Source organism: Centruroides vittatus, unplaced genomic scaffold, assembly GCF_030686945.1.
Source record: "Centruroides vittatus isolate TY-2023 unplaced genomic scaffold, ASM3068694v2 contig_6, whole genome shotgun sequence".
Lineage (NCBI taxonomy): Eukaryota > Metazoa > Arthropoda > Arachnida > Scorpiones > Buthidae > Centruroides > Centruroides vittatus.
Window position 1 is genome coordinate 128,712 of NW_027122364.1, and position 128,077 is coordinate 256,788.

Here is a 128,077-nt window from a genome sequence, read left to right on the forward strand (position 1 = left end):
TAATTGTAGTTATCTATAAAATTACGAAGCTTTCATTAATAATTAAAAGATTAATATTTATTTTACGATTAAAACATCTATTTTTAGTCGAAAGATAACTTGAAATTTCACTAAATCGATGACACGATAAAACTACATTCTAGATATTATCTGATACGTAATATCTATATATTTATCAATTTTATATATAAAAATTACACGATAAAGTCTGATAAGCTGATGTATAGATTCGTATATACAAAAATATACCAGCATTTGTAACTAAATTATAAGGAAAATGTATAATAATTCAGGATAAATCTTGCATGATATGAGAGAGAAAATCATTTGCTGCACTCATTAAATACATTTTTTTTTTTAAATCTAAACTTTGTATAACATGAAAGAAAATAGCATCGAGAGTCGCATTACAAAATAACATCCTTTCATCTTAAATATGATTAATGAATTATTTCCTGGCAAATGAAAATTAATTCGTACGAATAAAATTTACTATTTTTAGTGAATAATATCGTTAATTTTTATTTCTTTAAATGCTTTATTTTTATATAAAATATCTTTTTAATTTTTTTTAATTACGTTTAACGAGAAAACTGACTTTTAAATTTGCATTTCTTTTTTTAATGCCGCAATGAGATTATTTCGTCATAAGTCGCTTTTTCTTTAATTGTTATTATTGTTTTAAATACAATTGCTGATTATCTGTTAATTGTAATTAAATTTAACAATAGAAGTAAAATTTTTGAGAAAATTATTATATTTTCATTTATAGATTTTTATCTTGATAATTTATATTTGGGATTTTGATTAATTAAAATTAAAATTTGGGACTTGGGGACATAAAAAATTAAAATGTTCACATAATTCTCACAAGAAAATATACAAAAAATAAAATTTTTACTTAAAACTAATCGAAATTTTTGGTTTATATGATAATTTTAATGCCATCATTGACCTAGTTTTGAAATTTTAGTTTATCTCCTGTATTATTCTTTTATTTTTTTAAAAATTTTGCTATATGTTACTATCCGTGTTTAAATAATTTACGCTAATATATAATTATAGTATAAAATTTACTTTATATCATGCAAAAATGGATGCTTAATCTGTACGATATTTATAGATTTTACAATATTTTACTTATCAGAAAGTAGATTTAAAAGATCAGTTTTAAATTTTACATGTGATGTTTTACTATCAAACCGTTATATTGATTTTTCGATGGAAAAAAAATTAAGTTTTTTTTATTATTTAACTTAGAAATTCGGGAAAATTTTATACGTTCTATTATTAATACTTTTATAGTAATTACATATATAAAATTCAAGATTTTAAGTAAATTTTATCACTTTAGTTCTAGAAATGGCAAGAAAAAATATACCGAATTTTTATATTTCAAATTCTAGATAAATATTATATTAAAAAAGAATAAATATATAAATGTAAGTTTACTTATATTGAAAATAAATTGAATTTTACTTACTTTTTAGGTGCTACAACAGCATGTTTAACAAATATTGGAATTGGAATAAAAATACTTTCAACCTCTCTCACATATAAGAAAACTCCTATCGAAACTATGAAAAACACCGATGAAATCTTCATTTTATCTTTGAAGAATTTTCCAAAAAATCTATTTAAAAAATACATTTTTTTTTTGTCTAGATATCAAAACATCAATTATTAATACTCAAATATGAATATACAAAAGTAATACTTGCCTGAAAGTTGTGAAGGGATGTCTAGGAGCAGTTGTTTATGGAGATGGAAAGTCTCCTCTCCCTCTTTATATACCTTTGTCCTAGTTATTGAACAGCAAATTAAAGGTGGCAGAAAAATTCTTTGACCTCATCATTCGTCTCTTACAAGATAAGTAACAATTTCAAGGTGGTTAATGCGACCTCCATGCCTTTTCTAGCATAAGGAAAAGAACACATTAAATTTCTAAATTATTTTTGAACAGGTACAATATAAAATTATACGTAGTTTATATTTCATTTTTTTTTCAGAATATGACAATTAAGGACAAATAATTTCGATACCAGTAGAGAGATATTGATCTTAAAACTGATAAATTGTTTATAAAATGTATCTGTAACAAATAAAATACATATTTTGAATCCATTGATGCTTTAATTCTGATTCATTCTTTAATCGCTTCTATAATATGTAACTACGAGATTAAAATTACATATTTCTTAGTCGATAATAGAAATTATGACTTAAAATTAGTTTTAAAATTAAGATAAAATGATTGAAATTAATATAAAATGCACGATATTTTTGAAATATTGATTTATTTGTTAAATCATGTTTTCATTAGAAGTAGCCTTGACTCTTGATATATAAATCTAATGGGAGAATCAACTGTTTAAAATTGCTTCTGTCATGCAGCCAAGTTTCACCGAAATTATTTCCTTCCACCTTTTTCTTTCTTTTTTTTTACATAAATCAATAGAAATCTTGAAAAATAGTAATAAAATCTATACATTTTAAAGCTGATTTTCAGGAAACATTGCCAAAGAATCTATCAATGCTAAGTACTTGTAAGTTTTTTATTATTCTTTCCGGAAAATATTGTTCTTAACAAAAGGGAAATTTAGGTCACATTTAGAAATTTTCAGCTATTAATTGTTATCTACATCTTTTATAATTATTGTTAATTTTTGTACACGATTTATAGGTTATATAGATTTGCTATTGTGTAGAATGCTTAAAGGAAACGTGGAGATATCTCTTTAAAAAATTCATCAAAATTAATGTTTTATTTACTGATAAACACACACTTTCACTATTTTTCTATAAACAAGGTTCAATGACCGAATTACAAATATCTGAATATTGCGACAGAAAAGAATTAGGACACTTTGGGCAATCCAGTTACTATATTAAATATTCTTTATGCCTTCTTATTTTATTTTGCATGTTTTTTGCATTAATTATAATATATTGTCACTTCATACTTGACACGATAACTTATTTACTTTAGGAATAATTCAAGAATTATTCTCTATGCACGGTAGAAAAATTAAGAAATTAAAGAAAAATATTTTTTATGTATTTATTACATGTAGTAATAATTAAAAACTGTTTTAAATATTTAATTATTTATTTATATTAAATTATACTTTATCATAATTATATACAGAATATCATTCTTTGTTAATGTAAGTTTATTTCTTTACTTGTTTACTGCAAAGCGACACGTGGGAGTTTTGCCGAGAGGGATGCCTCCCGGCAGGACTTTTTAAGGGATACTGACCCCTATTTAGAAAGTAAAGATAGTCCTGTAAACTCCACATGACCAGCCCGTTGACCAGGCACGAACCCGCGACTTAGTTTATATTAACAGAAGACTCACCAGTGGGCCTTTTGTTAATATAAACTAATGTTAAATTATGTATTAATTATAGAAGAATTTTTCTGGGTGGTCTGTCCCGGATATGTAGGGCCCCGTCCCTCGCAATCCTACCAACCAATTGTGAGCTTGACCCACAATAGGCCTGAAAAAGGCCTTCGTAGTGTCCAGATTTAATTTTAAAATGTAAAATTGTATAAAATTTATTCTAAAATAATAATTTTTCTTAACAATTACAATTTATAAATACTATATATATATATATTTTTTCAAATTTTTAAAATTAAATTTTTGTAAATTGTAAATTATTCAACCTTATAATTACTCTTCTTCATCATTGTACTTAAAAGGAGGTTAGTTAATTAGTAAATATTAAAATGAAAATATGGAATAATATTTAATTACAGTAAATTAACAATCAATAAAATTTACAATAATTAAGAATTAAACAGATAAACATTAAAAAGATAATTATTTTGATAATAAACAACCCATAAGACCATATACATGCTGTTTATTTTTAGAATAATTCTCTTACTATTTATTAATTTACTACATTTAAAATTTGCATTTTATATTACAATATAGCCTATATAACAATTTTATACTTTTGATTTTCTTATGATTCTGTGCATAAAATATATTTCAATTTAATAAAAACTGAATGTTATTTAGGCTATAAAATTTAATAATTTAAGTAAAATTTCTTTAATTTTATGTACAAAAAACAAAACTTTCTCCTATTATTATTATAAAAAAAAGTTTATTATTGTTATTATAGAAAAACCTACTCAGCTGATTGATAAAATAATAAAAATTTTCAATAATAAAATTAATAAGAGCTTACTTAGATATAATAGAATATAATATAAAATTCTAAAATCATAACCTATATTATTTTACAAAAGAAATAAAAAAAAAATTTTTTTCTAGAAGATAGATTTAATTTTATAAATATTTGAATTATTCAATTTTTTTATATAAAATAATTTTTTAATCATTTATAATTTAGTGATTTCTTCTATTGTTTATTACTGTGAGTTAGGTCATCCATTTCTAGTCCTACTTTCTATTCAACAAATAAGGAATAATTTTCGGCGCAAAATAATAAAATCTCTTTTATTAATTTCTATATAATAATATATGAAAGTAAACATTTATTATCTAAATTTTCTGTTTTCTTTTTTTTTTTAACAGAACAGCGCGCTCTAAAAATAACAATAAAACTTTTTATGAATAAGGGCTTTCAACTGTTGTTTGTTTTGCAATTTTTATGATGTAATTTATAAGTTGTATACACCCTTAACACTGATTTAGATAAGTACTTTTATCACACAAGTATAGAAACTAAGCTAGATTTTTATAAAGTTTTTATAAAGCTTCAAATTTTATATTTAATGTAATTTTCTTTTAATAATTATATGATATAGTCTTCTGTATATACGTATATATTCGCATGCTTAGTAGATTTCTATAGTTAAAAGGTTAAAAAAGAATATATCTGAAGGTGAATTAGAATGTGCTAAAAATAACGAAGAAATAAATAGACGAATGCTTTTTTAGAATCATAAAAAATTCACTTTGTAGTGAGTCTGTACTTCAACTATTTTATGAACTATTATACCTTCTGTCATTATTGTTAATGTACTAAACAAGGATATGAATGAATAAAATTTTCATGTTGTTAGTTTACAAAAAAAGAAATCTAAGGTTAACTTGTTATCATTTTTACAATATCTAATAATAAATCAAATGCGTTATTACTTTTAGTCATTTAAGATATAAAATACGAGCATTAAATTTCTGTTATTTGATTTATAAATGGTATTAATTTTTATAATTATGTAAGTAAAATCTTATATATTTTAATTTAAAATGTGATTCTAAAGTTAAATATTTTATTTTCTGATATTTTTGTAAAAGGAATATTTAATAAATTTTACCTAAGAGGGTCAACATTCTTGACATAAATACTCATTTGAAGAATGCTACTTTTCGTTTGTATTGTAGATATTTAAAGATAAAAAAAATAAAGACATTATTTTTTAAAGTTTAATATTTTAAAGCTTTATAAATGATAAAAATCATTTTTTTAAAATAAATTTAAATCGTTTAGAAATACAGTAGCCCCTCGTTATATCGCTGATTCGAATATATCGCGCTTCTTTTGGTCCTCAAATTTTGGAGACCAAAAATTTGAGTCAATAATTTTAAAATATCAATTGCCATTGTATTTCTTTTTGCAACGAAATATCGTATTTTATTTCCATCATTCTCCTTGAAACTACCACTGCAGGTGAAACAATAAATTGGTCAAGATCTAAGTAAGTAAAACAGGAGGACAGATCAATTATCATTTATGTTTCCTTTTCATATTAAAAGTCGTTTATTTATTGATAATTAGTACTGTCTCCTCATTTACAAGTTTCTGTGAATTCGAAATTTCACACCTTTATGTGAATTGATGCAATACCGTTAATACAAATAAAGGTGTGTGAAATTTCGATTCGCTGCGTAACGTCTAAGGAAAAGATTTCTTTATCTCTGAACGGCTGTTTTACCGTGGCCAGAATCTATTAGACATAAATTTATTGAAAGTGTTTATGGAACTTGTAACATATTCTCTAAAAATATTTCTTTTTACAAGAAAACTGATTTATATGCAGCGTTCAGATGCAGAAATCAAAATTCAAGCAACATAATGTATTAAACATGCACCAGAAAGAATAAATACAGTAACTAAAACCAAAGAACAACGTACAAACTTTTGTATTTACAAAAAAGTTTATTTTAAGCAATATTTTTTTAAATAAAAGTTTGTTGAAAACAATTTCAATAATTTATTTAATATGAGAAAAAATCATAATGTTAAATGTATTTTTTTTTTTAAATTTAATAAATTTTCTTAAATTGTCTTTTCGTGTTAACGATTCTAATAATTTGTCCACTTAATATATATGTTAGTAGTAGTTTATTGATTTAGTATTAATTGTTTCTTGGCGAAATTACACCAGATTCTTCTCCCGTATCACTTTCTGAACCATTAGATCCTTCTACTTCAGTTCCACCAGAATCATTTCCGCCGTCTTTTTCATCTGGTTCATTAGAATCGTTACTGCCTTCTCCTTTTTCTGAATCTTTGGAACCGTCATCTTTACCTTTTTCAGAGTCTTTGGAACTCTCTTCACCTTTTTCAGAGTCTTTGGAACCCTCTTCACCTTTTTCAGAGTCTTTGGAACCATCATCTTCACCTTTCCCAGACTCCTTGGAACCCTCTTCACCTTTTCCAGGCTCCTTGGAACCCTCTTCACCTTTTCCAGACTCCTTGGAACCGTCATCTCCACCTTTTTCCTCGGGATTTTTGGGATTAGCATCCTTATCACCTCCACCATTTCCTCCTTTTTCAGATTCATTAGAATTCGTATTTTCTCCACCCGATTCTTCATTTTCCCTTGTTCCATTTGGATTTTCCGGTTCCGCTGGAGACTCTGCATCTGGATTACGGTTTGCAGAAGGAAAACACCGAGGATGATACGAAATTATAATCTACGAAAGAAATGCGGATATAAAATTTTAGAAAGTCAGTTTATAGAATATCTCTTTAAAGTAGTCATCAATATCTTACTGTAAATAAGAATGAATAAATATAATTGTCTATTTTGATTGACAACAACTGATCGATTATTGCTTTTTAAAATCTTTGATCAGATTTTCAGAATATTAATTAAATTCATTAATATTTAACTCACCCTGCCGTCCTTATTAATCAAACTGTGTCTGCAATAAAGACCTTCTTTACAAGGACAAGAAAGCATATAGATATCATCATATATCCTCATAGGCAGATAAGGTAAACAATTGCTTTCTAAAATAGGAAAAATTTAAAACATGGATTTAACAATATATTTAAAGTATTGTATTATAAAATTTCTTTTTAAATACTTACTTTCATCTAATCGTTTTTTGCAATAAGCGCTATCAAATGTAAATCTTCTGGTACAACATTCATCTTTCTCGCAATCTTTCTGTGACTTGCATTTCTTGTCTTCTGTCTGCAATAATAATTGAAGAATAAATATTGATAAAACTAGATATTATGCAAACATTAGAATTAGAAATAATATTTAAATTTATCGTACTTTAACCGCACTGAATAATAATAATAGACATATCAGTGTGGATAGCATTGTGACTAATTGTTAATACGTTCGATCGATCATGGCTTTTATAGAGTGTTTACCAATTTCTCCCTTGTAAGTAATATGTTCCAGTGTTTGCACTGACAAGGTCTGATCCGCCTTCTTTATACAGTATAATGACGTGTGGTAATTTCTTTTAAGGGCATTTTTTTTAATTTACACAATACGTTTTATAAATTTAGAATTGATTGACTTTTTCACCAAATCTTTATTTTAAAATTTATATAAAACGAAAACGGTTTTTTACATCATATTTCGACATTCCTTTCTCCTTAATCTATTATAACAAAATAATACATCTATGAAAATGTTGTTAATAGAATAATTAAAATATAATAACGGGCGGCAGGATAACAGACACAACAAGGGCTTCAACTTGTGCTATAGGACCCGAATTCGAGTACGGATCGAATCGTCAGAAATTTTCACCCTGTTCGTTTGGCTATCCTATTGTGACAGTCTTAAGATTACTCCTGGGCGAATTGTATGAATATTATAAAGGCCCTCTTATTAAAATAGGGCAAAAAAAAAAAAAAAAAGGCTAAACCGTCTCTGCTTTATGGCCTTATGGCCGAGGCCGCTTAGCCTATCTCAGTAGCGGATTATATTTCTTTAATGGCTAGGAGCAATTTTGTTATAAGGCCCTTATGTAAAAATGTAGTTTTCTTTTATATTAAAAGATAATAAAATCGTCATTTATGTGCTATGTCACTGTTCTTGCCGAGGTGCGAAATATAATTTTCTAAACGTTCAATAAATTTTTAGACATTATCTTTTTATTATGTAACTTTTGAGTTCCTCTCAAGGCGACCGGGCCCTAGGTGCATAGTGCGCCTATTGGGTAATCCGCCACTGACTTACCTTTTTAAAAAACACTGTTTTTGCCCTGTTGATACTAAGGTCATTTTAACAAACTTATTATAGGTTCGCTAGGCTCAGAGTAGGATGGTGAAGTATGAACCCGATATATCAAGAAGGGCTTTCTCGAAAACTTCCTGGAGTTTTACGACCCGTTCGGATTTGATCCCGGGTTCCCCACAGTAGTCTGCTGCTATCTTAATTAACTGCTCGATTACCCCGCTGTCTATGACTTTAACCTATTGCTGTTGAACCCGGGATCGAATCCGGCCAATCGATAAACTCCAGGAATTTTTCGAGATGGGACACCCTGTATAAATTTGGCCCCCGTCCCTCACTATGCAGTCATCCCTGGTCGGATGCCCGATGGATCCGCCCAGGAGATATGACGAAGGTCATCTTTAATACCCACAGAGAGAAAAGAATTTAAAATATATACATGGTGTCCATAAACTTCGTAAGCAATTTAAAAATTTATAATTTTATTAGTATTTGTGATAGAAAAAATCTGTAAAAAGTATTAGAAAGCTTAATGTGCCTAATTTTAAGTAAAATTATTTAGTAACAAATGTTTGTAGAGATTGGAAGAGGTGACCTCCCATTTTCTTGGCCTCCACGTTCGCCAGACTTGACTCCATTAGATTTGTTTTTCATGGAGACCTATGAAAACAATAGTGTATGCAATTAAACCTCGATCATTTGAAAACTTGAAATCTAAAATAATTAATGTGATCTCAGGCATTACTGTAAATCAGTTGGCAAATGTTTTTAGAGAACTACAAAATCGTATTACCCTTTGTATTACTAATGATGGTGGACATGTGGAAACTTAATAAAATTTAATAAAACATTTAAAAAAAATATAGATTTACTTGTTTCCAATTCATTCTACATAATTTCTCTATCACAAATACTAATAAAGTTATAAATATTTTAAATTACACGCGGACTTTACAGACACCCTGTATATTTTGCTGAAGCTCCTAAAGTCTTAATAATTTGCAAGAAAATATCGTGTTAAGAAATTATTCTTAAGAATATATGCATTATGTTATAACATAATTAAGCCTATACAGATTCTTATGTTAAGAATAATTGTGTAATTCAAATTTAACATATTGATTTATATTTCAAATTACGAGAAAATTATGCGACTTAACACGATATAATCGTGTTATAGGGACTATATTTTATTCATATTATTACCTGCTACATGTTGCTTTTTAAAGTAATTTCTAAGAAAGGTGAATCACCCGAATTTCTCTGAAATGAGTTTATTTTTATTTAAATGAATTTTTGAAGCATACTTAAAACATGAGCAATATTCCGAGAATTGAAGAAATAATCACAAGCAATCGACTTAAATATTGGTATAATCTTAGCATACGAATAATCAGTGTCTATCTTTAATCAATATAACTATAACTTGAAATTTACCTTAGTTATTTACTTTTAAAATGTAATATATCCACTAAAGGAATGTATTACGTTTGCGTTTGGCCAGGCCCCCAACTGAGACGATAGAGGGTTTTGTTTTTTTAATGTAAACAAACGTTTTAACCGTCTCGGCTATCCGCCGTCTCTTATTATAATGATGTTATGGTAAATATTAGACACTTAACGTAAATAACGTATGCCTGAGTCGATTAAAACATCAGACTACCGTCCTGAAAACCCGTCCCTCTAAACCTGACCTCTCCACCATGAGCCTGGTCATATTCATTAAAAGCACGTAAAAAAGTCCTCTTAATGACCACAAAGCGAAAAGAACAATTATGTATTGTGACATCGTCACGATGCCGGGCTACAATTTTTAATCACATTTTTAATAATTTTTCAATTTAAAATATGTGCTCTCCATCTCAAAATTAGTAATGTCTTACCCCTGTACATCATACTTTTCCGGTAGCAATAGAGTCGTGTTGGTCATCTAACACCGTTCTCGAAATTAAGGAAAGGAAAGACAGACAGACTGACAAAAGGACAAATTTGGTATTTTTAAGTCTACACTGTTTTTCAAATTACAGCCCAAAAATAATAATTAATTATGGTTATTAGCCTTTTCACTCATAATTTTTTTCCATTTTTATTTATTATTGTTTAAATATTAGAGTTAATGTTTTTTATACATAATCTTCAAAATATAAACATATAAAAGATAATCTATGTAATGCTTATTCAAAATATTAAAAAAAAACTATTAGATGAATAGTATTACAACAAATTAATAATAATTAACAGGAAAAAAACTGTAAAATTATTACCTAGAAAAACTTCATACGTCAAGCTTGAATTGTTATTGGTGTCTTGTTGTTTTAATGGTATCGTTCACATCTTGATACAAAGGAAGTTTCGGTCACACATTGTTACACTTTAAGGCTGCCGAATATAAGAAAAAACTAGTAAAATTAGACATTAATGATTTAGAAAAGTAAGTTCTCGTTGCAATTTCATGGTATCAATTTGCATAAATGACAAATTATAGTTTTGTGCGAATAGATACACGCGTTATCTTACATTTTTATCTCTGCAATAAATTTCGTATTATTATTTAGCCGATATAGAACACACAATTCACGCAGTGTTTATTTACATTGAAATTTTCTTGTTCTAAATTCCTAAATTTTACAGTAATTTTGTAGATTGATAAATCTGTTGGTGGCTTAGAAAAATTGTAATTTCCGTTTTACGTCGTCAAGAAACGCATAAAAGTAGATGAAACTATAAAAAAAAAAGGTAAAATTTTTTAAAATGTAATTCAGCATGCATATATATATATATAACATTTCAATATTTTATGATTATATCTTAGCGTGCAACATAATTTACTTGTCAGACTAGGATATCGAAAATTGAAGTTTCTTGTATCTTGTATCCCTCACGAGAGAATAATTTATGAGAAGAAAAATCTCTCCGTCTCGATAAATCAATATTTCGTGTCGCTGACAGTTAATATGAATGTCGCGTCAAAGACGTTATTAAAAATGGTAATATTTTCTAGATTTAAAGGCGTACAGGTGTACAGGTGTACGGATTTTTTCCCCTTTAATTTGAAATTATTAATTTTTAAAATGATAAAGTCATCAATTTAATAATTTAAAATTTGAAATATTTCAAGCTTGGTAATTGTAAATAATAATAATTATTATTTAAACTTTTAAATTTTGTGGTGTCGCTAGTAGTATTTCAATACGGATAAACCCATTAGCGCTAATTCGCTAGAGATATATTCAAATAAATAATACAAAACAAAGATTATACTTTACAAGATTAATTTTAAAATTTTTTAATAATATATAAGATTATTACTAATGATAGAAACTGTTGAAAATAAATTGATAGAATTTGGTTATAACTTTGTCACCACTTTTGGCGCTGAGGTTGCAGTCGTCGTAAGCGAGAGAAAGAGGTACTTCGCATCAATTTATCACTCCGTCAGCTGACTTCCATTGTAAGAAGAACGTAGATAAGGAAATCTACGAATATATAATTGAAAAAATGTTACTCGCGATCAGAAATTTAATTCTTTTCGTGTTTTTTAGTATTTGCCTAATAAACGTTACAGGTAAGTTTAAAGTACTAAATATATAAGACTATAATGGAATGAATACTGTAGATTAAAACTGTTGAATTGAGCAATCTTTCGCGGAATTAATTCAGTCGTGACCAAAAGTTTTTTCTTTTTGAATAATTCGAAAGTTTTCAAATGCGACATACTTATTTTTCTACGTATTATTTTTTCAATATTATACGTGCTAAATACAAATTGGAGTTTATCTTTACTATTTTACACATTGTACACAAATTACTGATGACCACACAAAGTATACATCTATACACAGTATTAATGTATGACCTATTAACAAAAATTAATCCCATAATTAATGAGTTGTTGCCATTTAATAATTAAATTATTATTAAGCGGCATTTAAACAATTTTATTCTTTATATAAAAGTAATAAAAACTCAATTGTTATTACTTTTATATAAAATATAGGAAAATGATGCTTAAAATACATAATTTGCATTAAAAATTTAGGTTAAAGTTTACGACCGTTTATTGTTTATAAGCTCGAGATAATTAGAAAGTACCATGATTTGATTTTCCCAAAATCTAAAATTTATCGTCTAATGATAAATACCATCTGTTTGTTTCTCCTGTATCTAATAAGTTGTAATATAGAAGTGATTACGAAATCAAATTAAACTAGAAAAATCTTGGGTTTAAAATCTTTACATAAACTTCGGTATTTCGAATAGATACTAAAATGCTTTCGGTAGATATCGATATCTAAAATGTTTGTTTACAACTAAATTTCCTTTAGTTAAAGATTAGATTCCATACAAGATCAGTTTTCTGGATTAATAAGTTTAATTCATTTTGAAATTCTTTTAAAATTTATTGAAGAAATAACAATCACATTTTTATTAAAATCAAAATTAGTCATCAGGACTTTATTAACAAATTCTATAATACTATGTTCTATAACTCTATGATTTTGAAATTGTAAATGTAATTAAACATTTAAGATTTCAAAAATTACCATTGATAATCCTGAATTTTAGGATTTTATTATAAACTATGCTATTTTATGCTAGTATTTTTTATAATAAATCAATATGATGTTCCATTTGTTAAACTTTACATACTATCTATCAATATTCTAATTGAATAAAATATATATACAACAGAACCCTGATTATCTAAGAATGTGAATTGATGCTGCCTCAGATAACTAAAACTGATAAAATGGGTGACCACAGTCATTTTAGATTAAAAACTTACAAATATGAAACTTATTATTCTCGTATAATAGATTAAATTCACTAATTTTTACATCATTTATTGTGTAGCTAATATGGGTACAATAGTTTTAGGAATAAAAATATGTTTTTTTATAGTTTATTTTAATATGAATGATTTGTCTCATATTGAAGTTAATTGATCAAAGATAAACAAATTTTGTAGTACATATTATTGTTTTAAAGTTTTTTTTTCTGAAGAATTATATAAAAGTAGTGTAGTCACTTAAGTTTGTCTTGGATAATACGGAACCTTAGTTAATTCGAGCTTGGATAGTTGGGGTTTTACTGTATTATAAATTTATATCAGTACAGTGGAACCTCGGTATACATCTGCTTTAGAATACGTCCAATTTGGAATACGTCCTGTTTGGACAAAACAAATTTTGCTCGGTATACGACTTTTGTTTGGTATATGACTTAATTCAATTATATGCGCCATCTATGAACAAGTAGCACTATCGGTGTACTAGACCAGACTAGACGTTCACAGTCTCATGGTTTAGGGGCCGTCCATAAATTACGTAAGGTATTTTGGGGTGGGAGGGAGTCAGGGATTTCTTACGATTTCTTACTCACGGGTAGGGGGTAATAGGTCTCGTCTTGCGTAATATTCTTATTTTTATTTTTTGATCTCGTTGAGTGGTGGAGTTTTCAATTTGGCTCGTTGTACTAACGCCATCAATTATGACATAATAGAATAATAACGCTAGCAGACACATTTTTTATCATGGGAGAAAGGCCATGTAGTTGTCTCTCTTGTTTTTTTTATTTGAATAAGTGCATTACTCTGATGGGTGTATAACACTAAGCCAAAATACATGATACAAAGTAAACATAAATTAGTATTCGGTTTTTAGTTATTTCGGTTTAAAATGTAAAACTAGAAATTATAAATAGTCTTGTCTTCCATATTTTTTGAACATAATTGTAAAAAGCATCAAACAGTGGCTTCTGAACAAGCTTATCGAATGGATATGGCCACCTGAAACCAAGCGTAAAGATTTCTAATTTCAGAATAAGTCTATCTTGATCGTAAATTGGACAATAATAGATCATACGGTCGACGGTGTCTAGGTTTTCTGTAGGGCAAAAGCAAGAGGCAGTTTCTGCCCGGTTATACATGCTCAGTAAGTAATTGAGCAGTAGTAAACGTTAAATCTCTAAGTGGTGATGAGAACCTGCATTCAACACTAGGAAAATAAAGTCTTCTAAAGTTATTCTACCAGTTTTACTGCTCAACTATTGTTGATTCCACTTTTGCATAGTGTTGTAATAAACATAATTTTTAAGGCTGCTGTGTGAGAGAGGGATATGAGTGTAGTCTTTGCAGCTGACTTAGCCTCAAAGTCGGCTTTTTCATTTCCTAGTATGCCAGTATGGCCACAAACAAACATAAAAGTTATCTTATTTACAAGATTTTTAATATGGTGCTGGATATATGCAATTTTATTGCTATTGCAATTGGGATTTAAAAGAGCTTTTAGGACAGACTAAGAATTATTGTAAATGTTGATAGACAGAGTTTTGTTTGGTAGTGAAGTGGCCCACTGAACAGCTTGGTAGACAGCATCTTCTTCAGCTTGATATGTGGAGGTATCTGTACCTTCTAACATATTTTGGGCAAAATCTCTCAGTTTGGAGGAAGATACAGATACTTGAGCCGACATGAAGGCTCATCTGTGTAGATATTAATGTCTGCATGGTTATCTATGGAGGAAGCAGATGACACCAAGTGTACCCTGGGGATAACCTTGTTTACAGGGTGAGATCAGAGATAGGGTAATTGCAATATGGTAGCATTTGAACAGCCGTAGATAGGAGTAGAGACTGTTGTTGAGTCTTGATGTTTGTAGTTCTGATGTAGTAGTTTAGAATCTTTTCTACAATACATAGTGGCAAAGGAAGGAGCTCTGCTAGAATCAGAAAGGCATTAGTAGAAACAGTTCTGCAGCATTTTGAAATTCTGATGGCAAACTGCCCTCAAAGAGAGAGTAATTTACTTGCTACTGAATTTTTACTAGTTACATGACCCCAGCTAGAGGCCGCATAAAGTAGCATTGGTTGTATTGCCCCGTTATATAGAGTTTTACAAGCTTTATGATTTAGTCCCCCGGTACACCTAGCACATTTTACAGCAGGTAGTTTATTTTCTTGGCCTTAGCCAAGATGTAATTAATATGGCAATGGAATGTGGTTTCTATTCTCTCTTGTTTTATTTTGTATGATGTTTCTGTTTACACGTGCTAGTCAATCTGTCAAAGTATTTTGCGTCTTTTTGTGAAAATTAAAATTAATATAAAAAAGAATATTATGATGTTGATTAATGATGATGATAAAAAGATTGTTAATAATTAAAAAATAAAGTTCTTAAAATAAATTGTTCATTCGAATTCATTAAATTTTTATATTTTTAAATTTGTTCACATAGTCTTTTATAAATAATAGTACATATTAATTAACTAATTAATAATAATATATTTTGGACCTAAGGTTTTTAGGGTTTCTTTAAAAAAATTTATTTTTGTTAAAATATTTCTTTAAAATTATGCCTAAATATTATGTAAGATAGGGAAGGGGGAGGGGGGATCAAAGAAAATATTACAGTTTCTTACACGGGTGGGTGGGTGTCTAGAATGACTGAAATCGCCCTTACGTAATTTATGGACAGCCCCTTATAACTTTGTTAAATTTCTTCTGATTTTAATTTGTAAGTAAAATTTTATTATTTTTATTAGTCATGAATTGCAAAAAGGCAAATGAAAAGCAACAGAAAACTAAAAAAAAATGACTAGAATCACAATGGAACTGAAAAAAGAGATTGTTGAGAAATATGAAGGTGGCATGGCTGTTGAAGATTTAACTGTGCATACCGTATTCTGAGAATGATGATATTGACAATCGTGAAAAACAAAGACATTATTAAATCTGCTAATGTTGCGAAAGGGGTTTAATCAATTTCTAAACAGATTATTAGTATTAAGGAGAGTTTGATTTGATTTTGATTTAATGATTTAAATAATATAATACAATATACTGTAATAACTTTAAAAATCTATAATAAAGTTTATTTTTTTTATTAATGTGCTCAGTGTTTAAATTATTTTACAACCCGATTAATATATCATATCAAGAGGGTTTTTTTACATGAGAACAGATTAATCATTTTTACATTACTTCCTATGGGAAAGGTTGGTTTGGTATATGTCCTATTCAGTATAAGTCCAAACATCAGGAACGGATTAAGGTTGTATACTGAGGTTCCACTGTATATTGATTTTATAAAAACTTGCTTCCATTTGTATACTTGTTGCCAAATTTTAGGAGAGAGGAAATAGATAGGTTCTATTAGTGAATTCAACAATTGGTTTTTCCAAAAGCAAAAGTGCATTCATTCATTTTCTTCATCTTAAAACAACAGAAAATTGTGAAATACATATGTTTAAATATTATATTATTATTTTGCAATCATTAGAAAGTATCAAGAATAACATAATAAATATAAAATATCAAGATCCTAATAAAGATTAAAAAAAAACTCTGATTACTTTCATAATTGACGTAGTACATTTACTCGGACTTATGCATGATGATAAAGACATATTGCTTGAATGTTTTCCAAGTATTTATTCTGTAATTTACAGTTTATATTTGCTATTTTCTGAGGAAATTTCATTCTCTTGCCATAATGTTTGTTTGTGATTAACTAAGTTTGAGAATTACCAAATTTGAATTATTATTTAGGAATTACAATTAATAATAAATACTTTTTATAATTTTTAAGTTTTCAAGGAAAAAGAAATAGAAAATGATTGTAATTTCCCAATAGATTGAATAATTTTAAAATATTACAAATTTTAAATATTCAAAAAACTTTTTCTAGATTAACATTTGATTTTATTATTAGTTTTGAACAACTGTTTTAATCAAAAATATATTCATTTTGAGGTAAAATGTTTATTACACTGGTTCTAACTATCATTTCTACTATTTTAACATGTTTGCTTCAGTTGCTTATAATGTTTCATAAATAATGAAAAATTTTTGATGTTCTTATCAAGGAAGTTTTAGAATGATTGCATTTAATTTATATATTTTCAAATTGATGCATGCAAAGATGAAAATTATAGAATTTTATGCAATTTAGAACATTTTAATCACTTTCAATTACATGTACAGACTAAATTCTGTTAATTAAATATGTTTAATATCTGTTTACTGTTTAAAATCAAAAAACATGTTTTCTACTACTTGCTTTAAACTTTTGGTTGCAATTTGCTCAAAATACTGCTGGTGTTATGCTAGCTGTTATATGCAGACAATACTGGATGAATTATTAATTAATGAAGCTTTAATAACAATTAAATTAAATTGATTAATGATTAAAATGTTAACATTTCAAGATCTAAAGTGGTGCACAGTAGACTGTTTATTGTATTCTTAAAAATTTTAATACGCATGCCATTCTAATAACTAATCTTTATTATGAAACATTTGAAACAGCCAATAGATTTTTGGCATTATCTGTAATGATGATGAAAAAATTCACATTTCTTTAGGCATCGTGTAACAAAGAAATTTTGGAAAATTGTACATAAACCAATTAATTAACAAATGTATAAGTTACTTTTTAATTTTTTTTCCAAATTGGCAAAAAGACTTATTACTTTACCCTACATTCATCAACACACTTATCATACACAGCAGAAACATATCCTTTATTAAACAACCTTTTTACTTTTTTCAAATCTCTAAATGAATACAATCAAATTATTTCTAAAAATTTCCAAAAAATTAAATACCTTTTTATACTTTTTAATTTCAATAAGAGTTAATTGAATTTAATTTCATAAATCAATTAACTAGTAAGTTAAGCAATGGCATTTGCTCTTGCATCACTAATGATGTATTGTGAAGTGCCAAAAAAATCTTATTTTATATTGGTTATGTTTATCAAAAACTGAATATGGGTTGTATAAACTTGTTTCTAATTTGTTTTTACTTTTAAGATGTTTAATAATCTGGTATTTATCAAATGTTTAAGTAGTTATTACTTTACAATGATTCTTTAATTGTGTAATATCTAAATTCATCTAAAATTTCTTAGCTATTTAAATTAAAATAATTTTTTAAAAATCTAGTGTTTTAATCTTGCAAAGGCCATGTTGTGGTTTGTGTAATAGTCTTAAGGAATCTTTCAGGCTATTCTTTTATCTGTTTTTAATGTATTTTGATATAAACTGAATGATATAAACTTAATAAATATAGGAATTATGTAAAAGCATTTTACTTCTGATTTGCTTTCAGTTCATGTCAGTAATAATTATCTTTAATATGTCTTGCTCTGCTATGGTTAGATCTAACAAAGAATTTTTGTTTTTAAACTTTACAATGTTCGATTATGCTTCTTTTTTGACAATAAGATTGCAATGGTAGATAATGCCTTTTACAATTCATTTTTATACCAGTAAAATGAAAATAATACTGTGAGCTCAAGTGCAAATATTTTTTTTGGAGGAATTTGCTCCATTTTGTAATATTGTATTGATCAAGAAAAGAAATTGCGAGTTATTGAGTGGTGATGAAATTAAAATTACAAATTATTACCAACTCTTGTCCACTTTCATTACTTTCTTTACTTGCATCAACATATTATAGTGGTGATAATGAAAACATTCTGCATTGGATTCTCCTCCTATAGATAATTTGTGAGCTATTTATAATTTTCCTATGAAGCATCAAAAAAATGTTTCATTTGTCATAACAATCTAATTCATTTTTGTATGAACAAACCTATTATTTGGTTAAAAATTAAAAAAATCACTAGTATTTTTCTTTACATTAAAAGTTGACATTTTAAAATTTAAATAGGCCTAATTCAAGTAATATACTGAAATTACTGGAAGAAAAAATTACATTACAGAATGGTCACATGACCTTTATTAATTTTTCTTAAATGGGAACTGCTATTTTAAAAAAATTTCAGTTTGACTGTTTTTCACTGACTGTGGGACTATCTTGTGATCTCTTTGAAGTTAACATCATTTTTTGGTAATATATATATATTTCCAGTTATTCCAATGAATTGATTAAAATAGAATATGCACCCTATGCACATAACAATGATAATTTTAACACATTTAGATTAAAAAAATATATTTTACCCTGAGTATTACTTTATTAATTCTTGTATATATCTTATGGTTTATATATAAGGACAGAAAGGCAACCTCCACATTTAACTGCTTTTAGTCCATTTAATTATTACTTACAATTATAATTTAATGTAATTGAATAAAATCTCCATACTTTTTTGGGTAGACATAATTCAGTAAAGTGAATACCACAAATATTTTGTTTGTGGATTACTGCAGATAGCAATTGTGTAGAATACTCTAATAGCCAGAATTGCCTGTGCATCTAAAGTAAATGCTGACTTTTTTTATGAAATTCAAAATATATAACAGCAAGTGATCGTTTACTATTAATAAAAAATAAAAAAAAACTCAAGTTAAATATTTTAACCACATTGTCTACACTAGGGTTGGTGAACCTTTTTGAGAATATGTGTCATATAGTAAACATACTCAGCTTTAAAGATGTTTACGCATGTCAAAGTTTAGACTTCAAATAATGATATTTAAAGAAATTAAATGAATATGCTTTTATTAGAATAAATATTAAAAAGATGATTAGGTGATAAACCAATAGGATGATAGAGAACAGATGAGCCATATGTTGTTACATGCTAGATGATTTCTCCTTATGTGCCATTGGTTCACCACCCCTGATGTAGGCAATTATCTGGGACAACTTCAGGTGAAGTGAAACTTTATACAGATTTTCATTGTATACAATACCTGGTAACAAGCAACTTGTGTAAAAAAAGACTATGCTGTACTTGTATATTGTTTTCTTAAATGGCTGATATTGTTAACATAATTTCAGTTTGAAGCTTATGAAGTTATATAATCTGTATTTATAGTATATATAGAATTGAAGATTTAATGAAATCAACATGTTTAATGCTAATTTGCTAATATACATTTAATAAATATTTGACCTTTTTTTTAATGTGAGAAATATGTAGTTATGTAGTAGTTATTTCAAAATTTTGAAGTTTTATTTTGATGTTTGTTCATTAAATTTTGTAATACAAAAATTTTTAAAGTTACTAGTATCTGTTAAATATTCATTTTCATGTTTAATAGTATGTACAGATTATGCACCACTTCATATAATAGTAAACATTTTATATTCACCTAGATTATATCCACACAATGAGATAATGTAAAAAGCACTGTTAAAGCTAGGCTGGTTGCCACTCCAAGGTTTCTAATTCATATTTGGATTTTTTTTTTTTTTTTTGAATTTGGAAATATTTAGTAGTATTAAATAACTCACTACTCACCACACCAGAATTACTTCCAATAAATTACGTACCCAGAACCTTTTATGGTGTGGTAACTCATAAATATCGTCACACAAATGTTTTCGAATCCCTTCTGGGCTCTGCTTCAGGTTCCAAATCGTTTCTAGATGGATATTCAATTGCTGTTCGATTTTTAACGGCAATCGAACATCCATCTAGGATTTATTGGATTTAGTAGTGTAGTAATCGTAACCTCGTTAACTTGATTTTCATATGAGAACTATCTCCATAAAAAGTTTTAAGACCTGTCTGTTCATAAGTATTAATTGAGACAATGCTGAGTTGAAACTTTTTAAAAAAAGTAATAAATAAATAAATTTACAGTATTAGAAAAGTTAGTTTTCTTTTAGACTAAACAATTCTATTTTGTTTGTAAGAAACTTCCATCTGAGGTAAGTCTAAATACTTCAATGAATCGTAAGTTTATTATTATTATTTAAAAACTTATGTATCTGGTATTAGTTTTTCAGATACCCTAAGCATGAAATCTGATTTTGGTCAAATGCATTATTTATATATAAAAATTTAACTGAGTGAATATCACTAATTTTTAATATCGAAAGTGTTTAAAGACTGTCCCCAGGTTGTTAATTGAACATTAAAATAAGTAAAAGAATATAAACAGCATTGTTCTTTTACATACTGTTTTTTTATTCTTGCAGTTGCAACTTGTTTTATTCAGACAAAATACTAAATACTGCTGGTGTAAAAGAATTGTTTTCTCCTGTATGACAGTTAAATCAATACATAGATATACACACTAAACAATAAGATAAGTTTGTTTATATTGCACATAACCAATAGTAGGTTTTGGTTTGTACATTTAACATTTGGAACACGGTTGAAAAAAATCAATCATTCCAAGTATGGTTAAAGTCAACCAACAAAACATGTTTAGAATAGAACAAATTCAAAACATTTAAGTACAGTTTTATCTCTTAGCTATGTGATATGATTGATCATCATTCAGCAATGGTCAAAACATTTGTTAAGTTAAAGTTGCTCGGATATCAAGGTGTATTTTCTATTGAAGTAATTAAGTTCAGGTGTAGCATTACATGTAATCAATTTTGCATTTTTTTAGTTTTTTTTTCTGGTTCCTTGTAGTTCCATATATTACAAATTGTGATACTAACTTCAACACGCTGTTTCTTTGCACATCTATTGAATGTTTTGGTATGTATCAAAGGTAATGCAATTTCCATGGCTGCTATTGTGTGCACATGCACGTGTGTAATTTTCTTGTTTCTATATTGTGGATACAACAATTAATTTGCTTTTTTAAGTTCATTTAAATTATGGTACACTTGCTCTTAAGATAATAGTATAATTTTATAATTCGATCATAAGGCATCCGATATTTGAGACATGACCTTTTGTGATCAAATGTTTTAATGAAGAAAATTATTTGATTTTAAAAAACTTTACTAAAAATAATTTTATTATCTTTTAGTAGTAAGAAGCAATTTTCTGATAAGAAATTTTGTCTACTCAATCCCTTTTTCTTGATTACCAAATAATTTAAAAATAATAAATTTAGACTTACATCAAAACAAATTTAAAAATAAGTTTCAATGCAAATATAATAGTAAATTAGAATAAACAAAAATATAAATCATTAAAAAAAAAAACATTGTATAAATTACTGTTCTGTAATAACTGATGATTTGAAAGTTTTATGATAAACACAGCTGTCATCATTGATATATTACAGTTCTACGATGATTTGAATATAATACTTTGAAGTTGAAAATTCATTAAAAAAATTTTATTTTATAAACTATTTTATAGATTTATTACCTCATGCTAATGCTAAAAATATAGATGTAATAATAAATTCAATACATTCAGAGACTTGTATTGATTTTATAAATTCTAATTATGTCGTAGTGTGACATTTAGTAAATGAAGGCTTATTAAAAGGTTGAGGGATGATGATAGCTTTTAATGATAGGTATTTGTAAGAGAAAGTTTTGAAAAGTAATATACATAAATTATAAAAACTTCCTAAATGTGTTTTAATGAAACTCGTCCTGTAAAAAATGAATTTTTAATACTGTTGATAGTTTATAATGAAAAATGTGGTATGACTATTTTAAATGAACAAATACATTTTCTTTAAATAATTATCCATTATCAATTGGATTATTTTTTGGGGGGGACAAAGAATTGTATAAAAAATAATTTTCAGCTACCCTCAGTTTTGTTGTTGATGTCAAATTTGTCTGTTAATTTTACAATAGACTTGTTTTATCATCACACAGGAATTTAGTCTATACGTTTCAAATTGTACAATATAATTGTACGTTAAATAAAATATCATTATTATTCAGCAGATTTAAACTTTCATTTAAAAAATTGTGTTGAAATTTTAAAATGAAAGGAATAATTCTATTTAAAAGTTTGATAAACGTAGATGAATAGCATAATTATTTGATTTTCAAATTTTAAGGGAAAATGTAGCTGAATTTCATTTTGCTTTAATGAGATTTTGTAAATTGACTGTACTGAGGTGCATGACCCTAACAGGATAAGAAAAATAATCAATATCATTATTATATAGATATGTTTTCAAGAATCTAAATAGAACAATCTGCAGCTGTTTCTTATATGATTTCATTTATTGAAGATATATAATAGTGGATGATATTTATCAAAATGATAACATTTGACATGCAGTAAATAAAATTATAAAATTTAAATGGCTGTGAAAATATATTTATAGAATATATTTACTCGATCTATTACAAAGAAATAATTACACATTTAGTATTATAAATATACAATGAACTTTAAATGTATTAAAATCTTATTTTAATTATTTTCAATACATAGCCCTGAAAATTTAGTTTCTCCCTCAATTCTGTAAATTTCTTTGTAAAGTTTCATTTTTTTTTTTCCCCTAGTTCAACTCTATTTCTCTTGTAGGATGTTTACTATGTTGACATGGTAAACATCCTACAAGAGAAATAGAGTTGAACTAGAAAAAAAGATGAATTGAAATAGAATTGGATTAGATTTTTCCATCCACATCTAAAGACAGTCAAACATTTTTTTTAATGTTTCAAATTTTCATTTGATGTTACAATTCTTGTTGTATATAAAAATCTTAGTGGAAACATGCTGCACTTTTGTAGTACTTGTGGATGTATTAGAGTAATTTGGCATGCATATTATTTTTATACTACATTTACTTGATTTGTATATCTTTAAGTGATTTTATTTATATTCCTTTTGTTGTATTGTCTATCTGAGCAATTTCTTGTGATCAGAGTTCAGTTTTTTTCCAGGATCTCATTTGTTGTGCATTATAAAATTTTGTGTAACTGTAAATGTATTATCTTCCTGCTGGTTAGTCTACTTTTCATCTGAACTTTAAAGAACCTTTATTTTATTTTTAAGAACATGTACTAAATTCAATATTTAGAATACAGACCTCTGTTTTCGAACATAATTCATTCCTAAAAGTTCTAAAACCAAAATAAATTCCCATAAGAAACAATATAAAATAGATTAATCCATTCCTGACCTCCAAAACAAAGCCTTTTGTTCTGCCTTTTTAACTGTATTTCATGCGTAAAATGCCTAAAACTGCAATATAGAATATAATACTGTATTATATATAACACATTTTTGTTCTTTTAATTTGTATTAAGCACCTTTAGATGCAAATTCTTGAATGCCATTTTATATTACGTGAATGTCAATTAACAGTTTTTATTAATTTTGTTTAAATTCAACTTCAGTGTATACCAAAAAATGGGAGTAGTATCTTTTTCACATTTGCATTGAAATCTAAGTTAAATAGCCATGTCATTGGTGATTCATGTTATGATGTATAATGACGTGAGGTGATCTTGTCACCACTAACTTCTGAATCAGTAGTCCTGTTCATTGGTCGGGCCATTGACTTTATTTAACATAGGAAGTATTGGATGAGATATAGATTAGAGAAACCATCTATGTATGTCTAATCTATGGCTGGCTCCTTGCTGAGTAGCTTGTTCAGCAACTGAGTTATTGTATAACAACCTAGACAATTGAGTTTGAAATTCTGTTCATGAATCAATTTTGTTTGAAAAGTGAATTGTTCAAAAACCTAGATTTGACTGTACTTGTTTTTGATTTTACATATATTTAGATAAATGTATTGAATGTACTGTACATTTAATGACTTTTTTGCAATCACAGTAATTAGAATATTGTATCATATTTTCAATAAATTAAAATCTGTTTATCTTATGATATGTCTTACAGAAAAATATTAGACTATATATCAAACATTTAGTCATTAAATAAGTTTTAATATATTTTACTCCTCAACTGCATCAAGTTTCACAAAGTATATTTAGTCAGTTCTTGTTACCATTTTAAGAATGAAGTAATGTTTCATTAGTTCACTGTTAATGGAATGAGATTTCCTATATTTTATAATTCAATGATCTCAGTAATAAAGATTAAATAAAACTTTTTGAAAATTTTTATATTACAAAATTTTATTTAAATTAAAATATTCAAATTAATAGCTTTGGATAACCAATGTTTTCAAATGAAATATTTAATTATATTGATTCAGGACATAAAATTTCAGTGTCATTGGTGGCTAGTAAAAGAACATAGCTGGAAATTTGTTTTTGCTATCAGTTGTTTTGTACAGGAAAAAAAAATGACTATAGTAACAGGACTCTTGCATAACTATTGTACAAAGGGCTGTATTTCTAATTTATATTTAGTCAAACATTTTTAATATACATTTTGTAGAGGAAAAAAAAATGACTATAGTAACAGGACTCTTGCATAACTATTGTACAAAGGGCTGTATTTCTAATTTATATTTAGTCAAACATTTTTAATTAGTGGCTCGTTTTGATCAAACTTTCTTTTTCCAATTTTACATTTCATTCAAAAACTCCTAAAAATATTCATTTAATTTGCTCTGGTTATTAGCTCGACTATAGTAAGATTGTTTGATTGGTTAGTTAACATTCAAAATAACCTTAAATATCTGCATTTCAGGCATGTTTCAGTGAAAAATTATGTTAGGCCTGACCATGCATTGATTTTGTTCATATTTGACCAATTTTTAATTAAAAAAAAAAATTTAATTCTTTTCAATAGTTACATCCATGTTGGCAGGAAAAAATCAAATCTGGAGATCACATCATTCTTTTTGCAAGGAAGAAATAATATCAGTCTGTAAATTAAAATAGCGGTGGTTGATTTTCTTCCAGTAAAATGTTGGATAACTCACTATTTACCAGTAAATTTATAAATAAAATTATAGGAAGGAAAATTTTATAATTGATTTAGTTCCAAGAAAAATTAGTATAGGCCTATACTAGGTATCAAATTACTGCAGATGGACACAAAATGTTTTTATGATTAAATTCTAATTATAATCAAAACAAATGAGCTTTTGAAGTATATTCTTTTTCTATAATTTGCATTTTTTTTAAATAAAATTATTTATGATACAGTGTAGGAATTAATGAAATGCCTTTGAAGTGAATATGATAATCTTGTTAAATTACTTTTGAAAAAGATGCATGATTTTGAACTTATATTTGAATCTTGTACAATGTTGTACTTTGTCATTTAAGGCATTAAATACATTTAATGCCTTAAATGACAATGTATAAATGCCCTTTCGTAATTGCCCTTTAAATGACAGTGCCCTTTTGTATTTGCATATTTATTGTATCTGAAAAGAACTGCTTAAGTTTAAAATAATTGTAAATAGGAAACTCAATAAAATTTTTGGCAACTAAGATACTTAGTGAAATTTTTTTCTGATTTTATAAAATTCAAATATCAACTTTCTCTTCTAATTGCTTAGAAAGGTTTTCCTGTTTGATGTCTGTTATTGATGATTTGGCTGAAGGCATAACCCATAAATTTCCAACATTAAATGCCACAAGTGACTATCACAAATATCACCATCACTTTGTTAAAAATTTACGGTTACTTTATTGATTTTTTCAATTCATTCTTGTATTGAAAATTTTGGCAAGTGTAGGATTGCATTCTTGTTCCAAAACAGCATTGATATTTTTCATTGTCAATAATTTCAATAAGGAACATTTAAGTTATTGACGAATAATAAAAGATGATAGATGAGATAAATAAATTAACGAAGAGATTGGTTTTGTAAAGAATGGAACTCCTCAATAAAAAGTAATATACAATATATATACATAGATCTATCATACAGAACTCAATCCTGGATATGCAAGAGAGAAAACAATATGTTAAGTGCTAGACATAACTTGTAAAAATCTAGAAAAACAACAATAATTTGGATAAGAGAGTAGAAAGAATAACTTTTAAACAAACAAAAATTGATCAAATTCAAAACCTTTTATATACTTTTTTTTTTTTAAACAAAACTGAATTTAAAATAGAAGGAAAATATCAAAAGATAGCCAAGAGATATACTAAAGAAATTGAAAGGAACTAGAAACAGGATTAGTGTGGAATGGAGGAGGATATATACAGTTGACACACAGTTAATCATCCATTTAATATTTCTCATCTTATTTGTTGAGGATTGGAACTTCAAGAATAATATTTTTTATAAACTTTAAAAAAAAATGAATTAAGAATTGTAGAAGTTAAGAAATATTGATATTTTAAAAACAACTCTGGTTTTAATCATTCATAAAGTAGTAAATTACTTTTGTTTATCCGAGACAAAATATTTTTCCTCCGACTGGATCGGTTTTTATTTTGAGTGTTATCTGTTTCAGTAGTCATGCTGCCGAGATTGAACAATTTGCAGTTTAAAAAAATTTTATTCATCATGCAAGTACGTTTTTAATCTGATGATTGCAGTGGTGAATTACCACAGAGCAGTCACTCAATAAAAGTGTGTCACAGAACATGAATCTGTTTTGTCTGATAAGATTTTACTATTAATAAACAAAGTTGATTGAGAAACTGTCAATAATTAATATTAATTATTTTATATTTTTATTTATGATATAAACTGATTAGATAATAAATTTAAACGTTAATTCATATTTTGTGTTCTGTTTATTAATAGTAGCAATTTAGTATATGCTAATTGAGAAATTACAGAGTAATTTGCATGTGTTAAAATTAAATACTTAAAATTTAAAATTTCTTAAGTTTTAATTAACAAAATGCATAATTTGCTTATATTAAAATGAACTTGTTGTTTATTACATTTTTTGTAAATCAAGGACAAAATTAAATCAATAATCAGTTTTTTTTACAATTACTATAGAACAAATTAATTATTTATATTATTTAAATACTGAGACAATTGTATTTATAAACATTAAAGTTAATGATTCAAAAACATTATAAACCATAATCCATCTTCATGTACTCTTGACTTATAAATTAGCAGAGAATAAGACATGGTAAGATATGTTAGTTTTTCAGTTTTGCATAACTGTTTATTCTCAATATAAATGTTGTTGTCATAATGAAAAATCTCTGAAATTTAATGCTTAAATGATTACATATGACAAAAATAGCATCTTTCTTTGTAAATGTCATTGACTGAATTGATAACCTCTGATTCTAACTGAAGAAACTGTTGACAACATATACTGTTAGTAGTAATGGCAAAGTTATAGTTTGACCTAATTTCTGTTGCATAGAATGTTAGTGCAATTCTAAATTAAGCAAAAGACAACTTTTTAATGTTTTTAAATTTATTATAAATATTTATGGATTATTTCCATAGAAATAATTGAATTATAGTAATAAGAGTTATTTTTAGATTGTAATAAATATACAAAGCATTTTTAAAATAACTTGAGTTTGATAAAATTAATCATAAAGATATATTACTAAAAGTATATTTTCCAAATTAATTTGTAATTTGTAATTATTAATTAGTTGCACAATGAAATTAAATCTTTTTTTAAAGATACAAATTAATTAATTCATATGCCTCTGTCCTTTCTTTTACAATTCGTTAAATGTTTGTCTACGAGGACTAAGCTTATTAATAGGACGTATTGCACTTGTGTTTTGGTAGTTGCAAATCGAAGAAATAACTTATTCAAAGAAACAAACAATCTTTATTTTCGCCCTGTATTATGCCTGTACACACATTCTTAGTGTTTTGGACCTTCAGGTCCCTCTTCAGCAGGTTTACAAGAGCATGGCAAATTTCCTTATTGTTAATTATCTCGATATGAAAATAAATACACCGAAGAATTCCTATTACAATATTATAATACAATTTCTCCATTGTTAATTACTTTTATATGTACAAAAAATACACCAAAACACCTTAGCACGATACTACAATACAGAACTATGCTTGCAGCCGCAGATGATTTATATTGAAGTAATTAACGATAAGGAAATCTGCCATGCTCTTGTAAACCTGCTGAGGAGGGACCTGAAGGTTCGAAACACAAATAATGTGTACAGGCATAATACAAGGTGAAAATAAAGATTGTTTGTTTCTTTGAATAAGTTTTTTCTTTGGTTTGCAACAATCAAAACACTAGTGCAATATGTCTTATTAATGAGTTTAGTCCTTGTAGACAAACATTTAACAAATACAAAATAATTTTTTGAAACCTAATGATTGGCAAGCGCCAAATCCGACAGAAGGCACTCAAAATGGCTGCCGAAACAGGTAAGAAGCTGACAGGAAACATTGTCTTGTAGAAGGTAAAACCGTTTTGGATGCTGGACACATCGTATTTTGTGGATTAAACTCTAACAACAACACTGAACATAGTTTTATTTATCAAAATAGTTATGTTTTTATATTAGAACATGGTGTATACTGCTTAAAATATTTAAACACTTCTCACCTGTTACACGTTAACAGGTGAGAAGTGTTTTAATTCTACACACGATAGTCTTTTATTTTATTTTTAAATAATAATTCTTATGTAGTCATGACGTAGCAGTAATATTCCTATTTAAGTTTGAAAATTATTCTCTTGAAAATCTGAAGCCGTCCACATAAAAAGAAAAAAATGTCTAATTTTTTTTTTTTTGTAAATGGACATACCTGTCGAAAAATTGTTTTTGTACGCAGATCGGAAAGAAAATAGGTAAATTTTCTATCTTCATATACGTATGTAGAGATAACTTTTCAGTCAAATTTTAAAAAAATATTCTTAATTGAAAATATAAGTTAATTTACGTTTTTTGTTTTCATTTTAATATTATGTTCGGCTATCACATGTTTACGAAAAACCAGACAGCCCTGCTTTGCACGTGCATTCTCCCCGTAATTGAGATGTATTAAAACGATAATATCTGAGATTGCAACACTAAAGACAAACAACATGAACTTTCAGTGTTGTTGTTACAGGTTAATCCACAAAATACGATGTGTCCAGCATCCAAAACGGCTTCACCTTCTACAAGACAACGTTTCCTGTCGCCGATACAGTCTAGAATTTGACATAAATTCAATGTATTTAATAAATATATAAAAATATAAATACGACTATACAAAGATAAAACTTGCTTCTGAAAGACAGAAGCAAAGTTTTATCTTTGTATAGTCGTATTTATATTTTTATATATTTATTAAATGTAAATAACGCCGGCTATGTACTTTTTATTAATTATTTACTTTATAAATTCAATGATTTGTTCTCCATTTGATCATCGCGGTAGTCGTCACCGATGGAAACTGAATCGGCTCAGGCATTGAGCAAACACATGGTCGGTTCCTTACCTGTTTCATGTATTTTTGTTTTAATTTTATTAATATGAATGCTTCATCTATATTTTAATGTATGGTATTAGTAGTACAATTGGGATCTAATGTCCATTACGATTGAACTTATTTTTTGGTTGCACTTCTATGTGTACATTTAGATTAACATTTTGTTTGAAATAAGAGTTTGTTGAAATCTTTAAATATCTGTTAATATATCATTATATACCATAAATAGTAAAATTAAGGATAAATTACATTAAATAAATTCTTGAAATTTATCTTTGTTTTTATTTCTTAAATTAATACTTTCATTTATTGTCATGTTATAAAATAAAAGGAAATTGAATAACATGAAATCATTTTATATTTTAATTAAATATTTAAATATATAAGTTTTAAATACTTAATGAAATATATAACCTTTAGTGATTTATTTCATTCTTTTGTAAGTTTTATCTACATCTTTTGACAGTTCAGTAGTGTGGTATATTAAAATGACAAGAATTGTTCTTTTATCATGTTTCACAATTTGCATTTATTTTTTACAAATAGCTGTTTAACATTTTGAAGACAGATTTCGTTTGTTAATTATAAAAATTTACACCCAAACTTATACTTTTCTAAAGATTACACACACAAATATTTCCAAAATTAGTTTATACATTTCATAATTCCAAATATTTTTTACTTTTAGTGAATTGATGTACGTGAAATAAATTAAGAAATTTCACATGGCAATCATATAATAGCAATTGATATTCAATAAATAACATCTGTAATTTTTAAAAATTTTTAATGAATCTTGATTGTGAACGAATTTAGACTATTATTAAAATAACCATAATTTAAGTATTGTGATAAATGTGATTCTTACACTTGCACGTGTGTGTGTGTGTAAGTATAAGAAATTTTTTATTTATTCAATAATATAGTTGAAATAATTCTTAATTTCAACATAACAAAAGCGATCAGATAAAGGAGAGGGGATAAATGAAGATAAGTTTTAGTTTGTAGGTTATATTGTAAATAGTTTATTAGATATCCACTTATCAATTAGGTTCTTTTAATTTGTTTATATAATAATAATTCACTAATGTGTAACTAGTATTTCATGCATCTGCTTTTTTTAATTTAAAAATTAATTTTTAATTTTTCAGAAGTTCTTGAAAATGAATTAAGGCTTTGCTTTTAAAAAACTTTTCATTTTTATTAATTACTTTATTTTTGCAATGCGAAAATATTGTCATTTACATGAACTAGGTCATTTTATCTTAATCTTTACTTAATAATAAATAAATCTTCAATTCATAAGAACATTTTTGCAGTATGTATTTGTAAATGTCTTTAATTTTCGATTACATTTTACGTATGATTTATATAGGTTTAATTAATTATAACGATAAATTTCTATGTTACTGTGTTAAACGTTTTTTAGAAATTTAGAACAAAGAATATAAATGTTAAGAGAACAAAATAAGTTATTTTAGTGTTTTGATGCAGTCACTTGGTAAATGACACTGTAATCCTTTTTTTTTTTTTTGTTTTTTTTTATATTTCTAGGCAAATTTATTAGTTTTAAGTGACTTGCCAAAAATAATTGTTTTTAGAACATTCAAATTTATTTGCTTAATTTTTATTACAATTATTTTGCTCGATTTTTTTCATAAAAAGTGACCAAAGTGATCCAAAAACAGCATTTTATATTAAATTGTTTAAAAATTCGCACTTCAAAAAATTTCGTTATTAGTGAAGCAAAATTGGATTCCAAATAAGAAAGCTATAACTATTATTTGATGATTAATTAATTAGCTGAGCACTATAAATAGCTCTTTTTAGGACACTGTCGAGAACTAGTTAGTAATAGGACAAAAAGCATATTTGATTATTACTGTGAAAACCACTTATTAAATCTATGTTTTTTTTAAATACATTTTATTATTCAAAATAACTGGACAATCATTTTTCAATTGATAAGATCATCAAAACTATAGACTAGTGACCAATTCTTAGTCTACTACTGTTAATGTAATAAAACTTTCAATTTGCATTCATCTTAAAAAGTATGTCACAAAATAGCTAAGCTGAGGCTAGACCAATTGAAGCATCTCTTAAACTGAATTCAAGTATTCAAAAAGATTTATTTGTATGAATATCAGATTTTGTATAGTTCATAAATATTTAGGTATGGCTTTTTATAAAAATATTATCTTTAGAAAAGATAATTTTTATCTTTAAACATTTTTATCCTTTAAATATAGTGCTTATAAATATGTAATTTATTTTTAAATTTGTATAACTTGATACTTTACCTGGAAAGATTAGTCAGACAATGTAATACTAAGTAACAGTATAATTTTTAACTAAGAGGAAAATGACCTGGAAAAAATGAATAAATTTTTATTATACATTATCATAAATTATAAATCGTAACTATAAATCATAACCATATTTCAAACCATTGAATTTGTCGTATACTAAGAAAGATCGAGTTTGACTAATCTTTATAATATTGATTTAATAACTAGAAATTTTTTGTAAGACAAATTCCTTAATTTATGCAAACCATTATTATTAATCTTTTTTAAAAATTTCTTTCAGCAACTTTACTTTCTACTGAAGAACAAGGTAAAAGTACCCTATTAGAAATTGGGAAAAAATTTGTTCTAAACTGCAACATTACAAATCCAGCATCAACAGATATTACCTGGTATGAAAAATTTACATCTAAATCATCTAAATATTATAAATTATAATTAAAACATTGTTTTAAGTAATAAAATAATCTGAATTTATCTTTATATATAAAGAATGGTGCAATAAATATTTGGAATTAAATGAGAATTGTATAGGAGTTTGAATAGTTATCTACTTACCATATAAATCCGTCATGATTACTTGTTGTCTTTATAATCTGTTTAATCTCACTTAATGTAGGATCAAATATATGGGAAGTTAAAATAAATATGAATTAATTTTAATATAATTTTCTAAAAACAGTTTTTAAATATTTTTGAAATTAAGTTACAGTAAGTCCTTGACTTAACACACTACAGTAGAGCATTGATTATCCGAAACAATTCGAGACTCGGGTTGTTCGGATAACTGATCATGCACGAAAAAATATATTAACCTATCCCATGTTGAAATTTTTCTCCGTTGTGCGTCACTTTGCGTTGAATTTTTGTCGATGTTAAGCCTAATGAAAATTTTTTAAAATAATAATTGTGGCTATTGTATCATTAAAAATTATGGTCATATTTTTTTATTTTGCACAAACAAAATAAACGTATTGAAAAATGTAAAAAATTATATTTTGGAAGTCAATCTAGTATCAAAAATTCTCCGATTCAGCAGGATACATGTCCTGACACACAGTTCTTAGAAAATCACCACATAAAACAAGCAAAACTCATCACTCACGATGGGGGAAAAAAGCCCCATTCAAATACTGGTGCGTCCTTAAGTACCCTTTCATGGTTGTGCCAGTGCTGCCAGCTAAAACACGCACATCAACAAAAATAATATTGGTGTAGCCCAAGACATAGCCAAATATTGCTTTGGATTTGCCTACTGGAACACTTTTGGTTAACTGGTGTTTTGGTTGATCTGTATTTGGATAATCGATGCTCTACTGTAATTGGGTGTGAACCTCTCTATAAGTCGAACTCCATGTGCCTGCGAGGCTATAATAAGTTTTCAAAGTATTATCTTGGTAATTTTTAAATTGTTGTGGCCACTCTGACCTACTTTAACATGTGCAGAGAAAGAGGCTTAACTGGTCAACACGTGTCTAGCCACTTCCGATTATGATTTGACCAATGAAAATCTCCGGCGGAATAATACGACAAAATCTTTGTTTACGGTAGGTGCCAAGATATGATAAATAGACTATAGTCTGTATTACTGCTGCAGGCCATGGGGCCTACTGGCAGGACCTTTGTTCATTCAAATTATCATTTGCTGAGCTGTATTAATCTGGCAGATCATTTCTCTATTCATTGATAACTATTTGGAAATAGTTATCAATGTTCTTAATTCCTTTTTACTCTTAAATATTTTGTAGATCCATAATGATTCTAAAAGTACTTAACCAAAGCATTTTGATTTTCACCTGGAATACAACTGTGTATAAAAATATAACTGATATAACAATTATAATAAATATAATTTTAAAGAATTTTTATTTTGTTGCAAATGAAATGATTATGAAATAGTTGTTTTCAACTACTACATATTTGAGATATATAATATTTTAAAATTAAATATATTTACCACTAATTTAATATTAAACATTTTGAAATTATTGAAGTTAAATTTCAAAAAGTTTTATATTAAATGTACTTTAAAAGATGGTATTACAGTAATAATGGAATAAACCTGGTTCTATTTATCGGTAAGAATTTTTAAAGTTAGGAATTGCATATTTCTAAAGTATGACTGTTGTAAATAATAAATTTTAATTTTGATTGGTTGGTAAAAATTTGTTTAAAGTTGTTAAAAATATTCTCAAACTTTATTTTGTTTTAAAAATTAAAACAATTTATATTTTTAGGTACAAAGATGGAATATTACTAAATGCTACTGTACATATAAGTATGGAAAATAATTCATTAATAATTAAGGGTGCAAGTCTTAAAGACACTGGAACTTATATGTGTACTGATCAAGTCAACAATCTAACATTTGAAGTAAATTGTATGTGTCATATATTTCTTCTAATGACATGTCTAAGAAATAAGAATTTTATTTTAAAATTTCAGTTTAGTGAATTGTAATGGTATAATTCTTAGGCTATTTTATAGTGTATGTTTATATTTGGTCATGTATCATCATAATTTTTATTTTCCTACTCACTTCCTTTTACTTGTATTCAGTGAAACTTGGGTAGCTTTTCTTAGAAGTCACACTGAACTACTACATAAGTTTCATTTGAATATCTAATTTATTTCATGTGGACCTTATTAAGAAAAATCACTATACACATTAACCTGTTTGTCAATACACATTACGGTTAAGGTAGGGCTACATTAGATGCTTTCTGAACAGAAAAATAACTAACAGAACAGCAAATTATTTATAACCAAGAGAGCTGAAAATAGAATTCAATACTGTTCAATTTCTCAGTTACATGTGACACAAGTCAAAGTGATAATTTTTAAACATTATTGCAATATTACCGAAAACATTGTATTATTCAAACAATATGATAGAAAAGTGGATATAATCTAACACATGCAAGTTATGAAAAGGAAACAGAAAAGTGACAAATGTGTTTTCCTCTTCTGTAAACGTTTCTTACTAGAAATTTTCTGCTCTAATGATTGTCATATTGAATTGGGCTATTTTACCACTACTATTAATAATTATTCTAGATTATTTAAATAATAATCGGGAAGAAAAGAATCTGCACAGAATATGACTCAAATCCACAACTCCAGCTTACCGTGTGGATGTGTTGCCAATTATGATAACCAGACCTTCATTTGATCCTCTCCTTCCAGACATATTTAATTTTGTATATAACCATCCAAGGTTACTTATGATACAAACTGGGATGATTCATCCTCTGCCTATAATCATCCACTATGGCACTCAGCCAATTATTGCTTTACTCTGGCATGGTATACAAATACATATACAAGCTTGATGTTTAATCATAATCATAGCTTGATTCATTATGGCAGTTGTATATGAAAATTTCCAGTGTTCTTGCCTACAGCATACATAATTGAAGACTAGTTATATAATTTCAGGCTTAAAATATTTTGGTACAATTATAAGATACTTTCTATATAATTGTTTGATTTTAATGTAATTGATTTCAATCATAAAATTAAAATGATGATTGTTAATATCTTACCATTTACTTAATGTTTTGTGGGCTATTCAATGATATTTGTGTTCATGTGCTTAGCAAGAATTCATTAAAGAGACAGTTTAATATTATGCTTGGAAGTTCATTCAGAGTATTCATTGATGTTAAATGAGCAAACATTTCACAAGAAGGGTTAAGTTCAGTATTATATATCATCTCTTCTCATTGTTTTCATATTCTGTATCTTCTATACATGAATTAAATGAAAAAAGTTATCAAAAAATTATATTTTCTTTTTCTACCTTCTGTCAGATTTTTTTCCCTTTATTTTTAATATAAATGTTGGAAGTTGCAAACAGAATAAGATTAATGATTTCATTAAACTATTTAGCATCTCTTTGCACATCTTTGTCTTTCTAGAGTTATTCTTATCACTCTCCAATTTGATTTCTCTCAATATAGTAAATACTGTAGATTTTTCTGATTATTACTTATATTTTCTTACTTTTGGCTATCCTTTTTTTCTTCTTTGAATGAATTACAATGTCTGTTAGAATTAGAAATTGCTATTTTTCTGAAGTAACTTGAATTAGGATTAAAAATTATTCAAGTACTGAAATTTATGAAAAACAAATTTGTTTAGTATTAGAGTAATAATGCTGTAAAAATTAATTTTCTAATTAATTCATTACTCAAGTTATAAAGAATATATTTAATTTATTTTTTAGCAAAAATTCATATAACACCATTTGCAAAATCTCTGAATCTTGTACAAGGAGATACTTTAACTCTCCATTGTGAAGCAGTTGCAGCACCTATGCCTAAACTAACATGGTACAAAGGTAAACTTTTTCATTACTATCGAAATAATAATAATTAGAAAATATAATCTTTCAGCAATAATTATAAATTTTATGAAACTTAAAGTAGCAATAAAATTTTTATAACGTTAATCTTTTAAATACTTATGCCAAACTGTTAACAGATGATGAACTTATCAATGGAACTGAAGACAGAGTTGAATTTAGAACTGATGATGCAAATGTGTCTCATGCTAAACTGATTATAAAAGATCTTGATTATGAAGATAGGGCTACCTATATGTGTCTTGCAGAAAATGGAATTGCTGAAGCTGTCAATGCAACTATTTTAGTGAGAGTAAAAGGTAAATCACACTTGTTAGGATAAAATAAACTCTCTTTACTTATCTTTTATTGTATTTTTAGACAAATTAGCTGCTCTCTGGCCCTTCCTTGGAATTTGTGCAGAAGTTGCTATTCTTTGTGCAATTATTTTTATCTATGAAAAGAAGAGAGTCAAGCCAGATTTTGATGAATCCGACACAGATCAAATTCCTGAAAGGTATTTAATGTAAATTAATGACCAATTAGGCATATTTTTTTAATATCAGCGAATTGTTTCAGAAACACTATAATTAAAATCATATTAAATAGTTGATAAAGTTTGTAAATTTGATAATCTTTGAACTGATTATTTTTGTCATTTATTAACCAATTTCTATGTTTATATATTATGTTTTGTTCAATTTGTCAGAAATTAAGAGTTAATTTTTATCATCTGCTAATCACTAGTGACATTAAGCATTATTTTTTGTTAGTAAATCTTGCAGTCAATAAAGCAATAATAGCTCTAATTTTTATTTATTTTGCTTGCAATATCTTTTACTGTGATTTAATTTGAAAAGCCCATTTGAGTATCTTTTTTTTCATTCACTTCTAATATACTATTTTCTCAATGTTTAAATTAGTTTTTTTATGTAATGTTACTTGACAGAAATGAATTTATTGAAATAGAACATGTATACACATACAGTAAGAAAATAAAATCATTTTTCATTGTTGTTTAAATCATTTTTTGATGAATGAAATTGAAGATATGTAATAGGATCAAGTTGAAAATTTGTAAAATACTATATCAGTTTGTTTTTCACAAAAAGCAAGAGCTTGTAAATATCAGATTTTAAAAATATTTTTCAAAAGTAGAAACTAAATTTTTATAAGAATTAAATGGTAAATTAAAAGTATTTTCTTATGCTTAAAGTGAAACTTAAAACTTTAAATACAGAATCTATTTAACAGCATGATATAGTAAAAGAGTGACTATTGAGATCAGCATAAGACTCTAGTTCCCTCCAACCTTTTTCATGTATTGACCCCTTTTAAGGATTTTTTCATTGATCATCTTATGCATAAAAAATGATAGTGAAAATGCCTTAAAGAATATTAAAATACCTGTTGTACATGCTTATATAAAATGTAATCAGCTTTTACTCCTTTTCAAACTTTCATTGATCTGTAAGGTATCAATACTGACTTGTTGGGAAGCTTAAGAGATAATGAAAGATAAAAATTAGGAAATGGAATTAGAGAATTAGCTGATCAAAAATAAAGCATACAAAGAATTTTTGGAATCCACATTTGTGCCATCTCACTTGAGTCCTTATAAGATAGATCTAGCTTATTAAGCCAAAGATACTCTAAAAAAGTGTAGTTGAAATCTTAAGCAAGGGAGCTTCTGCTGACCATACAGATAAACAATAGTTAACCAGGGATTGAAAATTAGAGATCACAAAACTGAATGTGACAAAACTAAGTTAGTGATGCCGCAAGATTCCCTTTCTGATAGCTAATTTTTTTTACTAGTTTATCAATATGGTATGTAAATTTTCATTTTTTATTGAAAAATCACTCTATAAGAATGAACATAATTTGCCGTCCACTATTATAAAAATCATAAATTAATTTGGACTAATATTTAGTAGTGAATAACACACGCATACTTTTTTGGATAGATTAATTTTGAGATTGAGACATGAGGGAGGTGACAAATATTAAACTGCTTGTAAAATTTCTGGATTGAAGTTGATTTTTGATTAACATAACAAGGAATAGAAAGCTCCAGATAAGCAATGAAAACATTACTTAAAAGGGATCACTGAGGAACTCCACTTACAGGCAAAAAATTACAAATTGCAGGAATGTGGTAAAAAACATTATCACACTTTGAAAATTAACTAGTTTTCTTCAAGTTACTGATGTCCATGAATATTTCATATTCTTAGAAAATAGAGAAAATGACAATTTTTTTTTTAATCACTTCAATTTTTAAGTTAAATAGCTAAATGTGAAATAAGTTAGACATTTTAAAAACAACTAGATGGCAGTCTAGATTAAAATCTCACTGAATCTTGAAACATGACACTTTTGCCTCTATCTCAAGGTTTACAAAACTTCTGCCAAGAGTGAAATTATAGAAAAAAAGTAGTCCAAGATTTAGGGTTGAAATAGATGTCTTGTTTTAACCCTAAATCTTGGATTTCATCAAATTGACAATTAACTGTCTCAACATATGTTCCTCTGTAACCTAATGGAACAAAATATACCTGCAGCACAGCATAGTGATTAATTCCAATATATGGTTTTTTCACAATAAGCAGGTGGCTGTTGTCAAGTTTACACTTTGTTCCATATTGGCAAATATGAGTATTCAGATGTGAAATCATCATTGTTTGAAATATTAGTTTTCTGACTATCACACACACTGCTAGGTGTGAAGTTTTTTCCAGCTTGACAATCAACATGTATAATTACTATGCATCATGTCTGTTATGTATTATGAACTGTTAGTATCTTCAAATTTTTGTGTTTAAATTAACTTACATTGCCTAATGAAATAATGTTAATGTCCAAAGAATATGAAACTATTATTGCAAGTAATCATTTTTCTGAATAGCTATTTATTTTATAAGTTCATACTTGTCTCGTGAAGCAGAATATAGTACACAAAAATTCCTCTGTTTCCACTTTTTAGACATTATTACATACTGAAATGTATCAATTAACTCTGCCATCTTCTAGAATATTAAAATTCAATTTTTTTATATTTCTAATACAGTTCAAATATAAATGTTTCTAATACGAAATTTTTTGCTTTTTATTTAATATATAGTGAGAATAAATTTAACTTTGAGGAAACACAAATTGTATTTAATTTTAATCTTTACATTTAAAGATTAAATATTCAAGTGATGTTATGATAAAGAATAATTTAATGATATTTTATTTTCTTAACTTGTAAAATAATAATATACAAAATTTAAATGATTAAATATTTGTGAATGTTATTAGTGATAACAAGATAAGTTATTAATTATAAATATTATTATTAACTAAAAATTTTAAATGATTTATTAATGATACCACTGAACTTTGGACTTAGATACTGATTTGTGTTTATAAAATAGTTTATTCTCAGTGTTAATGACTATTTTATATATATATATACACACATATTTTTAAAATATTAATTTCATTTTATTATCTAATATTGAAAATTTCCTTTTTTTTCTATTTTTAGCAAAGGTGTTGCTGATAAAGATAAAGTGACAGATGTAAGACAACGGAAATAATGCAAAAATTTTTCATTAAAAGTTTCACAAAATTATTAACAAATTTGACCAAAGTTAGAAAATTTTTAGAATTAAAAATATACATATACACACAAAAACCAGCTGGAGTACAAAACCAGTTTTCATGCTAAGTTTGGGCATCAGCAAAAGTTCTTAAAACTAAACAAAAATTACAAGATATATAACAGTATATACACTGAGCATATGATGATCCACACTTGTGCCAAGCAGCTTATGATTCAAAAAAGTATAATCTCCAATATTTAAAGTTTACAAGGGACTGATGCTTTTTGAAAATATTGATACAGTATATATAAGGAGATATATAATTGTTTAATATCGAGAGACCAGAATTCTTTTTTTCTTGTATTTTAGTCTGTTTATTACATTACATTTTTAATACAAACTATTCAAACAAAAATCAAATTAGAATATATCATAACATAGATCTAATATATAAAACATTTTTTAGCGATAAAAATTCACAAAACACTTACGGTTGTTTACTGTTCGACAAATTTAATCACTTTTCTACTCTATCAAATAGAATCTTCGAATTCAATTTTAACGGTCTTAAAGTAATATCTTTCACTTGATTATATAAAAAAAATATATATATATATATATATATTTCAATAGTTTTCCACCACATATTTAAACTGATAAAGTTATAGTTAATGCACTCTTCTTGTCTCCAAAATGAAAAATAGGAGAGTAAAATGATTTAAAAATTTATATATATGTATATTTGCTTAAATTTCAATACATCATATCACATATACATATATATATATATATATGTCAGATTATATACTTAGATGTATTTTTAATATTGGGAAGGATTTGAATCTTTATTTTTTCCTTGTTCTTTTTTAAGTATTTATATGTATGTATATCAGATTTAGATTAATTTTCATATCTTCATGGTTGCTATTCCAACTTTCCAATCTCAATTATAAAACTTGTATATCTAATATTACATGTTATATGTATTTACCCATTCCATATTGTAAACATGATCTCCATTCCTCTATACAGCCACTATTCTTTGATTTGTCTTTCTCTGCAAAAGATTTTTAAAGGAAAAATTAACTTCAGTTATTCTTCTTTAATATTTTCAAAAAGTTGCTATATAGTGCCTAACTTTAAATAAATTGTATTCAAATTTGTATATAAATGTAATTATAAATGTATAAAAATTGCAAAATTTTTTACCATTCTATATTCGTTTTTTGATAAAGAAAATTTTAGTTAAATATTATTTATAAAAGATTAAAATTTATACATATATTTATATAAAAATATATATAATATATATAAATTATATAGAAGTCTCATTTATTAAAATTGTGTGTGCATGAGTGTGTGGGAAAATCTTCTGCTTTGAAAGATTTCATCAAATAATCTGTGGCACAAATAAAGAGGTTAATATATATATATTTTCCTTGTTCAGAACATTGCCAATATCCTTTTGTTTTTTTTTAACTTTATTTAACCCTGTAAAACATTTTGATTGTAATGAATTGGATTAATTATTGTGAGAGGAAAGAATATCATATAACAAATGCCATTTGAACAATAATTTTATATCTTTCTTCAAAGAAAGGCTTTGTAATATTCCATAGTTATCTGATAGTTCTGTTTTAATAGTTTAGAATTTAATAAAATAAAAAAAAATGACTAAAATAGATTTCTTTTAAGATCTTATTATTAATCCAGATCAGGACAAAGGTCATGTCCAAACTGTGAATTTGTGAAGATGTAATTTGTAAACAAAACTTTGAGATATATAATATATCTATATATATACACGCAGTATATTTGTTCTGATATAATTTGTGTAGAAAATTTGATCAATAAAGTTTGGAAGTCATCTGTTTTGCATTTAATAATGTGTATATATTAGTTTTTTTTAAATAAAAAAAGTGGTTGCTATGGTAATAACTATATAGGGGTGAAAAATCGTTACCTTGGTAATTTCGATTTCCGGTGTGACAGATAGTGCTTCGGAATAATTTTTTTTTACTTCTAATCTAATGCTACTAATTCGATTTAGTTTTATACAGGTGGATACGTAAGAGGATTACAAAAATTTATTGATTCTTCAATGTGTAATACAACAAAGGTAAGAGCTATAATTATACTTTGCGAAATATTCTTTGTTTTAAGATTAAGCAGTTTTTTAAAACATGAATCAGCATGTTACTAATTTAAAAAACACGCTCTTAAAAATTCTTTAAGCATTTAAAACTTCAGAAAGTTTCTCTCTCCATATTGCAGTGAAGCAGACAGCTTTTCTGCAATGTAATTAACATCCAGGATCGAATTTAGTCCAGACGCATTGATTATTGGTTGGGATTAGTACAGTGTGCCCCACTTAGAATCGGCTCGACCGAGATGATGAAACATTAATAATATAAATTTTACAGGAAATTTTTATGAAACATTAATGAAGTAAGCTTTATTAGGGTTATTTGAAAGTTAAATTTACAAAACCAATCCTAGAATTATATGAAAACTGAAGGAAAACATTCTCGGAAGCATAGAAGCTATCGACATTAATATTTTATGCGAATTCAGTCTGGAAGTGATTACGCGTACGCAAAAGTGCATAGATGCGCAAGGACCACTTTCAATATCTAAGTTTATGTACTTTAAAATGTTTGTAAGGAGTGTCCTTCGCCTAAATGCATTCAACATCGTATCACTTCAAGTGACTGGAGCAGGTTTTACGTGCAACATTGGTGCATAAATTTGCCATTTACGAATTATCCAGCAGCTAAGTTAGTGCCGACAACATACGCCGAGTTGAAGTGTTTGTTTATACAGTAGTTAATTTTCTAACGAATTAATAAATCCGTTCATTGAATTGCCTTAATCTTAATGCACTATTTGCGTTGCGCGTGTTTATAACTAGTGTGTGGATTTAAAATTAATTTAGAAGGTTAAGTCGAGTTTTTTTCTTTCATCAAAATAAGCGTATTCGAATTTCATTCAGTCTGATTGAATAACCGTATATTGTTACGGCTAAACACAACTTCATATATATATGAAACTTTATCTAAAACCCCTTGACAAAAAATTTTTAAAACCCCATTTATAATGAAGTTTACACGACCCCCTCTTGTATGGTGCAAAACTTCTGAATGGCATAATCTAAAACTTGTCTTCATACAATTTCAACATATCTAACATTAACAAATAATTATTATGTAACATTCCTTTCTTTATATACCGTACTTAATTTATATGCACAAACTAATGATGCCACGAATAGTGATTTTGCCGAATACCGAATATTCGGCTACGCTCTCGGCCGAAGCGCCGAATGTTCGGCAAAATGTGTACATTTCGCGGGTGGCAGGTTACGACCTCTCTCATTGCGGTGGGTGCGATAGCGACGCCGCGGGCGCATTTGTTTTATTTGCGAGTAGATCGTGTCACGACACGCATTATGTTCATTGTTACATCAAATTGTGTTACTAATAATAACAATTTGAGCTTGAAACACGGTTCAACTTTGATGAGAATGATAAATATCTGGTTGCCACTTTTTTTGACCCGCGTTTCAAAACCAGTTTCCTGGAATTAGTTCAAACGCAAAGAGCAAAATAAAAAGTTCTTTTAGAAGCTCTGAAAATTAGTTATGAGTCTACTAGTACCGATGACGATTCTTCTCCACTTCGTAAGAAAAGAAATATCAATGAAAATGATAAAACCATTGAAATACACGACAGTTTCTGGTACTGTTTTGAGGAAGTCGCTACAGAAAACGTTCAAAATGATGAGAATGTGGAGAAGAAAAGTGCTATTGCAAATGAGATTGATTTTTGTATGAAAACTGCTCGCCTAGATCGGGCGGCAGACCTTTACAAGTGGTGGTCAGCAAACGCGAAACAGTATCCAAGCCTGACAGAATTCGCTAAGATTTATCTATCGTCTCCCGGCAGTAGTGTATATACTGAGAGGCTATTTTCAGAAGCGGGTATAGTTTATGAGGAAAAGCGCAATCGTTTGCTATCAACAAATGCTAAAAAAATTGTTTTCATTCATCACGACTTACCACTGATAGATTTTAAGAATTAAATATAATAATTTGTAATTAATTAAAATAAATACATTTTTGAGTAATATGTGCGTTTTATCTCCCATGATTTGGTATTCGACCGAATACCGAATATTAAAAAGTAGCCGAATATTTGTGGCATCACTAGTATAAACCTTAGACGGTGCCAAAAATTTGGAAGAACTAAAATTTTTAGTCTACCCCTGGAGTGCTTGCAAACGCTGCCCTGTTCCAGACAGCTTAGTAAATGGAAACTCTGTTTAAAAATGTAGTACTTATTTTGTAAAAGTACAGGGTGTTTTTTTTAAACTGACAGTACTCAGAGACATGTAGAGCAATCTAACAACCGGACTGTCGCCAAATTTGGGAGAGTGACTAAGGACGACATGGGAAAGAGATTCCGCGAAGAAAAAGTAGTACCCAAATTCGCCGGTAGAGGTGAATTTGGCGCTGTTGCAGCGAAACAGCAGGAAATGTCAGAGCAAATGTCAACCGTGTAGCATGGTCGATTAGTTTTAATTCTTGCAGGCGGCTTATCTTGTATGGATAGAACTTGAGAACTTTTCGCAGAACTTGCCATACCGTTGAAGGCAACCATTTCCAATTGTCGTACCACTCCCCGGGCGCTGCTACTACTAGCAACGGTCCCCTGTGAACCTTCAACGAGTGCAGTCGCAACATCACTGTCTGTGCAGACACCGGTTTCCGCCCTCTACCAGGCCGAACTGCTAACGATCCTGTCTCTTCAAATTTCTTTATCAAGTCTTTCAATGCATTAATTGATAGAGGACCGCTGCGCAAGTTGTTACGGGTTCTAAACTCACGAAGAGCGCACGACGCGCTCGATTGGTTAAGATGATAGTTTCACAAGCAACGCACGTTGAGGTAACGAAAGATGCATGTTGAACTCTGCTGACATCTGGAATGCGCTTTGGACTTTTGTCCTTGTTTTTTAAGTTCAAATTAGGCGGTGCTGCTGTCGATTACGTCATAGTGAATTTGCATTCTGAGGTGTTATCAGCGCGTTATGCAAATTCTTAGCTGTTTCGCTGCAACAGCGCCAAATTCACCCCTACCGGCGAATTTGGGTACTACTATTTTTCTTCGCGGAATCTCTTTCCCATGTCGTCCTTAGTCATTCTCCCAAATTTGGCGACAGTCCGGCTGTTAGATTGCTCTACAGATGTCTCTGAGTACCGTCGGTTTAAAAACAAACACCCTGTATAACGGCATTTCAACAGAACGTTTATTTGTAAGTCAATTTGAGCATGTATCAAAAGTGTGTCTAACCTCTCAAAATCAAAAATTGGCGGCACGCAACTATAACAGCGCCTCGTTGGCAAAGTTATAAGTACTTTCTTCTTTACAAGATACAAACTGTGTGTTTATACTAAAACATCCACAAACAGTTCAACGAATAGTTTAAAAATATCGTATATACATATGTATACGAGGACCTCTGACGTAAAGCGTGTTAAGTGACATTAGTATTGTTTCCATTATTATATCTTGTAAAATCTGTTAACTGTTATTTGAACAGATTTGCCTGTTTCGAATGTCCGTTTTAAATTAAATCTCAAAACGCCGTTGATTTTACAGGTTGCAGAAGACTTGATTCACCATGTACTGTACGTATTATAAAGACGCTTCTACACATTGGCTATTCGACGTATGCCGAGCAAACATTTAACGAATATCGAGCAATGTGAATGGTTTACTCGCGACAAATATTCGGCATACACCAATTTCACAATTCTTTTGCTGTCCGTCCGTCCATTTTTACTTAATCTCGAGAACGATGTTAGATAAATGAAATTCAATACCAGATGTGGAAAGCGTAGGGGCAGGAGGACCCGATTAACTATATACGAACTTCTGACGCAAACTTAAAACTCACGTCAATTCAAATTTTCCCCTGAAAGGTTATAGATAGATGACCGACACGACTCTACTGTTAAAGAGAAAGTATGATGTACAGGGGCAAGCCACTACTAATTTGAGGTGGATAGCATATATTTTAAATTAAATACATTAAAAATATGATTAAAAATTACAGCCCGGCATTGTGACGATGTCACAATAAATAAATGCTCATTTTTTCAAATATTCGCTGAACTTCGTGTGTTTGATTGTGACGATAATGGTCTGATGGCTAAATGATAGATATCAGCCTGCCGATCTGGGAGTCCCGGAAATGAATTCACACAGATTGAAAAACTCCACGAATTTTCGGAGATGGCGGATTTTGTCTCGCGCCATTGTGCTGACCAAACCTAAGATGAGCTTGAATAAAAGAACCTTTTAGTGCCCAGAGGATGAAATGAGTAAAAAGAGTACCAAAAAATCTTTGTGAATTTTTTGTTTTGGGATAGAAATGTTATATAGAAACTTGGGTTTTCGTTAATGTTCGGTTTGATTTTATTAATTGTATCGAAAGTTCAACTTTAAAAGTTCAAGTGATAAGTAATTATATACAATTTATATAACTGATGGGTCGTCTCCTCCTGTTCCGGAGTTTTCGCCCCTCCTTACGCTGCATGATCTGTCAGATAAAACGTCTCTGGTGGTCTTCATATTTTTAACGCACGGACACGTTGTGCAGTCGCTCGGAGGCCTCCAGCATAGGAGCCATACGCTAATTTAGTTAACGAAATTTGAGACTTTCCCTGCATTATAAAGAAAAATAATTTCGGACAACTTGAAATCTGCTTCCCAATTTTGAAATTGCATTGTGTTCGTGTGCATGAAGGTGACCAACTGTGCAGGAGAATGTTCACTTTGAAAACAAATTTATAAAAAATCAGTTTCCCAGCACAGTGAATAACTGACTTTCACTTTTGTATGAAAAATGACACCGAATTCAAACTAGTAGCGGTTAATGTTACCCTGGGTATCGAATATGGCGGCGCTTCCGGTAATCTCATGAGTGTTTAGAAGTGATTGCTAGATGGCGCGCATCGGACTGATGGATTTTTATGCAAATTTTCTTTAAAATTATCCATTCGGAAAATATGAGGAATTATGTGTATTTCGAGTTCGGTTATGGTCTAGACTCTAGACGGATTGTGCATGTTATGTTTTCGAATTGTGTTCGTGATTTTTTAAAGGTTGTACAATATTTTTTTTTTTTTTAAGTTAAAGAGAAGGAAAATTTGGCCAATGTTAATTACTGTTTAATTGTCGTCATTAAAAATGTAAAAGACAAAATTCTTTGATAATTATTGGTGAAAATGTTGATAGAGGGAGATCTCTAACAACACGTTTTACAAAATTGAAGAACCCGACGTGAATTGTGGTTATGCGTAAATATGCAAATTAAGAAACAGCTGATGACTGTTTCTCGTGGATATATGCAAATTAGTAGGTTGTGCGACGTTTGCCGTTGCATGCTGTGTGTACCCTACGTTAGTTTTATGTACGATTTTTAAACAATCAAGATATTTAGGTGAAATTTATCGCCAAATTTTTGTTAATTATTACGATAATTGTTATTAATTTTTAATTTTGGTGGCGTTTGACTGTTCGTGCTCCAGACGGACCTCCCTTAGGTTAGTGATTCATCCTTTAACGTTCATAATCAAGGGTATGTTTCTCGTGTGTTCCGAGGTCACGAGACAACGTGTCCGACGCAGCGACGATGTGGTGTGCGTGCATCGCAGGTTCAATCCCCCGAGGAGACTATGCCTATCGCAGCCGAAGTGGCGAGAGAAGCAGTTCCCCATAGGCGTAAAATTATACTTAAATTCCAGGCAAATCTTGTTCGAACCACTGATGATTCAATCTCGTAATTCACTTAGTCAAGTTATCCAGGATTTTCAAGTATTATGGTGACTTATTTATTATTCGCATCCATTCCAAAAATGGGAAAAGAATCAAAAAGCACGGGAAAAAGTAAGTAGAAAATTTACGTTTTAATTAATGTTTTATTTTGAAAAACTTTTTAAATACAGGCGCGTTTTGGTTATTGTCGACGGTCGCCATATTCGATACCTAGGGTAACATTAACCCCAGTAACAAAGCTGCAAGCGATTGTGTTGATTAATTCATTTAATACTTGACATGTTGTGTCATCAAGTATATGTTGAAATTTTTCTTTTTCGTGTTATATTGTTCAAGTGTTTATGTTGATTAATCTTTGTTGTACAGCATGTTTCTAATGTTTAAACACACATTTATTGTTGCTCCCAAACAATCAATGTTTAATTTTATCGATGTTTACCGGTTGCGACCCACTGCTTTGCCCAAAAGCCTATATAATCCTGTTAATTTAGCCCTGAAGACTGTAATAGCACATTTCAAAATCATACAACTTTATTTTTATTAATTACGCTTCCTCCTCCGACAAGTGACAACCGCTTACCTGATTACATATTAAAAGTGCACGCCTTAAACCAGAAGGATCACAATGCAAAAGTCTTATACACCTCTACACACAAATAACAATGAACGGCAGCAATTGTTTGTAGATATGCTTGCTTTTATCTTAAGTAGTCGCGAGAAGGTAAAATTGACTTAATATAACACTAAATTTATAACCGATTATCTTTGCGATTGATTCCGTTACTCCTGCTTCGTTTATCTTTCGGGAACATTCTTGTCCGCCCTTGAATCTGGTCGTCGCCATTTTGGTTGTTATTGCCCGTGAGTTGTAGCATCTTTTTCTAGTTCGGGATCAAAATTGTCCCCACGTGATTAATTGCGTTACCTAAAAATTCATATTCATTTATTAGTGAGTCATATTATAGATTTGCAAAGTATTGCAGTAAATCATGGCAACAAGTGATCCTTTTATAAAAAAAAACAGAGCGTTACAGACGTGGAGAAAATCCGGAAAACTCCATGTGGCCAGCCCGTCCGAGCGAGGCGCAAACCCACGACCAAACCCCCAGTGTTCATGGTACAAAGACCGCTTGGCCACTGGTGGGCAACTGCCATTCGAACCTGCTTTTTCCCCCGGACCTTTTTTTGGGTGTACTATAGATTACTATCTATGGAATTTCGGGACTTTGAGTATATATTTGAACTCGGGACCGAGACGAGTTCAACGGTACCTTACTTTTGGGCCGGAGGCAAAAAATAAGAAAGTTATCATACTTTTTCGGCGATCGCGCGATGATCGGGAATCGCGTCGCTCTCTCCGCTAAATCTATCGCGTATTTAACAGGCAGTCCGGCAAGTCGGCCATATATACCTTCAACAGAGGCAGATGTTGATCCACGAGCACACTGATCGTCTACAGTTCGAGTTAAGTCCTTTTTGCACACCCTCGCTAGTCGACCTCGCGGGCTACAGCCCCTCAGTCTCGCTATCGCTCGCGGTCGGCTAGTACTACGAGCCGACCGCGCTATCGCGATCGGGAGTTGCGATGCTTGAACAAGGAAAAAAAGGAAGTGGCGTTCGACTGTTCGTGCAATTTCTTGCCTTTCAGAGTGCTTTTTTTAAAATTTGTTTGCAGACTTTACTGCGAGATGGCAGAACCAGCAACTGCGGTGCCGTCTGTATGAAAGCATTAAAAAAAGTATGATAACTTTCTTATTTTTCGTCTCCGGTCCAAAAGTAGGGTATCGTTGAACTCGTCTCGGTCCCCTCAGTTCAGATATATACTCAAAGTCCCGAAATTCCATAGATAGTAATCTATAGTATCCCCATTTTTTTTTATTTAATTGCTGGTGGATTTCTCTGTCAAGCCGACGTAATAAATAAATTGATTTTTGATAATTTATAAAACTCGATTATAGTCTGATTCTATGTAAAAATTTTAATCTTTTGTAGCAAAATTTTAGAAATAACAATCAGGTAAAAGCTGGTATGATTGTGATAAAAAAAAACAAATCGATTCTAGGCACAAATATCGCAATTTAAAAAGGAATCCTTACTAAACATTTGGGAGTGAAGGGGTCAACCGATTGGAAAAGCATTTTTCGGTAGCCCATCCGGTAGGGGCGGATCTAGGTTTTTCGGGGCCTAGGGCTTATTGAAGTCCATGGGGTTCCATTTAGAATAAAACAGATCATACTATAAATTAACATTATTATTACATTATTAGTGTTAACTATTTTTTACTATACGATAAGTACTCATTGTTAATGAAAAAGTATTGAAAATTTATGATGATAATTCAATTTTTGTGGGCCCTTGATACTTGGGGCCCAGGTCTTCGGCCCTATTAGTCTCTATGTAGATCTCCCCTGCATTCCGGAGAGCGTTTTTGAGTTTTGGTACAACACTGAAAGGTCTACATTTACACAACGTTCTACATATTTTTTTTTTTTTTTTTATTCTTTCATTCATTAGAGATCACCACTTCCCCTCTCGGGGAACAGTCTCCCCGCACCGCTAACGCACAACGGGGATAGAAACTAGCATACATGGGAATTCTTTTCCAAAACGTAACATAAGAACAGTACATAACAAATAAAGAAAGTACCAAACTGAGCACCTCGCTCAGAAAGTAGAATTAACATCGGAATAGAGCCACTTTGCTCTTTAAAATGGTTCGAAAAAAGTCCTTTAACTTGTTAAAAGTAGTTTCCTTCCTTATAAGATGATAAAACTCACAGGGCCAAGATAACCCATCATCCAAAGCCGTCCACTTTAGGTAATATCTTTCCTCTTCCCATTGAGTACAATCGTACACAAGATGTTCCAGAGTTTCAATTTCCTCTCCACAGACACACGTAGCATCACGACATAAGTTAAACCTTCTCCTATAATTACCCAGACCATCGTGACCGGACAGGCACACCATCATTGTTCGTTGCAGCCTGAACCATTTCATCTGACTAAGCCTCTCTTCAACATTGGGTAGAAATGTAAAAGTCCTTTGTCCTTTATCGCTATGGATCCAACCTTCTTGCCATTTCCTGATTGTCAAAGTCCTCAGCTCCTTCTTAACCCAACTGATAGGAACATAACGAAAAACTGGAACGTTTCCATTAGCCGCATTCTTAGCCAAGTAATCCGCACGCTCATTTCCAATGATACCGGCATGTGCCCGAACCCATTGGAATTGGATATGATCCACCAGATTACTATCACATAACAGTATGGATCCGAAAGACTTGCGCATGAGTCGAGCTCCTATCCAACATGGCCTCTAAAGCACTCCGACTATCAGTATTTATCCGTATTCCTTCCAACCGATGATTCTTGATACACCAATCTACGGCCTTTTCTATTGCCAGTAGCTCCGCCTGGTAAATGGAGCAATATAATTCCAACGTAAATATTTCATGATAGATTTCCTCCTTGAATTCATAAACAACAAAGCTGGCACCCGTACCCGAATCCAACCGGGAACCATCCGTATAAATATCCGTCTTTATTCGGTAAATAGCCTCAACATTAACAGTACATCTCTTGGCTGGATGTGGCAAACATTTAGCCGGAACACCCCTGTCAAGATTATGCAGATTAAACGAAAGACCAAACAAATTGTCCTCCCTAGTATTCTTAATCCAATACCTCTTGGCCCGTTCCTCAATAATTAACTTCACAGGCGCTTTGCCTGCAAGCACCATAAGGGCCTCTGTCGAAGTGGTCCTAAAACACCTCGTCATCCGTAATAACGCCGTCCTTTGCGCCTGCCGAACATACCTCTGTTGCGTAGTATTTTTCGCCTTTTCCCACCAGGCTGACGCAGCATAAGTCATGATCGGTATAAACATCCCGTCGTAAATTGCCTTCATAGCATCCGCTTTTAACCCCCAGGTGCCGCTAGCAACTTGGGCAAGCTTAGAAAAAATAATATTACTTTTAATCTTCAAGTTCTTGATGTGCTCATTCCAACTTAATCGATTATCCAAAATCACACCTAGGTAACGCAGATGAGGAACTATAGCAATCTTCTCACTTCCCATCTTAATAATTGGAGGTCGCTTCTGAAGAGCAGAAGAAAAATTTCTTGCAAAAACAATCGCTTGAGTCGTCTTAGGATTAAAGAGCAACTTACTCTCCATCCCCCACCGGACAATATCCTCTAATAGACTACTACAACTGACCTCAATATCCATACGGGACTTGCCCGGACAAACCACCATAATATCGTCGGCATACGATGTACAACGAATCCCTTTATCGATAATCTTCCGAAGAATAATATCAAATTGAATAATCCAAAAGCTCGGCCCAGACTTCGAGCCCTGTGGGCAACCCCTTTCGAGGGACTTCTCAACCTCGATGTAGTTTAAAGTGTACCTAGCTTTACGCTCAGTGAAGTAATCCTTCGCTAGATCATATAAGTTCCGTGGACAATGAGTTTTCGGTAGTTGATGTAGAATAATCTGCCACCACGCACAGTCAAACACACCTTTAATGTCCAGGCTAATCGCAACTGCATACTTGGCATCATGTAAAACATCCTTAATATCCTGAATCACCTTATTTATTGCATCATCAGTGGTGCGTTGAGTCCTAAATCCAAACTGGACTTCACTTAACAGGTTGTCATGCTCCCAATACCACATAACCCTTTAAATCATCAAGTCATCGAGAATCTTCCCCATTACAGGCAAAAGACTAATTGGCCGAAAGCTGCTAGGATCCATCATATCCCTTTTACCTGGCTTTGGAACTATAACTACCTTTGCCTTCTTCCACCTGGTAGGGAAAACCCCATGCAGCAGACAAGTGTTAAAAACCTCCTGGAGAACATCCGGACAGACTTCCCAAATTGCATGAACTATCTGAATGACCAAGCCATCTTCACCAGGGGCCCGATTGGCCTTAATTCTCCTCATACACTCCTTGATTTCCTCAGCAGTGAAAGGAGGGTCGTCCCACTCCATGTAGCATTCACCCACCTCCTGCCTGATTTGTCGATGAATATCTTGATCAGACAATATATCATCCAACGGGAAGAAGTGATCAAGAAGAAACCTCATAGTATCACCTATGGAAGTGGTGTATCCAGAAGGAGTTTGAATTGATGTAGGAATATTCCTTGGCTTTAGCTTCCCAGTACTTATCTTGAAAATAAAATTCCACGGGTTAGCCGAATTTTCTTCACAGTAGGTTCTCCAAGAAGCCAGCTTATAATCCTTAATCTTAGCCTTGTAATACCTCTCAAACTGAAGGTAGACATTCTTCCTTCTGTTCCTTTCAATACAATTTCGGCAACTTTGGAATCTTCTCCTCAACCTGTTATTATTTCTTCTCATATTTGTAAGATCACTATTCCACCATGGAACAAGGTGCCTCCCTGGATGCCTTAACGGGATACGATCCACACAAATATCATCAATCTTCTGTAAAACAATATCCAGCTTATCTTTAGCGTCCTCCCTTGTTGGGGAATTCCGTTGAATCAACGGACGGAGATCTCTAGTACACCTGGTTAAGAACCTTGACCAGTTAATCCTGTTAATGTCGAACCTCCTACTCACAATCCTCTCACAAACCGTTGGGAGTTGAAAGTTAAACGAAATAGGGGAATGATCACTAAGGCAGCTATCTGCCCTTACTTCCCAGTCCTTTATCCAAGCAAGTCCTTGATTATTACTGATGGTAAGATCGATCCAGCTTTGTCCACGTGGACCCACAAAAGTTGGTGGAGATAATGGATCATTAATAACATGTAACTCCTGCTCAGCCAAGAAGTCAACGAAATCATCAGCCTCCCGATCCTGTGCAGTACCACCCCAACTGGGGGAATGAACATTAAAATCACCACAAAATATAATAGCATATCCTGGGAACTTCCGCACAATCCGCTTGATGTTTTCCAAAGTACTAGTGATCGAATCACCAAATGGCCGATATAAACTACAAACAATAATCCGTTGACCATAAACTAGCACCTCGCAGCAAACGCAGCAAAAATTGCTTAAGTCCTGATGAAAGAGAACATCCATATCATTGTTAGAAATAACAACTGCAGCTAGTGGTCGCCCACCATTCACTTGAAGTACACGTAACCTCCTTCCTAGGCAGGCCACGGAGCCATGGACCGAATACGGCTCCTGAATTATCGCAATATCTATCTGTTCCATCCATTTATTCAGTTCGGAGTTAGCCGCAACTGCCTTTTGAAGATTAATTTGCATCACCGTAATTCCCTGCATAGTATCAAGTGCTGTCGTATCCATAATCAGTTCTACTAATAGTTATCGCTTTTATCCTCTGAACAATAGGACATTTCTTATCCAGGGCATTATGCCTTGTATCTCCTAGTTTTTCATTTTTACAGTTTATACACAACCTTATAGTATTCCTGTTTGGGCAATCTCTATACCGATGTCCTTGACCACACTGACTGCAAACCGGATCTTCCTGAGTGCAATCCCGAGCAAAATGACCCATCTTGCAGCAGTGAAAACACTGCACACGGGAACAAAATCATCCACAGGGCACTTGACCCAATTAACGTTCAACTTCCCAATCCTGATCAATTTTTTCCTTAAACTGGGCGTCACATCCACGACCCAACTAGTAGTCGGTTTATTCTTGTTTCCGAGAGCAAACTTCACCACAAAATCCTGGGAAAATTTTTTCAACTCTTCATACTCCCTATAGATATCCTCATTCTGTTCAAAAACATACTTAAATAACTCAGCTTTCACTATTTCCTTTGGAACGGCATGAATTATTACTTTAGGCAATTTCTTTTTAGGTTCCTTTGCCGACATACCAGAAATGGCCTCTACAGCCTCTTTCAACTTTGACTTATCTTCCTTACTGTCTAATTCAACCGCAACAGCTCCATTCCGTAATTTCCGCAAACCTTTAATACCAATCCTCAAAACTTCCGGTTTAATGTTCTCCTTTATAATCCTCTTTGTGCGTTCTGCATCACCATCTTCCTCTCCTAGCATTGGTTGCACTATAAGTACCTCCCTGAATTCCACAGGCCTTCTATTAACCAAAGGCGCTCCAGTAATTGCCTGAGCAAAAGTTTTTCCTCGAAATCCTTGTCCTTGACCTTGTATTTCATTCAGTTGTTCCTTTATACTAGTAACCATCTGCAGTAAATCCTCCTTCGCAGACAATAAATCGATTATTTTCTTGAACTTGTCCATAATCTGGGTAATATGATCTCTGGATCCTATCTTCGATGTCTTGTTGGCAATAAGATATTGATGAAGTTCTTCTTGTAGTTGATTAGCTGTGATGACTCTTGCACTCTTCCCTTTACCTTGCTGACTGGCAAGGCTAGGGAAGTTATCATCACGCCCATGCGTGAGATCCTCCTTTTCATTTCGGGGAAGCACAACTTGTGTCCCCGGAAGTGGAGGCTCAAAAGCTATACCACCCCCAGCAAACTTGCCTGAATAGGCAAACGTAAAGTAAACGCAACCTGTCTTTGGTTTCCCTTGCAGTACTTGCGGGCCTCACCACTTGGAGGTAGACAGTCACTTTCCCAAAGAACACGAGTTAAAGCAACGAAAAGCAGAGCAAATAGCTCAAAAATCGCCAGAAAACACACTCGTATAGCTTACAATTGGGACCGAGGCCCACAACGTTCTACATAATAAGAATCGCGTAAATATACGTGGATGGTTTATTACGGGTTACTGATAAATCAATGCACAAAATCATGATTTTTATCCGAACCGCCGTGAGTTGAAATTTTTTAACGCCAAGTCCGAATTCCCCCGACCGATTCGAGTTAACCAGGTTCCACTGTAAGGTACAGTACCTCAGATGTAGAATCAGAACAAAGTAAAGTGAATTAATACAGGGTAAAACCGGGTGAAACGCCTACTGTTTTTGTCAATGCATACAAGTCGTTCAAGGTTTCCAGATAATGCATATACAATTAAATGTTAACTTTTAATAGAAGTGAACGAAGTGAATTAAACTCTGTAATGTATAGCATATTGCACAGGTTTCGTGTCTTTTTTTTTACTTTCCCGGCTGTTATATATAGGTAACAAGGAATAGTATTGGAATTGTATCAGATTTGACCCTCCAAATTTTTTTTTGTTTGTTTGCTTTTTGCAAATATCCACGTTTTGAGACCTCCAGAATCCAAAAAAAGGAATTCTTTTTACCTTTTAACTATGTGTTGGGTCTATTTCGCTTAATATCTAAGGATGAGGTATAGATTTATTAACGAAATTCGGCATTGTGACTTGTATATGAGGGGCATTGACGTTATTAAATTTTGGTGGTTACAGGTCTAGGGGTGGAGAGATGGTATGTGCATCTCCAGTAGGGCCAGACTTAATAACGATCTTATTCCTTATTAACATTTATACCTTTTATTTTTTATAAAACTAATCCCTAACCTCAAAATTAAGATTTTTGCCGTTGTATAGTAATTAAAAATATAAAAAGCTATTTTATAACAAAATCTCATAACAGATGGCGCCACGTACAATTTTGTTTATTTTGCTTAATTAATAATTAGTTCTTTTATTTCGAATAAAAATACATAATAGCCGGGAAGTTACGCAACTCGTTGCTAGATTATTTTGTACATCCTACATCGAAGCCAATCGTCTTTACTTTTCTAGATTTTGTAACTTAATTACTTGATAAACAAATGTTTTTCATTTTGGATACCTGCATTGTTTTTTTTTTTATCCAAGAGCTCCCTGCTAGATTACTATCTTTAAGTCTTCTGTGAAGAGTACGATATGGAATGTTAAATTCTTTTCTTGCCTAATGTCTGATAGTTTTTTAGACTATTAGTACGTACTGTTTCAGCTGGAAGAATTAAACCCTGTTCGATATATTCTTTTTCTATTTGCACCAGTTTATCTTCTTTTGTATTCAGTAAGTATCTAAAATTAATAAATTTAAGTTCATAATAAATATTTCATGAAAGTACGCATCTCTTCCTTAAATCTAGTAGGCATCTTACCCAAACCATACGAATACTCTATATTTTAGAGATTAAAATTATTTGGAGAGCCTCTGACTCCAACTGCAACTCAACCAATTAATCATACTTTCACATGAAACAATAAACAATCCTATAGGCCGCTCTCCCAATGAGGCATCTCACTTGGGTTTACCCTACAGTTAAGGATAAAACTACACATTGGCATGGTGTGCAAAACCCGTTTGAAAACCATATGCGAGGAGTTCTTAAATGACACAATGATGAAAATAAGTGATGAAACTAACACAGACTGTGGTAAGGACTGAAAGAAAATTTCATACAAGAAATTAGTTCATTGATCATCAAATGCTCAGAAATTTTTCTTTTTAAAACAGAAGTCTAAGTTTAATCCTGTGTTTTCAGGATGTTTAAATATTTGATTTTATGCATTCCTATACTAAATATGTCATATACGAAAAGCTTTATACGGTAAAAATTACTCTGCTTAATTAAATTCCAAAAATTAAGCTTCTTATTTATAAATTTTGGTGTCACTAAAGTCCCCAGAATTTAAAGAAGTTGCGAGTGTTTTGAAAGACGATAAAATTGTAGAAAACCTGGCGAATGGATACAATGATTTAATTAACGAATTAAAAAGTATAATTTGTTTCAACCATTTTTCTCATTCTGGTACCACCACCACGTCTTCATTCATGAGTTTATTGCAAATCTTTTTTACAACAGAATAGTTTTTTATTAAAGATAAAGTATGGCATCTAATGGAAAAGTTGAATAATATCACCCTTTCACGTTATGCAATTTACCCAAGCAGATAAAATCCATACAAATTAAAGTGGCCAGTCATCCCGTATTTTGACCTCCTGTCCCTTCCGTTGTTCCGGCAGTTTTTATCAGGACGCTGAAATGTAACGTATTCCAGGATTTCCTGGGGGGAAAAAAATGTCCCGTATTTCGAAGAATCGCCGGAAATTCTTTTTGGAATTCCATCTCTTCTTAATGTTTGATTGTATATTATTAAATTATTATTTAAGGTAATGGGTATCATTGTTACTTATTTACAGATTATATTCATAACGTTGAGTGAAACGTGAAGAGTTAATACACAGTTCTTCGCTTGCACTTCCTTTTTCCAACCAGAACTCACCACGTGGAGATAGTTCTTCAATCTTGGTTTTATTTTATTTTTTCATTGATGTTAAAACAGTCAAGAGAAAGCGACCGGATGGCCGAGCCGTCAAGGTTAGCAGCCTGCCGCCCTGGGGGACCCGGGATCGAATCCGGACGGGTCGAAAAATCCCCAGGAATTTTTCGGGGAGGTGGTGCATCCGGGTATGTCGGTCCCTGTCCCTCACCACCCGGCCGCCCCATTGTGGGTCTGGCCGAACCCCATTATGGGGTTCGGCTAGACCCACAATGCTATAAGAGGCCATCTTAGTGCCCACAGGACGGAAAGAGTTACAAAAAAAAAAAAAAAAAAAAATACAGTCAATAGAAAAACAAATTTTATTACAGAAGCAAAACAAATAGTCATAACTAACTCGCAACCAATAGAAAGGCAGTGATAAAGTTAGTCAAACTACTCAAAAACAATTGATATCCAATGAAAAACATTCGAGATGTAAAAAATATTGCGCCAAGTAAAGATTAAGGCACCCGAAACGAAAGTCAGATTTTTCTTGGGAGTTTCTCTCTGGTAAAGACTTTCCAGAAGCTATTTCCCCAATTTCTAATCGCCCCCGTACCTTTAATGGGGCACCCAGGAGATGGGCCAAGGAGCCCCAAAACTAAAAGGAAAACAAACACTATTAAATTTTTCAATATTCTCATAATTAAAATTCATTTTTTATTCATATTGTATGGTGTATTCTTTTTCTATATTAATTAAATTAATTATGAATTAACGGTCGCATAAAGTGGGAATTTTATTGAAGTCGCATTAAAAATCCGTTTAACTCGGCTCTCCTAAGATTAAATCTTGAGTGCGTCACTGCGTGCCAGTATCGAAAACTAATCAATCAATACACTTACACATTGGAAAAAACGCAGCAACGAGTTGCTTAACTTTCCCGGCAACATTTAAAACTGCGTATGGTGCCATCTGTTATGATATTTTACTAAAAAAGTTTTATATTTTTAATTATTACAAAATGGCCAAAAGCTTAATTTTGAGGATAGTGATGATATATATATAATTGTAAATACTAATAATGAGTAAAATCGTCGTTAATTCCAACTCTACTCCAGATATGACGACACACGAAGTCTCCTCTATCCGCCAACTCTCTCGACCTTTAAAATATCAATTCCGAAATTCCCCGAACGCAAGGCTTGCGATTGCACTCCCAACAGTATATAGGCTTAAATGCAGCATACTTCCTAATTTTTGGCTCTCTCCAACCTAAGAGCACTAAGAGGGTTTTTAAATAAGCCCATAATGTTTTTGCCCAGACCCTAACGGGACCATACATAATCAGGATGGATTTTTGACCCGTTCGGATAAAATCTCGGGTTCCCAGAGCGGCCATCAGATACTAGTCTACAACACAAATTCAACAAATCAACATTATTAGTATATTAAGAGAGTGATTTGTAGACGAGCAGGGCAAAAAGTTTTTCAATTGTCATAGAATGAGAGCGACACAATGTTTTAAATTATGGACAGATTCTTCAATAGTTTTCAATATTTTCAAATGGTTATTTAATCTTGTAATCTGGATCGTCTTCTGATGCTGTTGGTTTCGGTTCGTTGTTTTTATTTTCTGTATCACTATCACTATATTAGGAACACCTGTCTAATAACGGATTGGTTCACCTTTCTGGATGACCAAGGCTTGCAAATGTCGAAACATGGACTCTCCAGATGCCGAACACTCTCTAATCTTAACTGCATCCATGGCTGCTCGAACAGTTTTGTCAGTTGATGCACATTTTGCATCTATGCCACACGTTCCAGCATGTCCCAAACATGTTCAATAGGGTTGCAGTCCGTGAGTATGGGGGCCAGTGTATGGAGTTCTCTGTCGTGTTCCTCTAATCGTGCGTTTTGTTGAAACATGGCATCGTTGTCAGGAAACACATTTGCGCCTGTGCTCCAGGCTAACAAGTCCCTATATCGTTCATTATTAAAGGATCGTGGTATGACAATTAATGACTTTAGGCCTAGCTAAGAGAACGCTCCCCAGACCAAGATACCACCATCATTTACACAATTGGGGTTGCGGGGATGCATGCTGTTTACTCCAGATTCGGTTATGCTGAAACGGAACTCGTCACTCCAGATTATCATGTCCGAGGATTAGTGGCGCCTTTCACTCGCACATGGGAGCGACGACGCGTAGGTAACAGGTGCGCTCCTGCAGATCGACGTCTATTGAATTCCAGTCGACACACGGTACGTCGCATATCATTATCGAAACACGTCTGACTTGTCCACTATCGTGCTGGCCAGTAAGCTGTTTACTGTGGTACGTGTTTGTTCAGAAATCAGTCTTGACACGCGACGCTCACCTCTAGAATCAACCATACGTTGCAGGCCTGGCTGTGTGATATGATGGAGGTTTCTATATGATCCATCCGGTCGTGGTACCCCCTGGACACCGTGGTACGAGGACAACCGACGGGTGCAACTGCAGCTGTTTCGGAAATATTGGCACTCATCCTCCCATCCTCCGAGTCCCAACGATCTGTCCGCGCTCGAAGTCACTCAAGTTGTCCCGTTTTTCTACGAATGGCACGTATTGTTTTCTACTATGCAAATGACAGGTCAATACGTCACGACTGGAGCGAATTGTGACGTGACGATTACAGGATATCCTTAATTAGAAACACCACAGCAGCACCATCTCGGTAGTGGTAAACTCCCGAGAGGGTGCTAGCGTGGTGTTCCTAATGCAGTGATCGTATAATAATACGTTTTATCGATGTCCACATCCAACAATTATTGTTTTTTCCAGTTACGCGAGTAGCAATATGAATGTGTTGAAACTATCATGTGGTATTAACTCGTTTGGCGAGACCATTCACTGAACGGGTTAAAGACACGTGATTCGAGACTACACTTAGGTCAGAAGTCTCAAAAAAATTTTTTTTGGGTAATCTGATTGGGATATGCTGACCCTGCTGTCTCGCCCGGCCGTCCTCGTGATGCATTTGGAAAAAAGGTCCTCTTACTTTCCACGGGAAGGAGTTAAAGAACTTTTAAAAAACCTAAAAATTGTAACACATGCAAAACATGTAACGTGTGAATGTAAAAAAAATGCATGTAACGTATGCATTGTATTTTTCATATACATAATCTACGGCTCTTCGTACTTCGGTTTGTCCACCAGTACCGAATGGATAAAACCACCGAACACCGGTGGTGGGTTCGCGCCTCAACAAGCAACTAACCATATGGAGTTTTCCAGATTTTCATGCCTCTAACTCTTGAATAGGAACCACTTTCTCATAAAAGTCCTCCAGGGAGACATCTTTGGCCTTTGTGTGGTGCTGTCCCATCAAACCATCCTCAAACCCAAGGATTGGTGTGTTTTAGTGTGTCGTGCATCCGGCCTCCAATATAAAATATTACAAGCTATATAACATGAAATAAATTCATACATGTATATGGCAAATAAGTATAGAATCTTCAGTTGAACGACTTGGTTTTACATCCACCAAAGAAGACGCAAAAAGAAAAAAACAGCAAAATGTTCCACTTGACCGTAAACTATTTGATCCAATTGGTAATGGCTTGGCTGCACGACTTGATCAAAAAGGAAGAGCAGTCTTATTTTTATCTATTAAAATTTTATTTCGATTATTGAACCTTCTTACAGAACTTTATACCACTATTATTAACTTTTTCTGATTTCCAATTACTAGTTTAAAAATACCCTAGTCCTTAAAAAAATAACTGAAAAATAGGTTAAGATATAAAAGGGAAAAGAAATTTTTATCGAGAAAATGCGTTTTATGTACACAAATTTATATTTAATATATATATATATATATATATATATATATATTATAAAATTAAAAGAGTAATAATTTATTAAATTTTTAAAACTCGATCAAGAGTAATAATATCGAATAATAAATTAATAATACGACAAACTAAAATAAAAATGACGCTAAGTTGATCTATTAAAGTATAAATAGAACTATAATTCATACGACAGAATGGACGATGTGTTTAACTTTATTTCTAGTGTTAGGTTCTGTTACTTAATTCCAGATCGAAACAGACAATTCTCACCAGAAATGGATTCTTCAAAGGACTCAATGGTCGCTACTCTTCAATTCCGACTCGAAACGGTTGGATAACAATAGAAATAAAGTTAAACTGATCGATCCTTATATTAAAATGTATATATATATATATATATATACATTAATAAATCGACTAGCTTCATTTTTATTTTTATTTAATTAAAAATAGTCGTCCTCTCGACTAGATACTACGCCGATACAACACGAACTGGAATCACAATCGAGTAAAGAATAGCGTATAATTTAGAATCAAAATGGGTGTGACGTTCAACGAGACGTTACACCCCAATCATTCTCCAACCAGGAAAAAAAACACTAAATATTTCCATAAAATATTTGGCTAGTAAATAAATATAATATCGGAGATAAATTTAGAAAATTCTTAAAATAAAAAATCGTTCTAAAATAATATAAATTAATTGTTTTAACGATTGTATCAAATGAGGAAAGTGCATATATATATATTATACACCTCGTTATAAAGTTCTCAAGAAGATTAACGCAATGAATACAATATGTTTTTTTCTGTCTTGTTTTTCAGAAGTGTAACAATGGTTACAGAAGTTTATTTTATTACAGAAATTCGTCCAACTGGCCTTGTAGATAATTCTTTTTTTAGAAGGGTTTTTCTTTAAATAAAATTGACGACGCACTATTTAGCATCACCTGTACCGGTCGCTTCTACTATACGAAACACGCCCGAAACACCAGAATACATTTTATGATCGCACCAGACGAATGACCAAGTCGTAAATATTTCCGATCCACTGCTCGCAGCCATTTTTAGCCAATGATATTGATAATGGATTAATAGTGTTAGTTATTTTTGTAGTTAGAGTATCTAAATAGCTTAAACACGAAAAAAGTTTTAACTAAGAAAATAATTCTTAGTTTTATCCAGGCCTGAATTTGGCCCCCCCCCAAAAAAAAGAGGGAAATAGGCACGAGGAATAGATACTTTATAAATAAATTTATATACATTATTATTATACTAAGAAGAAGAAAGGTTTATTAATTTCGTAGGAAATTTATAAAAAAAAAAAATATTAATAAATTAACTCGGTAATTTATGTGTTATAAAAACGATTAAGCCCAACAATTATCATATAGATAAATGTGAGATTCATGTATGACGAATGGAGAAAATGTCATAAATACTTGTTGCGCCCGAAGCCATTCCGCTTCTTATAACTACAGAATGATATCAATCAGAAAACGGGTGGCATCTAATGGACGATAAGAATCAAAAATCATCATCAATTCTGGATAACATCTGAATCACCATATATATATATATATATATATATATATATATGATCGTGCACGTTCCACAATGGAAATGCGCCTTCATTTTTCCAACATTTCGTGACGTATCGAGTTCTATAAGTTTCTTAATGTTTATACGTTAGATGTAGCGGATAGAGTGAGAGAAGGGGGGAAACGGCGGCAAGTTTGTGGTGTTAATACTACTGTTTCCCAATCCGTTCCTGTTAAGGCACGCTTGGATGGATACGTCGCTTTGTCACACTACCTAGTGTGATGTGCCCGGATTCTTTGCTTCGTGACGATTCCAACTACACAGTCCGATTAACAGCTGCACATTCAAAGTAAGTCTTTGTCGTTTTCTTTTCAAAGTTTACAGTTACAATCAAAACTTGTTAAAGATGCGAATTCTCCGTCTAAATTTACGTACTTATTCGCAGTTTTTTTTTTAAAGGAACGTAATATTAAGCGTAACATTATCTTTAAAGATGTCAAAAATAGATTACGCAGGAAACTGGTTTCTCGCTTTTCTATTATTATCTTACTCACCCCATCGATAATTAATATAGATATATCTCCATTTCGATACGTCTATAAGCTATCGAGTATCCTATGATATTAATTAATAAGCGTAAGGTAGAGAAAGAACGATTTACGTAGAAAATTCCTCGGGATACAATTAAAATAAAAAGAAAAAGAATATACATTTTCCAGTGAGCCAGTAGGGCGAAAAAAAAGGGCTCAGTTCTATGAACTGATTTTACAAGAATGCACCTGTTCTAGTACTCCAGAAAGAAGTTATGCTGCAGGTGTTAATGCTCTAATGAAAGGTTTGTATTGCAGATGTTATTGCACCGCATTACTTTCGTGTTCGATCCTTAGTACGAACGTTGACAATTTTATTGTTGGAAAAATTTTATAGAGGGGGTTTGATGTGAATAAACCCTAATTTTTCTTTGTTTAATTACAATCGCACGTTGAGCGAAACGAGCCACAACTAAAAATTTTCGCCCTCGTAGGAACAACACACGAGAGAGAATATCTATTGTCTAGTGGGTTCTTTTCTAACCTTATTTTTTTATTTATTCCACAGTTTGTGTTTTAAATGCAAATAAATTTCGATGCTACTGAAAGAATTATTGTTCGATTTGGATAAACAAAGGATGTTATTTTTATTTAAATCCGCCTTCGACAGCCGTGTTTTTCGTTTGTTCAAAACGGTGTGATAGGTGGAGCGTGTAGTTTGACAGGAAGCGTTCATCAAGCTGCGGAAATCGGTTTGAACTTGCAACGTTATAGAAAATACTAGATACGGGAATTTTTCGATCTATAACCAAAAAGTATTTCTAGCTTCCTGCAAACCGTTTGAGCCAGCTTGTGTTATGGAATTTATCAACAAATTAACCACCAAATCGCTTACCCCTCAGATGCAGGCAATAACCATACTATAAAATAGATAAATAGGTAGGAATTTTTTCACTTTATTCGCTAAAATCTCTATATTTTATTATCATTGTAAAGTTATAACCGTATTCTTAAAAAATTAAGTATTGTTTTTTTTTTCCTAATTTTTAGCCATAATAATCTGTAAATAGTCCATTTATGATTGATAAAATTTCAAAACTTTTTGCGTTAAAATTCATGTCCAATGCTTCCTCTACCCCGGGGGTGATCATTGATGAACTATTTTGATTTAAATAATCCGGATGCGTTTTATGGAATATGTTGCATGAAAAACCTCGTTAATGATGCTATCATTTAAGAAATATTAATTACTATCGCCTGTAGATGATGTAAATCGTGATTTTATGCCTACAAAATTCATAAAAAAATGAAGTTCTGGTTGTAGATGTACGCGCTGTTTAACAGTTACGATCCACGTTTATCTTAATTTTTGTGAATGCGTAATTAAGTGTAGTTCTACTTGACTCAACAAGAATCCTGTTATGATTTTTAATGCTATTTAAATTGTTATTATAATTACTCGTTAGTATGATAATGAATTGATTTATGATGATTGATTACTACAGATTTATGGCAACGTCGTTGATGATGGCTGGGATCATCCGATCCCAACCTAAAGACTTGAAGAAGAAAAGCGTAAGATTCGCCTTACCAGAGAATTTCTTATGTCTGAAGGATTACAACGGAGAGAATGGAAACAGGAATGACGATAGAAATTTCTGGTTGTCACCCATCAGTGGAGCTTATTACGATTGGTTGCAGAGGAATAGTGGAAAATCGTTCCCTTCTCATCATCCCGATCCCAATATAGATATTGTAAACAAGGTAAGATTTTCGTTGATTCGTTGGGAATTTCGGAATTTCCTAATTAGGCAAAGAGTTCCAGTTGGTTTGAATCGTCTCCATTCTTTGTTTTACTTATGCGGTATACATGGGAAGGTCAATTGCTAAGAAAAAAAGAGAACGATCAGTGGTGCGTAATTGCATGCATTGATAATGGTTGGTTTTACTGTATTTTTTAAAAAAATCCTAAGATATAAAACTACTAGACTTTTGGTAGCATTTTTCTCAAAAATATCGACAAATTCCCGAGTGACAAAGATCAAAATGATTAGAGAATATTAAGAAAATCCACACTTTCTTGCCTAGAATATGTTTCGTAATAAATAAACTGAAATATTCATAATTACCTCTTTGTTCCGAGTAGAAATTTACGATTTAAACAAAGGAACAATTAAGAAAAATAATATTCCTATTCGGATAAGTAGATATGAATCAATTAATGAATCATGCGCATTGAATATAATTACTTCGTCAGATTTTAATAATGTTGTTCGGTGTCAGGTACATAAATTGACAAGAGTTTGTGTTGTTAAACAAGCGATTATCTCTGTGTCATTTCGTTTTTTAATGTTTCATTAATGAAAATGAGTTGTTGGTCGGGTTTCGCTGTTAGAAAAGAAAGTATTTAAAGTATTTGGTTGCAACGATACTTCATTAACAGGACGGTAATTTTACTAACGTATCTGAAGCGCGGTACATCACTTAACGTAAAAATAGACGGAAAGTTTATTAATCCCCGTCTCTCTTGTGTTAAACACGAATACTTCTCAAAATTAGAAATGAAAACAATATTTTAAATAAGTTCACGTACGTTTATCGGCACGTTTCCACTCAACTCTTAAGGGTATAATTTATAATTATTTGTTTATAATTATTGTCAACCTTGCGTGTCTCTGGCCTTCTTAACGCACGAATTACTCCCTAAGATCTTTCTTAGTTAATATAAAGCGATTGGCTAAATAATAATAAAAAAAGCACGTATTTATAATTGGAAAGTGTTGGTAATTTGAATATTATTTTTAATTTTTAAGGGTGATTTTTATAACGAAGATTATCTTCAATTACCCGGTTCGCCGACTGAATCCATGCAAGAAATTGGTTCATTAGCATCGGATGCAACCTTTACTGTTTCGTCGACTCAAAAATGTTCGCAGTGCTACAAATTAGAAGAAAACATCAACACTCTAACCAAAGAAAAGGAGGAATTAACGGTTAAGTTAAAGAAAGGCGAAGAAGAAATTAAGTATTTAAGAAACGTAAGATTGATTTTAAACGTTTATCGTCTTCGTACATCGTTTAAGTAATGTTAACTGAATATAAATTACGCTTACAGAATGTCCGAAAACTGGAGGAGAGTCATAAAGAGATAGAGAATACAAACAAAGCCACGTTGCAAAGAGTCAAGTTTTTAGAGAATAATTTATCGCAAGGTCAAGCGGAACAAGCTCAACTTCAAGTAAAATTAGCGGAGTCCAGAGCGAAACTTTGCATGCTGTTGAGTGGTAAAGAATGCGGACCACACAAAAGATCGAAATCTTTAGAACAGAAGGAGTTAGAAGTGGAGGAAACCAAAGCTCAGATGGATCTGTTAAGGAGCGAAGTGGAAAGATTAACCATCAGTTCCTCTAGAGTCGACGTTCTATCTTCTACCATTCAAGTTTACAAGGATAGAATAGCGCAATTACAAGTAGAATCCTTACATTATCGATAGAATTTTTTAAAAAATGTAACTTATTACGATTATCTTAATTGATAAAGAATATATATTTTTGATGTAGAAGTACGTAGAAACGAATCTAAAAAAGAAGAGAGTGGATATTGCCATTCAAGTAGGGTGTAAGAGAGCGATTAATCGACTTTCTAAAGACAAAACTCGAATTCCCTTTTTGGTAAGTTTCCGTAAAATATTCCGAAAAATGTAGAAAATGAATTGAAAATGTGATTTCTATAGGTTCGATGCGAACAAAAAGATATCGGTCACAACGTGGAAGACAATCATAAGAAAGAAAATCAATCCTTAATCAACGAAAACAAGATTTATTTCGAAAAGGATAATTTAGTTTTTACGTTGAAACAAGTAAATTTGTTTCAAATTATATATATATATTTTCTTTCTAAATCAATAATTTCTTTACATATTTATCATTTATTTTATTTTGTAGACAATAAATGAACTAGAACGAGAGAAGGATCAGTTACAACACAAACTGAATCAGTCGCAAGTTCAGGAAAAGAAATCAAACGAGAAAATTCACCAGAAAGAACAAGAAATCATCACGCTTCAACAGAAAAATTCCATCTTATTAGAAAGTTATCGGAAAGAAATGGTGATTATTTATTACGATTAGATTCACATTTCGTGCGTGACCATTGTTTACATAAATATTAATTCTCTCTTTAAAAAGTCGCTATAAAATCATCAGAATATCTCCTTTGCACCAATAATTCACTTAACCGAATCCTTCATTAAGAAAAAAAAAGTCCATATATTTGCATATAATTATTCATTCGTTTCACTTTTCTCTATAACCATGACAATTTTTAGTTTTAACTTCGCCTGACCGTAGAAAAATATTTAGAAAAAAAAACTACAGTGTGAATTCTGTTTTTTTTTTAAATTACAAACAGAAGAAAAATGTCAATTGCGAGCAGTGAGATGAGGCCCCAAGAAGGCGAGGCCTCCTCCACGGCTGGGTATACCCATGCGTTAATACGCTCTTACAGGACCCGAGAGAAATAAAATGGTGCTCAGGCCCCAACCAGGCCTCATTTGTTAAGCAAGCCATAGTAATAATAAAATTGTAGTGTTGATAAAGTAAGGCCTCCTACGTATCATCACAAGTCCATTTCTTGTGTAGATTTTCTTAATATTCTGCTTCATAATCATTAACGAAATAATTACAACAATAAACTTTTGCAGGCGTTGAGAAAGAAATTTTATAATATAGTAGAAGACATGAAAGGTAAAATACGCGTTTATTGCAGAATACGTCCTTTCAACGAAGGAGAATTACAAAAGGTAGATGGATCCTTTATCTTTTAAAAGAATTTCGAAAGAATTTATTTATTTAAATATTTATTTATGCTTCTTTAGAATTCTAAATGCATAATAAAAAGTCCAGATAAATATACAATTCTTTTACAAACGAACAAAAACTGCAAGGAATTCCATTTCGACGGGGTATTCGCGTCGCAGACAAATCAGGAGGATGTTTTCAAGGATACAGAGGTAAATTATATGTGAACGAATATTAAATAGAGCGATACAAATCCTTAACAGCAAAAAATCTATGTTACAGGATCTCATCCAATCTGTTATTGATGGATATAACGTATGTTTGTTCGCTTACGGTCAGACGGGTTCGGGAAAAACCTACACGTTAATCGGGAATAAAGACGACCCCGGTTTAGCGATTCGTTCTTTTTATAAAGTTTTCGACCTGATTAACGAAAACAAGTATGCCTGGTTAATGAATTTAACATAAATTTTAAATTTTAATTCGTTTATACCTAATTAATTCGCTTGGTTTTAGCGCCAAACAAGAGTTTTCCGTTTCTTCTTCGATTTTCGAATTATACAACGATACGATCGTTGACCTTCTAAAAAATGGAAATTCGGAGGTTTGTATCGATAATTAATTAATTAATTAAAAATATCATTATTTAGATTTCGTAATTATGAATTATTTATAGGAAAAGTTAGAAATTAAGAAATTATCCAACGGTCAAGTTTATGTTCAGGGTGCAAGTGTCGTTAAAGTGTCTGACGCAAATCAATTAGTGTCGTTGTTTTATGACGCCTGTAACAATCGTCACACAGCATCGACAAGTAAGTACTGTACAGTATATTTACATTAGCGAGGTTGAGGCCGAAGTTTTCAACGCGAAAACGTGTACGTCGGACGTTCGGCGCCGCTTTCCTCTAAGCCTAGAAGTTTGACAATGGCGTTTGGAACGTCGAGCATTATTCCACTGACGTTCTAAACATCATTGTCAAACTTCTAGGCGTACACGTTTTTGCGTTGAAAACTTCGGCCTCAACCTCGCTATTATTTATAATACAGTAACAAAGATATAGTAATGATGATGATAATTTGCAGAGATGAACCCCAACAGTTCCAGATCTCACCTCATAGTTAGCTTAAATATAGAAGGTAACAATAAATTAACGGGGGCCTTCTTTAAAGGAAAGGTAAAGTATTCTTTGTTTTGATTAAATTTTATTTCTGAATAATAACAACAACAATAAGGAATTTTTCTTTTATAGTTTAGCATGATTGATTTGGCTGGAAGTGAAAGGGTAGGAAAATCTGCAGCTATAGCTAATCAGTTAAAGGTAATAAGACGATATATTGATACATACATCACCAATTTTACTGTATTCTTAACTCTAATTTTGAATTTTAGGAGGCCAACTGCATTAACAAGTCACTATCGGCTCTGGCTGACGTCATCGCGGCTTTAGTAATGGATCAATCGTATATACCATACAGAAACAACAAATTAACGCAATTGATGCAGGATTCGATCGGTGGTAATTCGAAAACTTTGATGTTCGTCAACGTCTCGCCCGCCGAATGTAATCTGGAGGAAACTCTGAGTTCATTGGTGTAAGTATTTATCGAGAAAAACGTGAATATTCCTTAGAAAATGATGTAGCTACTCGCTAATTTAGTGGTTTTTCCCACTGAAAAATCTGGTTTCGGCGCATTGTTATTTCCTGTTTGTAAGGCTATTTTAACACAAAAAAAAAGAAAGAAAAATTGTAATGTTGAGTAAGCATTATTTTTAGAACTTAATGATTTTTGATACAGATTGTTCGACTCGACATTGCGTGCGAACTTTAATTTTCCTACTCGAAACCTTTTTTTCTTTGGTTAGATGATTTAAAATTCTTTATCGTGTTATCGTGATGTGGTCCTAATACAGTCATCTTATATTTTTTTAGATACGCATCCAGAGTGAAACAAGTCAGCAACGACATTCTTCGGGTACAAATCAAACCAAAGAAATCTAAATCGTAATACTTTAAGGCCTTGCAGAATTAATTGTAATGGTTTCTAGTAGAAACACTAATGGCATTGTCTTCCGTCCACTTGTTCGAACTGTGTGTGTAAATATATTGATGTACTACGTTAATTTATTCATCAGTATTATTATTTATAAGTTATCTTTACTCTTAAACGTGCCAAAACCTTCTAACGATGTAACAATTAAATTGGTGTTTGTAACAATAATAAGAGAGAGACTAATACAATTTATATCGATTCGATTTATTTTCCTTACAAAAAAGTTACTGTACATGTTCAAAGCAACATTTTAGACTGGGAGGAGGAACGCATATACCAACCACCCTCGCAATTTTATTACAAGGATTATAGCTGTATTATGGCATCGACGTTATTTAGTTATGTAGTTTCGTAAACTCTTTGGCAATCTCTCTTGGAAAATAATAATAATAATAATAATTAATAAAAGTTTGTAAAATTAGAGCATCCGTCTCTATTACGATTGTCTATATAAACACTATTTCACTTCGCGTTTTAAAACAATGGCACTAGGAAAGACAGAGCCAAAAAATTTCGACCACAAAGTTGATTTTCTTCTTCCTCGATTAAAAAAAAGAAAAGAGATATGGATTTCAGCACCAAAGTGTTGCGTAGAGGATGCACCACTTCCCACATATTTACATTTGTTTTATAGTTTACGCTATTTACATTACTTACACGTTATTAACATTGGCCTATAAAATGCGCGGATGGCGCCACGAGGTTACTGTACGCAATATGCATATACCAATGTGAAAAAAATGACTAAAAAGTTTTGTTTCGTAAATCATTCCAACTCCAACATGTACCAGTACTGGTTATAGAAAAGCTGTTAAACGTGACGATGTGGTTAAATAAACGAATGAAAATAACTTACTTAGTATAAAAAAAAACATACTTAACAAAATACATAATCGTGGTTCAAAGAATTAAGTCGATGAATACTCGTGACAGTGAAGTTACTTAAACCAATGAGTGGAAAAAGATACGTATCGGGTGTAGACTACAGTGTTTAACGATTCGTGGGGTGTTCTTATGGTAAGAATGGATATCAAAACCGTTCAAGTTCATGGAATGATTTTTAAATTAGTTCAATGCGACAGATTGGAACTCGAAGTATGAGAACCGCTGCTCACGCCCACTCCTTCGTCAGTCGGTATTTCTTCTTCTATAGGAAATACTTTCATTAAGGGAACAGTTCTCAAGATGACGTCGACGGCGTCTTTCCTGCCCAATTCTTCTAGTTTAGTTAACAACAGTCCGATGGTACTCGCGGGATCTTTGGCCCATTCTTCGAGAATTCTGGTGGTAGAACTGAAGGCGGGATCGTCACCCGGATCCAGTCTCGGAAGTTTATCAGTCATCCCTAATAGAACTCCCAGCATGCACCAATCTCTTCCCATGGGATCGGCCGGATCTAAAAGGGAACAGAGTTGCTGCTTGGTCAGAAGAGATAAATGGGAAACGTGAAGATCGGGAGCCAATACAAGACTTCCGTTATTATGAATGCCTTGAGGCTGGATCAAATCCGAAGTTCCGAAACAGAGTAGATCCAGTATATGTTCTTCTTCGCTGCTGTTTACGTTTTGAACGGTGGCGGCCAATTTATCGTTTAGAATGGCTCGCATTAGAACACTGGACGAATAGGAAGCTACGCGAGGTATGTGATGTTTCAATTGTGCAGCGCTCAGAATGTTCTTCTCCACCAGAAGTCCCGGACACATATCGTTCAATATCTGATCGATAATACTCATCAAATCTTCCATGAAATAAAAACTGAAAGAAAATAAATAAAATACTATGATCCAGCAACACAGTTTCGGGTCTTCAAAACAAATTTCCCTTTTGGACTTACCTTTCCGTGTTCATGTTCGAAGGTCCTCTAACTTTAATTTCTATGATTTCATTTTCGCGGAGAGTTATTAGTCCTTCCAAGGACCCACTACAAAACTTGCTTCCGTGGTGCCACTGATATAAATCGATCTCTGGATCGGGTTGTTCGTGTGCCGATCTCCTTAACTGAACCTAATTTATATACAAGTGGCATTTTTTCACTATTTACAAAACAAATAAGGAAGGAAATCTTGAAACAAATTTTCGCCTTCACTTACCTGAAGTCGTTGAAACACGCAAGGAAGCATGTGTTTGACATTTGGTTGACAACAGATATGAACGCCACCGTAAACTCCATTCGTATACCGAGCATCGTTTTTATCCCATAAGCCTTCTAAAGTTTCCACCATGTTGAAACAAGGAAACTCGTATTCGATATCGCCATCGTTATCGCACTGAGTGCAAAGCTGAAGAGCTTCTAACACCTGATCATAAGTTAATGTATAAATGAAATTCAAACGGTTGATTTATAAAATAATACAACAGCCGTGTCCGATTATACCTGAAGTAAATCCAACGAATCCGTATCTGGAAAGAGCAATTGTACATCGTCCACCGTGTAACTTCCGGTCACTCTGGCTTGCTCCAAATGCTCTAACGATAATAAATGTCCAATAATGTCCACGCACAGCCATCTTGGATTCAGGACCACAATGTCTTGATTGTCCGATTTCAAATATAATACCTGTTCAGTAAAACAAATTATTATTATTTTGCAATATATAAAAAACAAAACAAAACAAATTAGGACGACTCTAAAACTGTTTACCGAGAAGAATTTGAAGAGTTTTGCGATAGATATGAAGAAAGAAACGTGGAAAATTGCAAGAATAATATGCTTTACGTACCTCCCCCATTAACTGTAACTGTTGTATTAATTCTTTCATATGTTCCTCTCCTGCTAGAGGATTTATCTGAAGGTGCACCATATCGATGAACTGCTGCCAGGACAGAACCGGGAAAGCCGACGACGATTTTCTCCAAACAGGCAGATGCGATATCATAGAACCTAAGAATCCGGTATGTTTAGGGAGACCCTGAAAAAAAAAAAAAAAAAAAAAAAAGGATTTTAACCATTTTCTTTCGGTTAAATTGTGAATTTGCGAGATAATCCGGCTCACCTGTATTATTTTACTTTTATTACTGCTCATGTACTGTTTTAGCGCTTTCATGGAAGGAGAACTAACTATATGAGCGTCCATAACAAAGACGGTATCGTGTAAATCAAATACGTGCTGGAATTTTTGTTGAGCTACTTGCAAGATGGAGGTAGCTTCGCTGCTAACATATTCCGCGGTAGAAGGATGTTTATGGCAACCCGCTAAATCGGCGTGAGTTGCGATCAAAACGACTTTGGCGGGTCGGTTACTCTTACCACAAGGACCTAAAATCCAATTTGATTAGAGCAAGATAAAAGAAGTCTGAAGGTATATTCTACAATTACTCACCTAAAGGTTCGATGGGTGGTATTCTTGCTTGTAAAAAAGCTAACCAGAATAGAACCTGCTGTAGTTGAACTTCGTAGGGATCGCTAAGTTTGAAGACGATGGCGTGAATGCAATTAGTATTTCCTATGAAATGATCGTAGATCATGTGATAAGGTTCGTGACCGGAAAATTCCCAGAGACTTATTTCTCCCACACCTATCATAAAAACAAATTCAATTTAATTTCATGATCATGAAATAGTAAGGAAGTCAATATTGCAATCCGAATCATATTTACCGGAAATATTTGTTTGTTGAACATCTATTCCTTGCGTGTAACATTCTAGATTAGTTTTGAAAGTCAAGACATCTTCCGAACCCGAACTGTTCAGTTCTATACTAGATTTACTGGCGTGATCACCTGTTAATCATTAGATTATGAGATTTTGTTCTGGAACTTACGACTTAATTAAAAAAAATTCACATTTTACCTCTTTTACTCCTGGTAGTTACAGGAGAGAGAGACGACGTCGAAGGAGATTTGGAACGTTTAAACCAACTGCTAAAATATCCACATTTTAGCGATTCTAAAATAACTGTTTTCCCCACTCCGCTCTGGCCAAACACCTTCAACTTTATTCTGGACAAAGGTTGCGATGTGGGTATTAACTGGGATATGTATTCTTCTCGTAGTTGCTCCTAAGATGTAATTAGCATTAATTCGAATGGTTTAAAATTATTATATATAAAATCATCATATATAATTTATTCATTATATATACATTTCTCAACCGATTGAGAAGATCTCCTATGTCGCTGTATCCCTGAGCTAGAGCAGTTATTTCGGCGGGAATTCCGTCCTGGAATTTTAAATAATATTCCATGTATTAATTCGAACGAATTAAGTGAAAGATTAAATATCGTATATGAAATATATAAATAAAAATTCATCAGATACTTACTCTGTTCTTTTGATCGACATTACAGCCGGCTAAACATAGGCATCGTACAACTTCTGTATGACCATTTTTTGCAGCTAAATGCAACGGATACAATCCCACCTAATAACAGATAAATTTGTTAACGAAACATCGCTAATAAAAATTAAATTAAATTTCATTAACTTATATTACCTTATTTGGCACATCAACTTTACACCCGAAAGCGCATAAAGTTTGAGCGAGCTGCAGTAATCCTTCCCTAGAAACAATATGTATAGGAGCTTCTCCGTGCTAAATAAAAATGAAATACTTTTTAAAGTCTCAGTTTAATTAACATAAATTTTAATTCTACTACCTCTTTAAATTACTTACATTATCTATAACATCTATTTGACATCCGGAATGTAAGAGCAACATGGCGACTTGAATGTGATGCCGTCTCATCGCTAAGTGGAGAGCAGTACACCCGTGCTATTAATCATAAAAAAAAAGATAGCCAATTACCTCTACAGCGTATAACTTAATAAAAATAAAAAATTCAAACAGTAATTTTTGTGTAAGATTTATGACTATAGAACATGAAATGTAATTTAGTAAATTATATAGTATAATATACATACTTTATCGAGTAAATCGGGATCAGCTCCGGCTTCCAACAAACATTTGACACTTTCGGTGTGACCCCTGGCTGCAGCACAATGCAAAGGTGTTTCGTCTTCCTGAAAGAAAATAAGTTTATTATAATAAATATCTGAATTAGAGAAAACATACCTTTATAACTTCATTGCCTTTAACATATTTAAAAGGGAGATAGAAAATATTTATTATAATTTAGTTAAAACTTTAAAAATCTTTGCCACTTTCAGATCAATATAAATACACTACAAACAATAATATACAGTACATTATTGTTTATTGTGTGTTAATTAATATACATGTATTTAACGAAAAAATTACTCAATAATAATCCCTAAATGAGTAGTATATACTAAATTAAACTATTGCCTAACAGTTTTCCCTCTACTAATCTAAAAAAATAATTTCATTAAATTTATTTTTACAAGCTGAAATTGTCAGAAGACATTTTTAAAAGTTAAAACTGCCATTGGCTATTATTTAATAATTTACGTGTTTATATAGTCCTATTCTTGAACAAGACGGTAAATATAATAATAATATTGAACTATCGAACTTAAGGCTGGCTCTAATGATGGATTAGCAGCATACGTTTTTAGTTTACAACAACCGAGATTGTTTTAAAAACTTGTCTTAAAGTTCATTTCAACAAAAATTAATGAATTACGAGTAATAATTTAAATATTAATTGATTGTAGTGGCTTGTTAATATTAATCCATTCGATAAAGAATTTTAGAAGATTTATATACTGCTTGTGAATGATCTCAGTTAATTAAAAAAATCTAGCAACGAGTTGCATAACTTTCCCGGCTGTTATGAGATTTTACTTTAAAAAATGACTGTTATACTGTATTATTAAATATAATAAACTGTGTGTGGCGCCATCTGTTAGGAAATTTTTTTTATAAAAAAAAGTTTTTGTATTATTAATAAAATGACAAGCTTAATTTTGAGGGTAGAGATGAGTTTTATGAAACACTTGTAAATGCTAATAACGAGCGAAATCTACATTAAGTACGAGCCCTCCCTCCTCAAGACATGATACATAACTCCCCCTCTAACTCACCACCCCCTCAACCTTTAACGATCAAAATTTAACAGCATCAATGTCCCTTATACACAAACTACAATGCCAAATTTCGTTACTTAATCATTACCCCATCCTGAGATATTAAAGGAAATATATGCCAACACACAAGCGGAATTCCCCCTCCCATTTTTTGGTTCAGATCTCAAAATGTGGAGATATGTATAAAAGGAAAAACTCGGAGGGTGAAATCTGAGACAATTCCTATACTTTCCTTTGTTATGTATACATAACAGCCGGAAAAGTAAAAGGACTCATTTAAATTCTAATAATATAACCAGAGGTCTATCTAATTTACAATGTATTATAGATGATGAGATGTTGATAAATAATAATAATAATAATACTTGAAATCAGAGCAAAGAATTAACAAACTTGTTGAATTACATCATCAGCATAAACAAATCATATTTATTTTGTGTAAATATTTATCTTTTCATCTACCTTTCTGATATTTGATTCTTGCATTTAAACAGCGTGTTATATGCTTTGATCACAAATCTAATAAAGACAAAATTTTCATTTATTCTGACTTTTCTGAATATTTTTAAACATAGATTTTTCTGAAAATCAGTAAATATAGAAGCATTCCAATACCGTTTTAATTAGAATCTCACAAAAATTTTAAAAAACAATAATAAAAGAATGTGACTGTCCTAAGTAAAATAATTACTTATCACAAATTTATCGATTTATTCGTTTACATTATTAATAAATAAATGTAAAAAAAAAATGTTTAAAAGCTATAAATATTAAATAGAAGAATAAAAGTAGGGCAAACTCAAAAAAAATAAACTAACTTTTAAGGAAAACAGAAGAGAAGAGAACATTTTTTAATAAAATATTTATAAACATCATAAACTATTTGCTGATTTAGTAACAGTGTATAAACTGGATTCTTTAACTTTTCCTGTTGTTATGTCAAAAGTCAGTTGGTATATCAGATATATAAAAAAAACTTGGTCACCTTGACACTTTTACAACAGATTTACTATCAATTGCAGCAAAGGTATTAAGAAAATGTGCATTCTTGTTTCTATCTTATAACATATATTCGCTAAGGAGTTTTCGGTTGTATCAAATGATTCTTGTATAATAGTAAAATGACAATAATTAGAATAAATAACAGTTTATATGTCGAGTTCGAGTTCTAAATTATTTTTTAAGTTATTGCATGAAGCACGGCTACTATACTGCTTTTATTATGTAATAAAGATATTTCAATTAAAACACTAAACATATAAAAGGTTAGACCATTTAATATTAGAAGGAACAATTTATCTGTCGTTTTTATTATATAATAAATGAATTGTTTGTTAAATAATCATAAGTTTTCGGTACTTTTGTGTAAGTTAGAAGAATAAATAAGTTTAAAAATTAGAGTTTTTATCTTAATTTAATTTATTAAATAAAATTTATTGTTGTAAAATCTCTCATAAATTCCTTTGAGTAAACAATAGACTGTTCATATGGCTGGAATGCAGTTGTCCTAGCATTAATTCAAGCCATCTCACTAATACTTTGATAAAGTATTTCAGGTTATAATTACATATCTTAGAAATACATATATATTATTGTCATTACTATATTAAAACTTCCAATATTTTTATCATTAAATGTATTTGATAGATGTGTATACAGTATATTGAATAACTTAATATAAAGATTGAAAAATATTCTAAAACCAGCAATAATGCTGTTTTCCCTATAGCATTTATTCAAAATTTGTAATAAAAACAATTTTTTTAATCCTTTACAAGACTTTCAAATTAGGATATCCTTGAAATTTAACACATTAAATTCCAAATAAATGCAATAAAATTATTTTTAAATTTAAAAGTTATTTTTACTAAAATTTGTGATTAGTAGTAGGCCTATTAAACTTTTATATTATTTATTAAAAATTTATTTAAATTAAAATAATTTTTGAAAATAGTCACAAAAAAAAAAAAAAAAATTTGTAAGGGTGTCAAAATTTTATGGTATAGGAGAGTAATATAACTCATTCACACACTTAATTATATGTATTCACATTGTATTGTAGGAATTTCTGTTTATCTAATATAAAAACTAAAAACTAACTGCTAAAAATTCAAAATCTAGTAATTAATTAATAATTTAATCAATGCAAAGTATACTTAAATAGTGTTCAATGAAAAACTGCCAGTAATATAATAATAATATATATCAAGAGATCTAAAAGGAAAAATACAGATTTAAACTCTATTAATTACCTACTGTATATGCTCTTATATAAAAACAAAACTATTAAGAATTAACAAGTAGCAAAGGATCTATACTAATTTTAAAATCAGTATAAATTTCTCTTAGTAATGGTAATTCCAAATTAATATATTTCATTACAAATAAAAATTTATTTTTTTATTTGTTGAATTATTTAGTAAAGTAAAATTTACTTTAAATAATATTTATACAAGGTTCCTACTGAAATTTTTATTTTAAATTTCATGACTTTCCCTGACCAACTCTATAAATTCCCTGACCCTCATGCCCATTACAGTATGGCACATTGACAAAATAACAGAGCACTTGACTTACTATGCACTATGCTATTGTTTCTCCAATTTTTTAATTAGATATTTTTTTATAATCAACAGTTACATAGTTTTTATAATTAACACATTACTAAAACTAATTTAATAAAAATATTTAATTTTTAAAGTAGTTTATTCAGTTATTAATTCACGACCATAAATCTACATGGCTTTGAAAAAGAAAAAAAAAACCCATTATTTATTAATTTATTATTCATTAACAAATCCTGTATAATCCATGTACGAAAATATGTATTTATTAAATTTATCCCTTAATAAATTTCCTGAACTTTATAAAATATGAATAAACTGGAAAAACTTCAGAAATTGTTTTGTTGCACAATCAAAATTATTCAAATGGAAAATGTTATCAATAAATAATTTTAATTTAAATGTTGTTATTTAACATTTTTTGTTCTTTGTAAATTTTTTGGAAAATTTTCAGTATTGAAAATCTTCTGCATCCTTTTCATAAGTTGTATTGCACCACATTACTACATAGCAGTCTGCAGGCAGCACCAGCAGACTGTTACACTTACTTGTTAGTCAAGCATATTGCCAGCCAAAAAATCAACAAAGCAACCAAGGTGGCAAATTCCATGACTTTTTCCAAACACTAATGAAGATCCCTGACTTTTCCTTTCCTGACTTTCCAGATGTATAGAAACTCTGTGTGTATATTATATATATATGTGATATACTGTGATGCATATATCCTGATATTTTATATCAGGATATATGCATCACAGTATATCACAAAAAGAGGAAACATTCAAATAACTAACTGTACTATTTTTCAACTATTTCCAATTCTATAAAATAAATTAAATTCTTAGAAGAGTATAGGAGCAATAAATTATTTTAATATAAAACTTTTTTAAATGATTTTCCTAAAATTTCAAGAAAACTTTCTATATATATAGTCGGTATTTACATTAATAAAATGAAAAGTCATTACTATTCCTCTAATTCGATATACATCAAAACTAATAACGATATTTCAAAATTTGAATTTTAACTTGGAAATTGTAAATTACACAAATAGATTTCAAACCCTTTAAGACACATACCACATTTTCCCTCAATACTCATATCACCTTTTAGTAATGTCCTAACCTAGCAAAAATATTTAGAATTCTTTCTTTAACCGAATAAATTAAAATGAATCTATAAATTTTCACACAAGCTAACGTTTTCAAACAATTTCATATAAACAGATTATCATCCTAAACCATTAAATTAAATATATACTTATTGCAAGCATGCTTGAGATTTTAAAAATTTACAAGTATATAAATTGGATAATTAATGGACTAAATATAATTATAAGAAGATATGTACACATTAGGCTATAAAAATGATTTTATTGTTTGTTAACATGTATTCTTTTAAACTGGGAGAATTTATATTGTAACAAGCCATTAAAAATGCTATTTATATTTCACCAATAAAACTTATATTTAAAAATTATACACTTATTCTAAAATTTTTTTAAATCTACTGCTCATTAACACCAAATCTCAACTTTGATAACTTTAAACAGTGAAAAATATCAAAGATTTATTTACGAAAAGCATGTTGAAAGAATTAAATTCTTTATCCTAATTACTTTTAAGAATGAAAAAAAAATAGTTAAAAAATTTTTTGATTTCTATTGACGTAATTAAAGTATTCTTCAAAATTATTAAAGTATTCTTATTAATTATATGAATATAGAAATTCATTCTGAAGTACTTTTTCATATTAAAATATTAATGAAAATTGGTAAGGTATTTTGTTTTACATTTAATATTAGTTACTTGATATAAAGCTGTGGATTTTTATATTTCTTAAATATAAAATGTCTGTAGCTTTTTACAGAAATTAGATTAATAATTTGTTAATATTTATTACTATTTGCATTTAAATTCAGTTACTTTGTTGTAATTTTTGATCTCTTATAAGTTTATCATTAAATATATAATTATAATAATAATAGTTTAGAAATATCTAAAAATAATTAAAAAGTTTGATCACTATATTACTACACTGGTCAAAACAATTAGGAAAGAATGTGACTGCTCTAACAGAGGAGTGGCAAAGAATTTCCCAACACCTCATCAGCAATATTGATTCCACACCACACAGATGTATGGCAGAAGTTTTATATTTTAATGAAATCATATACCTTACTAAAGTCAGAACAATACCATAAACCTATCATTTCTTCTGGTCATGCGGATGCACATATTGTTGATCAGCACCTTAAAACAAGTGCAATAAATGAAAATATTACCTCAATTAGTGCAATTTACCTCAAATGCATATTTTTTCACATTGTATGTTTTACTATATTTTATGTAACAATAACATATGATATTCAGAATTGCTTATCTTAAATGATTTTCAATGCAACATTTCTTGCTCCTCTTAAGTGATTTATTTCCAGTGTTTATTATTATTTCACTAAATACAATCATGTTTTTTGAATTCTAACCTTTTAATTTTTAACAACTTTTGTAATACGCAATAAAACAGTATACTTTTTCATAATTTTTTTCCAAACAATTTATAACTGATTCTACATACTTAAATTTCAGTAAACTATGTTATAACTCATAAATAGGCATAGAAAATAAAGCTTGAATTATACCAATAATTAAATGATAAAAGCCAATTAGCTATGTAAACAAATGATAAATTTATTTCTATCATAAAAAACATTTTCCCAACAGCTACATTCCAAAATCAATTATAGTTTATAATATAGATTAAATAAACTGTTAATATTTATAATATAATAATTATAAATTTTATATATAAACTGAAGATGACTAATAAACTTGTGAATCATTTTTTCCTCTCTGTCTGCTTCCAATAAATAAAAGTGAATGTAAATGTGAGAATTTTCAGATTAACAAAGTCTTCTACATAATTATCAATAATTCCAGATACCATATAAATTTAAATTTCAAAATATTCTATAAAATACAGTATATATATATGTGTACTAACAAGTGTCCCACCTCTAACTGCTTTCAGCAGTCAGATCCCAATACTTTGCATTGTGAAGTGATGCAAAGTGTTGAGAAACAAGACAGATATGTGAGCACCACTTCATGACTCATATCTGAGATGCAATGTATAATTTTTTTTAATTAAAAATTTAATAAAGAAAAATCAATTTAATTATTATTTATACAGTGAAACCTGTCTAAAGCGACCACTCACAGTTCCTTCAAAAAATGGTCTTTCAGACAGGTGGTCATCCAATACAGGTGGTGCTGTAATACTGTATTTCTGCATGTATTTTGCACACAGATACGGCTAAAAGCCATATATACTAAGTAAAACTCTAAGTGAGCAAAAATAAGAGAATTTTTTCAATGATAGAGCTACATTGGGACCGTATTTTATTCTTATCAGATAACTCGATTAACAGAAGTCGCCGTAATTTTATAAGACAGATTTAATACCAGTATTTTAAAGGTTAATACAATACTCGCATTGTCTCGATTATAATGCACACATTCTTTTTTCCGACTTAATTAATTCAACTTGGTTCTCTTTGTTTGCTCCTCAGTTACGGGTACATCATCGATAGAGAAGTGCACGGTACCTCTCCACCACTTCGGTATTGGTATGTGTTTAATCTTATTTTAACTTTGAAAATACTGTATTTTTAAATATTTAATATTTTCTCAAGTACAATAAAAGATTAATTAATTAATAATAAAACGATTTTATTATTTCTTCTTTTAATATGATTTCATTACATCAATGACAATCATGAAATCAAAACAAGAAGGTTGCCTGTAAAACTGATTTTGTGTTAATGCATTTATTGTCTGCCTGCGAAAATTACTTGAATATTGTTTTTATAAAAATATCGTGGAAGTAAGGTAGGTTGATACAGAAACTATTTATTGTACATGTACTGTAAATGAGCTTCAAAAAAATAAAAATAAAAAATAAATTTTATCAAACAATGAGACCAGCTGATTAATTGTATCATATACAATATTTTATACCCCCAAGGAAAATACTGTAGTTCTACAGTAAAATAAATTTTGTTTTCCCACAGTTAAACTTCGCAGTTAATTGCCGTTGTGATAAACTATTTTCACTTTTTCTGATAACTTTAACCCGATCTCCTTACATGTTTAATTACAGAAATTGGAAAGGAAAATGTAAATGCTGAAATACATTTTCTAATAAAATGTTCACTTATGTGAATGTATAAATGTATAGTCATTTACTGTATCAACATCATGCAAATTCAATTTTTAAATATTAAACATTCTAGTCATTTCCTTGAACAGAATGGATACAGTACTAAGATACACAATATGGTATACCTATAAAAAGTTTAATATTTTATAATTGCACAAGAGCGATATCCTTTCAAACAAACAATAAAAAAATAGAGAAAATACTTATTGATAACCTTAAAATGTTTAGACATAATTTATATCATTATGTAAAAACTAAGGATAATATAAATTACGAAATTAGCAAGTTATCATTCAAAAACAATTATGAAGCATTTATAATTGTTAAGTGAAATATCATCCTAAATGTATAAAATTGATTGCAAAATTTGTTTGAGACATAATTAAAAATTTTATATGAAACTTGCATTTAAATGAAATTTTTAATTTATTTACTCATGCATGAAAATAAAACAATTGGACAAGAAGTGTTTCCCTCTAGTGAGAAAATTATTGTTACTCTCTTTATTATAAAAATTTTCAGTTTAATTTAGTTTTAAATTAATAATTTGATCAAAATTTTATTCTTTAATAACTACAACACAGTTGTGTTAATAATATATATATATTTTTAAGTTGATATAAGTTAAAAAAATCTAAGTGAAGAATTACATATACAAAATTAAAATCAGAATTGTAAACAATGAAAATAATGAATTTTTAGCATGTTAAATGCTATTCTAAAGCTAAAACTCACTAATATGAATTAATATTAAACAAAGATTATTCCTTGATATTTGTATAAATTAAAAATAAATTACTTTAATGTTATAACAATAGACAGAATTAATCAATTTGGAAAATTGTATAAAACAGAAAAAAAAATTTCTTCACTGAATGCATTTATTAATAAAACTTTCAAAAATATTCTTTGAACTATTCAAAGCAATCAGAATTTTAAACTTTCAATTTGCATACTGAACTGATTCTATATTTGTACTACATTCTGACATACATAAAAAGTAACATTAATTACTATTTTACAAACAATAAGCAAATAATCTTAAATAAGTAAACTTATTAATACCAAATTTGATCTCTGAAAATAATAAATTAGAATAAAATTTTAACACTAACATATGAGCAACATATTAAAAACATAAATTAAATTATAGAGACAAGTACACACAAATACATTAACCAACCTTATTTTTGAGGGCAGTGTGAGCACCAAATTTGCACAGAGCATGCACAATCTTCGGAAATCCATGCCAGACTGCTATATGTAGAGCCGTTTCACCATGCTAACAAATTGGCAATTACATAAAACAATGTGCAAAACAAAACTAAAGTGCATTTTTTGTCTACACTATTATTAAATTTTTAACATGCAAAATAAACTAAAAATAACAAGAAAATAATAATTGTTAAAAATAATATTAATCTGCTTTCTAATTTTAAACTGTTCTTATTTAAAAATATTTAATTTAAACAATAAATCACATTTTTAACAAGCAAACAAACAATGTTCACAAAAACCACAACACCAGTTTATATCAAAATTCTATCACATTGCAAAATTATTTAAAATCAAAAATTGATTTCAAGAATCAATCATTTGTAAAAACCGTTATCACTAACAAAAAATATTTTAATACCACGTAAAAATTTTCAAATTATATTCAATTCTTCTAAATTATATGAAGTTTATTTAGCAATTAATAAAAACTGTTTTGAAAAATTCAAAAACTAAAAATATTCAGGTTTTTCATCATTTTTCAATATATATTTTAATACTTTAAGGTTTTAAAATCTTACTATTTTTTTAAAAATTGAACATTAATTGTAATAAACACTTTGATTGTCTGGTGTAAAAATTTTTTAGATATTAAATATAGTTAACTTATAATTTCAATTGACAAATTTATTCTAATTTTTTGAAATTATTACATTAATTATGTAACATTTTAATATTTATTTTAGCTTATAATTCCAATAATTTTTCTCTATTTTCCACAATACTAAAATTTTTTTTTTTTATATTCAAACAAAATTGTTTTATTAAGAAGTAAAAAGTGTCAAAAATTTCATTAGGGTTATTTCAAATTAAATAAATTTTTTAAATACGCATTACGGAGAAATACAGTAATTCCAATATTAAAGAAATATTTAATCTTAAATTCTACCCTTCAAAATATAATACCTCATCCGGAAGATTAATATTTGCACCAAATCCACAGAGTAAATGAACAACATTTGCATGACCGTATCTTGATGCTACATGCAGAGCAGTTTCACCTGCCTAAATAAATTATTTCAATTAATCATTTAATATAATTTAAAATTAAAAGCAGACGTTTTAAAAATTATAATTATTAAAATTATTTCTTACTCTATTCTGCATATCAACAGGCATACCCTGATCACACAAATACTGAATAATATGATCATGACCCTGTCTAGCTGCCCAATAAATGGCACTATCTTCATGCTATAAAGACAGAAAAAAAAAGAAAAAATTACTAAAATTTTAAAATATCTCAAAAAAAAATGTCTGAAAACTTAAAATTCAAAACTTATTACATATAATTATTTGCATGTATTATAATGATTTGTGTGTCTCTCGGAGCATCACATAAATTCGAATCATTATTCATGCTTTGTAACTGCTCTGATAATAATACAAACTTCCTGAAATAACATGCTCTGATGAGTACAAAAAATAAAAAAAAAAAAAGAAAACAATAAATTGGCACATTCTGGAGCAAGCTTGAAGCTGGTATAAGTTTAAATTTATTGGTATTTTTATACACATTAAACTTTAAATTTTGACAATATAAGTGTTTTTCTGTAAAAGTTATTACATAAAGTATCCATCATAAAAATTTACAGTATATTAATCAGCAATAAAATTTTTTGTTGCTAACTAAATTACTTTTACATTATCATTCTATTAATATAAGTAATAGCTTCAATTTTAACTTTTTAAAAATATGATTAGGCAATTATAAGAATGATTTTTTGTCATTTAGATTTTACTGAATATAAAGACATGAAAGATATTAATAATTATGTGTTATTAACTTTCATGCTAGATAAAATATAACAACAAGGACATAGACAAAGTTTGTATAAATCATATCCAAACAGAATTAAATCAACACTTCAACTGGTTATCAATTATTCTGTATAAGTTCAAAGATTATTTTAATGTAGAACAAGATATATTCCTTCAAAAACAGCAGGTTAAAATAAAAAAATTTCATAATTAAAAACTTCAAAAATAAAATAATATCTGATTAAAATGTCATGTAAAATTCTTTAGTTTGCTAAAAAGGCTTGAGAATGGCATCAAGTAAGCAAAAAATGTTTGTGTTTTAAGTATTTTATAATTTTCATTTTATACACTACTACATTATATTGTATATTGGATTAAAATTAGTATATAAATCTTTTTGCGTATATTGAGAAAATTTAGAGACATTTTCTTCTTTATTTAACAACTTTTACTAATTTAAAAAGTTAATTTAAAATAGTTTTGAACTTACACTATCTACTCTAAAGATATCAGCTCCTTTGGAATGCAGGAACCTAAGTATTTCTAACTGACCCAATCCAGAAGCAATATGAACTGCTGTTTCTCCATGCTAAAAGAATTTAAATTAACAAATAAATATCTAAAGTTTACATTAAGTTAAAATATATACTTTTTGTACGTTTAAAATTCATAACAATAATTCATCATAATATAACATGAACAATATAAATCGAAAATTTTCTTTTTAGTAGAAATAAAAAAAATTATTTTTCCTATATAAAGTAAATTAAAATATTTTATTTCCAATATTTACAAATGAATAAATTAACACTTACCCTATTACATTGATTGACATCAATATTAGACATAGAAAACAATTCTTCCAATCCAGCCAGATTTCCCTCTTCCACAGCACAAAATAATGCTGCCACAACAAAATTTTCATCTTGCTGTTAAGAAAAAAAAAGTAGTGTTTAATAATAAATTTAGTTAATAAAAATATCTAAAAATATATACATTCATCTTAATTAAAAAACGAATAATCCTATATTCAATGTAATCAATCAATATGTCATCCCTACAGAAATAAAAATCAATTTAAAGTCGTCATCATCATCAATTTCTAACAAAATTAATCATATCATCATCATCATTAAATTCATACAATGACCCCGAAAATAATACCTTAATGTCTAAAAACTCATCCATCGCACTTCTGAAACCACGCATCATCCGAAACGGACGAAGTCCAGTATTAGTCATGGGTTTTTCTATATCGAGCATATACATTTTTTTATTTCGTATCATCACTTTCAATATCTGTTGCTAACTCAATTTAAAGAGCATTATCCACTGACATCGAACACATCCCGAAATATACAATTGTTACAAAGAAATCCATGCAGCAAAGATTTTACGTACGTCAATTAACGTGCAACATCAGCCATTGGTTGTCGCTAGACCGTTAAGATTTATTATTGCAATTTTGATACGCCATGTCAACGAATATGACTTTTTTTTTCATTCTATTCACACACACACACAAGGACAAAGTTAGTCGTAGGTTAGACACGAAACGAATCCGAGTTTGTAACTCGAGTAAAGGATTGGACGAAAGCGGAAGCACGAGTTCAACGACCCTATCAATATATTTATAGATAATACAGACGGATAAATATGAGATTATCTGTTTGTTTTCGTGATTTAAAAACATGTAACTTCGATAATTTAGAGAAGAAACAATTTAAACTTTTAGTACCATTCGTGTGAAATAACATCAAAATTTTCATTGAATAATCTAGTTCAGAACGGCAAATTCACAATAAAAAGACAGAGCAAAAAAAAAAAAAAAAAAGTGTAACGTTTACATTTGCGACCTTATTTCCACCAGACATAAATGATCTTTGACTTAGAGAGGTGACAGCTAACTAAAAACATATATTGGGAAAAAAAAAAACAACGGATGACCGCATAATCAGTTCAACGACGGGATGTGCTGTACTGTACAGTACATCAAGAAAGTTTTGATTCTGCGCATTCTCCAGAAATAGGTCAGGATCGAATCGAAAAAACAGAATAAATTCTAACGTAAGGATTAACCTCTATGCAAGATGAGTACACAAAGAGATATCCGGACTTTAACTAGTATTTAAAACAATAGAAAAGGAGAAGTAGAACAGATTAAAATCTACATTTGAAATGTATCTTACAAAGTCTTATTCTCTGAAAATCGTACTTCAATTAAACACGATAAAGACAGGAAACGTACTGCGTGTACCGAGTGTAATAAACCGACTTAATAATACCACCCACTGCCAAACTTGTGTTATAACTACTCGTTTACTTGTGACGCAACACTGCGTATACCACCCTTCGAGTGTCGCAACTATGCGAAGGTCTTAACATTTGAATTTTGGCTAGACAATCTTGATCGAGTGCGACAACCCTGAGGTACGACCCAACTGTCATATCGTGCATCTCTAACTGTATGGAAGGGAAGTGGTGGATGATGTCATTACAGTGAATAAAGCGTGGAATATCGCATCCTGTCATTCGTCCGATGAAAGGAAAAACAATTCTTCTCGACATAAAACCAAAAGGTCGTGAGAAATTCTAAACTCTATAACCCACTACTCTCGTGTTCTGAATTATTTTTCAAGTATGGCGGCTGATTATTATCGAGATCAACGGCCGAGAAACTATCTTAATAAGGTTACTTTACTAAACGCCGTTTAATGATCCGCATCGTCAATAATTGCCACTTCCGAACTTCCGAACGGAAAATGATAAAATAAATACATCTACTGTGACCGAAATGGTCGAATATACTCATAAATCAATAGGACTATAAACGTGTAAGAGGATGAAATTTCGTCGAACAGGAAATCTGTTTTGGTCAACGAAGTGTGGGAGACAACAACTAAGAACTTTCACATTCGATAGAGGTCGATGTTCGTTAAGTTCTATTGAGTTAGGAAGCGTAATCCCGCTTAAACGCCTGGAATTCGACGGTTTAATTGACCCTTTAATCCTGGACAATCCGAGTTTACCCCGTTTAACAAGCACTTTAATAAATCGAAAAACTGCAGATGAATCGGTTTTGGTTTGTCGCTGTATCGTGAAAAATCTACAAAGCAAGCATGCTTAACATTTCGATATAATAAGTGGAGTGTATTTTTCCTCATGAGTGAAACGAACAAGGTCAGCATTGACCATAAAAATCGAAAAGTAATTAAGATAAAAACGCCTTCAACGATTAAAAACAATGCAACAAAGTGTTTTTTAAATGTCAGTTTTTCATCCTCAGCTAAATTAAAAGCGAAACGGAAAAAAACACACACGATAAACTATCAGCAAAGTGGGGGTTTACCTCGTACTTCGTGGTGTAGCAACCTACTTTTAGGTAAGAGACCCGATAGAATGGATAGAATATATAAACAAATATGAATAAAAATAAGTATGATATTTAATCAATCTTAATCTATTCGCTGCACCTCTAGCATTCCGTTTTGTACACGCAAAGCGGAAATAGGAGGGTGAACACAAGATGAAATCATCATTTTGTTTTGAAACGATACTAAGCAATTAAGGATAATATAACAATGATTGCTGTGTAATTTTTCGTCAGCAATAATCTAGAGGAAACCTGCTACAACAAACTCTGATCGTGAATGTCGTTACACTGTTTAGAGACTGCATTAAAAAAAAGGGGAAATTAGAATTTATCTACGCAAGGTATTTTAATATATATTCAGGAATTTGATAATTCATTCTAGATGGCATAATTTCTAATATTTTCGTGAAAATTTGTATCGACTAATAAAAAATTCTCTTTAAACATTAGGAAAATACGAAAAAAAACTTCCGGATTGACGTAACAAACTCTTTGAACCATATAAATATTTCACAATACTAATTAAAAAGTTCTTCAGCTATTATTTTATTCTAAAATGAACTACGGGTTTCATTTACATTAGTGTTATAAAATTGCGCAATGAGAATATTTTTTTAAAAAATATATCAAAAATTTTTCGCAATATTTCGTCAGTCACTAGCTAAGACATGACGTGGAATAATACGTCTATAAATAATATTCTCTGCCTTACTGCACCGTCTGAGTGTAATTACACTAAATAATAATAGAATTATACCCCTTACTAAAAATGATATAGAAGACTTACCAGGGTTGACACGACCACGAAATTTTCATCTTCGTTAGCATCGTTATCGAAATAAACCGTCCCTTTGTCGAGATCGCACGATCCTTCCATAATATATATAAAACTACCTATCACAGGCTGGGAAGTAAAATACACAGGCACCGTCGTACATACTCATGACGAAGAGAGAGACACAAACAAACTACAAGCAGCTAGAACGCTCAGCCAGGAAGTAGTGACTGGTGCAGTACAACTAGTCCGACCGGATTTTGTCCCACTTCAGGTATTTCGTATAGGTATGCGGCCTATTCCATTTGTCTGACGTACAAGGGAGAGAGAGAGTGAGCGAGTATATTCGTGGTCAGCACAGCATCCGGTTGAAATTATATACAAAAATTTCACTGCTGTCTAGTCATATGCTGACCACGTGTGCTGGTGTCGAGATCGACTTACGTTTTGGAACTGTGCCATTTCGTTTTATTCGGCGAAGGCAACCCCCATCCAAGATTTTGCCGCATAAAACAGAAGGAAAAAAAACAACAACAATAATAATAAAAAAAGCCGTGAATTTTTTTTTAAATTTAAATCTAGATTATATAGATAAACCAAACACATTTCACGCACGGCCGAATGCAATATCTGGCAAACCAATTAGTATGCAATCAAGAATGGCATTCGAAGTAGCAATCTACCTCTACCGTTACGAAATAACTGTGTCATCAACTAGGTTTTTAAATATCTTTCGGGAAAAAAAAGTCTGACCTCGATATTAAAAAAAATTATACATACTGCAAGTCAATTTTATAACGTTATTGTAGGTTGTCAGATTATCAACAATGTACCCAGTGTCGGATTATATCCGGATATAAGACTTATTGATACTTCCATTAATCTTTCTTATTTATAATATGCTACTAGGTTAAACGCGACTGAACAGGATGATGATAGTGATGCGCATCTGGGAAGATGTTCTCGGTAATTTTCTATTATAAGACTGACTTTGACCCGGTTACGGCGATAACGTACGTGTAATAATCATAAGATAATCCAAATGATTATGCACAATTATCAAAATTGCTATTCTTAGAAAGCATTTAGTTACATACTATATATGCATATCTGTTAACCCCATCAGATGGAGTGGATATCATAATATTTAATAAAGAACACTTTAAATTTAATTTAAAAATTCTTAATATATATTAATAGTATTTTAATTTAGTACTGTTTAAATATTTTTTTATAATGTGTTTATATAGCTGAATAATCATTAATTCTTGCAAATAATAGTTAGAAAATTAAACTCAGATTTTTAGTTATTGACCAAGATTTTTAATTTCCTAATTAAAATTAAATTAAAACAAATGAAAAGTCCCCATTTTCAATAAATTCATTCAAACTTTGGTTTTAGAAAGTTACAAAAATTAATTTTTATAATTAAAAAAGAAATTTCACATTATTATAGCAGGATAAGGATATGAAATTTGTTATGTTTTATAGTAATAATTACCTCCTTGTTTATGAATGGCATATCTCGGATGCCAGAATGATATTCTATCATGTTAACACTGCTCTGACTGCGTAACTTGGCACTACGTGACAATTTGTTACATAAAGTTATAACCAGCAAAGAATGCTAAAAAAAATTTAATAATACGTTCAATTATTATCCATATATCTACAATAAATTCTAGTAAATATTAGTAATTAAACATTTTAAAATTGACAGATAAAGTAAATGCAAAGCATTGAATTTTTCTTGAAAACAATTCAAGCATTAAACATTAAAAAATAATAATTTATTTTAAAGAATGAGAATTAAGTACTGTACCTTCCATCTCTGTCTAGCCAAATATGTCTTAAAATTATCAATATTTATTTCATTCTTCTTTCGGACAACCACTTCGGTAAAATCTCGAGGCTAAAAATAATTTATAAAAAGAAGAAAAAACAACAATGATAATCATTAACCATTGTAAAATTTATTCTATCTAAATTAACTTTGTTTCAATTATTTATAAGCCATCCAAATATAATCTTTTGTTACTAATGAATGAATAAAATCTATTATTAATGTTCACATAATACCTGTCTGAAATTAATATTGCCACATCCATTAATTTATCCATTATTTATTTAAACAAAAAATAATAATAATCTATATAATGACGTATTAATGATATAATTTTTAGTCGTTGGTATTCCCCACGAGTACACAAATGATATTTATTACTTTAATAATAAAGCAGTTTTATTACTAAAATATTTAAGTTATATAATTATAAGTTAAAGCCCGACTCACAATAAAATTTCTTTAAACCCATTAAAATAGATTTAATATGAAATTTTGACATTTGTAATTTTAATAACTACATATAAAATATACAATTTCTGAGTCAGTGATTGTTTTTTTTTGGTTTCGAAAGGAAACAATATCAATAAAAAAGATTATAAAATGAAAGTAATAATACATTTTAAGCAAAAAATACTTTATATTTCACTAAGACAGTACATAATGACCCTGATTAAAACAGAAGTAGGTCATTTGCACTTTTACCCTTTCCAATTAGAGTCCAAAGAACTCCAAGCCTGTTAAATGGGGTTGACATTCTGATAGATGTTATAAATTTGATATTCAACTAAGTTGTAACATATAAAATAAGTTTTAAATAGATTCTTATATTAATTTACTTTTAAATTTATTCTGATCATGAAAATATAAGAAGCATTATCCAGAGTTCTTTTTTTATTTAGAAGTAAGTGTTTAATTTAAATTTCATTTGAGATAACTAAAGGAAAATTTATTATTATTATTAAATGGCGATAAGCTAAATTTATTAACTGACTTCTGATAAGTTAACTATATATAAAGAGCATGAATTTAATTGTCAAAATGTTGCACGGTAACTTTTTAAATACAAAATGACTTCTACAGCAAGTAATGCTATATGACAAAGTCTAAATTAGAATTATTTTGTTAGAGAAACAACAAATGACTCACCTTAATCCAGGGATGCTCCAAGCATTGTTTGACTGTTCCTCGTTTTCTATGATTTAAAGGGAATAATTAAATACATATTATGGTATTTTCATTGTATATACATTAATAGCATTATGTTAGCTTAATCATGCAATATTATTTTCTGCTACGGTTACTAAGGCAACATAGATCAATAAATCTAGCAGCTGGTTCTGGGTGAGTACGAGGACACTACCATAGTCAATGAAAGGTAGGTCAGTGTGATATATAAAGATCAATAAATTAATTCATTATTGTATAAACTATATATAAATGTTTATATTTTTATTATTTACAATTTAAAAAAAATAAATAAGAAATAAGATAAAAGTTAGATGATAATTACTAATGTCTATAAATATTATATGATAATGATATTAACATAATCAGATGAAATTAGTTTTCAAAATAAATATCTGGTGGTTTTTATGAAATCAAATGTTAAAAAAGAAGAGAGCATAAAATATTTAATTTTCACTATAAAAGAACATAATATATTCTACAAGAAGATTGATTAGCATGGAGGCATGTTATAGATGATCAAGAAAGATTTTATATTGATTTTATAATAGTAATGTACATTAAGTTTGCTTCATTGAAATTTCTATTTTTGTATAATCAATATCTGTCGGCAAAGTATGTTTTAAATATTGTAATAGATTTTTGATTTATTTAATAATGAAATATATCACAATTAATTACAATTATAAAAATTTAATGATAAAAAGTAAAATTTGAAAAAGCAATAATTTGTTTCTTCAAGAATTTATATATAAAACAAACATGTTTTTATTCTTGATATCCAACACTGTGTTCTGTTTCTTTTCATTCTATCTAACTGATGTTTATCACTTTGTTAACAGTTACATTAGATGAAATAGAAGGACAAAATAAATTACATTTATTCTTGTATAAAAAAAAAAAAAACTACACAGTTTAAGGATTTTCTAAACATGACCTTGTTTAAACAAGAATACTAAAAGTATTTGTTATTTTGATGTTTTTAGATTACGATTATAGAATTAATGGAAAATGAAATGTTTATTCTTCTCTTCTTTTTAACACGAAAATTTGTTTTATTTATAATTTAAATTCAATTACTTAATAAAAATAGCTATTTACAAACTTAACTTCTGCATTGTATATTTTGAATTAAATTTATTAATATTAAATTCTTTTCTTTATCCATTAGATTTTCTGAACTTGATAAATTAAAAAACAATTAATCTAATTAAAAACAAGAATTAGATGTTTTAAGCCAGAATTTCCAAAATGATTTAACATTTGTAACACATATATTTTTCATCACTTGTTTAAAGAAATGCATTTTTGAATTTACAATACACACACGCGCACTAAAAGTATCATAAACAAATATGTTTTCTTTAAAATGAAAGAAAATATAAAGACTACTGTAATGTTTCAAGACTGAATTTATAATTTAAAATAATCTACATTTAAACACAAGTTCAAAAAATATGTTAGTAGTAGCAAACGACGTGTTTAAATTATTGAATATTTTTCATATCATCAATAGTTTTTTTTATGTTTATAATACAATACAGATTCATAGAATCTAAAAAGCCTTGGAAATCTACATTAAGTTATATTGTTTATGATAATTTATTTCCTGTCCTCTTTTCACTGATATTTCAACATTTTATAGCAAAATGTTTTTAAAATATTTTCATTTCTTAAATAAAAATTCTTATGATGATAATGTATTACAATTATTAATTAAATCTCAAACTTTCAGTATATAAATATTTTATAAAAGAAAAAAATCTTCTTATATATTACTTAAATAAAAGTCCAACATTATACAATAAAGGTGGAAACTCAAAATTTCCTATTTTATTTGTTTTTTTATATATATATATTACATTATATTTGTATATACTTGTACACACACAAACCTATGTATGTACTATATATGTAATTTGTTTTTAAAAGTAAATATATACATTTTCCACTGAACACTTTAATAATTACACTTACATATCTATATTTTTATTATTTATTTATATTTGTCTTGTGCATTTATAAAAAACAAACTTTTTTCACCGTATCAGAATAATCTTGTTAGACCAGTTGTATTTCATATTAGTCTGAGTGGCAATTTCTCTGTTAGAATTGCAAGCATATTTTAATTTATTTATTAGTAAATGAATACATACATAATTTTTAAAATTTATTTTTACAAATGTTTTTAAAAAATTCTATGGCTCCTTAAAAATGTATTTATACTTATCTAGATAAATGGTAATACCAAAATTTTTCAAACTAGATGATAACAATTGTAGTTATAATGATAGAGATATAGCTGACAATGATGAGAAAATTGATGAAATTATAGATCAAAATGATGACAATGATAGTTCAGAGACATCATTTATTTATTATTTCCTATTCAAAAGATAAAATAAAATGTTGGCATTTGGTATTTCAAGATGCACCAAACAGAACTGCCATGTCAAAATATTATAATAGTAATATGCCAACAGTCAACAGAACATGTGAATAATTTTTAATTGTGATATATATATATAATTATTGATAGAAACTCATATATAAATATAGAAATATCATATTTTCCAAGAAACTGAAAAATATCTATGCGACAAAATTGAAAAATTTATAACTTTCTTCTTCAAACCCATATCTTTACTCATATATAAAATCATCACGTCTTGGTTTTAAAAATGTGTAGTGTGTAATGAAGAACGTTATAAATTATGTATAGAGAAAATATTGTTCTCTTTTAAGTCATGTGAAAGTTGTGAACATTTACTGAAAATTCAAAAAATATTCATATATTCTGTTGAGTTTTTATGTATCTGCGGACTTATGCAAGAGATCGAGATTGAGGAGGAAAAAAATTACTAGCAATAATTAAACAAGAAAAACTCAAGAGTAATGTAGTAATTATAAGAGATGACAATTATACAAAAGATAACCAAAAATATACCTATGATGTTAATCTGGATAAAGTTGTTCAATTGAGTGGCTTTGTGAGAAGGAATTGATAAACATTTTGAATTTAATAACAAATGATTTAATAGAAGTAATAGATATACAGAAGGTTAAAATCTGGAAAATAGAAAATTTAGAAACAGATTCATACTTGTCCATTCTTACGGTAATGCTTATCCATTGTTGTTTACGACAGGAAATCGTGGAAAAATACCAATTACACTACCAAGATGATTATACTAAAAAGTTCTTAATTGTTATAAAATGCTTTTGAAATTTATCTGTCGTGGGATATCAATGATAGATATAACCAAAATTCTCGTGTAAAATAATAGTTTCAGAGTACTCATAAATTAATAGTTACCAATTGTTGTTGACTTGGATGAAGAGCATTATGAGATAGATACAACCTGTGTGCACCGGTTAAGATCATTAATGATAATATCAAGTATTCATTTTTTCATATAGTAAAATTGTAACAGGTAACATATCATAGTACTCCGTTACAAAATCATGTCACGGATTTTAATTATTTAAGCTTATAAGATTAAATGGTATATTAATGTTAATGAAAACAGATAAGATGCTAATTATGTTGGAATTCATACGTTAAAATTGACAAAACCAACTGAGATTGGTTTCCATCTGTAACACCCCTCTGTAACGGGAAAAACCCATTACGAATAAACATTATTTACTTACTTACATCTATAAAAACTCTAAATTAAATAATTGATTTTTTAGTGCTTTATCAGGCCTCAAATACATAGTAAAATAATAATTACAAATTAAAGGAATGTAAGTTCCTTAACAATGTTAAATGATAAAAAAAAAAAAAAAGGAAATTTTATAACTATTCTTTAGATGTGAAAAACACATAGGATGAAGGATAATAAAGGCTTTCTTCCTATTGTAAAACTTTTTAAAAGAATTTTCTTGTAAAATTTTAAATATAATTACCATATCATTCCCTGTATATACTAGCTTTTACTAGTTTTATTAATGTTAATAGAATTTCCTGTTTTCTGTTGTGAATATTTATGAATTAATAACATCTACGAAGTTCGTGTTTTGTAGAAAAGTAAAAATGATAGCTTGTTTGAAACTAGGATTACCAATTCTGCTGGATTTAACAGAAGACTTCTAGAATTTGGCAAAAATATTAAAATCGCTGAAGTCATCTTAACCACTGCAGTACTTCAAGTTATGGCAAAACTTTTTAAAATGGATTTGGACACTTTTTTCATTTAACGGTGCAGATTAATACATTCTATAATTTTTTAATATGTAGTGAGGAGTGAAGTTAATGAAATTCTTTGTTGGATACAATAAGTCACTTGTATCATATATGCAATATGAGAAAAAACACTATCCCATATTTTAAGTTTAATTTTTTAAATGTTTTACTTGTTTTCTAAATGCTTCATAAACAAAACGACAGTGGATTAGCAGTGCCTCTAGTGATTGCAATCTCAACTTATCCAGCAAAACTGATCACATGTTTCAAAGAGGGAAGGTTGGACAAGTAGTATAATTGATAAAGATTAATATGAAAAGTATGCTACCTAAAAATATTTCAAAAATATTAAATAATATGCATTTTTAATTAAATTACAACTAATAAATTCCATTATATATAAAATTCCAATGTTTAAATTAATTGAAAGTCTATTAATTAGATTTAGCAAAGAACAAAAGTTTATGTTTAAGAGAAAAAAAAATCATTTACAATAAGATGAGAGTTTCAAATAATTAGAATTTCATAATCTAAATATACATTTTCATAGCAACTGAAAGTGTTATTTGAAATAAATCGTGGTGTTTATAGCTATATGAAATTTTAATGGCTTCAATTATTAAAATCTATCACAAAACAATCTTAATACGCAGTGTGTTTCAGACCACCCGTGACTCACATTTTTGAAAACTGTTCATTGTAAAAGGTTAAAAAAACGTTTTTATCATCAAAGCTGATGTGAAAAACTGATTGACAACAATGTTGCTAGTTGGGACCCAGAAGAAATAAATATCAATTAGGTCAGGCTCTAAATTTGCATATCAAACATGAATTTTAAGTTAATAAAATAATAAAAATATTGAATCTTATGATTAGTTATAAATTAATATACAAGAAATACATATTATTTTTATCAATATTTTGTTGTATTTAATGTCTACGTAGCAAAAATCTGTATTAATTTTCCATTAAAGATCCATTTCTATTCAAAAATACAACATTATAAACCTTTTAATAAGTAACTAAAATAAAGTTAAAAATAAAAACTATTTTTTGTTATGTAAATATACCTAGCAAGAATGATTACTTCATATGTCATGGTTTATTGTTTTTACTCACGAATAAATTCTATTGAATTAAATTCAAAATGCATGATTAACAATGGCTGAAAATTATGTAACCATTTTTATAATTTTGTCAAAATTTACACAAATGGTAGTAAACAAAGTACTCTAAACAAAAACTTATCCATACACACAAATCTCAGTTTGGATGTTTGAGTCATGTGATTTGGTCATACAAATGAGATTTGAAAATGCTAAAATCATACGTATAATAGTTCAGAGATTCAAAAACAGTTCTTTATTTAATATTCATAAAAAGATCTGTTCACAAGTATCATTGGCATTTTATGTAGTTGGTACTATTTAGGAAGATGCTATATTGAGGTTTGACTGTACTGTATATATCGTCCAACTAAAGCTGAATATTAATCGGGCTAGAAATGGCTATAATATTAATAATTTATAAAACGATCTGTCACTAAAGTTAGGCGTTAGGCACCATCTCTTAATAAATTTAATAATTATAATTTTAATAATTTAGAAGTACTGGAAGAAAAGAATCAGCCCGGAGCAGGACTCGAACCCACAACTCCTGCTTATGGTGCAGATGCATTGCCAATTATGCTACCCAGACCTTCCAATCCAATCTCATCTTCCTCTTTATTAAGAGATGGCACCTAATGCCTAACTCTAGTGCCAAATTATCTTATAAATTATTAATATTATAGCCATTTCTATCCCAATTAATATTCGGCTTTAGTTGGACGGTAGCTTTAAAATATATCAGGTTTGATGATGATGTTTATTTACTGTACATATACACACACATTGTATTGGGTTGTTCGGAAAGTTCGTAGCAATTTTTGATAGCTGACAGTTGAGACACCGATTGACACAAAAATGATTAGAATTGTACAAACCAATGAATATTACAATAAATGACCTTGAGACGCATCCGTTACAAAAAAACCGTTAAGATTATTCAAATAGCGTTTAATTTGTCTCATTGCAAAAATGGATGCGAACAACGTGCATTATCGACACTTGTTTCTTTTCTTTTTTCGTAAAGGCAAACATGCTGTACAAACAGCAAAAAAGATATGTGATGTTTATGGTGGGAGTGCTGTATCAGAATCAACTGTTCGAAAGTGGTTTGCAAAATTTAAAACGGGTAATTTCAGCCTTGAAGATGCTCCTCGCTCAGGAAGACCTCCTGTTATTGAAGAGGACCAGATCAAAGCATTATTGGATGAAAACCCTCATTACACAACTCGAGAGATTGCAGACATAGTGAAGTCATCAAACAGTACTGTATTTCAACATCTAAAGAAGCTCGGATACGTGAATCGTTACGACATTTGGATACCTCACGACTTAACGGAAAAAAACTTACTGGATCGCATCTCCATTTGTGATTCTCTTGAAAGACGAAATGAAAATGACCCTTTTCTGAAGTGTTTAGTGACAGGTGATGAAAAGTGGATCATTTATATCACCATCAGCCGAAAACGATCATGGGGTAAGAAAAATGAATCACCATTAAAAACTCCAAAGGCCGGTCTTCATCCAAAGAAGGTTATGCTCACTGTCTGGTGGGATTGAAAAGGAATCCTGTACTACAAGCTGCTTCCACAGAATCAAACAATTGATTCTGATAAGTATTGTTCCCAATTGGATAAGCTGAACATGGCAATTAAAGAAAAACATCTGGAACTGGCCAATAGAAAAGGAATTGTGTTTCACCAAGATAATGCCAGACCTCACATGTCTTTACGAACACACCAAAAATTATTGGAACTAGGCTGGGATGTTTTACCCCACCCCCTTACTGACCTGACCTTGCCCCGTCGGACTACCATTTGTTCCGTTCTCTACAAAATTCCCTTCATGACAAAAACTTTGATACTTTGGAAGCTTGTAAAAACCATGTGGATCAGTTTTTTGCGGGAAAAACTGGAAAGTTCTATGATGAGGGTATCATGAAGCTGCCCCATAAATGGCAACATGTCATTAAAAACAATGGCGCATACATAATGGAATAAAAGTATATTTTTAGTTTTAAAACAATTTCTTTTATTTCTCTTAAAAGTCGCTACAAACTTTCCAAACAACCCAATACAAGTGTTTACAATATCTCAATATACATGGTACTTTTGAAAAGATCTTGCCAAATTTTAACGGCATTTTCTATGAGTTGTAAAAATGAAAAAATTCCATATAAACATAAGTCCAAAAATGCTTCCTTTTCAGAATACAGCAGTTAAGTTCTCTGTACAGTCATTGCAGTTCACATGCATTGCTTTTAGCTTAGCTATACATAAAATGAATGTCTGCTATCTCTGAGTTAGTGTAACAGTTCATCATATTAAAAAACACAAAATGTCACTTGGAAACAGACATCAAACTGTAACTTTCTATTAATTTGTATTATGTAAAAATTTTTAATTACAGCCCATTTTAAAATTGCTATAACTTCAAAAGGAAACATTTTTAAACCTATGTTTATAAGTAATTTATTCATTTTTATGACTCGTAGAACATGCTGTTAAAGTTTTGGCAAGACCTTTCAAAAACACCCTGTATATGTTCATATATAGAGATATTTGTATTAAAAAAAATAACTAACACAAATTACATGAATAATAACTTTTAAATTCTATTATGTTATTTGTTTTAGATTTAATAAAATAAATATATTTAATATAATATATTGTAATAAATTTGATTATGGCAGTTATCTAAATCGGCATTCAACTTCAAGAGTTCAGTTTTGAAACATATATATAAAATTTCTTAACTTTTAATCATATAAAGATCTAAATTAAAGTTTTAAATTGCATTAAAGCTGTGGATTAATTATTATAAATAGATAACTTTATTCTCACTTAAACAAAAAATTTTCCGACGTTTCCTATTTTTAATATAAATTATTCAAATTTGTTCATATTGAATTTTATGTCAAACCAACGAAAAGCAAATTCACAACAGACAATTTTGCATAAATTCATTAGTTAAAATTAAGTTCAGTTAAGTTAAAATTATTTACTCTTCAGTCAGTTTATTGATTAAATCATTAAAATATTACTTTACCTACAATTATACAATTTGTTTTAAGAATTGATGCTACAAATTATAAAATTAAAATATAATACTTTTTATAAAGTAAACATATACTTTCTACAATAAATTTGGAAAATATAAAACAAATCTTTCTAAAAATATTCATTCGTAACAATTTTTTTTTTAAATTAGGTTACAAGATACAATTCAAAAACAGTTTCTTTTTCACTTGTAGTTTTCCAAATATACATGACATAAACCATACTTTAAAATTATGTAGAAGTTGTAATTTTAGAAGTATCTTTTCTTATTAAAAGGTAGAACAATTTACTTGCCTTAGCCTCTAATTATGTGGCATTTGAACCTTGAAAAACAATTCACTTACTTCTGTTATAGAAAATACATATAATATTTTATAAAGAAACGTATCATTATTATTAGGAAAAAAAAAAGGACACTTCCACAGGAAACCACACAATACAAATTTGGAGTTGTGTTAATCAGTTTTCTAAACTTATCGCTCAAATAGTTTACACTACAAAATTAATACCATAGCTGTCTAATTATACAACAATAATAACACTCTTGTTATATTAACTTTGTGAAAAAACTTGGAAGAATTAATTAACGATTCCTGTGAAAGACATGAAAGAATGTTTTGTCTGGATATAAAAAAAAATATAATTATACTAGAATAAGTTTTCTTTGCAATCTCACGTTAAACAATACAAATTAAAATACAGTAGAATTCCAATTATTCAAGTTAATTGAGAACTCAAGCTGTCCGGATATGTGGAACATCCAAATAATTGGATTTTTGCTTAAAATAATCATTTTTTTTTTCCTATCCAAAAACCCTGTTATGTATATACAGTACATAATTATGTTCAAATAAAATATTAAATGTGAAAATGTACCTGTAAATGAATATAGTTTTTTTCCTATATTTACAAAGAAATTACTTTTCATGCATTTACAGTACATATACATTACATACATGAAGAATAAATAGATTTTTAACAAAATTGGAGGGTAATCTGAATAATCAGCATCCAGATAATTGCAGTTTTACCGTACATTTCTTTAAGCAATTTTTTCAACTGTTTCTTTTATGATTTTTCAATAAATCTAAACTTTTCTACCTTTTTTTAAAGCTCGTGAACTTAAAATTTCAGCACGTGATAAAAAATGACTAAAATAATATTAAAAAAGAAAGTAAACAAGCAATTATTTATTGTGACATTGTTGGGATGAAATCTTTAGTCATATTTTTAATTTATTTCATTTAAAATATATGCTCTCCACCTCAAATTAGTAGTGTCTTGCCCCTGTACATTATTCTTTTCCTTTAACACTAAAGCCGTGCCAGTCATCCAACATCTTTCAGGGAAAAATTTTTGAATTGAAACAACATGACTTCCAGTTTGCATCAGAGGTTTATATGTAGTTAGTAGAGGTCTTCTGCCCCTAAGGTTCCTATATGTGGTTTCATCTTTCATCTATCTGTCTCCATTCTTGAGATTAAGGAAAGACAGAGAAACGACAGTGGGAATTCATAGATCTACAATTTTTTTTCAAATACTCGCAGCTCAATTAAGAAAAATCCTTTGAGATTTACAGTATATCCAAAACTATCCAGAAATCAGATGAATAAAGATAACGAAAATTTTATTCAGTTATTTTCAAATAAATTTAATATCTGACAAAAAAAATTTGCCTAATGCAATTTTGACTTTGTCAAATATAGAAAAAAATTAGTGCATCAGAAGCCTGTATAATAAATGTGTGAAATGACTCAAAAAAATGCTCCAGAAGTTAAGTACAAGTGTCAAACCGTAAGACCAAAAACCCAAAACTGCTCCATTTAATATATTAAGGATGCAGTAAATTACATTTTTCACTAATGTAATAATCATTAAATTTCATTGCCATTTTCATGTTCAACATTCTGAAATTAAGAATATGCAATTTATTTCTTTCTCAATGTGTAATACAAGAGATATGTTGTCTATTATTATTATTATTTAAACAATAACAGTTTCAATATAAATCTATAAAGAATTGTTAAAACATTTTTCCATATTCAAAATGACAAATAAAATTCTTGACATCTCATAAGTATCAAATATTTTCTCAAACAAATATTAAAGATGGAGTTCATATTTTTCTGACAAAAACTTAGCCTAAAAATTAGCAAAATTTAAAACTTACAGATGAATTGTTAATAGCGAGGTCATGGACGACATGTTCATTGTGAAAAACGTGAACATTGGACATTCAGCGCCATCATTCTGTAAGCCTAGAAGTTTGACAATGGGGTTTGGAACGTCAGTGGAATCATGCTCAACATTCCAAACCCCATTGTCAAACTTCTAGGCTTACAGGATGGCGGCGCCGAATATCTGATGTTCACATTTTTGCGATAAAAACATTAGCTGCAACCTCGCTAATAACTGATTTAAAAATAAATTAATCCAGTTACATAAATATTAGCAGTGTTCAAAATTTTAACTTACATTTTACATATGAAAATGAAAAAACCGAACTAGACACTATTCTGATAAGTTTAGTTTATCATTAAATGGAATATATAATATAATTCATTATTCAAAAAATCATTATTATATAATTGAGGAAAATAAAAAACTTAAACATCAGGAAAATTTTAATCATTGGACAGGAAATACTGAGATATGGCTAGAATATAAATTAGTAATTACTAGTTTCCTGAAGAAAAAAAATCTAGAAAAGTAAAGATGTTAAATAAAGATACAGAAATCAAAGATTTGTTTAAAGTCTATTAGTGTAATAGAACAAAACAGTCTTGGGTGTTAAATGTAAAAGTTTTGGTAAATTTTCTTGTTAAGATAGTTTCTTTTTCTTAGTATAGGTTTGTAGTAATTTTATGGAATATTTATTTAGAAATGTGTTTCCATAGTTTTAGGAAAATATTAGTTGGCAAAAGATTGAGAAATATCCCAATAAAAAGCTATATTTCAACTAATTAGTAATCGATCTGATATATAATCAAAATTATAAATTTAAAAAAAATACAGCCACTGGCACTGTTTACTAATAATAAATTTCATTAAATTTTGGTGTTTTCTTCACTATCATGACAAAAGAAAAGAGTATTTTGCTTTTCAGTCCCGTTGCCCAAAGTTTTCGTTTTTATTTTTTAAATCTCAGTTATTCATGTCTTAACTTTTTAATTTTAAAGTAATTTCTTGTTTAACTAATTAAATTCAACACCACCACACTCATTGAGAATCCAGTGAATGCATTTCAGTTTATTTTATCTGTATAAACTACTATTTACATACATTCTATAAAATATAAACCTTATCTTGGAAATGCATTTTTGAATTGTTTTCTGATTTTACTTCAGTCCTGTAAAATAAGATTGATGAAATAAATTCTGTTGTGTAAATAAATCTGTTTAGAATGATTTATCAAAAGTGATAGCCAGCATTTCTTACTTCAATTAAATGCTTGTCAACCTAATAATAATAATAATAAATAAATGTTCAAGTTATATATTTCTCAATTGTTTGTAACATGAAACACGTGTAATAATTGTATTGTGTCCTTTTAATGTCAAAGCAATAAAACTAAAATTTCTGCTAATTCTTTAAAAAATTACTTTAATAGATAAAAACAAGAAAAGGGGGGGGGGTTAAATCAATCTTACATCCAGTCCTGGACATTTATGAGTCTCTAAGATCATCAGGAACCAAAACTACAAAACTTGTTATTTTCATTTATTGTAAACAATTAACAACATTTCCCTTGTATATGCTTTCAGGAATGAATGTCTATGTATCTATTCAAAAGTTTCGAAAGATTGAGAGAGAGAAAAAATTGGAAAATTAATCATGGATAATAAAATACAGTTTTAATCTATTAACAGCTTGAAAAATTTAAAGAGAAACTGATTACGATAATCATCAGCTCAAAATATCATTAATTTTACTGCATATTACTCAATAAACAAAAAATATCATAAAACTCCTACATCCAGTTTTACATCAACATTATATGACAAGAATCAATATTTTCAAAAAATTCTTTTAAAGTGGAATATCATAACCTTCTGTAATACAGTACAATGAACAAAAATCTGAACATTAAAAAAAGAATATTAATTTACACACGCATTTGAAAATCCAAACAAATTTAAAATCAAGATGGAATCTGTTTGTATCTAAATTTATGTATCTATTCAAATAAGTTTGGATTTTTGGTGTTTCACTGTACAGTACATTCAAATTAATTAATTTAATTTAATGGCAACAATCAATAAAACTCTAAAACTGTTAAATTCTTCTAAAATCCTTTGTTTTATTGCTTGAATTGTTCAAGAATATTTGAACTGTGTCACAAGAATGACAAAATTTGGTGTGAAAATTTTTTGTAACTATTAAAAATATTGAAAGATAAATTAAGATTGTTACTATCGAAGTTTCAGAGCATCTTAAGACGTATTTTATTACGCCCATTCTTAAGGAATGTTTATTTCCTGTTGTTATATTAAAAGATAAAAATCTGAGATGATAAGAGCATTAAAAAAAAAGTCATTTATTTCTCATATAAAAAGTTTTCATAGTAGCACTGTATAATATTCAGAAATGTGATCATACTAGTTTGTAGAAATTAATACATTCAAGGGCTGGGCTTGACAGTATATCCTGATGAAAATTAAAGCAACATTGGAAAATTGTTGGAAGAAAATTCATTCTGCATGTAAATGAAAGTATCAATAATAATGAACATGTAACGAAATCAAGCTCATTTGTTTGATGGACCATTCAACAGTGGAGTATAAAAATTTGATGGTTTTATTTTAATAATTTTTTATTTGTGAGTTATTTAATAATTTCATCGGTTATTTCTTTTTAATGTTTAATTCAATCTTAAAAAGAACTTCACGGTGATTCAATTGTTTCATTTTATTCGAGAAGTTTTATCCAGAACTATTATTCTAGAATAATAGTTCTGGTATGTAAAATCAGAAAATACAAATCAAACAGAAGAGAATGAAAGTTTAGAAATGTAGTCATACCACTTTTCAATAACACATTCATTATATTAATAAATCTATTTATTCTGATTGATTTTAATCAGAAATAATAAAATTTTATTATTTTAATTATCTAACAAAAAATAATCTAAGTTGTTTATAATGTAGCTTCCACTTATAATCCTACTCATGAATAAGAACTGTGTCAAATTCAGTATTCCTAACTATATGTTATTCCTCTATAAAATTCAATTTTATATATAATGCATACAGAAATCCTTTCAATATATTTATTTATTGATATAGAATGTTAATTACATTTTTTAGTATTAAAAGTTTGATTGCCTTTTTTACAAGAACATTAGAAATTTGAAAGTTCTGTTTATATGGAACTAACAGATTTTTTATTTTCATATGCTTTTAATTTAATTTTCATTCATCTCAAAATTATTTCAATGAAGACTTTTTTAGAAACACATTTTCATTCAATTCTTATTCAGTTTTCTCCAAATAGTTGAACAGTAATATGGTTTAATTAAATAAACAAAAAATATTAGTACACAATCGGTAATCGAATTTAGTAAAATAAACAAAGTTAAGAAACAAAACATTTCTACTTTAATTACTTGTATCACATAGAGTTGAAAAGGGGCATAATTGTCCGAAATGCATACTCAAAGATATAAAAAGTTTTTCTAAAGCTTTCCTCCCTTTTTTGATGGTATAAAAAGTCTAGCCAAAATGAAAAGCCACCTTAGCGCTCATATAATTGAACATAAGACTAGACAAGAAGTGTATCACACATTTCTACTTTAAATGTAATAAAAGTCAACCATATATGTTTTTAATTAGTACAAAATTTATAATAAATTACATATTTTAAAATAAAAGTTTAAAAAAACATTAATCAAAACAATACTTTACATTCCATTTGTGTAAGTTTTAATATATCTCCAGCAATTTATAAACACATTCTATTTTATTTGTACAATTCTTAAGGATTAAATTAATAAATTTTTTAAAAATAAACAACAAGAACAAAACTTTATTGGTGTAAAACTGATGTTTAAAATGAAAGAATGCTTGTTTCATTTTTCAACAAACAGATGACTACATATTTTTTAGAGTCATCTATTGGTTGAAAAATGAAACAAACATTCTTTCACATTATTAGATGTAAAATTTCATTTTTGATATTTTGATATATATAGATATTATAAACATCTGATAATAAATAATTTGTCAATAACGATGAACAACATGGAAATCATTATAACTTATTTTCAATACACATATTAAAAATAAGTTATATATTGAAAACATGGGAATTGTTATATGTAAAACACTAGCCTTCCTCCATCTATTTTGAATTAATTTAACTTACAAATAGTGCCAGAAGAATTTTTTGCATAGTAGTATTATCATAAATTGCCGTCAATACTTTGTACTTCAAACTTATACCAATATCTTATGAATTGGCTTGCTGTATCTCTTCTGTGTCCATTGCACATCAACCACATCAGTTTTTCATCATATGTATAGTTCACGTCTTCAAATTTATGAATTAAATTACACACATTTCCACTTAGTTGATAAATTTCATCATTGTTTTTTCATCTTTCAAAAGCTTTTAATAAAAATTAATCAGATAGTTCTAATCATTTTACTAATGAAATTTAATTGTAAATGATATTGCATAAAGAAAGTAGAGTCATGTAATTTATTCTTATAAATTAAAATCTAATTTGACTTATTTAATTTCTAACATTACAGTAGATACTTTAAACAAATTCAAAACCATTTACAATATATAGAACTATTGAAAATAAACTATCCAATTCTATGACAAATTTATAATTAATGTTTTCTTAAGGAAATTATATTTTAACAACAAATTAAATTCGGTACAATAATTCTAATTTTTTAAAAACAATTCTATAAATGTGTTCACTAATTATAATGTTTTTCAGTTCCAATATTTATTATTTCAATATTACTGTAAACTTTCTAGTAAATGTTCTTTTATTCTTTCTTTCAAAGAGCTTAAACAAATAAAAATTATAAATTTAAAATATTAAAACAATTATTCATCTTATGATAACAGATATAAAATAAATCTCATCACACAAATTTAATTTAACTTTAATTTGGAACAAAAATAAGCTCTAATTAAAAACTAGAAATTTTAGTTACAAAAAAGATGTTCTCTTTTATAAATCAAAATTTAAAAAGTTTAAATGCAATTAAATTATGAGATACGTAAATATTCATCTGACTAAATGACTAATTTCTTTCTGAATAATAAGAAAGAAAAAAAAAATGTGAGGTAGCAAATTTTTTATTTATAGTTATATGTAGTTAGTTACATTATTTATTTTTTATTTTGTTTCAGTTATTTTAAGTTTTGGAAATTGAATTTCATTAAATCTTGAATGCTCTCTGAATACTTCTCTACTAGAGATTCATTTGCATAACTTCATTTGAATGAATGGAATTGCATTCTACGAATCTAATATTGCAGTCATATGTATAAAAACAGAAAATTATTTAGATTTTATGTTTAAACAGATATTAGTAGAGACAAATTAAGAAAAACTATTTCTCAAAAGCAAGTAAGCAAATCAGTAATGTATAAAAGAACATTGTCGAACTGACATAGCAAGCTAACCTTCACTTCTGCTGGTCAGTGTATAGCTGTTGAATTGTAAGTGATTGGTGTCAATTAAGAGCTTTTCTTTTGTTAGATTTTTCCCTAATCGGCTTAATTGAGATTTTGAATAATTATAATTTTGTAAATTTTTGGTAATAATCAGTTTAATTGTTATAATTACTGAACTGAAATTTGTAACATTTGACTTTTATACTATTTGTTGCAATATAATTTTGCTTTGTAGTCAGAGTCCAGTACTGACATTTCTAATTTAATAAAATTTTTGACATTTTATGTACTCTAATACAAGTAAACAAACTTTGCATCAATTTGCAAGGTCCAAAATGTTGTTATTAAATAGAATCATGAAATAACTTTACTATTAGTTCTTTTTATTATTATGTATCTATAAACATCAATAAATAATGAATATTCTAATTATTCAAACTTAAGTAATTAAAGTTAAATTTCATTTTAAGCACTTCAATTTGAGAAATAATGTAAGTTAAAATTCAGTTATAAAACAAAACTAGTAAAAAATCTCATGTTTTTTTTCTTCCAATTTTTATCTGTTTCATTGAAAATCTCTTTTTTAATTGGGTTTTTATCAATTTGTTGAAAGATTTTTTTTTAAATAAACGATTGAGAAATAATTATTTATATTACAATTATATTATTTAATTTAATAAATCATAGTAATAATTTTGCCTACACATGCACTCAGCAGAGAGAAATAACATTACTACTACTACACCAGGCTCAGTGAGAAAAGTTGTATTGTTTATTAAACAAATGTTTTCAACCTATTAACATAGGCCGTCTACAGGCTCTGAACTCAATTATATATTGTCCCAGAATAAAACATTTGATTTTTCAAAGTTTACATTTAAACTTAATATTTTAAATAAAACTTTAAATTTGAATGAAATAAATAAATAATTAACATAAAATAAAATAAGAAAATACAATCTTATTTGTTAAAGCATAAAAATTAACTGTAACAATGGTTGGACTTCACGCCAATCATTGAATAAGCAAGAGACCGGAAAATTGAAAAAGCAAGAGACCATTTTGGTTCGAAAAAGGATTTTAACCCTTATCATCTGCCTGATGAAGACAAATAGTTTTTGTCGAAAGAGCTAGTATTTATAGCGATATTTGCATGTAGTTCAACGCCTGTATGTTAATTTTCTGGTCTCTTGCTTAAAGCATAAAAATTACGAAAATATAAAATAAAACTACAGTCGATTGTAAGGGAATACAGGAATCAAGAGTTATGTTTTATTCTCTTTTCTATGAGTATTTCCATGGAAACAGTAAGGCTTTTGCATCCTAGCATTCAGGCATTGGTGTTTAATTTTTCTTATATATATACTTCAATCTTGCAATGAATATGGGAAAGGATAGGAGAGTGTACTGTTTTAACAATGTTTGCTTTATCTCACTTTACAATCAAGCCTACCATTTGAAACTTTGCCACTAAAATTGTTTTACCATGGCCTTTTTCAATATTCTATTTGTGTTCTTTGAGACATACCATGAGATTTCCTAGTGTAATAACCATGTAATATTTTTTGACTCCTAACTGTTGGTTTTCATAATGTATTTTGTATATCCCAGATTGTTCCTCATTCCTTAGTTTGTCTTTATCATTTATTAATATGATATAAATATTATGTGCCATTTTGTACACTACCTTCAATTTTTTGTAGGATGCCAGCTCATTCATAATGCATCTCAAATATCTGTTGTATGTAAATTTATTAAATTCTATTGATTTTTTTGGAATTTCCTTCTTAACTCTTAATGACCCCTTCTATTGTGGATGTTGTTCTGATTTCTTTGATTCCGTTAAGTTCTTTTATTCATTCCTGTATATTGAAGCAATATAAATAGGCTCTTCTAATAAGTGTTCTACATGCTGAAAGTTTGTATTTATATGGGTTTTGATCATGGTGGAATGTAAATATAGCATTTGTTGGTATGACATATACATCCATATATATACCTGTTTAAACTGAATGTTAATGTCTAAGAAATGACAAGTAGAATTCTTCTGTTCCAATTTTAGATTCAAACCATCATTATTGTTCTTGATCATACTCAAAAACTCTTAAACTCTCTGGTTGTTCCTCCAAATTATAAACACATCATCCATATGTTTTATAGAATATGATGTCTTCTATGAAATATCTGAAGATGTATTATGTGAACTTGATAAATGTAAGTTCTCATAATAGTCCTGATATATAATTTCTCATTGGTACCCTCAAATTATATATTCACCTCAGGTTAATCCACACTGATAGCAAACTGCCAACAAATGCAAATAGCAGAGAAAATAATACATAAAAAAAAAAAGTGATAGCATTTCTGACAAATTTTCCCATTTAGCAAATCACTCCATTAGTCCAATACATTGAAAATTTTTGCCTTCTAGGCAATGTTCCCTCTAAACTGCGCGGCTGCACACTGCTCAAATTGTTGCTGCGCACGAGAATTTGTGCGCCACGCAGGCGAGCATGCACACTGATTTGAATTGTTGTTTACTTATTTCTCACTCTGTCTGCAACATGATTATTGCTACGTATATTTCGATTAAATACATTAAATCATTGATAAAAGATAATATTTTGTATGGAAGTATGTTTTAAAATGAATTTTAATCCCTACTTTATAATTAATTATTTTAATTTTTATAGAAAAAAATAAGATTTTATATATATATATATATATATAATATCTTATTTTTATTTTTATGTAAATCTTATTTATATATATGCTCAGAAAAACTTTTTGCTCAGAATCTGCACAGCAAAAATATTTTGCTCAGAGAAGTAAATGTTTTGCTCATATACAAAAAAAATTAGAGGGAACATTGCTTCTAGGTTTTGTAAGGTGAACTAAGTGTATAAATTTTCACTAAGTGAATAATAATTACTTTCTGGTTTCCTCCCCATTCATTGTTGCTATTTGCTGTCAGCATGAGGTAACCTTTAGAATGATTTTGTTCCTTCATATGATTGGAGTTTCATCAGAAGATAACAGATACATGCCAAGTCCACTGAAAAAAGAAATATCAAGAAAAAAACAAAACTTTGTCAATTTTTTTAAAAGCATGACTTAAATTGTATCACACTGTACTTATGACAATTATCTTCACTCTGAAAATAATTCATAGTAGTTTTACTTGTACGTTTCTCACTTTTATATTATTTTTCTTGGTTTCCTTGAAAAATGTATAAATGGAGCTTGACTGTGTGTGTGTGTGTGTGTGTGTGTGTGTGTATATATGTATATATGTCACACTATGTATATCCCTTGTAATATATTTGTAAATTTTATGTATTTATAAAATATATATATTTATAACATTTTCTATTCAGTTATCAATTTAACGAAAACATTTTTCTTACCTGGAATCTTTAATGAGCAAATCTTTAATAAAATTTTTTGCCAAATCACTTGTGTTAATAAAATATTCATCATCAAACTGATAATCAACTGCTGATATGTTAGCAAATGTTTCTTGCTTATTATCACCAAGAAATGGAGAAGCACCACTAAGTCTTAAATAAAAATGTTTTCACTTATCAAATTATAGACAATATTAATTTAATTAATATTTAATTCATTCCTAATTAATATTTTATATAAAATTAAAAATAAGTAATCTATATTTATTTTCATTATTACAGAATAAAAACTAAAATAAAGAAAGAATTTGTCACTCTCTTCCATATATTTTTAAATTTTATGAATTTCAAAATTACAGTCATTTAATTTGGGGAAAGATTCATTTGATAAAATTTGAGATATTTGGAAAATTTAGTCAATATAACTAAAATTAGGAAATATCTTTCTAAGAAAATGATAAACTAAAATGTTAGTTATTATAATAAATCATCCAACACCTGTGGCTGAGAAGAAAATTATGAGAATGTGACTTAAAAAACTGTAAAGTATCAAAGAAACTATCAGGTCAATCTGGAAGATATGAAATTTAAAATCAGTTTGTTGAAAAAGATCTTTAGAAAAGCAGGATGAGCTGCCTTTATACACTCCAAAAGCCAGATTTATATCCAAAGAAAGTTATGCTGTGTATTTGGTGGGATTAGAAAAGGATTGTTTATTAACTTTGGCAAACAATGAAACATCTTGATTCAGATAAATGTTGCTCCCAGTTAGATCAATCAGATGAAGCAATTACCCAAAAACAACTGGAATGGATCAACAGGAAAGGCATGATTTTTCAACAGGACAACGTCAGACTGCAATGTCAATGAGGAGTTGGCAAAAGTTATGCAATCTTAAAAGGAAGATTTTTATGCCATCCATCTTATTACCCAAACAAGGTACCATCCAATTACTGTTTGTTTCAGACTTTACTTCTTTGTGAGAAAAAATTAAACGCATTACAGGCATTTAAAAACTATTTCAAAGACTTTATTGCCAAAAACTATGAAAAGTTTTTAGAAAAAGGTATCATGAAGCTATCTAATAGATGGCAAATAGCCATTGAAGCAAACTGTGTATACATTATTTAATAAAATGTTAATTCTGTATAAACATATTACTCTGAATTTTTTTTTCAAATTTTGCAATGAATTTTCCAAACAACCCAATAAATAACTAAATACAGACAAACTCAAACAAGAACTCTTGAACTGGACAGAATACTTACAAAATGTAAGTAATAACTCCAACACTCCACATATCTGTTGCAAGTGATACCGGCTCATAATTTACAATTTCTGGAGCTGAAAAATAAAGACGTTTTAATTACCAATCATAAATACTTTTTACAAATTATTATTAATTTTCAAGAAAATTTTAAAACAGAATTTTCCAAAGCAACAAATCACAAATATAGTTTATAAAATAAAAGACTTATGCTAGCTAGTATAATAAATGAGCTATATCAATAAATATTTTATCTAATGTCATTAAAGATACTATACTAAATTGTCCGCAGTCTGCAAAAAAAAATATCAGTAGACATGTTTTATTAATTTTGTCATATTTTACTACCATGTAATTGTCATTGTATCAAATTATAATAAATACTATCTGAGAGATTTGTTAATAATAAAAATACTCAAGGTAAAAAAAATTTCATGATTTTCTAGTCAATTTTTATTGGCTCATTTCAGCATATTTTTATGGTGTGGGCCATATCAATCTAAAAACAAAAAAAAACTATTACTTAAAATGCAATTTTTTTCAGTATTTTTTTAAAATTTATACCGTATTTTACGGACTATAAGACGCACTTTTTTCTTCGAAAAATTGCCTCCAAAATTCAGGTGCGTCTTATATGTATTTTTTTTTTTAAATTGCTTAAAAATTAAGGTGCGTCTTATAGTCCGTATAATACGGTATAATTGATTTTTGATCTCTCAATTAAAGTTGTACCAGTATTTTTGATTGAAAAAGTATTTGATATGTAATTTTTGATAACTTTTAAATAAAGACAGTCAAAATTTGAGCAATTTCAAAATGAACTTGGCAAGTTTTAAATTTTTTTTTTAATCCAAAAAAATACGCTAGCAATACAATTGTCGTAATACTACTATCAAAATTTCTTTCATATCTAAATTAATTTCTACTGAGAAGATATTTTAGTTTTTCTTTTAGATTATAAAATTACTGTAATTTAAAAAAAGGATTTATGTAATTTATGTATAATTATATAGTATACATAGTTTATTAGATAATATTTTATACATATTTTAAAAAGCTTACATAATATACTTGAATATATACAGGACCATCAGAGGAAAAACTAAGAATTTTTCCCCAGGCCCAGAGAAAACTTAGGAACTCATAGGGACTTCCTAATGCTATAAAATTAATGTTACATTTTTACAGAAATTAAAATCTTTAACACCACGTTTTAGTAATAAAAACATACTTTATGTATTTCATTTGTTAAAAAAGAAAAAAAAAGGCTAAGGATCCACTAAGAGGCAAAGAGGGTTGCCCATTCTACCCCAGGCCCTCCCATATACACTTTGGATGGCTCTGAATATAGGAAACTGTATTATTAATTTTTATTTGTTTAATAATAAAAAGTTTACACTTATGATATTTTAAATACTGAAAACTAAACTATTCTGTTTCTTATTTAAAAAAAAAAATGATTATTAATATTAAAAATTATTTAAGTTACATGCTTAAATAGTTTTTAAATCATAGAAAAAATTGCAAAATTATCTGTTATAATTTTATGACTCAGTATCAACAGTGACTGTGGGTATAGAACAATATGCTGTTTTAAAAGACATGGAGCATAGGAAACAATCATTACCATAGTTAGCTAGACCAAAATGTATACAATCTACGCACCCATAAATAATTCTATTATCTATATCACAGCTCTCAAGTCGTTGAGAGAAGCAATAATTAAAAATCTGACTTCATGTGTTATCGGAATTAAAATCCCACATTACTTTTCTGCTTCACGCTCAGGAGAAGATATACATTAATATATTATGTGTACAACTCTTACGATGTAATTCTTTACAGAAGTTGGTTCACGTGTGAACTAAAATGTAGGCCTCGTGACTCCATTGGACTGTATCTAATGACCCACATTAAATATGATGTGTGACGGCGTTATCATTAAAAAAACTGTGCAACAATTATGGGCGTGTATTATAAAATCTTAAGAATTCGAAATATTTGACCTGTTTCCTTAAAGTATCAGTCTATGGTTAATGTAGATTGCTTGAGGTTTTGAGTTCCATATTATAGATTCTTTTCACTCTATTAAGTTGAGAAAAGATATAAATAAAAAATTTAAAAACCTTGCGATATAGATAAATAATAAGTGAAAGACAATTGCGGTTTTAGTTATATCCTCCTTTGCTGAGTTTTTTTAATTTCAGAAAATTTTATAATTTTGCCGAATAAAATTATAATTTTTATAAATAATAAATAACATATTGTTAATTACGCTAGTAGAAGATTTTATAATTAAAACTTGGTTAGATTAACTCACTCGTTCTCATTTAAGACTACATCAGCCATATTTTATACATTTATCTCGTGAATTCTAAGAAGTAATTTCACAACAAATCCTTATAGAAAATGATCAAATTGTTTACATATAGTGCCTAATCTGTCCCTAATAATAAAAAATTAAATACTGTATGATGTGATGTGTAAAATATAGTATAAATATTGCAATTAGAGCTTGAGTGGTCACACTCTCTCCTCTCTTTGAGTTAATATTATATATATAATAATTTAAATTTTTATTCTCAAAATGTCCTTAATACAGGTTAATTGCTACGTAACTTTCTTTCGAAATATATATATCTATTATATATTATAATATATATATATATCATACATGATTGAGTCTGTTAAAAGTGATATTTCGTCTCTCTATTTATTTAATTATTTAATACGATGTTTCAGGTTGGTTTTCCAATATGGAATTCAAAGTTTGTACGTGCTCAGAATTGGGCGAATTGAAATAAATTTCCAGAAAGAAATTAGTCTAGCGTCATCTTAAGACCTGTCAATCGTAGACAATAACGCAAAAAACCAGTTGTTGGCCTATAGTTTTTTAAAGGTTCCTTGTGTACAATATTTCATATAACCCAATAATACGTAATCCATTCTTTTATAACAACGAGTTTAGCTACCGTCCAATCCTTCTTCCACACTTCTTATTTACTTAAATTTTTTCTAAACTTTTCACAGTCTTAACACTCATCGAAGACTATACACCAGTTTAATTGCTACAATTTCCAAAAACAATACTTGTGACCCAAGAAAATCTCCCACATAGGTTTTTTGAAAAACCGCACCCTACGGATACTCCATTATCTTTGCGTTTATTCAAAACCTAAAATATATTAGGACCTACATTATAGTTGGTGTTAACAAAATTTTAATTCTGTGATTTAAGTGCCCTACACTGTCTTTTATAATATATATATTTAAGTGCGAAGTTGTGCGAAGCTTTTTGCCTAAGTGATACTTAAATCCAGAATCTCGCTCGTCTAGTACCACTAAGAGCGCCCTTCGAACTCGTTGTCTCTATTCTTTCAAGTTTAAAATGCTTTTAAGAGGTAAGACACATTACCTTAAAACCCTGTAATGGTAACAAGTTTTGTTTGGTTTTTACTGTTGAGGGCCCGAACTTTGTTCGCGATTATACGAGAACTCTTGTACAGGCAGCCCGCGTTACTAAGCTGTTACATTTTTATTGCCAAGAGATTAATTTAAATATTTAAATAACTATTTTGATTATTCAGACCTCAAGAACCAAAGACATACGTTCTTTCTTTAAGAGAAGTAACTAATTATAATTGCGAAATCTGACCCGAATCATTTTTAAGTATAGTTATAAGAGTCTACACAAGCATTCTTTCTCTCTTGAGTCTATGGAATTTATTAAACTCTGACTTTTCCTCTACTTCCTAGTCATGAAATGTTTAGCACACTATTTCAGTCCTAAAAATTCCAGTTGTTAATGTTATTTTTAAATATTTGAGTCCTGGATATCAGGAGTACCTCTCAATCTTTATTATCGATAAATATCAAAGTTAATTTACACCTGGTAAATTCCACATCTTTATAAAAATGTACATACTAAAAAAACAAATTAAACTAACTATTACTCTTTATTGAACCTACAAACTGTATTTTCAAGCACTATGATCCATTACCGAAGATACAGCAAATAATTAATATTATTACTAAAAATGATGCTTCCAATTCATAGCCAAGCCTTATTTTGAAACTTTTCTGAATTGTTCTATTCGTTCTCATAAATATAAATGTCCCTTTCATTCTCATCTCTTGTGATCTAGTGCACGTATTTATAAAACCAAAGTCCTTTTGCGTAGTCCCTTTTATAGAAGATTAAAAAACGCACCCAACCCCCACCAACTTCTTCCTAAAATTTAATAAAACTTGTCGAAAAAGTATATTTATGCTGTATAACAAAGAGGGTAGGAATCCAAACCCAGCAATTGGATAGAAGAAGTTCAAAAGCATAGCAGCACTCGATTGAAAGCCCTGATGAACATGAAGATGAGAATGCGAAAATCTGAGAAAGGCTAATGGGAATTGATTAGTTTGAATTATTTATATAATTGCTACATAGTATTTGAACGAAAATAAGATTAAAATAGTCTATTGAATGATAATTTTATGAGTTCTTCGAAAGAACTTAAAGGTCTTGAAGAACAAATTTATAAGAATGAAAATATTTTTGATGAGAACGAATGGCTACAATTTAAGCGAAATTTAAATTAATATGATTAACTAATTTCAAAGCTAATATATACACGCATTTAAATTGAGAATTTTAAATTTAAAAAATTTTGAAAGACAATATTATAAAAACTATTAATTTTAATCTTTTTAAAATTTAAAATTAGTAAAAAATAATCCGACCATAAGATCTGTCTACATGAAAACATTAGATAAAGAAATCACTAATGTAACAATGCGTCTTCTAATTAAACTGCTACAAAAAAACATAGTTATTTAATAACACGATTCGAATTTTCTATTTTTGTTGAAAATCAACATACCCAATTTATTTACAGAAATGAATCACCCAGTTATCTTTAAAAAATCTAAAGTGTAATGCTTAATATATTAATCCAAGTAGATCCTTATTAAAAAATATATGAGACAATTATCAAAATTATGCAGGGAAGACGTATGTTTGTCTGTTTTAGCGGTATAGATAAAAATGTATCCACCATTACTGATTATGCTAACTCCAATAATAAATTTAATAATATTGCCTGTTTTAACCGTCTATCATGTGAAGTATGCTTAGATAATGAATTTCTTTGTCCATGTGCATTGTGTTAAATCCATGATATGTACACGTGTTAACACTCTATTGATTACATTATTGTTTGGTATTTACTCTTTTTCTATACGCCATGGAGAACACACAGTTATACGTTCTTTTATACTGACACTTACTTTGCGATAAAAATTTATATATATATTCACTGTGAACAATAAATCATGAAAACTGTGCCTTCGATCAATCTCACAAAAAATTATCTAATATATCGCCACTCTATATCTTTGAGTGCAATGATAACCACTCATCAATATGTAATAATGATTTGAAAATAAATATTAATATACAATAATATATTTATTTATTATTTTTATAAAATTCTAATACTTATAAGAAGCGAAAATAAGCCCGAATCTGGAGCTCTATCCTAAAATTAAATCTGTAGATAACCAAATTTGCTTCTATGGTATCGCAAACGAACGTTTAGACTACACTGTAAACCGGCCACTTTTTCCAGACGTAGTTTGTTAAGATTAACTGATATTGGCTTGAACGAATGACTTTACAGCAATAAAATTGCACTATAATATAACCTGTAACCGCCTTCCCCTTAGCCGGTAGCTACTACTTATATATAGAAATGCAAAACCTACGTGTTTGAAAAACAAGTACATTTATAGCGTGAACTTGATCAACAATTCCAGGTTGCATTTGAACACAAAATCTAATTTCAGATTTTATGAATATTAAAAAATTTGAATTTTATAACAATTCAATTAAAGAATAAAGAACATTACCAAACGATGGATCGGGCGTTAATTCGTTTACTATATAATTGCTCAATGTCTCCGAGTTATCTTTTCTCCACTTCCCAAAAATTCATAAGTCAGAAAAAGGATCCCCATGAATTTAGCCTAAAGTTATAATTGCCAATACTAAATCTTATAATTATAACAAATTGATATCAATTTATACGTGAGCCCCTGTACAAGTACAAAATTTAAACTAATTTTGTAGCCGCAATCTCAACAAATAAGATATCTGAATCGTAATGAATCACTAACTTTTTTAGTATTAATAAATTGAAATCCTATTTTTAAAATGTTATAAATTAATATGTTTTCTTAAATGTTGATATGTACCCCCCAATAGTTTTAACCAACATTTTGTCAGCTAACTAATATATCACTCATAATGAAACAATATTAACCAATGTAAAAATAATAATATAAACAAATTCTTTTGCACGTGTCGGAGTGACAATAGAGAGTTTTGAAACACCATAAATATTCACAATTTTTTTAATACACAAAACAAATTAACCATAAGATGATCCTCATTAAAGTAATACGATTCTTTGTCAATGCTAATTGCATAACAATCTGTTCATGTACTCTTTTTCTTCTCCTGATCCCTAAACCATACAATTCTTCTTGTTCATCTTTCGTAATGAAAGTAGTTACCGAACAATCATACAAATAAATTTGATGGAAGATGAATATTGTATGCCTGACCTAGAAGGGACTTATTAAATCTTAAAGTGCTTCTTTTATTTACCTATTTTCCCATAACACCCAAAAACGGCTAAGCTCTTAGACCAAATTTAAGAAATAATTTATAGCTCTTTCAAAAAGTGTATTGGTATATATAATTTAGTTAGCATTTTGTCAATTATATATATATATATATTATATCCCAGTTTTGATATGTTGAAGTTTTTTTTCTTGGGGGCATTAATATACTACAAAAAATACAATATTTTCATTTAGTGAGCCAAGAGCTAACAAGAATAATCAATTATTTCAATTATATTATTCAAATCAATAATAAATTATGTTTAATTGTTGTTCATATCCAATCCATTCCTTTCCATTTTGATATAACCTCTGGGCAAATTTTCGTCTATCCACTGACCAAATAACAAATTTACTTGGAGTATTTTTTTAAGACCTTCAGATTTTGAGAGTTCTACCCATGTAATACTTACTCCTTACTGTTTATAAATACGGCAATTACGCCGATTCTGTATCTTTATGTCGGAAATTATCCTTAAAAAGAAAAAGAATAATTTTTTTCTATATTTCGATGATTGCTCTGTATGATAGATCAACCCTCTAGAAGTGTAATTGACTTATACGCTAGAGATTATTTGAGATGTGCTAATATTTTGAATATCCTTATATAAGGCTCCTCCATAATTATTCTGGCGAAACCAACTCAATTAAAAGTATACCATATTTAAAACATATTTAACAAGGGTCTAAGTTATATAAAATTAGTAAGGTCTTTTTAAACAATTTAATTAAACCAAAAATTAAATATAATCTTATACCAACAACTAATTGAAATGTTTTATGCAATGAATATTAAATATGACATTAAATGATACAAAAACTGATGCAAAAATATAAATATTTCTTAATGCCCCAATGGATCCGATTAGTCTCTGTCGCTGGAAAATTCTCCTTATAGAATAGTTCTTATAAATAAAGCATTTGTTAATCCAAATTTCATTATTTTATAACACCCAAACCAATAAAATAAATCCTCCCAATAATCATAAATAAAAATTAATAATCCACTCAAAGCATTTTTAATCAAAATTAGATAGTCAAAGTACGACTAATATGAAAAGATCTTGCCTCTACCTTAAAGGTTAACAATGTAATGTTGCGACCGGCTAAAATAAAGAGGTTATTTGTTCTATTTAACTTTTTTTTTCCGCGTTTAAAAAAACGTATATAATTTTCTTATGTTTAGATCTCTAAGAAGATAAAAAACCATCAATAATAGACTGACTGACACAAACCCTTGTTTTTAACAATGTGAGAGTGTGTGATTACTGAAAACCAAAAACGAATTTAAACGGTCTTAAGTACTTCATATGTGGTAACATTAATAAAACCCGAGTGCAAATTGTTTGTTTAATCTCTTTAGTTAATATATCTAGTTAGCAGACTATTTGTTTGCTTCCATTATGTCATTTTTATTAAACCTCTTTTGTAAATAGTCAACCGTGATAAAAAATCGACACTTACCTTTCCGCATTCTATTAGTGTTCAAAAATACAAAGTAAGTGTGCGTGAGTGTATACTAAATAGAAGAGATAAAAGCTATAATATACATAGACTTTAGACATTATTCTTAAAAATTCTAAACAATAAAAAAAAAATGGAATAATTTTTCCCAATTAGTCCTAATTTTGTACATATCTTATTGAAGTGATAAAAAGAACTATAATCCTTAGAACACAATTATAAATAAATATATATCTTAAAATGCTTGTGTTATTAAATAGCAGAATAAGAATAAAGTAAATACTAAGTTATTGGTATTACAGTTAAATTTATAATAAACCCAAATGAAACATCTCACCTACTCAATCAAACTGCTCTTTGTCCACTTTATTGGTTTCATATGTATAAATATTCCTCATGCTTATGGTCTATATTTGCGCGATATTTAAGACAGCTATTTTCATAAATTGTTAAAAAGTTAAATAATAGTTTTATTTCATGTATAAATTTTGTTTATATAAACTTGTATTTTAATTAAATTTAATATATAATTTCTTTCCCAGCATTATAGTTCTGAAAAATGTGTCTGTTACGTGTATAAAACAAGCGCTTTTAATATAACATATATTCATAAGTTCCTCATTCATTTTTTGAATATTCTTATAATTTCGATGACTATTCCAGATATCATCGATTGTAACACAACATCTAATTATTGACATCCCACGTTCATTACAAGTTCAACAACATATCCTTTACGATAGATTCTTAATTCTGTGAAATCTAATTTATTGAGTTTAACAATTTGATTCTAAATATACAATTTATCTAACATCGATCTTCTTAATTCAAAACTGTAATAAAATTGTTATCTTTTTAAACGAGAAGAACTCTAATTATATTAATAATCCTCCTCATCTGCAGAATAATTTTGAGCAAATTTAGAAATTATTTACCTCATTTCATTTTTTATAGATGAAGATTCTTGTACTTATATAATAATGTTTGGTCGTTCAAATACTATGTGTTTAATAGAACAAAGACCAAAATTATAAATTAATAAATATTACTAAAGTTTCAAAATCTAATGGCATATATTCACTACCAGCAAAATTAAATATGCGTCTAGTCTTACCTATCAAGAAACTATTTTATTTATTATTCTTATTATCTCATTTTATTCTATAACAGATTCATTGTAAGTTTGCTTATCCTTTCATATTATTCAGATTATATTTATTCAACTTTTTAAATTCTTCATAATTGTAAATAAGTGTGTAATAAATGCTGTTTCTAAAGTATTGTACATAAGCCAATAAATTATCATTTTGATAATTCCCTCCATCATTCTGCATTTGGAAAATTTTTATTTTGATTGCTTTATTCCAGTAAAAAATTATAGGTTCCTCTTGATTTTAAGAAAATCAAAAATTGTGCCTATCCTAATAAAATAACATTTACGAAGTTTTCTAATCACAAATAGCAGCAGTGGCTAAAAATGTTTGACTGCAGATGGAAAGATCCTCTAATTAACAAGTGTTAATGATAACATTAACGTGAGTGATATGATTCGTATTCCGATATAACCTTAAAAATTTAACATACAGCATAAGTTTATTAACAACATCTTTCTCAACTCTACATCCACTTTTGTTTACCATGCAGTGTATATGTGTTTATATATACGTATGATGAGGTTTATTAAAAGATGACGAATAAATAGAAACTATCTCTCGTTAAGGTATCAGATCCTTTGAGAGCATCTCTCACTAAGATGGACGGATAAGTTAGCAACTCCGATCGTATTTAATGACCGGGAAATTTCCATATAGCATTAAGATTTGTGTATATTTACACAGTAGAAGTTGTGCATTGTTATTTACACTCCTTACGACAAGGACTAATCTCCTTTTTCGGACCAGCAATGCGCACTAGAGCCAACTCTATCACGTCCGTCTCTATGCTAAAATGATATCGCCTGCTTCCTTATGGGTAATAGGCCCTTCCACACAATTTCTATCCAGTAGGAACGCCATATGAAAGGAATGCGATCAATATGAACTGAACCGAAAGAATATCAATCAAATGGTGTATGTATGTTTGACAACATCATTGTGTGTGGTGTCCCTGAACTAAATCGTTTGTATATTATGGGTGTTAAGAATGCAACAACCCTGATGAGTACTAAATAACCAAGTAAGGTAGGAGCTATGTATCATATTGTGTCTCTCTTCCTCTCTCTCGTTTCCTGCTACCTGGCATGCGGCAGGTATCATTTTAGAAGAACGAAGTACACGCGATTTGTATTAGCTGTTATACCTGATTGATATCTAACTAACGCGCTCCTGTCCATATCCTAAGGTGTTTTAGTTCACTTTGATGGTTTCTCTACTTTTCAATTCTTTATTAATAGGTTCCCTTACACATTGTGTGTACAGAACAATTAATTAAAATATCCTTTCCCGAGCTCATGAGAGCACCAGAAAGTTTATATAGTGTGGATCAATGACAAGCACCCTCTAAGTGATGTAAGTTTTGCGTCAGTTTTGTGGATTTCTTTTGATCTGAAGAGATGATTCTTTCAGGTCAATGAAAGAGAGAATTAGTCTTGAAGTAGCTACTCTCGACGGACTTCACTGAAATAGAAACAATACTCAATTTAGTATATAAGACAGTTTGCGTGTGGATCCTAAAGAAAGTTTTTAGAACAACCGTAGAGGAGAACTGTCCATTTCAGATTACTTACTCTCATAAGTCTTTAATGTCAAGTGTGCAATGCGTATACAGATTGCTTTCATAGTACAGTACTCAAGTAGAGTAACAGTCCATAAAAACTTTGATCATCCTGATTAAATAAAATCAATTTTTCCGGACGCTTTTTCTTTACGCCATCATTGGTGTTATCAATACACCCTAGCATTTTTTTATCATTCAGCTAATTTTATATAGTGCTACTTTCCTGGTTCTATTTAAAGTTTTTTACGAACTAGAATGCTAATATAAACATTCTGTCTTACTAAAACAACCTTTTGACATATTCGAAATATACACCATTCACCCTCATATACGATACCACTCCCTTGAGAATCAAAGAATGAACATATATAGAAACTGATTCTTTCCCTGGGGTGATTCACCACTACTTAGAATATCTTTATATGAAATTTAGAAATTGAAATAAGATTTTTATGAATTGTTTTTTGAGCATAGGTGTTGATATCTTTACAAATAATCCAAAAGTTAGATCATTGTAATGAGAGCTTTCACCACTCTAGTTTAATATTATCATAAAATCACATGTTAATTTTTACAATAAATTGACAGTCTAGTTATTTTTTTATCCTTGAGCGAGAGATTGATCCTTAAAAAATACTACTTATATAGATGGAACTTTATACTCCAAAATATAGATAAGGCTCTTATATGTATATATTATAAAGACATTGTTTTATCTCCTCTTACTTCAACTCATAAGAATACCGATAAATAAAATTTATAACTTGAACGAATAGAATTACGTACTGCTTATTATCTATAGAAAATACAAACCTGCATGTACCTCTCCTCTCAAGTCTAAATACTATAAATATTTTTTATTATTAATATAAAAATTTTTAACTTCTTTATGCAGTGTAGATAATACACATTTAAATAATATACATATGTATTATTTAATTATCTAATACATTCTATTAAATTAAATAACTTTATATACTGAAATTAACCATATTAATTATATATTAAATAATATATAATATATAGTATATAATAACTATACAATGCGAAATAATATTTTTTATATAATTATAACTTTTTAAATCTCAATTTTCAATGTACTCAAAACAAACTCCATTTAATTTCATTTAAATCGCTACATAATATATTACATATAACGTGTAACTATAATCTAATAATAGTTTGATAAAGCGAACAATTACATAGATAAAAATATTTTATTATATTAGATCCTACAATCTATCCAAACCCCAAAGTATATCTTAGTTACTGCTATACTGACTCAGTAAACTCATTCACTAATCTCTCGGATCGTTTATTGTTACGACTAGAACTCAACCATAACACAACAAATCCTTAACATATGGACACATCTTGCCTACCAGAAAATAAAAAGCTCTTGAATAATAAAATAATAATATTTCTGGATTCAAGCAGTGTTCTAATGGTTTTAATTATTCCTATGGATATCATTTGAATATTTAATAGCCAGCGTAATTCTACGACATCAGCTCACGGTTCTAGATGTAAATGTAAAATTATCTCGCGCCTCGCAAAGGTCACGAATCATAGCAGATATTGTCAATCATTCACTGAATTAACCGTCACGTATGAAATTTTTCTCCGATTCGTACATCTCAGTTAACAAAAATTATCATTTAACCTTTAAGATTTTACTTTCAGATGGTGATATCATGAATAAAAACCTGTCATTTACTTATTTGTTGTAAAAAATGACTGTGAGCGATTATTTAAAATTTTTCTTTAAGTTACTCCAACTTCTCTTTTTTAGTATAAACTTTTTAAAAAACCTGTTAGAAAATTTATTTATAGATCTTGTATTATGAATAACCGAGGGAGCATATAATCTTCCTATAATATGTGAGAGCTGCAAATTTACTATCCGTTTTTCACTAACCTTCTCTGGTCTCTATCTACAACTGTACATATATTTCCACCTTCTCCTCTTCTATATCTCTCTCACGTCAGTACATATAGCTCTGCGCTCATCTCAGTATCTCTCCATACTTTCGCTCATCCTCTCTATCCCGTATTGGCATTGCAAAACTCATTAACTCATATAGTGTGAGAGATGTTAATAATTATATTTTCGTATTCGTACGACTCTACGCTTACGTCACACTAGTGCGAAATTTCAGTGCTCGCGTGATATATACATATCTGTGGTCCAATATAATCCATCACTCGTCGTAACAGTCTATACTGCCTATATCATCAACACTATCTAATATCTATTCATTATAATTCTCACTAATAGTGCGATGGTACAGATCGCTCTCTCT

General features: G+C 29.3%; 4 protein-coding genes across 6 annotated transcripts; 2 read left to right on the top strand and 2 right to left on the bottom strand.

Moving 5' to 3' along the window:
* Window positions 1–6,343: 6,343 nt before the first annotated feature.
* On the bottom strand, window positions 6,344–7,545 carry LOC136979240 (cylicin-2-like). Its single transcript, XM_067275183.1, has 4 exons — window positions 7,498–7,545; window positions 7,305–7,410; window positions 7,108–7,223; window positions 6,344–6,904 (listed from the first exon to the last, which is right to left on the bottom strand). Exons 1-4 carry the CDS (start codon window positions 7,543–7,545, stop codon window positions 6,344–6,346), a joined length of 831 nt encoding a protein of 276 aa, XP_067131284.1.
* A 4,255-nt stretch (window positions 7,546–11,800) lies between these two features.
* LOC136979249 (basigin-like) lies at window positions 11,801–42,456 on the top strand. Its single transcript, XM_067275194.1, has 7 exons — window positions 11,801–11,980; window positions 32,919–33,027; window positions 34,873–35,015; window positions 36,864–36,977; window positions 37,121–37,300; window positions 37,362–37,497; window positions 40,513–42,456. Exons 1-7 carry the CDS (start codon window positions 11,914–11,916, stop codon window positions 40,562–40,564), a joined length of 801 nt encoding a protein of 266 aa, XP_067131295.1. The 5' UTR covers window positions 11,801–11,913; the 3' UTR covers window positions 40,565–42,456.
* A 21,715-nt stretch (window positions 42,457–64,171) lies between these two features.
* LOC136979241 (uncharacterized) lies at window positions 64,172–71,457 on the top strand. The gene is made up of 16 exons (XM_067275185.1): window positions 64,172–64,274; window positions 65,961–66,219; window positions 67,269–67,493; window positions 67,571–67,924; window positions 68,016–68,126; window positions 68,189–68,314; window positions 68,400–68,564; window positions 69,158–69,256; window positions 69,332–69,466; window positions 69,537–69,694; window positions 69,771–69,858; window positions 69,931–70,066; window positions 70,338–70,429; window positions 70,505–70,573; window positions 70,645–70,847; window positions 71,186–71,457. The coding sequence occupies exons 1-16, from the start codon at window positions 64,207–64,209 to the stop codon at window positions 71,259–71,261; spliced, it is 2,364 nt and encodes a 787-aa protein (XP_067131286.1). The 5' UTR covers window positions 64,172–64,206; the 3' UTR covers window positions 71,262–71,457.
* Window positions 71,458–71,494: 37 nt separating this feature from the next.
* LOC136979247 (death-associated protein kinase 1-like) lies at window positions 71,495–114,989 on the bottom strand. 3 transcript variants are annotated; one of them, XM_067275191.1, is made up of 24 exons: window positions 114,919–114,989; window positions 113,651–113,803; window positions 94,213–94,258; window positions 93,043–93,132; window positions 92,722–92,847; window positions 87,888–88,001; window positions 87,563–87,661; window positions 86,407–86,505; window positions 86,218–86,316; window positions 85,220–85,318; window positions 76,166–76,264; window positions 75,918–76,016; window positions 75,738–75,836; window positions 75,567–75,665; window positions 75,387–75,464; window positions 75,096–75,303; window positions 74,903–75,025; window positions 74,627–74,821; window positions 74,300–74,562; window positions 74,027–74,215; window positions 73,681–73,863; window positions 73,397–73,603; window positions 73,141–73,310; window positions 71,495–73,061 (listed from the first exon to the last, which is right to left on the bottom strand). In XM_067275191.1, the coding sequence occupies exons 1-24, from the start codon at window positions 114,948–114,950 to the stop codon at window positions 72,377–72,379; spliced, it is 3,654 nt and encodes a 1,217-aa protein (XP_067131292.1). In that variant the 5' UTR covers window positions 114,951–114,989; the 3' UTR covers window positions 71,495–72,376. The 3 variants fall into 3 exon arrangements, with proteins under 3 accessions (XP_067131292.1, XP_067131293.1, XP_067131294.1); XM_067275192.1 differs by lacking the exon at window positions 85,220–85,318; XM_067275193.1 differs by lacking the exons at window positions 92,722–92,847; window positions 93,043–93,132; window positions 94,213–94,258; window positions 113,651–113,803; window positions 114,919–114,989 and adding an exon at window positions 91,233–91,635.
* Window positions 114,990–128,077: the final 13,088 nt, after the last annotated feature.

Excerpts from the sequence above, each read along its gene's own strand:
- LOC136979247 (XM_067275191.1), bottom strand. The coding sequence starts at position 114,950 with ATGTGGAGTGTTGGAGTTATTACTTACATTTT. Across the intron at positions 75,666-75,737 it reads AAGTTGATGTGCCAAATAAG|GTGGGATTGTATCCGTTGCA; the intron begins GTAATATAAGTT and ends ATCTGTTATTAG. Across the intron at positions 74,216-74,299 it reads ATAAAAGTAAAATAATACAG|GGTCTCCCTAAACATACCGG; the intron begins GTGAGCCGGATT and ends TTTTTTTTTCAG.
- LOC136979241 (XM_067275185.1), top strand. The coding sequence starts at position 64,207 with ATGTGCCCGGATTCTTTGCTTCGTGACGATTCCAACTACACAGTCCGA. Across the intron at positions 68,315-68,399 it reads TAGTTTTTACGTTGAAACAA|ACAATAAATGAACTAGAACG; the intron begins GTAAATTTGTTT and ends TTTATTTTGTAG. Across the intron at positions 70,574-70,644 it reads CTATAGCTAATCAGTTAAAG|GAGGCCAACTGCATTAACAA; the intron begins GTAATAAGACGA and ends TTTGAATTTTAG.
- LOC136979249 (XM_067275194.1), top strand. The coding sequence starts at position 11,914 with ATGTTACTCGCGATCAGAAATTTAATTCTTTTCGTGTTTTTTAGTATT. Across the intron at positions 11,981-32,918 it reads TTGCCTAATAAACGTTACAG|CAACTTTACTTTCTACTGAA; the intron begins GTAAGTTTAAAG and ends AATTTCTTTCAG. Across the intron at positions 37,498-40,512 it reads ACAGATCAAATTCCTGAAAG|CAAAGGTGTTGCTGATAAAG; the intron begins GTATTTAATGTA and ends TTCTATTTTTAG.
- LOC136979240 (XM_067275183.1), bottom strand. The coding sequence starts at position 7,545 with ATGCTATCCACACTGATATGTCTATTATTATTATTCAGTGCGGTTAAA. Across the intron at positions 7,411-7,497 it reads TATTATTCAGTGCGGTTAAA|ACAGAAGACAAGAAATGCAA; the intron begins GTACGATAAATT and ends TTATTATTGCAG. Across the intron at positions 7,224-7,304 it reads CAAAAAACGATTAGATGAAA|AAAGCAATTGTTTACCTTAT; the intron begins GTAAGTATTTAA and ends TTCCTATTTTAG.